This window comes from Sciurus carolinensis, chromosome 3, assembly GCF_902686445.1.
Source record: "Sciurus carolinensis chromosome 3, mSciCar1.2, whole genome shotgun sequence".
NCBI lineage: Eukaryota > Metazoa > Chordata > Mammalia > Rodentia > Sciuridae > Sciurus > Sciurus carolinensis.
Window position 1 is genome coordinate 182960975 of NC_062215.1, and position 124855 is coordinate 183085829.

General features: G+C 54.5%; 3 protein-coding genes and 1 pseudogene across 4 annotated transcripts; 2 read left to right on the top strand and 2 right to left on the bottom strand.

Annotated features, from left to right (window-relative positions):
* The first annotated feature begins 3956 nt into the window (after nt 1–3956).
* Stk25 (serine/threonine kinase 25) lies at nt 3957–14164 on the top strand. 2 transcript variants are annotated; one of them, XM_047543420.1, is made up of 13 exons: nt 3973–4109; nt 4232–4319; nt 7903–8133; nt 8819–8875; nt 9355–9463; nt 10704–10861; nt 10953–11138; nt 11289–11434; nt 11722–11836; nt 12063–12134; nt 13013–13149; nt 13611–13678; nt 13783–14164. In XM_047543420.1, the coding sequence occupies exons 2-12, from the start codon at nt 4290–4292 to the stop codon at nt 13648–13650; spliced, it is 1281 nt and encodes a 426-aa protein (XP_047399376.1). In that variant the 5' UTR covers nt 3973–4109; nt 4232–4289; the 3' UTR covers nt 13651–13678; nt 13783–14164. The 2 variants fall into 2 exon arrangements, with proteins under 2 accessions (XP_047399378.1, XP_047399376.1); XM_047543422.1 differs by lacking the exon at nt 4232–4319 and having other exon boundaries at nt 3957–4109; nt 13611–14164.
* Farp2 (FERM, ARH/RhoGEF and pleckstrin domain protein 2) lies at nt 13432–120904 on the bottom strand. Its single transcript, XM_047543424.1, is given in 31 exon segments — nt 13432–14725; nt 14910–15061; nt 15408–15502; nt 15505–15514; nt 16199–16703; nt 17739–17821; nt 19827–19916; nt 20532–20600; nt 21510–21658; nt 24890–24916; nt 24919–24952; nt 24954–25093; nt 25096–25126; nt 26071–26152; nt 26483–26616; nt 27243–27332; nt 30710–30807; nt 30810–30887; nt 39310–39544; nt 41517–41574; nt 42044–42112; nt 42438–42601; nt 49746–49841; nt 53975–54122; nt 60925–61039; nt 62898–62995; nt 64813–64891; nt 66192–66234; nt 67046–67150; nt 108888–109095; nt 120214–120904. Coding segments are annotated over 30 exon segments (3375 nt in total). The 5' UTR covers nt 109071–109095; nt 120214–120904; the 3' UTR covers nt 13432–14610.
* LOC124981354 (oxidative stress-induced growth inhibitor 2-like) lies at nt 22874–24388 on the bottom strand (annotated as a pseudogene).
* Nucleotides 97899–100648, top strand: LOC124979131 (adhesive plaque matrix protein-like). The gene is made up of 2 exons (XM_047543423.1): nt 97899–98747; nt 99060–100648. The coding sequence occupies exon 2, from the start codon at nt 99325–99327 to the stop codon at nt 100585–100587; it is 1263 nt and encodes a 420-aa protein (XP_047399379.1). The 5' UTR covers nt 97899–98747; nt 99060–99324; the 3' UTR covers nt 100588–100648.
* Nucleotides 120905–124855: the final 3951 nt, after the last annotated feature.

Consider the following 124855-nt stretch of genomic DNA (forward strand, 5'->3'; position numbering starts at 1 on the left):
TGACCTCCTCCCTTTTTGAGGTGTGGCTCAGTGATCCAGCACCTGAGGCCTAGGCTCCATCCCCGAATCACAAGGTAAAATCACCTCCCGTTCCTCATTTCTTCCCATGCTATGATTCTGGTGCTTTCTCTCCTTGAATCCAGGTGGGCTTGCAATAAATCTAATGGCCAGTGGCAGGTCATGGAAGAGCCACGCACCTTTCTCCATTAGAATGCCAGCCCTCGCTCTGACCCGATTGTGCCCTCTCCCAGATCCACACAGTGAAGTCCTGACCTCCGTCTGGCTGTGTCTGGAGGTGGGGCAGGGGAGGAGGGGACTCAAGTCAGATGAGATCACAGGGCGGAGTCCTGTCAGCATCCTACAGGAGACAGTGCGAGCTCACGGTCGGACTGGGGGCAGGGGCACCTTCCTCACCAGGAGCTGGACATGCAGCGCCACCCCGTATGGCATGTTGGTAAAACACCTGGCTGACAAACACAACTCCCTAACCTCCTGTCCACCACGCTGTGAGGGAGCACAGCAGCCTTGGAGAGGGCGTGAGCTCCGCACCCAGCCCTGGCCAGGCACCCGGCCTCCAGCCAGCTCCAGCGGACAGCATCTGAATCGTGTTGGGAGTGGGCCCTGTAGGGGAGAAAGAAGCATCATCCCTCAAGACCGTATGAAAGGTAGATTTGTGGTGAAGCGTGACTGAGGGGTGCTGTTCCTTGCTTCCCTCGGCACTGCAGACGTGGAGGTGGCTGCAGAACAGCCCTGGGCTTGGAGACCACTCTGGGTGGGCTGTGCTGCTGCTCCGCGTGGCGGTGCTCTGCTGCCACTCGGTGGGAGACCTTTGTTTTCTCTTTGGGCACTTCAGTCTCGTCCCGATCCCTGTGCTCCCGAGCAGCACGCAGCCACGTGCGACTCTGCCTTCAGCAGCAGTGTGGGGCACGGCGTCCTACCCAGAGGCCACACCTTCCAGCTCTGGGAAACGTGCTGACGCTTTCTCCCCCTCCGGAATTCCCACTAGACAGATACTAGCCTGGAATCTTTTTTTTTTTTGCATTGGGGACTGAGCCCAGGGGCACTTTACCACTGAGCTACATCCCTAGCCCTTCTTTATTTAAAAAATGTGTTTAGTTGTAAATGAACACAATGCCTCCATTTTATATGTTTTTATGTGGTGCTAGGGGTGGAACCCAGTGCCCCACACGTGCCAGGCAAGTGCTCTACACCGAGTCCCAGCCAGCCCCTACCCTTTTTATTTTTTTAAAGTTGTACATGGACACAATGCCTTTATTTTTACGTGGTGCTGAGGATAGAACCCAGTGCCTCACACATGCTAGGCAAGCACCCCACCACTGAGCTACAACTCCAGCCCCAGCCCATTTTATCTTGAGACAGGGTCTCACTAAGTTGCTGAAGCTGGCCTCAGGCTTGTGAGCCTCCCATCTCAGCCTCCCCAGCCACTGGGATTACAGCTGTGTGCCACCATGCCTGGCTTACTCATGCCTAAGCTTATAACTTCTAAGCTTATTTCCTTGTTTATCTTCTGAGAGAATCCTATAATTTTGTTTTTTAGAAAAATTTTTTTCATTGTAGCTGAACACAATATCTTTATTTATTCATTTTTATGTGGTACTGAGAATCGAACCCAGTGCCTCACATATGCCAGGCAAGCGCTCTACCACTGAGCCACAACCCCAGCCCCAATTCCTCTTTGGTCCATGGGTTGGCTGGGTCCAGCTGACAGGTTCCTCGTGGTTGTAGGCTCAAGAGAGACTCCTGCCTCAGCCTCCCAAGTAGCTTAACAACAGGTACACAACCCCACACGGGGCTTAGGTCATCTTTATAACTTATGTTGGTCTCAGGGGTTCACACTGAAGTCTTCCTAAATATTCAGTGATCCTTAGCTGCCTGTTTAAGAGCAAGTCGACAGGAAGCAGATATGGTGTTTGCATTCCTGAGAGTGTCTTGTCAAAGGCAGGCCACTTGCTGTGGGAGGGCTGGGTGGGCAGTCCACTGTTGGGCCCACCCAAGTGCCACACTTCAGGGGCTCTTTGGGGGCAGTGAGTCTCTCTCTTGGTGCCTCCTGCCCACTGGTGCTGTGTGATCTGTCTCACACCTACGCACACACTCATTCCTGGGTCTCTGGGTGTCCCCTCCCTCAGCCTCTCTAGGACCTGTACCTGGCAGAGAAGACTGGAGGTCAAGGTTCCTCCTGCTTTATGTCACTCACCTTTGCCTGTGGACATCTGTGGTCCTGACACTGCTGGTCAGGGGCAAACACCCTTCCTTGCTGCCTTCTGACAAGTGAGCAGGTCCCCAGGAGGGAACAGGAACTAGCACAAGGGCCTAGACCATCACCTTAGGGCAGTGGGACTGGAACCTAAGCCAGGCTGAACTGTGGTGTATACTCCTGGGACTTCTCTCCTCCCTGGGCTTCATTTCCTTGTCTGTCAAACAAGAGGGTGGCCCAACTACCGTGTTCTCAGGTGGCTCACCCTGACCCCAATGGATACCAAGCCTGACTGATTTCTCTCCAGGACGGTCTCACCTTTGCACACATGGTCACCTGGGTCTTCTGCAGCAGAAGACACACCAGGTCCAGGAGGTTGCATTCGATCCTGGCTCTGCCATGTTTTCACTGTGGCCCCAGGCATGTCACTCTCTCTCAGCTAACTGCAGCTAATTACCCTGTCTGACTAGGGGGCTGCTGCAGCCACCAAGTGACTGGACCTGAGGGTCACCTGCCAGGACTAGCCCAGGGCTACAGCTTGGCTGAGTGTTCTCCCCTCCCTTCCAAGGTCAGCCTGTGCCAACAATAAGAACAGTGGTCTTTTGAGCACCTGCCAGGTGCCAGGTCACTTGTCATTTCATGAACCACAAGGCAAGAACTATCTCCACGTTCCCAAAAAGGAAACTGAGGACACTGAGGAAACCAAGACTTCTTGGAAGTTAAAAACAGGATTGCCTGGTCTGGGAGTGTAGCTCAGCAGGAGTGTGCTTGCCTAGCATTGGCAAGGTTCTGGATTTCATCCCCAGCACCATTCACACAAAGGGTTGCTGAAAAGAAAAATTCTATATGAAAGCTAGGAGATGAAATTTAAGAATAGAAGTATAGCACAATAGCAAAGAAAGAAAATATGAGCAGGAAAGAAAGGAAAGAAAAGAAAGAGAAAGAAGAAAGAAAGAAGGAATGAATGAAGGAAAGAAGGAAGAGAGAGAGAGAGAGAGGGGAGAGGAAGGAAATATGAGCAACACTAGGAGCGGCCCCAAGGACTGAAGATGTAGTGCCGCTGAAGACGTGGCGACCTGGCACCATCAGCACTTGCCAGCCGATGAAGCCTGCAGAGTCCTGGGGCTCCTGGGGGGAGCAGGGCCTGCCAGTCACACCACCAGAGGTGCGGCAGGCGTTCGGAGACAGTCGCTGAGCGCAGGTCACCGACAAACGTCCCCAGTCCCTGCCGTGTGCTGGCATGGTGGTGGGCCCAGATTCGCTCGCCCGGAAGCCTACTTCCTCCGGGGAGGACACCAACAAAGCCACATCAGCTGTCAGGTGGGCGAGAGGCGCAGAGCTGGGATGCAAGGTGCGTCCAGGGTGCACTACCAGAGGGACCCAGGGCGGGGCGCAGCTAGGAAATAGGGAGCCGGAGGCAGTGGGGAGTCTGCCGCGCCAGGGCCTGGGCACCGGGCCCCACCTGACCTCGCGGGGAGGCGGGCACCACCCAGCGGTGGGCGAGCCGTCTCGCTCCGGAGGCCCGGCGGGCGCCAGACGGAACACACCGACTGCGCACGCGCCGCGCAACCCGCCGCGCGGCCTGCCGGGAAACTCCGCTCGAGCCTCCCAAGAGCGCGACTCGGCGTCCCTGCGGTTCCGCGACGCGCCTGCGTCTCGCTTCCGCCCGCCCGGCCCCGCGGCCTGCCGGGACTTGTAGTCCGGCGGCTGCGGGGCCCGGACGCCGGGACTCGGAATCCCAGAGAACCGCGCGCCCGCCACGACGCCCCCCGCCGCCGTCGCCGCCGCCTTCTCGCGGGCTGCGGGGCCTGGGCGTTCCGGGCGACCGAGGCTGCGCTGGGAACCCGCGGGCACTGCGGAGCGGGCCGGGAGGCCGGGATGGAGCCCCCCGGAGGTGGGCGGGCCGCGCCTGGCGGGCGGAGAGGCCGGGGCGCGGGCCGGGCGGAAGCGGGCGGAGGGAGGCGGCCGGCGGGACCTCCCGGCCGACCCGGCTGACGAGTGGCCTGCGTCCCGCAGGGGCCTGAGCGAGCGGGCCGAGTGGGCCTCGGGGCCGCGGACCGACGGCCGCGCGGACATGGCTCACCTCCGCGGCTTCGCGCACCAGGTGAGGCTCGGCGGCCGCGCGCCCCGGGCGGCGGTTCGGGCGGAGGGCGGCGGCCGCAGGCCTCGCGGCGCTGCCCGCGGCTGAGGGCCCGAGGTCGCCCTGCGGGCGCGCTGGTCGGCAGGTGCGGGGCCGCCGGTGCCCGAGGAGTTGGCCTGCGGCGGGCCAGGCGGTCTCGGGGCCCTCCCCGCGGCCTGCCTCGCGGAGCCGCGCCGGTTGCAGGGCCTCCCGCGACGCGGCGGACGCCCGGACTGCTGCGCCCCGAGCGCGGGGCGTGCGGGGCGTGCGGGGCGCAGGCAGCGCGTCCGCCAGCCCGGGCAGGAACTGGAGTCCGGCTCCTTGGCGGAAACCGGGAACCGCCTGGAGCCCGAGGGCCACACGCCGCGGTTGACCAGGGCTCCTCGGCCAGCTGTGGGCGGCGGCAGCCGGGCTCGCTCTCGGGTGGAAGTACGCCAGCAGAGTTTTCATTCACGTCTGCCGCTTCGGCCTGGTGGTTATGTGTTTGAGATCCTGGGAGAAAACCCCACCGTTAACCTATTTTTAAGAGCTGCAGGGTCAGCTTCTGGGGTCACAGAATGACCCATGGGAGCTGTGTGCTGCCCTGTGCAGGGAGCACAGGGACGCTGGTGAGGGGACCTCAAAGGCTGGAAGCACCCTCTGTCCCTTAGAGGTCCTTTGTCCACCTTGGGTGTGAGATACTTAAGACAGTGGCAAAAGCCTTGTGGGGCTGAGGTGAGCAGCCTCTTCCTGGATAGCAGGGCACAGTGCCCCCGCAGCCTTCACTTGCGCTGGACTTCCTCCCTCCACCTGTCCAGTTCCTGCTGGGCTGGGAGCTCAGAGCCCTGCCTTTTAGATGGTGGCAGGGGATGTCTCCAGCAGGGTACATGGGTTGCTCCTGGTGACTAACAGACAAATTGGCACACAGGCAGAGGCCCCCAGACCTGGCCACCCCAGGCCTGATGTGGAGGACTGGGGTTTCAAGTGCCAGAGCTAGGTGAGTGGTCTGAGCAGTCCGCCCGATGAGGAATCTGTTGCCCCTGGATTGGGAGATACTTGACTTTCACCAGGAGGGGTTGGGAATAGGGCTGTTCTTGTGAAATTGTAGGGTCAGGATCACACCATTTCTGCTAAGGCTGAGCACCCAGAAGGTGTGGCAGCTAGGTGCTTGGGGCTGTCACTTTCCCTGCGGAATCCTGCACTGTGGCTTTGGCATCTGTGCTTCCTTCTGCTCTGAGGCAGTAGAGGTCTGAGTAGCTGGCCCCCAGGGTACTCCTGGACAGACTTGTCTCTGGCCTCTCAGAGTGGGGAGGAGCAGAGCAGGACATGGTGTCCGCAGTCTGAGAAGGAAGACCCTGAGAGTTGGAGGGATAGTGGTGCTGGGTGCTGTGGCTGGGCCCTGGCCCCACCTTTTCCAGGTCTTCTCAGGCCATTTTAGAAGGCAGTGGACTGTGTCTTCAGAGTGGCAGTGGATGCAGCCTCAGTGCACCCGGCAGGTCTCCTGAAGTCCCCAGGGCAGCGTCAACTCCCTCATGGTGTCTTGGGATTATGCCAGGGTGGGGTTGGGGTTGAGTCTGAGGGCTTGGTAGGGCACCATCGTAGGGTGCTAGGGAATCACTGGTGAGCTGATGGAGGAGCAGCAGAAGCAGCGTAGACCTGGTCTTGGCACCTGGTGTTCAGGGAACAGGATGGTCCCCACCCGGAACAGAACCACTTACCTACCCATCTGCAGTGGTGGGCTGGTGAGTTGTTGCTGAGAGTGCAACCCTCTAGGGGGCTTTCCTTTCCGGTAGGGACTGACTCTGATTGATCTGATCTGTGCTGCCCATCCCAGACTGAGATTGGCTGAGCTATGTGACTTATCAGCCACAATCTCATGGACTTTTCTGGCTTCTTTTTCACACGTGTCAACAGGAGTAGAGATGCTGGGGGCAAATGCTGCCTGCCCTGGCCAGCACAGCCTGCGGGACCCCAGGGAGCATTCAGCTTTCTCTGCCTAGATCCCTCAGTTGGGGCCTTGAGAACTTGATGGTGTGCACTGGCTTTAGGACGGGGCAGTGAGGAAAATCACTGGGCTGGACCGGTTGCCTCTTAGGTACTCAAGCCAGGGTACTTATGCACAGCACATCCACCCTGCTTGGGGCACTGCTCTGGCTGCACATGCCCAGGCCCTGCCAAACCAACCCTCCTTGTAAGGATTAGGTGGCTTCCACGCTGAGATGCTGGTCTTGTCCCAGGGTTCCTTTCTCTGCCTTCTCTCCATCCCCACCAGGGCACATTCTGCAAAGTTCCTATCACCTTTGGAGCCTGGTGCTCAGAAAGGGGTCACAGAGTGGCTGCTTGTGTGCTCCCCAGGTGGTTCTCTGTGCCCTCCCTCCCTCCCTCCCTCTTGGTTGGAGACCCTGGGAAGGCAGCTAGTTGGTAATCTTAGATTGAAATTGAGTCTCAGACTGGATTCAGTCTGCCCAGCACCAGTGCAGCTCTGGCACACAGGTGTCTGCTCTTGGAGTGTGGGGTCTCAGGAGCGTGGCAAGCACACCCCCCCCAGGACAGGCCCTACCCTCAGCACAGAGAGGTGAGCCTGGGATGGTCAGTGGTTGTAGTAGGACAAGGTGTGGCTTTGCTTTTTCATGTCAAGCCACTTATAATAAGGTGCCATTTGCGGGGAGGCACTTCTAGTGCAGGTGAGGCCTGGCAGGGATGGAAAACTGTCTAGACAAGACCCAGGACTCCCACCCTCAACCCTTGCCCAGCCTTGCCCAGGGCCACCCTCTCATGGGCCCTGGGGTGCACTGGTACTCTCCACATGCTCCTCACCTGGGCCTATGGAGAGAGCACTGTCAGTGGGTGGTGATGTACAGTGGCCTCATGGGTAGGGCTGGGGCACCTAGTGGCACCTGGAGGACCTCTGCTGTCTCCATCCTCTGCACAAGAGCTGTCTTTGCTTGGAGTGCTGAGACAGCCCTGGCTCAAAGTCCAGAGTGTGGTTTGGGCCTTTTTTTTGGACATAGTCTCTGCTGACCAGGTGCTGACACTTGGGGTGTGCTGGGTGGTGGACAGAGCACCTTCTGCACTGTTGGCTTAGCAGCTCAGGCTCTGTTTAGATCTGAGGACCGTGTAGGGCATTCTCTGCTGGTTGAAGGTCTAGATTCAAGCATCCAAGAAAGCATTGGTTTCAACTCAGTGCTTCAGGATGGAGATACCCTTTTAAGGGATGTGGCTTTCAGGAGTACAGAGAATGTGTGTAGCACATGCTTGGTTTTTATTTTTAATTGAGTTTATTTTTTAGAGTATTTTCAGGTTTGTATCAAAAGCACTGAGTTTCTAACCACCCCATTTACTTGTTATTGACACCTGTTTGTGGTGTGCTACGTTGTTGTAACTTACTTACCCCACCTTATCTAAGACACATCCTTCTCCCTTGGAGAAAAGAGTTAAGTTGAGATTTTCTGAACAAGGGTTAAAAGAAGAAACCGGAAAGGAATAGAGGTGAGCTCCCTTGGATTCCTCGCTGTGGATGGTGCCCTCACCTAGCAGGGCGGTCTCTGACCAAGCGCTGCACACCTTCTGTCCCTGTGGGCTTCTGCAGCACTCTCGTGTGGATCCTGAGGAGCTCTTCACCAAGCTTGACCGCATTGGCAAGGGCTCGTTTGGGGAGGTGTACAAGGGCATCGACAACCACACCAAGGAGGTGGTGGCCATCAAGATCATCGACCTGGAGGAGGCCGAGGATGAAATTGAGGACATCCAGCAAGAGATCACGGTGCTCAGCCAGTGTGACAGTCCCTACATCACCCGCTACTTTGGTTCCTATCTTAAGGTGCCTATGGGAAGGGGAGGGGCCTGCAGTCTCTGTGCCTCTCCTTGTCTCCAGAGGGACTGAATGATGTGTGCAGTGTCTCAGGGCTGGGTGGGGCAGTGGGGAAGAGTGGACCAGGTTCTGCTGAGTGCCGGGGGTCCCCTTCTAGAAGTGCAGGGAAGTTTGGTAGTTCAGCAGACCAGGCCCTCCAGGAAATGCCAGCTTGGGGTTAGTCTACAAGGGTCAGCCGCTCTGCAGTGGCCCTAATGACCCAGGTGTGTGCTGTGGGCTCTGCTCAGAGCCCTCTGTGGGACCCCTGCAGGTAGAACTCAGAGCCCAACCTGGACAGACCTCTGCCAGCAACGCTCACTGTCTGGCTCCCTGAGGACCATGCCTGCTGTGTAGCTACCTGGCATGCCTGGGCTGTTGTGAAGTGGGCTCAGACGCTGCTCTGAGCTCTTGGTCTGTCTGACATGTGCCTATAGCAGGGGTGTAGTGGGAGGGGGGTCTGGCAAGGCCACTCTCTAGTGGTTGGCATTCTGTTGGCATTTCTGGTTGGCGTTCCTGTGAGGGACTGGACTGGTACAGCCCCTTTGTGACCTAAGCCTTAGCTGATTCCTGCATAGGGGTGGTGCTGGCCTGTGGACCCCACACCTGGGCACACCCCTCCACTCACTGCAGGCACTTACGGGTTCTTTCTGCCTAGGGCACCAAGCTTTGGATCATCATGGAGTACCTGGGCGGAGGCTCTGCTCTGGATCTGGTGAGTGCACTGCAGACAGTGCTGGGACCCACTGACCTGCAGCCTTGAGTCGGGCTCCGGAGAACCTCCTCTCCGGTGTCTTAGTCCATTAGAGGTTAGTCAGGAGTGCTCACCAGGAATGAATCACTATTCACGGTCTTGCCTTGCTTGGTGCTCAAAGGGGTCCTGAGCCTCAGATGGGCTGTGGAGTAGACAGGGTTAATGTCCTCAGCCAGATAGGCTGCAGGGTGAGGAGGGGCCTGGCTCTCATGTTATGTTTCCAGAAAAGGTAAATGTAGCTTACCTTCCTTAAAAGAAAGAAAAAGCCTCTGCTCCTCCCCTCCCTCCCTCACACTAACCAACAGCATCTGAAACTTGTTTCAGATGTAAATAAAGAACACAAACTGCCATCCTTCTGCAGGGGCACCCCTGCTGCTCTTGAGCATGGCGATGGGTTTGGGTGTGGAATGGGACTGAGGTCCTGCCCTGCTGTCTTCTAGCTGAAGCCAGGCCCCCTGGAGGAGACCTACATCGCCACCATCCTGCGGGAGATTCTGAAGGGCCTGGATTATCTGCACTCAGAGCGCAAGATCCATCGGGACATCAAAGGTCCTGCGGGGTGGGCGTGGCTCCCCTTCTGCCCTGGGCCCTGCTGACCCTGGAAAACATGGGTGTGTGAGGCATGTGGCTGGCAAGGCGTAGGGAGCCCTCTGGCCACCCAGAGACTGAGCAGTCCAATCTTGCTCAGCTTTCAGAGGATGCTGCAGTGTTGGGGTTGGAACCCATGGCCTTGTTTGTGCTGGGCAGGCACTCCACCACTGAGCTGCGTCTGCCCCGACAGGGCCATGTACTGTCCCCATGGGGGAAGGGACCCGCTGTGCACCACGTGTAGGCAGGCTGGTGTAAGCCAAGTGTTTCTCTCGTGTGTGGTCAGGTTGTGTTTGCGACCCGTGTTTGACCCTTCTTGTTAAGCCCTGTTGCGCTGGTACCACCTTGGGGGAGGGGCATGCTGAAGTACTGAGGCTTTATATGGTGGATAAGCTAGTAGAGTGAAGGGCCTCCTGCTTGTCCCATGTCAGCTGTTTTTTGGGGGCTCACAGGAGCCCGTGGGGGAGTTGCTTTGTTGTTGGAACTCGTCATAATGAAAGCAGATTTTTGAGCCTAAACTACGCTGCTTCTGTTGGTGGGTGAGCTGTAGGCCTCTGCAACTGTGGAGGCCCCACTTAAGTGTCCGCAGCTGATCGCAGCAGGGTACTCGGGCAGAGCCAGAGCCTCTCCACTTCTCATGGCAAGCCTTGCCTTCCAGTGTGGCAGCAGAGCCCTGCAGCTCATCCCCAAGCCATTTTCTTTCCCGGTTCATGTCTCACCAATTAGAAAAATCAAATCCATAGATTAGGAGGAGTCAGCATAAAAGAGTAGAATTTATTTAAGTGAGAAGGAAAAAGAGGCAGAACTCGCACAGGGCCAGAGGGGACTTAATGGGGGTTGCCACTTAAACGTAGAGTCTGGGACTTTTGTAGCTTCTGGGTGGGGGCATTGATCAAAAACCTATGCTGAGCAGGTATTAGAGAAGTACCAAGGCTGTTGGTTAGCCCTGGGTTGATAGCCTGAATCCGCCTCGCCTCCCTGGCTTAAGAGGAAGAGCCAAACCCCTGGAGGGCCCAAGCTCAGGCAGTGGTCTCCGGTGGGCTCCTCTGGCAACGCCTCAGGGCTCAGCGCAGACTGTGGGAGTGTCAGGGAAGGCCAGGTGCCCAGAGCAGGTCCCCTCGCACCTGCTAGGTAGCCGTGCACAAGGCTTCCTGGGCCCTTGCGGAGCCCAGGGTGACACCCGCCACCCTGTGTCGAGCAGCTGCCAACGTGCTGCTGTCGGAGCAAGGCGACGTGAAGCTGGCGGACTTCGGGGTGGCAGGGCAGCTCACAGACACGCAGATCAAGAGGAACACGTTCGTGGGCACTCCCTTCTGGATGGCCCCTGAGGTCATCAGGCAGTCGGCCTATGACTTCAAGGTAGGGCAGGAGGTGGGAGGTGGGGGTGCTGGGGCACTGCAGCCCCACAGGAGCCCCATGCAGCCACTGTCCCATATGCTGCCCTGTCTAGGCTGACATCTGGTCTCTGGGCATCACGGCCATTGAGCTTGCCAAGGGGGAGCCACCCAACTCCGACCTGCACCCCATGCGTGTCCTGTTCCTGATCCCCAAGAACAGTCCGCCCACGCTGGAGGGCCACCACAGCAAGCCTTTCAAGGAGTTCGTGGAGGCCTGCCTCAACAAGGACCCCCGATTTGTAAGGCCTGTCCCCCACCCTTGCCCAGCCCCTCCTAGGCACGTGGGTCTGGGGCACTTGTGGAGGGAGGACATGGGCTCAGCGTGGGCAGGGCCAGTGCCTCCTCTGAGGAGCTGAGTGACTCCTGGTGACTGCCATCTGTCCCCACAGCGGCCCACCGCCAAGGAACTGCTGAAGCACAAGTTCATCACTCGCTACACCAAGAAGACCTCCTTCCTCACTGAGCTCACTGACCGCTACAAGCGCTGGAAGTCTGAGGGTCATGCTGAGGAGTCCAGCTCTGAGGACTCCGACATGTAGGCCCCACGCCCTGGACACGGCCCTGGGTGCTTTGGTGGGGTGGGGGTCTCCACTCGAGAAGCAGGACCCCAGGCTGCTTGCTGGGGGTGGGTGTGGTGTTGGGCAGGGAGCCCTTGGGCTCAAGGACATGGCCTCTTGTGCCACCTGGATGCTGTGGCTTGGACAGAGCCTGCCCACATCTCGACTTGCTTCTGGGATGCCTCAGAAAAAAATAAGATGTGCCCAAGACCCTGGGGGAACCCCTCCCGTGCCTGGGTCACTCCTGACTTGTCCCTCTCTCCAGTGATGGTGAGGCTGAGGACGGGGAACAGGGCCCCATCTGGACGTTCCCCCCAACCGTCAGGCCCAGCCCACATGGCAAGCTGCACAAAGGGACTGCCCTGCACGGCTCACAGAAGGTCTGTCCCTGGCCTGGCCTGACCTGATCTGACCCTGGGGTGTGGCCCACCCAGCCCAGGCCCTCTTCAGCTCTCAGGCCGTGGGTGTGGGGGTGCAGGGTGGGCTGGGCGTGGGGCTCCAGGGAGGTCAGCCTCCACAGTGCCCAGACGGCTGCTTGAGGAGGCCAGAGTGGGTGGGACTGGAGCGTTGCCTGCCCCCCACCCCATGTCTCTGCTGCCCTCACAGCCTGCAGAGCCGGTCAAGAGACAGCCAAGGTCCCAGAGCCTGTCCACGCTGGTCCGGCCTGTCTTTGGAGAGGTGAGGGTAGGACTGGGCTGGGTCCCCAGGGTCGTGACTTTGTTCCCAGACACCTGCCCTGAGCACCTTGCTGTGGGGTGCTCACCTACTAGAGCAGGGCTGACCTGTCCATCTGAGGTCCCTGGCAGCTGGCGGTGATTAGGCATATGGGTCGGGATTTCCGGGTAGAAGGAACACAAACCACTGAAAAAACGCCCTCGAAGGACCGTTTGTGTTCCCAGACCTGTTGGGTTCCTCTGGCATCCCAGTCCTGTGACTTTGTGAGATGCACACAGCAGACAGGGAAGGCTTGGGGATTAGCTCAGGGCAGGGCAGCCTGAGGGCCATCTGACTTCTGGTAGTCATGTGAGTTTATGCCTGTCACCTGCTGGTGGCACGTGAGAGCTATCTCCAGAAATAGGATGCAGCCAGGACCCCCACCCCCAAATCTGAACCTGGGATTTGGGCAGTGGGTTGTGGGCCTGGACCTGCCTTCCTAAGAGCACAGCAGCACCTAAAGCCCAGGTAGGGAGGATGGGACGCTGGAGAGAGCACAGGACCACCAGGGCTGGTGACTCCAGTCTCTGGGGTGTGTCTTGGCTATAACTGCTGCAGCCCGTAGCCCCAGAGCAGGGTGGCCCTAGGGTCAGACAGGGGTATGTGTGTCACCGACCTACACACTACCTGGGTCTGGTCTTGCAGTCCCCATGGTTGCTGGGCCCAGGTGATTGTGTGTGTGACCCTCCTGTTCCCTCCTGAGAACCAAGGCCCGAGACTCCCTGGAGCACAGCAGGAGGGTGGGGCCTCGTGGAAGGGCACTGGAGCCCCCATCAGTGGGCATGGGCACACTGCCACCCCTTGCTTGCCAGGCCCCCAGTCAGGCCCACGTCTCTCTGCAGCTCAAAGAGAAGCACAGGCAGAGTGGTGGGAGTGTGGGTGCCCTGGAGGAGCTGGAGAACGCCTTCAGCCTGGCGGAGGAGTCCTGCCCTGGCATCTCGGACAAGCTGGTGGTGCGCCTGGTGGAGAGAGTGCAGAGGTGAGCTGCCCAGGAGAGTGCCCGTCATCGTGCAGTGGGGCTGGAGAGGCCGGGCAGGTCTCTGGCTTTGAGCTGTGCACCGAAGTCCAGCTCCACCCTCACAGTGTCTGGGGCAGAGTCCCTGGCCCAGTGACACAGCGCTGTGCAGCTGACCTCTGACTCCCTGTGGCTTCCTGTGGGGCCTGCTGCTGCGGCATGTCTGTGGTAGACAGAGGGACGTGCTGGGCCCTCCCAGCAGCCCCCTGGGTTCCTGGTTCCCACTGCTGCACTGCAGGCAGATGTGCCAGGCTCCCTGCCCTGGCTTCTGGAGAGGCCCACCCCTGCGCTCCTGGGGGCAGCGTCTGAGCCAGCCAGTGTGGCTCCCAAGACCTGAAGCACCAGGGAGTCCTGGGGTCTGGCTGCTGAGCGTGCCCAGGCGGCACGGCAGGAGCGTGAGCGTGACGGAGGGCCTTCCTCTGCAGGTTCTCACACAGCAGGAACCACCTGTCCTCGACCCGCTGAGCACCGCGCTGCCCTTGGTGGAGAGCAGGTGCTTGTTCTGTGCTGCACGGGAAGGGCCCTGGAGCTGTGCAGTGACTGAGCGCACGCCAGCCTGCTGGCCTCACAAGCTGTCCCCTCCCTCCTCCACACCAGGTCCCCCTCCCTCCGCTGGCCTGCCTGAAGCTACGCCCAGCAAGCAGAAAGCCCCTGGAGACTGGGCAGCCAGCGGGCCGTCTTGGCCATTTATCAGGCTTCCCTCCACACAGCCCTGGGTGGCCACACCAAGGAGCAGAGTAGCCGTCAGCCGTCTGCCTCCTTCCCCCTCGGGTTGGGAGGAGGTGACCGGGCACCCAGCCTGGGACACCGTCTGTGGGGTCATGTGACCCAGACCTGCCTGGCATTGGGCAGGCGCCATCTCCTTGTGAGTACTGTGTCATCAGATGTGTTGTTTGTAAGAAGACAGTTTCTTGCTCCCTCAGTGCTGTGAGGGTGTGTGTGGAAGGCCGTGCCGCGCTCAATAAAGACCTGGCCTAGAGCCGTGCCTCTGGGCTGCCCGGCCGGGCCCCTCAGCCTGTCTCCCCAGGCCCACCCAGTGCTGACCTCCCTCCTCCCTCCAAGGTGCCTGCCAGAGGACAGAGCGAGGCAGAGGGGTGCGGTCAGGTGAGGAGGTGCTGTTTATCTGCAGTCACAGTGAACTCCCCCTGGCCAGGGGCTAGCTCTGCTCTCCAGAGGCCCTTGGGGTAGGGACCTGGGGGCTCGTCTTGCAATGTGACCCTCAGGCCAGCCCATAGGGCCCGAGTCTTGAAGCTGGGCCCCTGCGCATGCTCCGAGCCGTCCTCCCCCTCTGGAGGGTCTCCGAGAGCGAGGCATACGTGTCCCAGCCGGCCACTGGCTGCACTGCATTCTCAGGGGGAAGGGCTAGGAGGTCACTGGGATGGCGTCTCCCATCTGGCAGGTCCCAGTCCAGACTGGGTGGCTTCACTACTCCTCTTCCCTGACTGCCCCCTCCAGCCCTGGGGAGGGACATGGGCAGTCCTGTAGGAATCTTGGGGACCTCCCAGGCGAGGTGCTGGCCCTCTGGATCACCTCCATCCACCTGCAGAAGGTCATGCTGTCAGACCTGTGGGCTTGTGCTCATCCACCGTACCCACAGGCCCCCAAGAGGGACTGAGTGGACATAACAAGGGTCAGCCAGAACCCTGCCAGCTCTCCTCAGCAGGAACTAAGGAGGTAGTGATGCCCAGGTGTGGCTCAGACCTGGCTGCCCACCATGAAATCACCTCTCAAATGTGTACTTGCTCTCGGCCCGGAAGAAGTAGACATGGGACTTGAACTGGAGCTTGAAGACATAGGCTTTGTGGATGCCATCGGTCACTGTGGGGATGCTCACACTGTAGCCCAGCAGAGGGAGGCTGGCCAGGGGGTGGTCATCCTGGAAAGACACAGGGTTCTGGGGGCCAGGTGCAGGTAGCACATGGCAGGAAACCCAGTGTTGCTGACTACTAAATGGCCACATAGGCCAAGGAGCATGACCATCCGCCCCAGGAACCCAGGATGCTCCACCACACCATACTCTACCTGCCCATTTTCTGCCTGCAGACCTGGTTTAGCCAAGTTGCTGGCCTGAAACGAGCAGTCCCCTGCCTCAGCCGCCTTGGCTGTGGGGACTGAGGGGTGGAACACAGAGCCTTTCTTAAAGGCCCTGGGTTGGGGCGACATTCAGACCCACTTCTCCAGCTGGCCACTAAGGAGTGTGGGCTGGAAGGTGGCGCATGTACCTGATGAGTCTTGTAGAAGAACAAACAGAAGTTGGTGAAGACCACCCAGAGCCGCTGCCAGCCGTCACTGTTCTTGAACTTCCTCAGCAGATACCTGAGAGCTGGTTCTGATGGACAGTGTGAGGCAGAGCCGCCCCATCAGCCGCCCAGCCCCCAGCCTGCCTCCCCACCACACCTAGCCACTCCTCCAGGGGCCAGCCGGGCACGTGAAGCCCTGGGGTCAGCGTCCCCAGGACTGAGATCCAGGTCTACCCAACAGCAAGGAGAGACTGCTGAGATGACCCAGGGGACTGGACAGTGCTTACTAATGGCAGAGGTTTGTGAGGGCCAGGCCCCTCCTGCCCACGGCGGCTCCAGGGCCTGCGTGCCCACACATGTCAACTGCTGACCTCTGCAGCAGGGAGCCTGCCAGTCCAGGGGTTCAGGGAGGACCTGCTGGGACCCTGCTCTGATCTGAAAATGAATGGCCCAGCTTCAGGACCTGCCATGTTCTGCACAACACAGGTGGTCTGAGGGAGGCCCTGAGCCCCAGCCCAACAGAACAGGGAGGTGTCCAGAGGATTCAGGGCAGGCAGACAGCGATCAGGCTCAGGGAAGGGTGGACTGGAGTCCAGAGGCAGGACTCTGTCCTGGGGCAGTAGGGGGCTTCCCCAGGACACTATTAGAAAGGTGTCTAAGCCCATCTGCCAAGGGAGGGGCAGGAGGCAGCTGACTGGCCCCTGGTCTCCTGGGATTCTCCTGCAGGCCAGTGGGGGAATCTCAGGACCTGCTGCTGCTGGTGACCACCGTACCTCGACAGCTGCGCTGTGGTCTGCTCTCGACACGCTCGTGTTGCGGCACCAGCACACGTGCATTGTGCTGTTGGCCCGGTGCTGGCCCTGCCCCTCCAGGGAGCCTGGGGTCCCCTGAGCATCCTCTTCAGACTCCTGCTCCAGTGAGATCTCGGAGGACCCTGTGGGGAGCCGGCATGTGGGATGCCTCCCTCCCCAGGGCGGCTCCGGGAGATGGGCTCTTGGAGCCAGGTGGGCAGCCAGCAGAGCAAAGCCCTGGTGGGTCTGCAGGAGTGGCCTGGGGCCCGCTTGGTGGAAGGGTGTGTGCAGGACAACGGCAGGCTGATGCGACCAAGGGAAACCATTTCCAGAAAGCTCCCTGGGAGGGGGTCCTTGGCCAAAACTCACTGGGGAGCGTGTGCACAGGGTGCCTCCTGGCAGCTCAGGGGGTGGGTCGCCGCTGCTCCTGGCGGCTTGGATGGCAGCGTTCAGGTCCAGCATCCACTTCTCTCTCTCCTGCCGCGTGCTGCAGGGCGGGAGGGGGGCTCCGCTGGCTCCCCCAGCTCAGGAGGCTGGGGCACCTGTCCCTGCCCTGTGGGTCCAGAGCACTGAAAAACCCGCCCCTCTGGAAGTGGGGGGGCTGGTTGGTTTCTGGGACGGTGCTCTGCTGCTGACAGCTGTCCACTTCTGTGGGGGGAGGTGCCTGGGACGTTGCCTGGATGCTGAGTGGGAGGGGCTGCTCTGGAGAGCCCCGCGGCCAGGAAAAGGTGCCAGGGTGCCAGGCACAGCCACCCTGCCAGAGCTGCCATCACCAGCCCCTGGCACTTGCCCTTGGCCAGAGGGCCAGAAGCCCTTGTGCCATGGGAGACCCACTACTGTGGGCCCTGCTGGCTGCCTCTCCTCAAGGCCTGTCCTGCAGAACACCAACACCAGGGTGCAGGGAGCTGTGGGCAGCACCGCGGCTAGCCTGCGGAAGTGCCGAAGGCCCACGGCACCTTGGGAGAAGATATAGAGCTGAGTCCCCATGAGGCCTCGGGGCACCCTCACGCTCAGGGGACTCAGCAGGGGAACTGGCTGCACAGAGGGACGCGTCCTAGATGTGGAAATTGGAAAACCCAAAGACTGTGGCCTGGGGAAGGGAGTGGAGGGGAGGCCACCACCAAGGCAGAGGTTCTCGACCTGCCGGCTGCAGACGGAGTAACTGGAGGGCATTCATCCCCTTAAGATGGATCCTCTCCAGATGCTGCTCACAGACCGTCAACCTAGGGCAGGTTCCTAAGCCCTCAAACTGACATTCATAATCGATACAACAGACCTCCAATTCCTGAGTGCCCCAGAAAAACTGTTATCACTAGACCACCCCTCAAACAACCTACATAAACCCAGTCCCTTTCTATGTTCGGTGGCTCATTTCCACTAGGACTGTGGGTCCATGGGTGCCATTTCATCCCTGCATCCCCTGTTCCTCTGTGGAAACTGTTCTGAATAAATAGCCGAGATGATTCGTGAGGCGTGCGTCCTGCTGGGTCTTTCTTTTTGTGCTAACAGGGGAGGCCCTTACCTGGCTGCCACCACAACTGTCTTCTGCGCTGCATAAATGGTGAAGCAGTGAGGAGCACAACTCTCACCCTCGCTCTCCTCCACCTGTGGGTGAGAGGATGCTGGGCGGCACAGCCAGGAATGGGCTGTTGGAGCCCAAACCTGAGGACAGCGCCAGGCGTGGCCTGCTAGGGAGCCCCCTGCTGTCCAAGTCTATGCAACTACAAGGGAGGTGGCAGGGGCTGCTGTCACCCAAAAGGACAGACTCTGGACCAGAGGGTACTCAATACTTACCGGTGGGTCCAGCACTATCAGCTGAAAATCAAGCAAAGGAGAAAAGTTGAGCGCTTCATTATCAGGAAGGCGCAAAGCCTAGCAGCGTCAGGTGCAAGGAAGCAGGGCTGCCATCTCAGGAAAGACGCCAGGGCCGACCAAGACCAGCATCCCCAGCTGAGACCTGGGCGACAGCCGCAGCCCCGGAGGAAAGCTCCGCTAGGGAAGCCGGGTTGTCCCCACTAGGGCCGACTCTTCAGAAGGCAGAGGACACCTCTGCCAATCAGAGCCACTGCCGCTCCTGGCGGGACCTCCAGGCGGGAAAGCACCCTTATGACCAGCAGGGGCCATCATGGAACAAGGGCGCACAGGGTAGTTGGCAGGATTGGCAACCACCTGACAGCACTGAGCACAGTCTGGGAGGGCAGACAGCTAGGCGACGGCATGGACAGGGTCAGGGCAGGGGGAGAGCTGGGGGGACGGCGTGCACAGAGCACAATTCCCGCGTGACCCAGGAGTGGGAGGAGGACTGACACGGGGAAGACACTACATCTAGTCCAGCAGCCTCTGGTCAGTGAACTCCAGTCGGATCAGCGAAATGAGGAAAATGAAGTCACAGGAAGGAGCCTACCAATGGCATGGGCACGCCCTGGCACAGGGCATCTCAGGGAGCGCCCCCACTCCATGGGCACGCCCCCCGCTGCTGCCGCCCTCCATGCGGCTGATGCCCTTCCAGGACACACGGGACACCCGGCAGGACATCAGCTAGTCAAGGCAAAACCAGAGCCATGACTACCTGGGACGGCACTGTGGGGCTGAGGCCAAGCTGGACGCCACCACACAGGCCTCACAAGCACACCGAGAGCTCACAGAGGGCAGAGTGCCAGGAGGGTACAGCTGGGCACTGCACGTGGCTGTGCTGACCCGAGGCGGTTGGCAACGGGATGGACATCCATGCTTGCTTTTTTCCTGGTGCTGGGTTCCACTGAGCTACACCTCACTCGCATTCCTGCTCGATTCTGAGACAGGGCCTCGCTAAGTTGCTGAGTCTGGCCTGGAACTTGTGATCCTCCTGCCTCAGCCTCCTGAAGCACTGGGTAAAAGTTGTTTTAAAGTCAACTCTGACCAATGATCCCAGTCCCTGTGGTGGGTAGATGAGGCACCTGAATGGCCACCGATGGGCAGCAGGTACACCTACAGCGGCCTCATGGGCAGAGCAGGGAGGGTGAAAGCCCAGCGAGGAGCCCTGAGTGGCAGAACCAGGAGAGGGCACGAGGGAGCCAGGCTGCGGGCAGCATCCTGGGCTGGGCACATGCTCCTGGCAAAGCGCTAAGTGGCCACTGGTCCTTCCAGCTCCCTAAGATGGTGCCAGGCACACACAGGCCCCCTGTGAAGGTGAGGGATCTCCAGACACTGTGACACTTGTGCCAAGCAGGTTCTCGTCATCCTCAAAGAGTACTGACCCCAAGGGGCCAGGCTTGCTAGTGATCACGTCAGAAGGAGACCTTTTCACTCTTGGCGAACAGCCCAGCAGCGTCACTGTCCCATCCCAGGAGTTAGGACGCAGAGCAGGTGGCTGGTGGAAGGGTGCTGGAGGAAGACTGCGCAGGAAGCTGCCACCAAGGCCCACTCTGTGCTGGGGGCCAGGACATGCTGCCCTGCCAGGGCCAGTGGACACCCACCTGGAGGCCCCAGCTGAAGAGGGGGACGCCCAAGTGCCAAAAAGGCTTGAAGCAAGGAGAACAGGCAGCAGGGGCCAGCACCTGGGCTTGCTGCCCGCGAGACAGGCAGGGCGTGGGCGCATCCCGGTGCCCTGGGCCCGCCGGACGGCACTCACCAGCATGCCACGGAGTGGAAGGAGACCCTGGATCCGGAAGCGGCTGCTCCTCGTGACGTTCTTGCTTGTGTACAGCAACATATCTGAGAACTGGGGCCAGGAAGCCATAGATAAGTGAATGGGAAACAAAGCAGCTCCCTGTCTTCACGGTCAGATGCCAGTGGGCTCCGGGGCCACCATGGGGTCGTCAGTTCAGTGCAGCTTGCTGGAGATTTTCTTTTGGCAAAAAAGCACTTTTACTTCAGGAACAGCCAGCCTGGGGGCAGCACCAGCCTGCAGCCTGCCCTGGGCAGAGGCTGGGAGCTCAGCTCTGCTGACACTGACCGGCTGCCCCACCCCAGGGAGCAGGTGGAATCCCAACTGGACCCAGTAACCAGAGGGACCTGGTGGGGAACAAGGATGCGCTGGCAGGGCCTCAGGCCCGGAATCCAGTGCTTCGGGTTGACACAGAGGTTTTGCTGCTGCCGCTGGACTGTTAGATGCCCTGCAGCCACAGGGTTCCTGGACTGTCCCACCTCTGGCTCTGCTAGGCTTGCAGACAGGGCACGTGGCTAGCCAAAGGCCTCCTCGCGCTCGGGACATCCCTGACCCTGCTGAGCCAGGTGCACAGGCTGTGACAGGCTAGCCTCCCTGCAGAGCTGGACGTCCCTGTCCAGGTATGACGTGGGCTGGGGACGGAGCTCCACGTGGGCCCAGGGCACCTACCAGGAAGAACATCCTCTGCTGCAGGCCCTTCCTGGTGAGCTTGTGCAGGCAGCCCTGGCGGATGAACTCCTGGGGCTTGGCAGAGGCTCTCAGTGCAGGTAAGCAGCCCCGGGCGTGTCCAGGTTGACCCTCAGGCCTTGGGCAGGCCCACCCCTCTGTCAACAGCACAGCCTGGCCCCCAGGCAGCTGCTGAGCACCGCCCTGGTCGCGCTCTGGGCCCCGAGGACAGAGGGGCAGCCAAGGGCAGGCTCTTGTTGCTGAGAGGCCACTGGGAGGCCACAAACGACCACACTCATGCCAAAGTGCTCAGCCACATCAGCCTTCAGGAAACAGCCAGGGCCAGTCAGGACGGGACTTGGCATCAGCAGGGCGACCCCAGAGGTTGGGCCACTGCTGCCGCTGCTGGGCGTGCAGGTGGCCCGTACTGTGCTCAGGTGTGTGCTGAGCCTCAGGGACGCCACCTTCAGAGGAGCCCACCTGGCGTCCCCCAGCCACAGCAGGGATGGGCTTGGACACACGCTGCTGAGGGACAGAAGCCAATGCGCAGGCCCCAAGAGGCCCTGTCATACCATGTGCCCGGAACAGGTGACCTTTGAGATGGCGACAGGCTGGGTGGGGCCAGGGAGCACAGGGACCCCACACGACCCGCCACTGCTGCCCCACGTGGTCACCACACAATGCCGGTGCCTCCACATACTGCAGCCTGCCCTGGACCCTGTGACGTCATCTGATCCCGACCCGGGGACCGAGCTGTCTGGAGGTTTGCAGCAGGTGCCCTGTGTGGCCACCCCTGCCCGTGCCTGGCTCCCCCTCACGGGCCTGTGGTCAGCTCTTCCTGGAACAGCTGACGGGGCTGTGTGTCCTGCTGGGTGCTGAGCATGTGCTGAGTTAGTGGCGACAGCCGCTCACCATGGTGAACAGACCACGGAACTGCACAGCTGAGGGTGGACGCGAGGCCCTGTGGGACGAGAGCTCAGCTCGTCCTCCGTGCCACTCACCCTCCGGAGCAACAAGGCTATCCACGCCCAGCAGGTCCTGCTGCAGCTCCATCAGCTTCTGCAGGTTCTCCAGGCGGATGAGGCTGTGCTGGAGCGTGGTGGTCACCTCTGTAATGGCCTTGAGGGCGTCTGCAAGGAGAGGGTCCTCAGGGCAGCCCAGGCAGCGACGTGGACAAAGCCCCCACCTCATGTGGGAGTGAGCATTTAAAGGCAGTTAAACTCGGGGCACATTCTCCTCCGACTCCTCAGGACTGCTGCCCATGGTCAAGGCGCGCCTGCCCAGCAGTGTTCTTCAGAGAGAAGTCTCCCTCAGGGCGAGTCGGCAGAGACACATGCCAGTCAGAACCACAGGAAAGTGCCACGAACCCAGCCCTGCACGCTGGCTCCTGCCTGCTGGAGCAAGGGACGCGTCCCTAGGACCGTCCCCTCTGCAGGAGCCTCTCCCTGCTGGCCACAGCCTCATGGCCTGCCAGCGGTGGCGGGAACGAGGCCCAGGGCACTCACCAAGCTCTCCTCCCAGTGCCCAGCTCCAGAGGAGAAGCCAGCCAGGAGGGGAGCACAGGGAGGGAGTCGTGTCTCAGGACGAGCACAACGCTGAGGACCTGGGTCGGCGGCCAGCGTGGGCCTCGTGTGCAGTGGCCCCGTGAATGGCCTCCTGTGCCGTCCACTTCCCAACTCCTCCAGCTGACTTGGGTTTGCAGCTCCCCACTGGGCTCTGCTTGTGGACACTGACTGGCCTGTGAACCTGCCCTGGATGGGACACAGAGGGCCACCCTGCTCTTGGATGCCTGTTGTCCAGAGGGCCAAGAACTGGGGGCCAGGCGGCTGCTGCTCAGCTCTGTGCGGCCCTGGGTGGGCACTGGAAGCTGCCGGAAGCCAGGCACCACATTCAGACCTGATCACCATGCCTCTGTGGCAGCCAGAGCACCAGCAGACTGTGCCTCTGACAGGTTGGAACACTGTGCACAGTGAGGCTGCAAGCTGCTCCTCCAGCCCCCAAGGGTGCCCCTCTTTCAAGTTCAAGTTCTCAGGATGACCAGTAAGGTTGCTCCTCATAGGGCACCCCTGCTGCCCTCCGGACACGGCCTCCTGCACAGGCCACCCTGTGGAGACCCCTGAGACAGGCTGCCAGCGCCTCAGGCCGACTGAAGCCAAGAAGGAGACACAGGCGCCATGCCACCTGCCTTCTGCTGTCCCCACCCTGCGAAAGCACCCTGCTGACACTGCGTGGCGCCTCCTATCACTGTCCTGCACTGCGCGCTGTGCCACGCGTCGCACTGTGTCAGAGACGTCCAGGTCGCCTTCTTTCTTTCTTTCTTTCTTTTTCTTGTTGCAAAACCACTGTTAAAAGTCTTTAATAGTAAACTGTCCATTTAAATCATTTGTATACTTGTTTCTCCTCCTCTTCCAAACAGTCAAATGCTGACCTGTAGCTAAACTGCCTGTAACTCCCAATGTTCCTGCCTTTAGAAATCACACAAATCGACCCCAAACCAAGGGCCCAGTCCAAGAAGGTGGCTTCCTGCACCACGCTCACAGGCATCGCATCTGTTTCCACAGGATCACCTTACATGTGACCGGCCAGCCTGAGTCACGGCCTCGGTAACACCCTTGTTCTTCAGAAAAGCAAGATTAGGATGAGAACCTATCGATACCACTGCTGCAGACAGCTGAGATATTTTCTTCAATTCAGAGATGCTTTGAAGAATGCTTTTCATGTCTGACTTAAGGAAAGCACGTGGTGCTCAGGAAAACTGGTATAACCAGACAAAAGATTTGAGTCAGCAGAATATATCTGAGCAGACCTCATATGATAGACCTTATGATACTCAGGGTAGTTTTGGGAAGCTGCTTGAAAATCAAGCTGGATCAGTTACTCGTCTGCTCATGGGGATGCCGTTGTAAGCTCACAGTACTGCATCAGCTGCAGTAAGCCCAGAACTAGTTAACACTGGGTCCACTTTGCCACACGACTTTCCTTCGCTTATAGCAGCTCCAAATTCAGGCACTGAGTGAAACAAAAAAGGAAAATTTTCCCCTTCAATTTCGAGATGAGCAGGAGAATCCAGTGTTCCAGTTGCTAGAGCTACATTCTCAGCAAAGAGGCAAAGGACATGAGACCATCTGCTGTTCGCTGACGACCTCTCATTCCCAGTTCCTCTTGACGAATCTTGACTTCTGGTCTGTCAATGCTGTGTTGGAATATCTGAGTCTTGGCTGTCATTACCCTGACTCTCTGTAGAGTCTTGATACACAGGTTAAGTACGTATTCTCTCTGAAATTCTTCTGAAGGACCCCTGACTTTTACATGCTGTTTATAGTTCTGGCATAACTCCATCTCCCTTTAGGTTCTTCGTTTGTTAGATATCCAATCTTTACAATTTAAGTCTAGGAAGCTCCGTCCAATTTCCAAAGCTGATTGTCAACATGGAACCTTCCATATTGCGCCAAGCCCCACCAGGTGGACTTTCACCAAGAACTAAGTGGGGATATAATGATGCTGCCCTCATTTCCAACGTTAAACGGATGGGATCATACCCGAAGTCAGCATCTGGATGAAGAATGTGTCAAAAAGCCCTGCCACCGGGACTGGCCTCCCACAAGTACCTAAGTCCTGATCAACAATGAAGGGTCTTGCTTCTTAATTCACTGTGTAGACTTCTGTTTGGGGGTATTGCTGCTGAGGGTAGCAGAGGGGCCACTTCCTGCTATCACCACAGGCAAGTCAATGACCACTCTTCAACTAATGGCATGGCTTTACTTTTTTGCCCCAGATTATCACCAACATCGTGCACTAAGGAATTAAAATCTCTCCTTTTGCTTCTGGTCACTGTGATTTCTGAAGTGACTGGCCAGGAGCCACGGGCAGCCCCACGCTGGCAGGGAGCGCCCGGGGTCTGCTCTCGGGGCCGAGGGGTCTGCAGGCTTCCCTGCCCGTGCTGGCAGTTGCCGGCTGCCGGGGCTCGGTCGCGCCTCTGGCTGGTGCTTCCGCTCCTTGCCTCAGATTGTCTTTGTTTCTTTAACACAAATAAAAATGACTGAGCCTCGTATGTCGGGTGCCAACAGGCCACCTGGCCCAAGGCTGGCAAGTGTTGGGGTCCAGGCTTCCAGGCGGGATGCCCACAGCAGGTCACTTGGGGGGCAGGCTGTGGGGACCTGGCAGCAGGAGCCGCCCTGTCAGGCACCCACTCCCTGTGGCTCTGTGCTGTGAGACCTGGGCTGGGAAGGGCTTGCCAAGGGTGGCGGTGCAGGAGGAGCGCCCGCCTGCAGTGGCCTGCCACCTGCACCCTTCCAGCTGCTGACAGGAGGGGAAGGCCAGCAGGCAGGGCTGACCCTGGTGTGGCCTCACTGCCCACTCACCGTGGCAGTCGGCATGGTCACGGTGCCGGGAGACTGGTGCTGGCACAGGCGGCTCAGCAGCAAGGCGGGTAGTGCACCAGCGCTGGGTGGGCTTCAGCAGGAACGCGTTGAGAGGCAGGTAGCAGACCTTCTGGAGCTCAAACTCTTTGTAGAGCAGATCCAGCTTCCTGCAGCGCTTGGTGGCCTTGTCCAGTTCAGTCAGGACTCATCGTGCCTTTGGAAGTAGCTGGTGAGTTCCTGTGGAGGTACAGAGGGCAGTGTGCAGTGGAGGACCACAGGGCCTTTGCACGGCTGGGCATCCTGATGGCATGTCTTGCGTTTCCACTTGAACCTGCCACACCCACGCCCACTGACTGCTGCTTCCTGTGGCCAATGGAGGATGGCAGGCTGCAACTCGCCCTCACAGGGCACAGCAGGTGAGTGCTGGCAAGGATCAGGAAGCCCTGCTCAGGAGCCCCCTCCAGGTGGGACCGAGGGCCAGGCAGGGATCTTCCTCCGGCTCGAGATGCAGCCAGGGGCCTTCAGCACCTGAGCTGCATCCCAGCCCCCTGTGAGCCGCCTCAGCTCCAGCAGCCGGGGTCACAGACCACGCATGGCCTGCTGCTCGGCGCGAAGGGGGGAACCCAGGGCTCCACATGAGCTGCACCCCAGTTCTTCATCTTGAGACAGGGCTCGCTAAGTTGCAGGCCTGTGATCCTCCCGCCTAGCTTCCTGCCTCCACTACCCAGCCGAGCTGGCGTTTCCATGGCACGTCAGCGCACACGCGATTCTGAGCATTACAGACTGGCCCAGTCCCTGCCTTCTAGAAGGTTCTAATGGACATAAAGACAACCTCAGGGAGGAAGAATGGGATTAAGACCTGAGCATATTTCACTCTAAGTTGGTGTGAGTGCTGCTGCCGTAGGTGAGGATTGCCAGTCCCAGGAACCCGAGGGGACACTTTCTGGGGAGAAGCCACTTGAAGGGACCCTCTTCTAAGAGTGTCCCAGAAGGCGGCTCTTTTGAGCTGTGGACTGGGCCCCACTGAGGAGGCAGGTCAGGGGACAGTATCTGAGAGGCCACCTTGAGGAGGCAGGTCAGGGGACAGTATCTGGGAGGCCCTTCTGGGCCTGCCTGAGGACGTGGGGCTGGCTACCAGGGAATGGCTGTGGGACAGCTGGGGTCTCCAGAGGCCTGCCTACCTTCAACTGGCGCATGGCCCTGAGCAGGATGTCCCCAATGCGCTGGTGGTCACATGGTGTGTGGGTGCTGGAGGGGCCCTCCCTGGAGGACAGAGGCAGAGGGTCAACAGTCAGAAGGCCTGCATGGCGGCCAGAGGCTGGGAGGTGGAGGGCCTTGGCCTGGCAGCGGCTGTGGCGTTTGCCTGGAGCTCTCTGGACAGCGGGCAGGAGAGAAGGGCTTGTCCCCCACCCCAGGTTTCAAACACACTGACCCTCATAGTTCTGGGGACAAGCCAGTGGGGAGTCTCTGATCAGGGCAGGGGCTGGGGCATGGGCCACGGGGTCTAGGCCTCAGGACGCCAGGTCACCCCTGCAGGGCCACAGCTGGAACCAAGGTGTGCAGGGTCCAGGAGGCGGGCGCTGGGACGGGTACCAGAGCGCCAGCCTCTGCTCCACCTCCTGCAGGAAGCCTCTGTGGAACGCGTAGACAGGACGAGGCTGGAGAAGAGCAGGGTCGTCAGGGCGGTGGGCCCATGGCGCCCTCCTGACCACGGCGCTGCGGAACCACTGTGGGAGGAGGCGGAGGAGGGGCTGAGGCCACGCCTGAGGACCAGACCACAGGACGCCCGCAGGGACTCCAGCTGCTGCCCACGCTGGCCTGCGGTGCTCAGCCCTCCTGTCTACTGACCATCAACAAAGCGATTCTGGGTCAGAGTTTCAGGTGGACACAGTCCCCAGACGCAGGTCCACGGTTTGGAGGTGACTCAACTTTCTCGGTCCTGGAGACGGAGCCCGGAGCCCCACACGCGCCAGGCGAGTGCCCCAGCCCGCGACCACCCCAGACCCACTCGTAGTCCCAGAGACCCTGGAAGCTGCAGCAGGAGAGCAGTCGGAGGCCAGCCTCGGCAGCTCAAAGGCAGAGCACCCTGGGTTCCAGCCCCAGCACCAAAGAGAAGGAGGTTCTGTGAGGGACAGGGTCATGCTAAGTTGTCAAGACCAGGTGTGGAGTTGTGGTCCTTTCCCGCAGCCTCTGGAGTCACCGGGACTCAGGTGTGGCCACCACGCCCAGTGACGTGTCTTCAAGCACACACGCAGGTCCCGTGACTGTCAAGGGTCTCTTGCAGGGTGGAGCCCTCTGTGTTCGGAGCTAAGACATCAGGAAGACCACGGTGGCCAGGACTGGGGCGCCATACCACAGTGAGGACCTCCAAATCCTTCAGGTAGGTTCGCTCCGTGGCCAGGATCTCCTTGGCTATGAAGTAGGCCGCGTCCTCTGGAAAGCACTGCAAGAACAGAGGCGCCGTGAGCTGTGCGCCGGGCACGGCCCTTCGCGGAGAGGCACACAGGCCTTCTGCGCCAGCTCCCGTCCTGGGGTCTGGCCCTGATTCCTGCAGGGAATCACTTCCAAGCGTCACAGGCAGGGTTCAGTCCAGGTGAGGGGCCCCCCGCACGGGGGTCTCATCCATGTTGCTCTCTTGGAGGAAAGAATTGCTGTTGAAAGGCCAGTGAGCTCCCCCGCTGGGCCTTACCACTGGTCTGTGGCAAACCGATGCTCACATACCACAGCCCGCAGCGTGGCTGGCCACAGAGCCACGAGCGTGGTGAACGCAGGACGTGTGTGTGAGACGGAACGGCCCCGGGCTGGCCACGGCACGTATCTCAACTCCAGACATGCCGAGCTGACCCAGCCCAGCCTCTCCTCCCAGCGAGCCACGGACCAGCCAGACGCCCGGGCCCCGGGCCTACTCCGCGTTCCTGACTAACACTCGCCTCACGCTGGCCTTGCGTCTGCCGAGTCCGTCCTCAGGGCATCCCAAGCCTGACAGCTCCGGCTGGCCCTGCCCAGTGCCTGTCCTCATGGCCCCTCCTGGCCACAGGCTGCCTCAGGCAGGCAGCACCCTTGACCACACCAACGTCCATGCAGCACTGCCCACTCCAAGCGGCACCTGGGCTGCACCCTCAAGTCCCAGCCCTGCAGGAGTTGGCGGGCCCCGCGAGCAGACAGGCAAGGAGCCGCCAGCAGAAGTGGCCCGCGAGCCTCAGACCCTGGCAGGAAGGCCCCAGGGGGACCGGCAGCCCAGCAGGGGTGGCAGGAATGGGATGGTCCCCAGCTGAGGAGCAGGCCCGAGTGGGCAGGAGGGGAGGCGAGGGCTTGTGGGGAGGTGGGCCATTGGCCTTCTAGGTGGGCTGGGTCTCTGGGGTCCACGGAATGTGCTTAGGACCCAGGATGTGAGCAGAGCAGCCCAGCAGGGAGCAGCTGTGGGGGCCTCTGCCACCAGCCCAGTGAGGTGGCCACGCCCAGGTGGGATGCACACAGGCCTTGGCCTGAGGCGAGGGGAGACCAGACACAGCAGAGGAGGGCAGGGTGGCCTCACAGCAGGAGGTGCGTGCAGCACAGCCTGGGGCCTCCAGGCAGGCTGGAGTGGAGGCTGGTTGCAGGGACCGGCCTTCTTGTGTGCCTGTGGCTCAAGGCAGGCTGTAACATGGCCGGCCCCCGGCGGCCATCTCAGGTGTGCTGGGGCCCTGACTTCTGCCCAAGGAGGGCAGCTCCCTGGGAATGGGAGACGTACGGCCCTCAGAGCTGGGCCCTGCTGTCCTCTCCTTTCAGCTTCTCCCAGGTGTGGGACTTAGTCCCTGCCATTGTGCCTTGGAGGCCCCAGCCATTCCCCGGGTACTGGCCCTCCTCCCCGGGGCGGCTCACTCACCTTCTCGCTCCCTGGTTTCTGTGCTATTGAACTTGACTTATCCAAATGCAAGTTCCCGCAGACACCAAGGGTCTGACCTGCACCTGGCTGGCCACACCCACGCCCGCCTCCCCACATGGCCAGGGACGCCTCACTGCGGAGGTCCTGTGTCGGGAAGGCTGCTCCTCGTTACCTCCGACTCCGCGCCCCAGCTCGGTCCTGGTCCTGGTCCCACACGGTCCGAGGAGAGCCATTGACGGGCCTCTGTGAACAGCGCCCCTGTCCACCCTGGAGAGCCCCTCGGGGCAGAAAGCACCAGAGCCACGAGGGTTCTGTGGAGCCCCAGGCCGGCTGTGTTCCCAGCCAAGGGCAGGAGGGCGCGGTCCCCCGGAAGCATGGCTCCACGGAGGTGCTGGCCAGCGCTCCAGCCCCGAGGGTCCCTCCTCACCAGTCTCCACCAGGGAGGGAGGCAGGGCCAGAGCAGGCGATGCTCAGAGCTGGGCCAGGCTCGGCTCTGGGACGTGTCTAGACCCTGTCCACAGAGGTGCTGGCCGCAGGAGGCCACCTCAGGTCCTGGGCCGGGCTCCCCAGCCTGCTCCTAGCTGGGTTTGCTGACACTCAGCATCGGGCAGAGGCGGCCTGCAGGAGCAGCCACACCTCAAAGCACCCGCATGCCCCCACATGCCCGTGACGGGCAGGGCGGAGGACAGTGGTGAGGGGAGGGTCGACGCGCACGCGAGATGGGCCTTGCCATCGGAGACCCAGACGTGGGAGGGCACACTGCTGTCCCCGTGGAGAGGGGCACGCGGCAGGTCAGAGCCGAGGGCCCGCGTGCTGCAGCAGACTGTCCCCTGTGGTGGCCCTGTGCGAGGGGCTGTGACCATGGCTTCTCTCTTGGGACCCATGCCTGTGGGTCCGACCTCACCAATCTCCTAAAGAGTCTCTGTGACTAAGTGACAAGGCTGCTCCAACAGATCTTCTCCAAGCCGTTCTTGTCTTCAAACCAAAGAGACAGTGAGATGGACACTGTTGTTGGTGACCAAGGTCGAGCAGTAAGCTGTCCCCAAGGCAGCCAGCTGTCCACGGACGGCCAGTGACTGTCCATGTCCCCAGGACCAGCATGGGAAGGCACCTGCCTGTGGTCTGACTGCGGGGACCTCAGGGACCCCCAGATCAGCTGTCTGAAGCTGGAGGCCGGCACTTGCATCCCAGACCTTTTATTTATTCATTTTTATTTTTATTTTTTGGTACCAGGGATTGAATCTCAGGGCACTGACCACTGAGCAACATCCTATTTTGCATTTTATTTAGAGACAGGGCCTCGCTGAGGTACTTAGTGCCTGACTATTGCTGAGGCTGGCTCTGAACTCATGATCCTCCTGCCTGAGGCTCCTGAGTGGGGCCCAGCCCTTCTGAATTTCATTTCCAGTCTCACTAGGTGCCCAGACGGGCTGGGCCTTGCAGGACCACAGGCGTACCACAGTGCAGCCCTCTGCTGTCCCGGCTACGGTGCCGAGGGCCAGAACGTCCAGGGCCCGTTGTTTTAAAGCTCATTTTTCTACAAATCCTTCTGGTGTGCTCACCTGCAAACGGCAGCCCTGGTGGACACAGGAGAGTGGAGGCCACGCTGGACCACTGACCACCCTCCCATGCCCGTGAGTCAGGGCCTCCTCTGCTGGCTCACGCTCTGCTGCAGACCCACTGTGTGCCCACTGCACTGCCCACACGCCCTCCACCCAGGCAGGGTCCCCACCCACTCGCCCCGCCCCACCACATGAGGGCTTCTCCCAGGGACTCCACTGTGCAGGAGGCCAGGAGGGAGCAGGGGGCAGGTGGACAGGTGGGCAGAAGCTCCCAGGGCCCGGCCAGTCACACACCATCCTGCATCCAGCCGACAGCTCGACTGTGGGGCTGGTGCTGCTGTAGGGTGAGGGGCCCCACGCCGCGCGGACTCCAGCCCACGGCTCCCAGCCTACCTCTTGCCGTGGCTCTTCCTGGTCCTGTGTCCGGGCTCCGCTGGCCTCGCTGAGGGCAGGGCTCAGGACGTGGGCAGGAGCCCCTCTCGCTGGGCCAGAGCTGCCTGCAGCAGGGGCTTCGGGCTCAGGGGGCCCCTCTGGCTGAAGGGAGAAGGCCGAGCACTGTCCACGGAGAGGCCTGGAAGGAATGGGGCGGGTGGGGAATGAAGCTGGCTGCTCTGGGCGTGTGGGGTGCCCACCTCGCAGTGAGGCGGAGCTGGCCAGACCTCAGCTGCGGGCACACCTGCAGTGCCCCTGCCGTGGCCCCCGCCTGGGCCAAGTGCAGGACCACTGACCACCGTGCACACACGGGGTCTTGCACAGGCAGGGGGCACAGTTCTGCCTCCCGGTTTCTGGGTTTTCATCAACGAGAACTTTGGGAACTATCCCACAGTAGGTGACTAGAACTCCCACCCCTTAAAACGGTGCTTTTGAATAGAGAAGCTCAGCCTCAGCCCAGATCAGTCACTGTGAACTAAAGACATTGCCTGTTTTAATTCTCAAAGGTTGGTTTTGAATATTTTCCTGTGGGAAATGAGAAATTATTAAGTGCCAAATTTTAAAGATATCCTTTAAAAAATTTTTTTGGAGGGGTACTGGGGATTGAATCCTGGGGTGCTTAACCACTGAGACGCATCCCCAGCCCTTTTTTGTATTTTATTTAGAGACAGGGTCTCGCTAAGTTGGTTAGGGCCTTAATCAGTTGCTGAGGCTGGCTTTGAACTCATGATCCTCCCCTCCCGAACCACTGGGATTACAGGCGTGGGCCACTAAGCAACTTTAGTGAGATCCTGTCTCTAAATAAAATATAAAAGGGCTGGGGTAGGGCTGGGGAGGTAGCTCAGTGGGTAGAGTGCCTGCCTTGCATGCACAAGGCCCTGGGTTCAATCCCCCAGCACCACCACCAAAGAGGGCTGGGGTGTGCTCCGTGGCTCAAGGCCTGTGCGGGCTCAGTCCCAGCACGACTGGCTACAGGTGATGCAGACTCTGAGTGGCGTCTGGGAGGACATGGCCTGGAGTTCTGGCTGGGGTGGCAACCAGGCTGCAGCCAGCAAGGAGAAGCATGGTCACCAAAGTAGAAAATGCGATTCCGGATAAGCAACCCTTTGATGAAGAGCCTGTGAGAGAGGGGCCTGTGGAGCGGAACGCTCGGGTGGAAGAGTCCGCCTTGGGCTCTACGGAGGTCGAGTCGTCGTTTGATGCGATCATCGTAAAGTATGTTTCACAAAAGGTGTAACTTGAAATTTAGGGTATGCATTTAAAAGTATCACAAAATGCCATCAAACATTTAAAAAAATAAGTTGTTTACAAACCTTATAAATCACACCTGCTTCAGATCACGCAAGCACAGACCCTAGGTGACTGACACTCCTCTGGGGCACACGGAGGACACAGGCACCAGGACTGCGGCTTAGCAGCTGCTCTCCAGAAGCAACAGGCAACAGCTGAGGCCAACCAGCCTGCACCTCCTGGGCCCCGTGACCAAGCCCCTGGGAGAACCCTACTCCTCACATGTGCAGGCGTCTTGAGGGTCTTTAAAAGCTGAATGTCATTTTAGCTGCCTCAGAACTTGTTGAGCCTTAACTAACAAGGTGGAGTGTTGTCTCAGCAGAGGGGCCTGGGGCCTGCTGCAGAGCCTCGGGCACGACCGAGGACCCGCCTGCGGCACGAGGGCCGTACTGTCCAGGCACTGCCAAGACTGAGTCTTCCCTCCTATGTGAGGAATGTTTTAACTCCCGAAACTCAGCTCCTGGGGTTGAGGTGCGGAAAGCAGCTCCAGCTGCAGTTGCAGGACACCCGGGGCCGACTGGCTCTCCAGCTGCAGTCGCAGGGCGGCCGGCTCGGAGGACGCCTGGGATTGACAGCGCGCCCCGGCATGGTTCTCGGTGGCCTTCTGACGCTGGCCCGAGGGTCTGAGGTGGCGCTGGGGTGTTCCCATGGCCCCTCCTCCAGGAGACGGAATGGGGAAGGGGCTGAGGGGCAGGGCCCGTCTCCACTGTGATCAAGCTGTCCTTGAAAATGTGTGCCCAACAGTGGACGAAGAGTCGGCTCCCGATGGCAGAATTCAAGGTCAAGCTGAAGGTCGATCCAATTGGGAGGTAGACCGACAGGTGGAATGGCAGGTGGCTGAGCCCAGCGGGAAAGGCATCCGGGTGGACAGAGCCCACGGCGTCGCAGGGGCGGCTGCTTCACAGTGGGCTGGGTGCACGAGTCACTCTAAGTCAGACTCTGGATCGAATGTGGAGTTGAGGCAGCGCAGGGTTAAGAGGGTCAGTCCGCTCATCTCTGCCTGTCTGCAGATGACGTGAGGACCTGCACGCGGCGCCTCTTCCCAGGGCCAGCGGTGGTCAGGCTGGGGATGCAGAGCTGGGCCAGCAGAGTGGGCCCTCTCCTCACTGAGGAAACCACACACGGGAGTCTGCTGCTTCCTGTGCTCCACGCCAAGCGACCTGCTGCTCTGACCCGCTGCCCTGGCCACCCCTCCCAGCACCCCAGACTGCCAAGCCTCCACCTTGCCCACTCAGCTGCCCTGAGGGCCACCTCCAAAGGCCACATCCACCTGCACTCTCCTCCCACGTCTCCTGGTCCATGTCTCCTATGTGACAGCAAGGGTGTAGCTTGGGAGAACTCTGCCAAGTCCTGTCCTCCCCAGCTGCACAAGGAGAGGACATGCTGACCAATGGGGTGTCCAGATCCTCCCTGTGATGTCAAGCTGCGGGAGCTGAGAGAGCTGGGAGCAGCCAAGGCTGCACCTTGCACGTGGACTAGCAGAGAAGTGCCCACCAGCTGCTGTGGGGACTGTTCCACACGACCAAGTGACCTGCCCTGTGACGTCACCAGGCCTCATTACCCGAAGGGCAGCACCCGTGACCGACCTGGGCCGGACGGGAGCCCCAGGCCGCACAGCAGGGTCTCCCTGGAGAAGCCAGCCCAGGAGAGAGACAGCGGTCATGAGGGCCACACCTCAGGCTCAGCTCCCTGGCAGGGAGTGACCGCCCTGGCCAGGAGGCAATGTACGATTGCTGGGGTCACCTTCACCTTTTCTATAAGTGGAGTCAAAAGATCCACTTAAATTCTCTAATTTAGACTGTTCCTTCAAATAAATCTGGTACAAAAGGACAAAGACAAAGAGGAAGGAGCCCAGGCACAGGAGCCTGGGGCAGCTGGGCTCTGGGCCGTGCAGACTCCCTGTGGCCCGGCTGCGGTCTCCTGTGTCGGCAGGCGCTCCGGGCAGCCATGCTCCTGTCCTGAGAGAAGTGGCTCCTGCAGCTCAGGCAGACGCTCACCCAGCACGCGAGGCTGGTCCAGCCCAGCTCTGCAAACACAATGGAATGGCCGGAGCGAGAAGCAAGCGAGGGCTTCCTTCTGGGGCTCTGAGGAGCCCCGGGGCAAGGCCGGCCGGGAGAGTGCGCCATCGCACGGGGGGGACCACTGAGACCACCCGCGAAGCCAGGGCTGTGCCCGGCAGGCGTCACGTCACACTGGCCGCACTGCGAGGCCCAGCTGGGAACGCTCTGGGCAGCTTCTGGAGCTTGACCTGCCCAGCAGGGTGCTCCTCGGAGACCCACTCAGGGTCGCCCTCCGACTGGCAGCAGCAGGCACTGGGGGGTCAGCGGGAGCAGGTCACACGACGGGGTCTGAGCGCCCGCCAGTCCCCTCCCTGGGGGCAGTGACTTGCGTCCTGCAGGCCGTGGCCTTGTGTCTGCCCCGGCCCCTCCCACGAGCGGCAGAACAACGTGAGGCTCCGGAGGGCAGGGCAGTGTGCCCTCGGGGACTGGCTCCCACGCCTGCCCCTGCACCTCACAGGGGCTCCAGCATGCTCTGTGTGGGACGCGCACCTCAGCGTGTCCATGGACCATGGGGGGCACCTGGGTGCGGGGTGGGGGCTCAGCAGACCACGGCTCCCTGTGCTCCCTCCATGCGGGCCCAGCCCATGCCGGGAAGAGCAGAAGACACGGAGACTGGGACAGGCAGCCTCGCTGGCTGGCCTCCAAGAGGGGCCACGCCTGACCTGGGCCAGGGAGCCCACGTGCCCCACAGCTGGGGGAGGGACAGCGTCAGGCTGTGGAGACTCACAGCCATGTTGAGACTGACTTGACGTGGAGCGACCTTCAACTCACGCAGGCCAAGACTGATAAGAGCAAAAGGAAGCTAGAAAGTTCATTTTAAAATCCACAGTAAACATTTCCTTATTTTATTGAATAAGCAGTAAAATCCTCGATTAGTACATATCTATGAAATTATAAATGGAGATTTCAATGGAAAACAAGTTCTATAAGGACCACGAACCAGGCCACAGGGATCTGTGCAGAGGGAGCGCTGCCAAGTGCAGGGGTCCCAGCTCCTCCTCTCCGTCGGGAGTGCGAAGGCCGCTGCAGGAAGGAGGGTCTGCGGCCGGGCCAGCGCCTCAGCGAGGGCACAGCAGAGGCAGCTGAGGCCCCGAGAGCAAGCCAGCTCTGCGCGTGTCCTTGAGGACCTGGTGGCTCTGCCGAAGAGACTAAACTGGCGATGGATTTTGTTTCTGGTGTTGCAGGAACGGGACGGACACACCGCGCGTCGGCTCAAGGCGCATGAAGAGGCGTTTGAGGTCCCTGCCCCACACGGCCGCAGCCAGAGCACACAGGGGCCCTACGCCCAGCCCAGGGCTGCAGAGCAGCGAGCACAGGGCACGGGCACGGCCCTCAGCCCAGGGCGGGCGTGGGGAGGCAGCGGCGGGCCATGGGCTCCACATGGGGCCCCACGCAGGACAACGTGGTCTCAGCTGCAGCAGGGGCCCGACCGCACAGTGGGCCGCGAGGGATGCCCCCCCGGGCTCTGGTGCTGTGAGCCCTGAGCGCGCGCGTTGGCTCATGCAGACCACCAACCGGGCCTGGGCCCGGGGCACAGAAGGGGGCCCACACTGAGTGCCATGCCACCGCAGCGGGGTGCTCTGGGGCGGGGCTCAGGGGCAGGAGGGCCCTGCCTGCAGTGGGGACCGCAGGGGTCATGCCCCTCTCCGCACGGACACTGGGAGCTTCCAGCACAGCCCCTAGCAGGCACCTCTGTGGCTACCAAAAGGCCCATAAGCTGGGCACTGCCACACTGAGGGCTGCCGGGTGCCCACGCGGAGGCGGGCTGTGGCCAGCCACGGGCATGGCCATCTTCTGCGCAGGCGCAGCAGCAGTGCTGGCTCCACCTCCGGGGAGACAGCACCTGCAGCGGGAAGCTCTGTCCTGTGCTCCCGCCCACCTGAAGGCAGCAGGGGACATGCAGGGGCCTGCCTTGCAGGGACGCTGCCGGGCACAGGTGCCCATCAGTGCCATGCACGCAGTGCCTGGGACCTGGGGACCGTCCTGGCCGGCACAGGCCTACGTCCACCAGTGGGGCGGTCCAGGTGGACCACAGCAGGACCACTGGCTTCCCAAGGCACGGGAGACCTAGGGTCAGGTGCAGCCTGGATGCCGACTGCACGGCTCAAACATGAACAGGGTGCAGACGGCCCGGCTCCCCCGCTCTGCAGACGCTCTGCGTGTCCTCAGGGGCTGGCGTCCCTTCCAGAGGCAGGGGTGCTGCGGGGTCCTGGGCACATCGGGTCGTCCTCGCCTTCCCTGTGCAGTCCTGGGAGCCCCAGGGCCTGTGCATGGGGGGCAAGGGCCCCACGCTGAGCTGCACCCCGCCAAGGGTCTTCTCCAAGGTACTGTAGGAACGAAGCTCAAAGGAAGGGAAGCGTGGCCGCCAGTCACCGTGCTGACCCGGGGGCACCAGGCCTCGCCACAGGCCGCCTCCTGCTTCTGTACAGGTGGGAAACTTCCTGACTAGAGCCTGCCTGCAGAAGATGGTCCTTAAGAGAAGAAGAGGCAGACCACAGGGGCTGGGCAGCAGGCTGGCGCACATGCCCACATCTGGCCTGCCGCAGGCACCAGGGCAAGCTCCTCGGGAAGCGGAGGAAGAGAACCGTGTCCCATCAGCACCAGTGGGTGCATTCGTCAGGCGACGGGTGAGAGGAGTGAACATCAAGGTTCAGGAACAAATCCTAAAGGTCATCTACCTGAGCTCTTCCCAGGGCACAAACCCACCACACCCGGTACCAGGAGCTCATCACAGACTGTGCTGTTCACGTGGAAGCCACACCCTGCCTCAGCAGTGTTCAGAAGACAGCTGGCCAGAGGGGGCAGTAGGCCCGAAGCACCCACGCAAGCACCAGCCACGTGGCCTGGGAAAGCTGGCTGCCACGCTGTGTCCACGGAAGCTCTCAGACAGGAAGCACAGGCTGCTGCCACCGCCTGCCCAGCACCACCAGGACTGCAGGACTGACTCGCCTGAGACCCTGACAGTGTGGAGACTGCAAAGCACCTGCACAACGTGGCAGATCCGCCCAGGCAGAGGACTGGGCGCCCACGTGGGGAACAGATCCGCCCAGGCAGAGGACTGGGCGCCCACGTGGGGAACAGATCCGCCCAGGCAGAGGACTGGGCGCCCACGTGGGGAACAGATCCGCCCAGGCAGAGGACTGGGCGCCCACGTGGGGAAGGATGTTGAAAGTCTCCGCGGAACTTTGGAAGAAACGAAGGAACTTTGGAAGAAACGAAGGAACTTTAAACACTGCCAGGTAAGATCAGAAAGGAGACCACCACCACCAAAAACCCTGGGCACAACACACAGACTGCACTGGACGAGAGCACCCTGTCTGTGGGCTGGCCCTGGGGTACGCCACTGTGGGGCGTCTCAAGTCCCGAGTGTCATGGTGGTGTGGACTGGGGAGCCTCCCCAGCAGCCAGCAGGGCCTCCTGGGCCCACTGCCTTGAGGCATCTGTGGCTGGCATCACGGCCCCATTGCCCCTGGAGAGCAGCGAGGTCCAAGCGCTCGCACGTTGGCACTTCCCGACCATCACTCACTTTTGTTTGTTTCGGTGCTGGGTTGGGACGCTCCCCACGGGGCCCAGTCCAGCTTGTCCCACCTGTCCTCAAAAGTCTACCCTGCCAACAGCCAGTCAGGAGCAGGGCCTCCCAGCACCAGCCTGCCCCACGGCCTCAGACCACGTGGGGTCCAGCTGCTGCTGCAACCCCGTCGTCTGTTATGCCCCAGTGAAGACAAACACAGAGAAGAGTTGACGCCACAGAGGACATTTTAAACCGGTGTCCCTGCAGGCCTCTACCCAACCACACACTGTCTCTGGGTCTCAAGTCGAAGATGAGACAGTCTCAAGGACACCCCAAGGTCAGGATTCTGCAGAGGCCTTCTGAAGAGACTCCGTGCAATGTCTGGAAAATCAGACACAGCCTCCATCCTTATGGGTGCACGTGCCCCAAGGGCACACGCAGGTGTGACGCACAGTTCACTCCAGCCCACAGGATCACAACTGTGCAAGGCTCAGAACCTGCAGCACAAGCTTCGCTTGGGTCAAAGCACATGTCCCAAACCCAAAGCCATGGAGGCTGACCCATGTGCTTGCCTTTTTAAACGGGGTGCACAGCTTTTAACATCATTGCAAGTGAAAGTTGTGATTCTCTTACATTCAAAAAGTACAATAAATCAGGAATTAGGGGGGAAAACGGGCTATCTAACCTGAAATCAATCACCTCCCACTTCTAAACCCAATGATTCTGAGCTCTAACCACAGGAATGGGGAGACGGGTCTCCCTGTAAAGGGGCTAATGAGGCCCAGAGGGGTTTTCATCCATCTGCTCTCCGGGAGTCAAGCTCTTTACATTGTCCTGCACCTCAGAAGGGACTCTCTCTCCCCGGGTCTGTGCAAAAGGGTTGCTGAAGAAGAGGCTCATGTCCAGGGGGGCCTCTGCCCCGGAGGCCCATGAGCTGGAGTCTGTGCTGCTGGAGTCCTCGGCCGCAGTGGGCGGGTAACTGAGCTGCTCTAACTGGTCGATGATGTCAGAGAACTGGAAGGCCGAGCTGGACTCGGAGCGGACTGAGCAGGCTGGGAAGTTGACCATGGAGCTGGCCTCGGACTGACTGGCCGAGCTGGCTGTGTGCAGGGACAGCACACCGGGCAGTGGGGCGTGGCTGAGGGAGCTGGTCTCAGGGGGCAGCCGCAGGCTCTGAGAGAGGCAGGCACGCGCCTTGACCTCGAGCAGCTCCGCGGCGTCTGAGGGGTGCAGGTCACCACCGAGGTCACTCCCTTCGAACTCAAAACCATCCTCCACACTCATGTCCACTGCCTCAGTGGAGAACCTGTCTGGGCTGGACCCCGCAGACTCCAGCTGTGGGAAGGAGAGGAAGGCAGGGGGCTGGGCAGGGGCCCGGGGCTCCTGAGGGGCTGCAGAGCCCTGTGGGAAGGAGAAGGCCTCAGAGCCTCCGGCAAAGAAGGAGATGTCTGCAGGGTCGTCGTCGATGAACTCCTCGGACACCTGCAGCTGCCCGCGCGTCAGGGCGGGGACAGGCCCTGCCCCAGGGCACTGCCGGCCACACTGGCCCTCCCCCCAGGACAGGAGCGCGCCCGCAGGACAGGCACCCCCAGCTCTGAGCCCGGCGCTAGCCCTCCCTGCACCTGGGTCCAGGGCACTGAGACTCCGCCCTGCAGGGCAGACAGAATCACGGCCGCTGGCAACGCGGCAGCACCCCACACCTGGACCAGGCTGGAGCTCGGGGGGCCCCGGGGCGCGGGCCGGCTGCGTGCTGGAGCCTCCCGCGGTGGCTCTGCTGCTCCTCTCTGAGGCTGCAGGATTGCTGTCGGGAGCCTGGGCATCTGCAAGGGAGCTGCTGCTGTCCTTCACACTGGGCAGACCAGGAGGGGCCGCCAAGGAGGAGGGTGACAGATAGAAGGAGGCAGAAGTCCCCAAGACCTCGGTGAACGAGATGCTCTGCAGATCAAAACCAAGAAGAAAAGGAACACGTGAAATCAAGCCACCGAGTGGAAGTGGCAGAGCCAGTTGGCCCAGCAGGACGTCCACACCTTCCCCACAGCTTTTGCAGAAGGGCGACTGGCCAGGTTTCGCCTCAGAACGGACCTTTTGGAAACGCAGACCCACGACACCTGCTCCCAGTCCCTCCTTGTCTCCTGGGGAGCCAAGTGGCATGGGGACTGTCACTCTGAGGCTACCCACACAGGGGTCTGGGGCTCGCAGTCCACGGTTCCACTCAGCCAGGAGTGCCTGCAGCACAGAGTGACCCCCGGGGGGCAACCCCAAGCCTGCAGCCCAGGACCCTGTGGGAGGGGACTGCCCCTCAGTCCATCCACAGGAGGCCACGGGGCCCTGCTGAGAAGGCAGCCTGCCCACACCGCGGCGCAGGCCTCTGGACTGGCCCCTGCACGGTGGGAGCACCCATGAGCAGGCTGAGGACAGCTGTGGGCTGGGGCACAGGCCAGGCTGGCCTGCAGGACTCTATACCTAGGACACAGCTCCCTGTCCTCACGGTCACTCATGTGGGCAGCATGGAGCCGCTTGTGCTTGAAGAGGCCCCTTACTACACGTCCACATGCACCACTGAGAGGGTGGCTGGGCACGGTGAGGAACTTCCTGGGCAGCACGTGCATGGTGTGACACTCGGATGCTGCGCACAGGAGACTTCCAGATGTGTCCAGGAGGGTACTGCCCTAGAGGCCTGGCTGAGGTGGACACCTTCCTGAACATGGGCAGAACCGTCCACCTGTCAGGAGTGAGCCAAGTGGACGCAAGCTATTGCTGCTGCACTGCCCCTGGTCCTGGGCTACTGCTGCCCTTCTCTCCAGTCTTCTTCTAGGGTGCGTCCGGGCCTCAGTCCTGGACTCGGGCATGCTGCTGGCCCTGTGGGCCTGTCTAGCCGTGCTCATGTGAGCTGCCAGAGAAGGCTGCTCCTGTGGCCACACGTGTGTGCGTCCTGCAGAAGCCACTGACTAGCCCACGCTGTGTTCACACTGCGACACGGAACACATGACTCCATGACAGCACGCCCAGCACCTCCCTGCTGGACGCGGAGCAGGTCGGGCCATGGGACCGCCTGTCTTCCCGTGTCCACCAGACCACCTTTTCTGCTTTCTCCCTCTGGACTGAACCCAGGGGTGCTTATCCACTGAGCCCCATCCCACCCTTTCCTTATGTCACTTAGAGACGGGGTCCTGCCGCGTTGCTTCGGGCCTCACAAAGTTGCTGAGGCTGCTTTGCACCTATGATTCTCTGCCTTGGCCTCCTGGGCGGCCGGGATGCCTGGCTCACACCACCTTTGAACCTTTCAACCACGTTCGATGTTCTCTGTTGCTCTCAGAGTACAAGAGCACTGGAAGCCTGCCTGTCGCTCTAGACTGCTCACACTTTGAAATTGACCTGAACTGTGTGAAGGAACCATTAAAACCAATTGATTGAGCAGGAGTTTCCAGGGGGAGACGCCTGGGAGAGCTGAAGGTGTTGATGTGGAGCTGGGGACACAGGAGCCTCCCATGGAGGTGCGCACGGAGCCCCTGGAAACGCCCCTGAACCAGCAGACCAGGAGGGGCGGGAGGCAGAGAGCCGTGCAGAGGCCCACGCAGGCAAGGGTCCAGGCACAGCCCACACACCTGCGCACGCCTGAGACGGGACACAGCTGCTGCTGCTCGGGACGCCCCAGCCACGCGTCTTGGTGAGCGTTCTGCGGGCCTCACTGCAAACACCTAAGACACCGGTGACTGGGGAGCCACGGCCGTGCAGAGTCCCGGGGGAAGGACGCTGCAGCCCGGGGCTCCCAGCCCAGCACGCCTGTCTCAAGAGTCAGAGCTGAGCTGCAACACCCAACGCTGTGACTAACCTGGATCCTGGTCACCAAAGGTGACGTTCCAGAGGGCAAGGAAACTACTCGAGGTTCTGGCCAGAAAAGGCTCACCTGTTTTGGCAGATCTGCAGTCAGAGCACGGATGGAGGCCCGGGTCTTACTATGCCGTCTGCAAAACACAACAGGCTGTGAGCAGTCCTCTCCCCAACCCAGGCCTGCTCCCTGCTGCAGGAGCATCTGCCTCCAGGCAGAGCAGCTCAGTGGAGAAAGGCCCTTCTCCAGCCCCAGGACAGGAAGAGGGAAGGAAGGACGACGCGGTGGGCATGAGGCTCAGACAGCGTCTACCCAGAAAGTGAGGATTAAAGTCACAGCAGAACCCAGGAGGTGGGTCGCACCCACACCCCCGGCGACCATGCTGAGCCACACCTAAGCGAAGCTAGGCAGATGTGTACGGTGATGTCTCTAAACACACGGACACACACACAAGAGCTGTATGAATCAAAGCTCTTTCCCACAGAAACTGAACAGGAGTCAGGCATCAAAAACATGGCTGTGCATTTGAAACGCCTTTTCTTCAGGTAAAGATCAAGTGTTAATGTGAAAGGCACACGTGCTGCCTCTTGGAGGCCAATACGCACCTTTCATAGGGAATTCTCTTCATGCCACCGTCTCTGACGTGCTCAGCCAGCTGCTTCTGAGTCCTCCCACTGTGAGTGCAGGGTCAGGTTTTAGAAGGAGCCCACAGGGATCCGCAGTCATTCACCTGTGCTCGTGGACGTTCATGTACACTTTATAATAAGTGCACAGGGTTCCTAGGTAAAGCTTCTGGGAGGCCCGTTTTCTTTTATCTGTGGTGCAGGGATGGAACGCAGGCCCTGCACACGCCAGGCAGGTGCTCTGCCTGCGAGCTGCGTGCCATCTCACCAGTCGGATGCGGTCTGCCTTACACCCCCTCACAAGAGCGACCTGGGCCAGCCTTCGCTGCCAGCCCACCTCTCTCCACCAGGGTCACCAGCCCTGGGGCAGACCTACCTGTATCTGAAGGAGGAGCCCCGGCTGAAGAAGACAGCTTTTGCCTTTGGTTTAGGATGGTCAAGAAGTCTAAAGAAGGTGTGGTACTCCACACAGATCTTCCAGAAGTTCTTACACTCATCTCTGCTGCCCAACAAGAATTCTAACGTGTCCTGGTAGGGTCCCTGGAAACAGAAAGAGTTCACGTAGCAGACGTAAGGATGAGGAGCTGCATCAGAGAGGCAAATGTGGAGGCACACACACGACTATCAGTCACACTCAGGATTAAAAACTAGGAAGCTGTTTCCCAAAGACTGAATAAAAAGGCTTCTGGCCTCATTTGCTTTATTAAGAGGAGAGTGTCACAGTGATACTTCACTGTGGATGCTGCACAAGGAGTCCTGCCCAGCACACAGCCACTGTCCCGAGGCCAATACTAATCCTGATGCACACAGGACGAGCCTGCCCCAGGCCATGGTGAGACCGCTCTGCACTCTCCTCCTGCCCACGCCATGGTGAAACCACACTGCACTCTCCTCCTGAGTAGGCCATGGTAAGACCACTCTGCACTCTCCTCCTGACTCAGGCCATGGTGAGACCGCTCTGCACTCTCCTCCTGAGTCAGGCCATGGAGAGACCACACTGCACTCTCCTCCTGAGTCAGGCCATGGTGAGACCACACTGCACTCTCCTCCTGAGTCAGGCCATGGTGAGACCACACTGCACTCTCCTCCTGAGTCAGGCCATGGTGGGACCACACGGCACTCTCCTCCTGAGTCAGGCCAAGGTGAGAGCACACTGCACTCTCCTCCTGAGTCAGGCCATGGTGAGACCACACTGCACTCTCCTCCTGAGTCAGGACATGGTGAGACCACTCTGCACTCTCTCCTGCCCCAGGCCATGGTGAGACCACACGGCACTCTCCTCCTGAGTCAGGCCATGGTGAGACCACACTGCACTCTCCTCCTGAGTCAGGACATGGTGAGACCACTCTGCACTCTCCTCCTGAGTCAGGACATGGTGAGACCACTCTGCACTCTTCTCCTGAGTCAGGACATGGTGAGACCACTCTGCACTCTCTCCTGCCCCAGGCCATGGTGAGACCACTCTGCACTCTCCTCCTGAGTCAGGCCATGGTGAGACCACACGGCACTCTCCTCCTGAATCAGGCCATGGTGAGACCACACTGCACTCTCCTCCTGAGTCAGGCCATGGTGAGACCACACGGCACTCTCCTCCTGAATCAGGCCATGGTGAGACCACACGGCACTCTCCTCCTGAGTCAGGCCATGGTGAGACCACACTGCACTCTCCTCCTGAGTCAGGCCATGGTGAGACTACACTGCACTCTCCTCCTGAGTCAGGCCATGGTGAGACCACACTGCACTCTCCTCCTGAGTCAGGCCATGGTGAGACCACACTGTACTCTCCTCCTGAGTCAGGCCATGGTGCGACAACACTGTACTCTCCTCCTGAGTCAGGCCATGGTGAGACCACACTGCACTCTCCTCCTGAGTCAGGCCATGGTGAGACCACACTGCACTCTCCTCCTGAGTCAGGCCATGGTGCGACCACACTGCACTCTCCTCCTGAGTCAGGCCATGGTGAGACCACACTGCACTCTCCTCCTGAGTCAGGCCATGGTGGGACCACACTGCACTCTCCTCCTGAGTCAGGCCATGGTGAGACCACACTGCACTCTCCTCCTGCCCCAGGCCAAGGTGAGACCACACAGCGCTCTCCTCCTGAGTCAGGACATGGTGAGACCACACTGCACTCTCCTCCTGAGTCAGGCCATGGTGAGACCACACTGCACTCTCCTCCTGAGTCAGGCCATGGTGAGACCACACTGCACTCTCCTCCTGAGTCAGGTCATGGAGAGACCACACTGCACTCTCTTCCTGAGTCAGGCCATGGTGAGACCACACTGCACTCTCCTCCTGAGTCAGGTCATGGAGAGACCACACTGCACTCTCCTCCTGAGTCAGGCCATGGTGAGACCACACTGCACTCTCCTCCTGAGTCAGGTCATGGAGAGACCACACTGCACTCTCCTCCTGAGTCAGGCCATGGTGAGACCACACTGTACTCTCCTCCTGAGTAGGCCATGGTGAGACCACACTGCACTCTCCTCCTGAGTAGGCCATGGTGAGACCACACTGCACTCTCCTCCTGAGTCAGGCCATGGTGAGACCACACTGCACTCTCCTCCTGAGTCAGGTCATGGAGAGACCACACTGCACTCTCCTCCTGAGTCAGGCCATGGTGAGACCACACTGTACTCTCCTCCTGAGTCAGGCCATGGTGCGACAACACTGCACTCTCCTCCTGAGTCAGGCCATGGTGCGACAACACTGTACTCTCCTCCTGAGTCAGGCCATGGTGAGACCACACTGCACTCTCCTCCTGAGTCAGGCCATGGTGAGACCACACTGCACTCTCCTCCTGAGTCAGGCCATGGTGCGACAACACTGCACTCTCCTCCTGAGTCAGGCCATGGTGAGACCACACTGCACTCTCCTCCTGAGTCAGGCCATGGTGGGACCACACTGCACTCTCCTCCTGCCCCAGGCCAAGGTGAGACCACACAGCGCTCTCCTCCTGAGTCAGGACATGGTGAGACCACACTGTACTCTCCTCCTGAGTCAGCCCATGGTGAGACTACACTGCACTCTCCTCCTGCCCAAGGCCATGGTGAGACCACTGTGCATTCTCCTCCTGTCCCAGCCCATGGTGATACCACACTGCACTCTCTCCTGAGTCAGGTCATGGAGAGACCACACTGCACTCTCTCCTGAGTCAGGTCATGGAGAGACCACACTGCACTCTCCTCCTGAGTCAGGCCATAGTGAGACCACACTGCACTCTCCTCCTGAGTGAGGCCATGGTGAGACCACACTGCACTTTCCTCCTAAGTATGCCATGGTGAGACCACTCTGCACCCTCTTCTGCCCCAGGCCATGATGAGACCACCAGGCACTCTCCTCCTGAGTCAGGCCATGGTGAGACCACACGGCACTCTCCTCCTGTGTCAGGCCATGGTGAGACCACTCTGCACTCTCCTCCTACCCCAGGCCATGGTGAGACCACACTGCACTCTCCTCGTGCCCCAGGCCATAGTGAGATCACTCTGCACTCTCCTCTTGAGTCAGGCCATGGTGAGACCACTCTGCACTCTCTCCTGCCCCTGGCCATGGTGAGACCACACTGCACTCTCCTCCTGAGTCAGGCCATGGTTAGACCACTCTGCACTCTCCTCCTGAGTCAGGCCATGGTGAGACCACTCTGCACTCTCCTCCTGAGTCAGGACATGGTGAGACCACTCTGTACTCTCCTCCTGAGTCAGGCTATGGTGAGACCACACGGCACTCTCCTCCTGAATCAGGCCATGGTGAGACCACACTGCACTCTCCTCCTGAGTCAGGCCATGGTGAGACCACACTGCACTCTCCTCCTGAGTCAGGCCATGGTGAGACCACACTGCACTCTCCTCCTGAGTCAGGCCATGGTGAGACCACACTGCACTCTCCTCCTGAGTCAGGCCATGGTGGGACCACACTGCACTCTCCTCCTGAGTCAGGACATGGTGAGACCACACTGTACTCTCCTCCTGAGTCAGGCCACGGTGAGACCACACTGCACTCTCCTCCTGAGTCAAGTCATGGTGAGACCACACTGCACTCTCCTCCTGAGTCAGGCCATGGTGAGACCACGCTGCACTCTCCTCCGGAGTCAGGCCATGGTGAGACCATACAGCACTCTCCTCATGCCCCAGGCCATGGTGAGACCACTCTGCATTCTCTCGTAGTCAGGCCATGGTGAGACCACTCTGCACTCTCCTCCTGACTCAGGCCATGGTGAGACCACACTGCACTCTCCTCCTGAGTCAAGTCATGGTGAGACCACACTGCACTCTCCTCCTGAGTCAGGCCATGGTGAGACCACGCTGCACTCTCCTCCGGAGTCAGGCCATGGTGAGACCATACAGCACTCTCCTCATGCCCCAGGCCATGGTGAGACCACTCTGCATTCTCTCGTAGTCAGGCCATGGTGAGACCACTCTGCACTCTCCTCCTGACTCAGGCCATGGTGAGACCACACTGCACTCTCCTCCTGCCACAGGTCATGGTGAGAGCACACTACACTACCCTCCTGCGTCAGGTCATGGTGAGACCACACTGTACTCTCCTCCTGAGTCAGGCCATGGTGCGACAACACTGCACTCTCCTCCTGAGTCAGGCCATGGTGAGACCACACTGTACTCTCCTCCTGAGTCAGGCCATGGTGGGACCACACTGCACTCTCCTCCTGCCCAGGCCAAGGTGAGAACACACAGCACTCTCCTCCTGAGTTAGGACATGGTGAGACCACACTGTACTCTCCTCCTGAGTCAGCCCATGGTGAGACTACACTGCACTCTCCTCCTGCCCAAGGCCATGGTGAGACCACTGTGCATTCTCCTCCTGTCCCAGCCCATGGTGAGACCACACTGCACTCTCTCCTGAGTCAGGTCATGGAGAGACCACACTGCACTCTCTCCTGAGTCAGGTCATGGAGAGACCACACTGCACTCTCCTCCTGAGTCAGGCCATAGTGAGACCACACTGCACTCTCCTCCTGAGTGAGGCCATGGTGAGACCACACTGCACTTTCCTCCTAAGTATGCCATGGTGAGACCACTCTGCACTCTCCTCCTGAGTCAAGCCATGGTGAGACCACTCTGCACCCTCTTCTGCCCCAGGCCATGGTGAGACCACCAGGCACTCTCCTCCTGAGTCAGGCCATGGTGAGACCACACGGCACTCTCCTCCTGTGTCAGGCCATGGTGAGACCACTCTGCACTCTCCTCCTACCCCAGGCCATGGTGAGACCACACTGCACTCTCCTCGTGCCCCAGGCCATCGTGAGATCACTCTGCACTCTCCTCCTGAGTCAGGCCATGGTGAGACCACTCTGCACTCTCTCCTGCCCCAGGCCATTGTGAGACCACACTGCACTCTCCTCCTGAGTCAGGACATGGTGAGACCACTCTGCACTCTCCTCCTGAGTCAGGCCATGGTGAGACCACTCTGCACTCTCCTCCTGAGTCAGGACATGGTGAGACCACTCTGTACTCTCCTCCTGAGTCAGGCTATGGTGAGACCACACGGCACTCTCCTCCTGAATCAGGCCATGGTGAGACCACACTGCACTCTCCTCCTGAGTCAGGCCATGGTGAGACCACACTGCACTCTCCTCCTGAGTCAGGCCATGGTGAGACCACACTGCACTCTCCTCCTGCCCCAGGCCATGGTGAGACCACTGCACTCTCTCCTTCCCCAGTCCATGGTGAGACCACACTGCATTCTCCACCCGCCCCAGTCTATGGTGAGACCACACTGCATTCTCCACCCGCCCCAGTCTATGGTGAGACCACACTGCACTCTCCTCCTGCCCCAGGACATGGTGAGACCACTCTGCACTCTCTGCTGAGTCAGGTCATGGAGGGACCACACTGCACTCTCCTCCTGAGTCAGGCCATAGTGAGACCACACTGCAGTGTCCTCCTGAGTCAGGTCATGGTGAGTCCACACTGCACTCTCCTCCTGAGTCAGGTCATGGTGAGTCCACTCTGCACTCTCCTCCTGAGTCTGGCCATGTTGAGACCACACTGGACTCTCCTCCTGAGTCAGGCTGTGGTGAGACCACACTGAACTCTCCTCCTGCCCCAGGCCATGGTGAGACCACTCTGCACTCCCCTTCTGAGTCCGGCCATGGTGAGACCACACTGTACTCCCCTCCTGAGTCAGGCCATGATGAGACCACACTGCACTCTCCTCCTGAGTCAGTCCATGGTTGAGACCACACTGCACTCTCCTCCTGAGTCAGGCCATGGTGAGACCACACTGCACTCTCCCGCACTGCTTCTATAGGATACATTCCCAGAATCCAACTGTAGGCTTGAACACAATGCAGATATATGAACCTTCTGGCATGTGTTCTGCGTGTATATACACCATGATAAATCTCTATTGAGTCTTAAAGTCTGAGTTACTTAGGCATATAAACATTGCTTCTTCAAGTATAGATACCAACTTGTCTCTGGGCTTTGAAATATCATGTTCTTCTGATTAGTGGTTGCTTTGGTTATTTGGGTGTGTAATTACCTTTTTTATCTACCTTCTTGAACAACCACAAGAAACAGGTTTGTGCTCACAGAGGAAAAAGAGCCTTTCATTTGCTTTCTGTAGGTGCGTTTGGCTCTCCTCTTTTCCTGCGCTGGGTGGGACGCAGGGTCACAGGTGCAGGGCAAGTGCTCTACCACCAGCTGCTCCCACCCGCCCTCAAATCTACTCTGGGACGGGGTCTTGTAAGATGAAAGCCGGCCTTGCACTTGTGGTCCTCTGGCCTCAGTCTGTGTGGCCCCCACACCCAGCTAGAGAGCTACTGAAACAGTGCAAGTGATCAACTCAGCCTCCCTCACAGCTGACGCACACTCAGCACACGACCAGGAACACCAGGGCCCTGCCGGCGGCTGCTCTCCCTCTGACATTGCAGGAGCCCCAGCTCAGCCCCCGAGAGGCTCAGCTCGTCTGCCTTTAGCTCCCAGGCCCTGTACCGACAGGAAGGTGAGAGCTTGATCAACTCTGAACAGTCTGCAGTCGTGAGTTTTCCCACCTAATCAGATTGCACAGACATTTGCTGTTTTCATTTTTGATCATTTCAATGAATTCAGATGAAATTATTACTTTACTGACTGAACTCTAAAGAAAAGAGTATTTATTTCCTGATAATCAAGGCTTCTTCAACTAGAGCCATCAGAGGTCAACTTCTGAATTCAAAGGCACGTGACAAGATTGGGGCTGCTTTTTGATTCTTTGGACAGAAGTTCTCACTCTGAAGCTGGGCGTGGTGGCACATGCCCATCATTCCAGTGACTTGGGAGGCTGAGGCAGGAGGATTGTTAGTTAAGGCCAGCCTCAGCAACTTAGCGAGACCCTGGGTTCAATGCCCAGTACCAAAACAAACAAACAAAAAGCTCTCTCTGCTTCCCTTGCGGGCTTTTGCTCATTCTGGACAAAAGTGGGTTTCAGCCTTGCCACCTGAAAGGAGGCAGGGGTGACAAGCAGTGATTCCAGCAGCCCTGGACACAGGCCTTCTCAGGACCCACCTGCCGTGAGTCTGAAGTCCCAGGTGGAACCGGGGAGGCCTGTGTGTGGCCTGCTGGGTGACGGTTCATGTCTGCAGGCCCCACCTGCCCTGAAGTGCTGTCTGTGGGGCACTAAGAACAACCTTTCACCATTCTAACACTGACTCTCTCATATTTTACGAAGTGCTCGAAATGCTTACGTGGACTTCCGGGTGGAGTTTGATAAGAAACCTTTTCCTCTTGAAGCTTAGTTTCCGGACCTTGGACCAGTTGAAGGTGTTGATTTTGGTGGTTCCCTGAAACAGGAGACAGACAGGTGCAGGCATCTGCCACCCACACGCACACTCCCCGGTACAGCACGAGGGCTGCGGCTCCCCTGGCCTGGCAGACGGCAGACCCACAGCACTGCCCCTGGACAGCCGAGTCACGGGTGGACACCAGCGTACTGGTCTGTCCTCTCAGAGATGGCCTGACTCCTGATAAGGCCTAGTGACACTCTTCTCCAATCAGCGCTCACATGACAGGCCAGGGTGGTCAGGCTGCTCTGGGCGAAGCGAGGAAAGTGAAGGGGTAGGACCTGGAGTACACAGGAGGCATGTGGGGTGCCCGCGTCCTTGTCCTCAGATGGATGGAGACGGACAAGCGTCACTGGCCAGCAGATGCACATGTGTGCAGCTGTGGGAGGGCTCGGGGGTTGGCTGCCCCTAGAGAGCCGTGAGCATGAGGCACCAGCAGCCAGAGCACAGGGTGAGCCTGGAGGGTCACTGTGTGAAGACACTGGTTCACACACCACGTGATACCACGTCCAGCTCAAGGGCCACCCAGGGGCATGCATGGGGCAGTCCCAGACCAACATGCGCAAAGGTAACAAAATGATAGAGTGTCAGAGGTGGACCTGTGAGTCCAGTGACAAGCTCAGGAGAGGAGAGTGGATGAGAATGTTGGCACCAGGCAGCTGTCATGGTGACTGCAGGTGAGTGGGTGACATTCGCTGAGTCTGAGAGTCTGTTCACAGGGTACTTATTCAGCCAGAGCTCTCTGTGCTGCTGTCAAGTTTTTCAAATCAAACATTGTGACATTTCACTAGCATTTTAGTTTCTACTCTTTTTTTTGGGGGGGGGGCGGGCGATGCCAGGGATTGAACCAGGGGCACTTGACCACCTAGCCACATCCCCAGCCCTGTTTGTGTTTTATTTAGAGACAGGGTCTCTCTGAGATGCTTAGCACCTCGCTGTTGCTGAGGCTGGCTTTGAACTCGCAATCCTCCTGCCTCAGCTCCTGAGCTGCTGGGATTGCAGGTGTGCCCCACCATACTGGGCTTTAGTTTCTGTTCTTGTCGCCAGTTAGTCTTTCTGCAAACTCAGGATGGAAGGAGCGAGTAAGAAGTGCGGACCCTTCAGAGAGAGCAAACAAAAAAGCCCTTCAGCTGCAAAAAGAAACACCACCCAGCACAACAGATGAGCCCAGAAGGCAAGAAGAATGAGCCAGGCGGAGTAGGTGCTGCAGGGCCTGGGCGGGGCCCGAGGCTGGGTGAGCGCCCGCACCAGGAGAGGCTCTGGGGTCCTCCCTCCACTGCCGGATGAGCCAGGGCCTCTCACGCGGGCCAAGGGCTCTTCCCCAGCTCTTTTTAAAATCTTGAGACAGTGTCTCACCAAGGTGCCCAGGCTGACTTGAACTTGGATCCTCCTGCCTCAGCCTCCTGATACTTGAGCTTACGGGTGTGGCCACTGTGCCCACGCCGGCTGGGAATCATGGAGCGTGTACGTTTGCTTTTGACCTCAGATTCCCTCAGTCCCTGTCTTTCTATTTAATTTCATAGGTGCCCATTGCTGGGTCAGCCCACACTTCCTGCATGAGGCTTGCACCCCGCAACAGGGGCTGGCACAGGCAAGGACCCTTGGGGTCCTTGTCCCCTGGGTGTCCTTGTCCCTGGTGGCACCCCTCCTGCCTGGGCCTGTGTCCTCAGACCCCACGCTCTCCTCTAGTGGCATCCTTCAGAAGGCCGTTCAGCCTTTGAAAACCTGCACGTCTGAGATGGTTTCCTGCCCTCGTTCAGATGCCGCGCTCTGAAAGGCGTCCCGGCTGGGCCTCTGCTGCCCACTGCTGCTGCTGCAGGGCTGCTTCTCTTCCCCAGAAGCTCCTGGGTCCTCTCCACCACTCTGTGCTCCATGGTTCAGTTTGGGGCCAGCTCTGTGCAGGGGTGGATGCGAAGAGCCCTATGCTGCAGGCCTCCCTGGCCCGCCAGAGGGACTGTGCTTAGCTGCCTGCTGCTCCGTCTTGTGCACAAGGCTCTCAGGGGGCAAGGCCTGGCTCAAGAGGAAGTCTCAAGGGGGCTGGTGTCTGTGGCTGTGAAGTGTCTCATCAAGGGAAAGACCAGCCAGCAACACCATGTAGGACAGACAGACACGCCCGTGAGCACAGACGGCTGGACAGCTTACGGAGCGGTGCCCGGCAGACCCATGACGTTTTGTAGGCGTCGGGGGGGAGCACGCCACCGGAGCCCACCAAGAGCAGTGCGGAGCAGGCGCTCACAGATGGAAAGGCCCTGCTCCCGTACTGTCGCCGTCACTAGAGATAGAGGACAGAGGGGCTGGGAGACCTGAAGCCAGGTGTCACGCCTGGGCCCAGCTGGATCCTGTCCGGGAAGGACGCTATGTGCCTGTGGACACACTGGAGAATGGACAGTGTGCCAGGTAAAGAGGGGCATCGATGGCACTGTGAGGCTGGAGGGTGCCGGGGCATAGGCAGCACACCTCAAGGTGGAAAGGGCCTGCGCCTGTTCTCAGCTGCTTCAGAAGACACTGTGCAGGCCAGGTGTGGTGCACGCCTGTGATCCCTGCAACTCGGGAAGATGGCAAGCTCCAGGTCAGCCCGGGCAACTCCGTGAGGCCTTTGCTCAAAATATAAAGGCCTGGCAGTGCAGCTCAGTGGTAGACGGCATGTCCAGCAACAACGAGGCCTGGGCTCAATGACCACTACTGTTCTGAACAGAACAGAAAAGGCGAAGGAGACACTAGTGTGGAGGGGAGGGCCTGCAGCCAGGGAGCCAGGCAGGGGGCCAGGAACCAAGCAGGAGGGCAACTGCAGGGGGTGGGGGTGAGGCTCAGAGGCTCTGCACCCTGACTCAGGACCTCCTGCAGGGGTGAGGTGGGGGTGAGGCTCAGAGGCTCTGCACCTGACTCGGCCTCCTGCAGAGGTGAGGTGGGGGTGAGACTCAGAGGCTCTGCACCTAACTCAGGGCCTCCTGCAGGGGTGAGGTGGGGGTGAGGCTCAGAGGCTCTGCACCTGACTCGGCCTCCTGCAGGGGTGAGGTGTTAAGGCTCAGAGGCTCTGCACCTGACTCAGGGCCTCCTGCAGGGGTGAGGTGGGGGTGAGGCTCAGAGGCTCTGCACCTGACTCAGGGCCTCCTGCAGGCTGCAGGGTGCTGGTCCAGCATCAACAGCTGCAGCTCCTGGCACGCTGCCTGAACTTGCGGTCCAGGCTCCGGTGGCTGAAGACGCAGGGCCTGTGGTGCGTCTCCACCCAGCCTCCCTGAGCACTTTCAGGGGTGCCTCTCCCAGCCACAGTATTTGTGGGGTAGCAATGTGATAGTGTGATACAGGTGCACCGTGTAGCAAGATCCAATCAGGAAGACTAGCACCCGCCTCCTTCAACACTTCTCACTTCTTCACGCTGGGTCTTGGCACTCCGTCCTCCCAGCTCTGTGTGAAGCGTGCGATGAACTGCTCTCCTACTGTGCTGCAGGGCACTAGCTGTGCTTTAGGGTGAGAGAGAGGACTGCCAGGATTCGATCATCAGACGACGCGGACACCCGCATCACACTGTGCCCCGTAACGATGTGCAATCACCACGTGGCAGACACTTGTTAGGAGGTTAGATGAACTAATGTTGGTATGTTAACACATGCACAAAAAGTAGGAAGAAGTTTTCCAGGGGCAGCTTATCAAGAAATGCATAATTCAGAAACAATCAAAAACTGGGACTGGTTCTGGATCCATCATGGTTTAGACGCACGGTGTCCCTCAAAGGCTCCTGTGAGACGACACAAGGGTGGTGCACGGGGTGCAGACCCTGGTCCTCTGCCTCCCACGGGGGCTGCAGTGCTCTCCAGCCACAGCCCCCAGCAGTCGAGCTGCCCATGTGTCCAACTCTGAGGCCCCCTCCCCATGAGGAGCCAGAACCGCAACTGGGATTTTAAGGGCTGAGCTTTGGTTCAGCACTAGGATACTCGGGAGGAGGGAAGGGAGTGTGCGGCCTGGGGCGACCAGGAGAAGCACCTGCTGGAGGACAGGGACACCTCTCCCCTGGGCGAGAGGCCCATCAGCAGTGCACAGAGACCCACCTCCAAATCCAGTGCTTCGCCTACAACACCCACAGCAGGAACACCACCGCCTGCTTGGCTCCCACCCCTCCCGTGCCCACCACCCACCTGGAACACAAGAACACCCATGTGGGACACCGCCAGGCCGATCTTGGTCCCCTCCCTGTCGGAAGCGGTGTGGAATCTGAGGCCGTACATCTCCAACTTGCGAGCAATTTCTAGCACCTGGAAATCCGACTCCGCAGGCGTCTGGCCCCTGTAAGGAAGGACAGGGTGGCTTCCCTGCAGCACGGGATGCTCAAAGAGCTACAGCACCGCACAGAGAGCCATCAGGTGAGCGAGAAGGGAGAGCCAACCAGAGGCCCGCAGGAGGGCCTCGCAGCCCAGCCTCCCCGAGGGCCAAGCAGCACACCACACTCACAGACGGGCACAGTTCCTGCCACTGCCCGCCCGCCCTCCTCCGACCTTCCAGCGGCAGAACGCTCCCGTGCGCTCACTCGACTGCTTGCAAGAGGACAAGGTCACATGCAAACACCACGCGCTGCCACTGAGCTCATGTCTGAGGAGGTCACTGATGACAGGCTGTCTCGTGAAGGCCGTTCTCATGCTTTAAGAAGATGTGTCCAACACGCACACTGACCACACACACACCATCGCCCCAGCAACCGCTGCATCACACACAAGTCCAACACGCACACTGACCACACACACACATCGCCCCAGCAACCGCTGCATCACACACAAGTCCAACACGCACACTGACCACACACACACATCATCACCCCAGCAACCGCTGCATCATACACAAGTCCAACACGCACACTGACCACACACACACCATCGCCCCAGCAACCGCTGCATCATACACAAGTCTTCCAAAATGCCACCTTTGCCTCATTCATGGCCCAGGTGATAGGACCAGAGACAGCAAACTGTCCTCAGGCAAGCAAGTGGCCTCCAGGAGACCAACGCTCACACACACCAGGGCTGGGGGAGAGGGCACTACCGTTGGTGAGCCACGCATGGCCTGTGCACACACACACAGGAGCTCCCACACCTCCACAGCCTGCACACACATGTACACACACACACACACACACAAACACAGGAGCTCCCACACCTCCACAGCCTGCACACACATGTACACACACACACACACACACACACACAGGAGCTCCCACACCTTCACGGCCTGCGCGCGCGCAAACACACACACAAAGAGGAGCTCCCACCCCTCCACAGCCCGCACACACACACACACACACACACACAGGAGCTCCCACACCTCCACAGCCTGCACACACATGCACACACAGAAGCTCCCACACCTTCACGGCCTGCACACACACACGCGCGCACGCACACACACACACACACACACACGGGAGCTTCCCACATCTCCATGGCCTGTGCACGCGCGCACACACACGGGAGCTCCCCACACATCCACAGCCTGCACACGCACGCACATACACACACACACACACACGGGAACTCCCACACCTCCACAGCGTGCACACACATGCACACACACACACACACACGGGAGCTCCCCACATGTCCACAGCCTGCACACACACATACACACAGGAGCTCTCCACATGTCCACAGCCTGCACACACACACACACACAGGAGCTCCCACATATCCACAGCCTGCACACACATGCACACACACACAGGAGCTCCCACACCTCCACAGCCTGCACACACATGCACACACACACAGGAGCTCCCCACACGTCCACAGCCTGCACACACACACACACACGGGAGCTCCCCACACATCCACAGCCTGCACACACACACACACGGGAGCTCCCCATACCTCCATGGCCTGTGCGCGTGCGCGCACGCACACACACAGAGAGCCTCCATGGCCTGCACCCGCGTGTGGCAACGAAGTGACAATGTGGGTTCTCTGTCACTGTGTCTTCTGTTCTGGGACTTTCTGAGGACACTGACCACTGACCTACATATCCATAACAACCCCACACCACCACTGAAGAGGGCCCACGGGAGGTGTAACCGCACTGCTACGGTCCTGGCTCTGGAAGTCCCGTTTGTGTGCAAAGCCACCAGGGAGCATTTCCCACCCACCTTCCTTCTGTTGTGGAACTAGGGACTGAAACCAGGGTGCACTTCCACCCCTTTTCCTTTAGAGACAGGGCCTCACTAGGTTTCTTGGCTGGTCCTGAACGTGCAATCCTCCTGCCTCAGCCTCCAGAGTTGCTGGAATAGAGGCGTGTGCGTCATTCCAGGCACGGGGCAATGGCCACTTGTGGAGTGAGTCCGGAGTTCTGAGTCTGAAGAGTGCATGCACCCTGATTTGTACGTCTCACAGTGTACCCCAACAGCCAGACGTGAAGCCTCTGCAGCTCCAAGGTCAAACAGAAATGTGGTGAAATCAAGAAAACATATCTGGATGTCCTGCTCAGGGATTTAAGGGACTTCCAGCGGACTGTGGAAAAACCATCAGAATCATAAGACAATGTTAAAAAACTTACTTTCATTAAAATAAGGTACACTGTTTAAAAAAAACTTTTTTAGTTGCCAATGGACATGATACCTACCTACCTTCCTTCTTTCCTTCCTTCCTCCCTCCCTCCCTCCCTTCCCTTTCTCTCTTCTTTCTCTCTCTCTTTCTTTTTCTTTCTTTCTTTCATGTGGTGCTGAGGACCAAACCCAATGTCTCACACATGCTAGGCAAGTGCTCTACCACTGAGCTACAAAGGTACACCAAGGGCACACTATTGTGTCAGTGTGAGGTGTCACCTAAAAGCTCACGCGTGATGCAATGCAAGAATATTCAGAATTTAAATGGATGGAGGACGAGAGGTGTGACCTGAGCAGGGGTCAATCTGCTGACAGGCCAGCGGGCGGTGACTGTGCGGTAGAGGAGGCGGGTCACTGGAGGCATGCCTCTGGGCTGTGTTCTCTTCCTGGGGAGTGGAGTCCTCTGTGTGTCCTGTGCCATGTCCTGAGCTGCTCTGCTCCTCCACACCCTTCCAGCACGATGTTCTGCCTCACCTCGGGCCCAAAGCTGTGGAGTTGGCTGACCATGGACTGAACCTCTGGATCCTGGACTAAAATAAACTTTTCCTCCTCTAAGTTGTTGTCAGGTTTTGGTGACCGTGATGGAAAGCTGACTCAAACAAAAATTGGTACCAGGAGTGGGGCTGTTGCTGTGATTAGCCTGACTGTGTGGTTCAGAAATTTCTGGGGCTTCCTGAAGTTTGTGGGAGGAATTTTTAAAAGTTCAGAGGAGCAAGCTGGGAGAGGTTGACGATGTTGTAGGCAGAGGGGTGACTCTGGTAGGAATTCAGAAGATGAGACAGGTCATCCCTGTGGACGTGAAGACTGAGCTGATCAGATTTCAGAGAGGAAGGCTACCAGAAATTGGACTAGAGACCATTCACATTACGTTCTGGCTAAGAAGCTGTCTACAGTTTGTCCATGCCCAGAGTTCTCTATGAGGCTGAATTTAAAGATGAGGAACTAGTAAATCTGGAAGAGGAAATTTCAAGAGAGCACAGAATCCAGGTAGTGGCATGGATACTGCTGTCTGCTTTTAGCCAGGTTTACTGTAAGAGCAGAAGCAGAAAGCAAAGCAGGAGGATTGGAAAAACTTAAAGTGGGAGTGAAACTGGGGCTGAAGAAGGTGTGGTTGTTAAAGAGGCTGGAGCCACACGCTAAGAACTTCCCCAAGAAGCAAAAGGGCATGGCATCTCAGGAACCAGGAAGAGGACGCCAGGGCTGGAGCCACACGCTAAGAACTTCCCCAGGAAGCAAAAGGGCATGGCATCTCAGGAACCAGGAAGAGGACACCAGGCTGGAGCCACACGCTAAGAACTTCCCCAAGGAGCAAAAGGGCATGGCATCTCAGGAACCAGGAAGAGGACACCAGGCTGGAGCCACACGCTAAGAACTTCCCCAAGGAGCAAAAGGGCATGGCATCTCAGGAACCAGGAAGAGGACACCAGGCTGGAGCCACACGCTAAGAACTTCCCCAGGAAGCAAAAGGGCATGGCATCTCAGGAACCAGGAAGAGGACGCCAGGCTGGAGCCACACGCTAAGAACTTCCCCAAGGAGCAAAAGGGCATGGCATCTCAGGAACCAGGAAGAGGACGCCAGGCTGGAGCCACACGCTAAGAACTTCCCCAAGGAGCAAAAGGGCATGGCATCTCAGGAACCAGGAAGAGGACGCCAGGCTGGAGCCACACGCTAAGAACTTCCCCAAGGAGCAAAAGGGCATGGCATCTCAGGAACCAGGAAGAGGACGCCAGGCTGGAGCCACACGCTAAGAACTTCCCCAAGGAGCAAAAGGGCATGGCATCTCAGGAACTATGAAGAGGACGCCAGGCTGGAGCCACACGCTAAGAACTTCCCCAAGGAGCAAAAGGGCATGGCATCTCAGGAACCAGGAAGAGGACGCCAGGCTGGAGCCACACGCTAAGAACTTCCCCAGGAAGCAAAAGGGCATGGCATCTCAGGAACCAGGAAGAGGACGCCAGGCTGGAGCCACACGCTAAGAACTTCCCCAAGGAGCAAAAGGGCATGGCATCTCAGGAACTATGAAGAGGACGCCAGGCTGGAGCCACACGCTAAGAACTTCCCCAGGAAGCAAAAGGGCATGGCATCTCAGGAACCAGGAAGAGGACGCCAGGCTGGAGCCACACGCTAAGAACTTCCCCAAGGAGCAAAAGGGCATGGCATCTCAGGAACTATGAAGAGGACGCCAGGCTGGAGCCACACGCTAAGAACTTCCCCAAGGAGCAAAAGGGCATGGCATCTCAGGAACCAGGAAGAGGACACCCACCTCAGGCTCCAGGTTGTGAAATTAATTCTTCTGAGAAGAAACCATGGGAGTACCTGCTTGCGTGGGGGCCTAGACACTATCTCACCATGCTCAGCCACCCAGGCACTCAGAGGTTGTTGCAGCTTGATCTCAGGAGGCGTGGCTACTGCTCAAGGTGGCAGACCCTGGCATCAACTATGTGGTGCTTCTCCTGTTGATCTGCAGGACACTGGAGTTAATTGTGGAGATTTCAAAGGAAGCCTGGGAGGACAGGAAAGGAGCAGCAGGGTTGTAATCCCTGAAGGTGGCCTCTGGGAGGGCAGTGCATACAGAAAGGAGAAGGAAGCTGAGCTCAGGGGAGACCCCCACAATCAGGAGATGCTGGTAACATGGGGATCTGCTGAGGAAAGCTGCAGGAACTGAGCAGAGATGATCAAGAGAGAGACCACGTGGGCTGCAACCAGTAAGGCCACAGGGGGCTAAGAACTTGTTTGTCCAGCTGGATTTTAACCTTGCTTTGGTCCCATCCCGTCTTTCTACGCCCCTGGTTCTCCCTTAAGAATGGAAATGTTTGCTCTGTGCCAGTTTATACTGGAAATATGTGACTTGCTTATGATCTTTACAGTGAAAAAGACCAAGAGTCTGTGAGATGAGTTTTCTGACGTGGACTTTTGGGTGATGCAGGAACTGCCAGGACTATGGTGAGTCTTAGAACATGGTCTAGATGTATTTTGCACTTGTGAGAATGGCATGACTTTTGGGGAGCCAGGGTGAAATGTTTTGTTTTAAATATGAGGCATCCCCCAAAAACTCATGTGTGAGACAACACAGGAATCTTCAGAGGCAAAATGATTAGACTATGCAAGGAGTAACCTACTCAGTGGATTCATCCACTGATATGGATGAACTGGGCAGTAACTGCAGGCAGGCACAGGTGGCTGGAGGAAGCAGGTCCCTGGTGAGCAGAGCTCTCTTCCTGGTGGCTGTGTCCTGAGCTGCTTCACACTGCTCTGCTCTTCTGCCTCACCGCAGACCCAGAGCTATGGAGCTGGCCGACCGTGGACCAGGCCTCTGGACTGAGTGCCAAAACAAACTTTTCCTCCTCTGTGTTGCTCGTTGGGTCTTTTGGTCATAGTGATGCCAAGCTGACTAAAACCAAGAATGCTTTAAAAACATAAAGGATGTATGATGGGAGTCATGGCTGTGGAGTACGGAGTGAGCAGAGGCAGAACGGAGGTCCCTGACTGACTGCTAGGAGAAGCACATTAGTTGACTTGCCCTTCTCTTCCTGGCTTTCTAGAGTTTTAAAAGAACATGTCTTAAGATACACACACATGTGCAAGCACACATACCCATATGTACTGACACAGGCACATACACACGACCACAGAACACAATACATAGGTGAACACACATGCAAGAATATGTGTATACACAAGCACAGAACATACCCGGGAACACAGACAGACACCCAAACGTGTGTACAGGTACACACACAGAAGCCCACAGGGCAGGAAGTCTGGTCTGTGCTATTCAAACTGATCAAGGGCTGAGAGACACGACAGGTGCCCACAGGCTACCTGCAGGTCTCCGTGCAGCCTCGCCCACTCTCGCAAGGCTCTTGGAAGGCAAGGCAGAGTCTTGCAGAACGGCTTCCACAGGTCAAGCTCCCCTGTGGGTGGGCCAAGCTCTCAGGCCCTGGCCCCCTCTTGCAAGTACACACCTCCATGCCCCTGCATCCTGTCTTAAGAGGAAACTGTCAAGTCAGAGTAAGTCACGGAAGTGGCTGTCAGCAGGACTCCAGCACCCAGTGGGCAGACTCTGCTAGTCCTATGCCATGCCACCTGGCAAGCCACTCCTGGATGACCACCCGCCAGGCCCTGGGTCACTCCCCTGGAAGACCACCCGTCAGGCCTTGGGCTGCTCCCCTGGATGACCACCTGCCAGGCCTGGGCCACTCCCCTGGATGACCACCAGCCAGGCCTGGGTGCAGTGCCTCTTCCCAGGTTCCCCAGGGAAACAGCAGTTCCCACGCACAGAGCACTGGCCAGCCTCCTCCCCAGCCATTCCTGAACTAGCAGAGTCTATACCTTAGCCCAGCCTAGCTGTGACCTCTGTGTCAGCAGAGCCATCCTGGGCCACGGTGTGTCCTGAGGCTGGGAAGCAACAGTTGTCATTCAATCAGAATCCCAAAGGAGCCTAGAGGAGGACCCCGCTGGTCACGTGCCGGGGGTCACGACTCTGGTAGCGAGGCACTTACATGTGCTTCTGGTGGAAGTCCAGGATCTTCTCGAGAGAACGCTCTTGGCTGGGCAAGTACTCGTTGGCCTTAAGGTGTTCTCGATCCAGGGTCTCATCATAATCTCCTATTTCCGCTGAGATGAGACAACAGAAGCCAGTTGTTCAGATTTCGAAATAAAGTAAAAGCAGCATTTGTACATATACCTGTACATGCATAAACCCACAGTAAAAAAAAATCATCCTAAGTTTGTGATAAAAGAATATATTCCTTTCTTTCTTTTTTTTTTCCTGTTACTGGGGATTGAACTCAGGGATGCTTTAGCACTGAGGTACATTGTCACTTGTTTTTTATTTTGAGACTGGGTCTTCTAAGCTGCTGGGGCTGGCCTCCAACTTGCCATCCTCCCATCTCAGCAGCCTGAGTCATAGGGACCACAGATGTGTGCCATCTTGCCTATGTCCCTAAAAAACCAGAAACGCGTATTACATTTTTCCAAATAGTTTATGTTGTTCAACGGCAACTAAGAGGGCAGGTGGAAGAAACTTTCCCTGACTCCTGAAGAGAAGACAGGTTTCAAAGAGGCGATCATGAGCCTCGAGACCATGTGCTCACTATTTTCAAACTACATTTCATAGGTAAACTGTCTCATGGCCACTGTGACCAGGATAATGTATTTTATGTGTTTTGAGATGTTGTATTTTAAATCACTTTTTCCTGTAGGGTTTCTCAGATTTCCTGAGGAATAATGTCTATAATTTCAGGTTGCTTCAAGGCCATAAATGTTTTAGCAGTACTAAATACAATCATTTCAAGCAGTATCTCTGTCTGTTTTGTTCTGAAACGAGCCTGAATTTGTAGGAAGGGGCAAGCTCACTACCAAGTGCCCGCCTGGAGCCACTGGAGAGGGACTGCCCACGTGGTGCCGCCCGGTGCCATGGGTGTTCTGACTCACAGCTTGGCTCCACCAGGCTCCAGCTGGCTGCCCCAAGTGCAGGCCCAGCTCGGGTGCACCACCTGCCCCTTCAGCAGCAGCCCTGGGGAAGCTGCAGCTGGGCCCTGCTGACCTGCAGCCCGCACAGACCACACAGCCTCCAGCAAGAGCCTCCACGGCAGCAGTGAGGGACGACTGGGGCTGCCTGTCAGCCACCTAGTCACTCAGTGTGACTCACTGTGGGCATGGGTGCAGTGCAGCGGGTCTCAAGGCCCAGGACGGCACGCCCACGGCAGAGCACGCGTGTCTGAGGAAGGGTGGGGGTCTGCCAGGAGCCCATACTCACTGACCCTACAGTCCTGCAATCCCAGCTCAGAAACGTGCACGTGAGCGGAAGGCCGCGCAGCGCGTCCTCTCCAGTCCCACAGCGCGCCCAGAGGCCGGGGGCGTGCCCACTCTCAGGACCTCCCCTGCTTCTAAGGGACCTCCACCCTTCACACACTTCTGCCCCATTTCTCGCTCATATGGGGCACTGGAGAAATGCCTGCTTTCTCATCCACGGTTAATGCTTCACTAATCCAGAGGACAGTGGTTGGCTCTCAGGAGGCCCCTTTCTAGGAGTGCTGAGAGTCTAGACAGAAGGCGCACCGTTAAAATGCATAAAGCCACAGGTGAGCGACAACTCCAGAGAAGGACTGGTCAAAGTCTAGCCTCGAGCCTCAAAGTGGGAGACATCTGCCTGAAGGAGTTCTGTTTCACAGAAGGTGACCCTCAGCCTAGGGATGAGGCTTAGAAGGCTGAGGCAGGTATTTGAGGCCAGCCTGGGCAAATCAGCCAGACTCTGCCTGAAAATTAAAAAATAAAAAAGGGCCGAGGATACATCTTAGTGGTGGAGTGCGTGCCTAGCATGTGGGAGGCCATGGGTTCAATCCTCAGCACTGCAAGCAAATAAGCAAAAAAAGAGAGAATAAACCCAAATTGAACACTTCCTTCTTTGAGGAGATCATGCATGTGCACAGCAGCCACGTGTGGTCCCCTGGTGCCTGCCCAGGACACTGACCCTGCAGGAGGTGGGAGGCGAGCAGGGCAGCTGTGGTGGCAGAGCAGGGCAGGCGCTCCTCCAGGAGGTCTCTCTTGAGTTGCAAGGCAAACAAGTACCTAGAAGGGAGTTCAAGACCAGGGAGGTCACTCCAAGTGTCCTCTATGGCGAAGCAAGAAGCCCCAGAGCAGGATCAGCGCCCTCATCAAACAGGCAGGACACAACAGGCCATGGCGACAAGTGGCACCAAGCGGCACCAAGCAAAGGTCAGACGGCAGCTTGGTGCAGCAGACTGAGTCACGCCCGCTCAGAGAACACACCGACCGTGCTGCGCACACAGGTTTGCCAACGCCAGAGAGAAGGCGGTCTTCCTGGGCACACACAGACCCGCACAAGCACACTGTTTGCAGCAACATCTTCAGCTAGGAAGTTCACAAATTCATGATATAAAACTGTACTCACAGTCTTGAGTGAAAGAGCAGAAATATACAATTAAGACAGCTGAAAACCGTGCCTGTGAAGATTTTTAGTAGATTGATGGTATTTGGTCTTGGCTAGAATCTGAGAAACACCAGTGACGGTGCTGTGAACAGGTCACTGGAACGCGCTCTCGTACCACTTAGCCCATCCAGTGCCCAGTGAGCAGTGCTGCCTTCCGTCCTGCTCTCAGTGGTGGCACGGTCCCTGCCCTCCCTGGAGCAAGCTATGGAAACTCACTACACTTTCTTACGGCTGAAGATGTGCGAGCCCTTTAGATTCAGCAGGAGGACAGCTAAGTCGCTGGGCACCAGCCTCCTCACGGGAGGGAGAGATGGCTGCAGCGTGCCCTCGGCGGCACGCACACCCGAGCCCAGGTGCCACTGCTGTGTGAGTCCGTCCTCCCTCCAGGTCTGCGTGTTGCTGCCTCCTGCCCCTCGTCAGGAAGGTCCCTGCTCAAGCACTGGTATGTTCTGGAAGATGGCATGGGTGAGCAGGGACAGAGAACTTTTACTTTTTATTCTATATAGAGTGACAAGAAAACATTTTTCTTTTGTCAAAAATGTACTTTTTAATAAACAAAAAAGGACTGTGTGATTAAAATGAGGGAAAGGGAAGTAACTGTAAACCTGACTCCTACTCTGGTTCCTAAGACTTAGACAGGGTTCTCACTCAGAGAGCACTTCTTGTTCCAATGACGGCCAGAGAAACCTGTTGCCAAGCGAGCCCCTCTGCAGGGCCTCCTCGCGGGGCGGCCAGGTGCGCTGTGTCCACTCACAGGCATTCTGGTCCCTCAGTGTGGCCTCCTCGACCTCCCATAGGCTGAGCACCGGGCTCTCTCCCTGTCCCTGCTGCGGACCACCCGTCCTGTCTGAGGAACCATCGGGTCTCTAAGGCGCGTGCTTCCAGCCAGACTCAGGCAGAGGCGCTCTGCGGCCGCGGCTGCGCCGTCCTCTCCCTGCCTCTGACCGGGCTTCCTTTCTCATTATAAAGTGGACACACGCAGAAGTGTAAAAAGCACAAGAAAGGAGTTGCTATCACCCTGCTGACCAGATGATGACTGTTAACACTTTCTTTCAATCATTTCTGCTAAAAAGCAGCCTTGAATTAAGGGGAGTAGCACAAAAGAAATGGCCCAACCCGCCTCCGCCCCACCACCTCAAGGGCCGCTGCAGCGGCTGCCTCCCCACGGGGTCCGTGTCAGGGCAGGCCTGCAGCCAGGCTGGTCTGCACCACGCGGCACGTGTGGCCTGCACAGCGCCCTTGTTCTGGGGTCCACCTTTGACCTTTCCTCCTGGCCCACTGCACGTGTCTGTGTGGAGTCGTCGTCAGAGTGTTCCTGTTAGCTGCTCCTCATCTCCTCTTTTGTGTGCACACTAACTCCTTCACTCTGAATTGTTCACGGTAGAGAAATGAACACAAGACCCTGGGTCAGTGCTCAGTGCAGTGAGCTCTTCACCTCGTATATTCTTCCTGCAACTGACCAGGATCAGGTGGGAAGAACTTCACAGCCAGGCGGAGCATTGCATTCTTTGGCCCTATAAAAAGAAAGATTTCAGTTTCACAAATAAAGCCAATTTTTTTATTAATTATCTTTCCATATATTACTGTGTGACTGAGCTACTACTTTAAAATAGGTTGTTAAACATTTTTTCTTCAGGTAGGATGGTATTAAAAAATTTCTTATGCATGAGTAATGAGTCCTAAGTACCAATCACAAATACTGAAGAGAAATTTCAAATCTTTTGTTCCCCTTAAATAGAGATCATTCTAGAAATCCTTAAAAGTAAGTAGGAAACTGCCCATTAAATGGTGGAATACATTCCTGAGTAGGCGGCAATGCTCAGTGGTAGAGCACTTCATTAAAAAAAATTTTTTTTTAAATTCCTGTTTACACTTTAGGATAAAAATGATGAAGTTCAGGTGTTGATACCATTTTAATACAGTCGTAAAAACATTTTTGAAATCCTTATATATGTTAATAAAAGGAAATGTTGCTACCACTTACTATACTGAACTAGAACTGATTTTGCAAAGAAAGGGCACAAGAACTGGCTGGGTTGCGTATCTTCACAGCCTGAAGTCTAATCACACGATGGCCATGCAGTTTCACCACAAAGAACAGCTGCTCTCTGACCCAGTCACAGTCGTGGCCACGATGCTCAAGGCTTCGCACCATGCACTTCCTGTTGCTGCACCAGAGCTGCACGTGGTGGCTGGGCTGCCCGCTGCATGTTCCCACGGGCGTACAGTAGAACAAGGAGGAGCTACTTTGCTAAGATGCATGGACACCTAAATGGCCTCAGCGTATCAGGGCAAAACAAAGTTACGTTTACATATCCTCTTCTCTTCAACTTTGTACTGGGAAAAAAGTCATGGTGAGTCAGAAAAGTAGAGACTCCATTGTACACGATGACAGAAGAACTGAGGAGTATGACTATATGCCTTAATATCTAAATTTAATAAAGAAAGTAGCAAAAACAATCATGCTCACAATTATAATTGTGTTTATCATTATGGAACAGTGTTGACATTTTATTAAAATGCTAACTACAGGCTGGGAATGTGGCTCAGTGGTAGAGCTCGTGCCTATGCAGAAAGTGCATGCTTACTGTTTTACATATTAGCCAAGATTTAAGATACAAAAAACATATCCCATGACTTCAACGTGAGGCAGTCATCCAGGACCACCCGAGTGAGTGTCCCCGCCCACTCTCTGCTGCAGCTGGATCCACAGCAAACGACTTCCAAGTTCACCTGTGGACACACCCGGAGCCTGACCTTCCACAGCCGGGCATCTGGGGGCCAGAAACTCAGAGAGGCACACAAAGGACTTACTTCGTACTTGCCTAATGATGGGTTTCATGGGTTCAAGCCAAATCTAAAGAGAATTTAACAAAAAAGAACAACTTGATTAAATAATTTCCCTATTTAATAAGTGCATTTTGTATCTTGCTACAAAATACAAAAATATTTAAGATTAAAAGAAATCTTTATAACAGAAATATTTTGACTCTACTCCCTTCTTACACTACTGAATCTTGATAAACCACAGGGAAGTTCAGCAATGTCTGCTTCAAGAGAAGAGGGCAGACACTAAACTGCTGTCGCCCTGGACACCACCCCTGATCCGAGCATGCAGTCGCTGTGCACAGAGTGAGCACCCAGGGTCACTGCAGGGATATGTGTCAACAGACACCTGATACACCTGCACTCACGGACCACCACCCGCGAGAGGCCCACTGCAGCCTCAGACCAGAGACCTTGGACAAACAGCCGTGCATGGGCTGTGGGCCAGACCCATAGTCGACGCCAAAGGCCTGCCTTCTGAACCAAGAGGTCGAGGTGGACTTCTCGACAGTCACATCTATGAACACTGCAGCTCCAACTTTTTAAGGTTGTGTCTACTAAGTACATCAGGGCAGAACCAGCTGAGTTTGTTCAGAATTCACTTTCAGAATGATTTTTGGGCAGGATACATCCGAGGCTGCTGTGTACCTCAGGGGTAGGGTGCCTGCACGTGTGCTGTGGACAGAGTGTGTTCAGGGAGGTGCGGGTTCTGGCTGCTTACATCAGCCGTGTAGCACGACTCTGATGAGAACGATGCTCCAGTGATCAATCTCTTGCTCTCATCATCGTGAACATCCTACCACAGAGCCAGAGCCTTTCCAGAAGCAAACCTGAGCACATACCCAGCAGGACTGTGCGTTCTGGAACTCCAGCCCGAAGTAGTCACACTCGATGAGGTTCAGGCGCTTCCACACCTGCGTCAGCAAGACCTGGCCGGCACACTTGGGCTGCGGAGAGGGGGAAGAGCTGAGGGCCGCGGAGCAGGGTGGCCTGGGCACTGCCGCGCCGCAGCTCCCAGGAAGCCCAGCTCACTTCCTGCGCACCTCCTCTGCGACCACCGCAAACAGACCGGCGACCCGAGGTGTCTGTGCCCACAAACGGAGGGCAAAATGAACGAACATGCTAAGAAGCTCCTTCCACCTTACGTTCTTACTGTGCTCTTAGTTGTATTTCTCTGTAACATAGTTCTTTGAGTTTCAGTAAATATTTCATCAAAAAATTTGATATTTGCTAAAAAGTGGAGTCCCATGGTCTTTGATTACATAGACTCCCAGTGAATAATTTATTATTTGATAGCATTTCACATTACTGAGAAGAATGTGAACTGTTCAAAAACGCAGTGGGGCATATCAGTTCTCCACAGAAAAATGGTTATATCCTATTTTACACTATTCACAAAAACAAACGGCAATGACTGAAGATAGAAGAAAACAGAGGAGACCATCTCTATGATATTGGGGATCATGAATTCTGGGGTGATGTCTTCCTAAGCACAATAGGAAGACCGACCCTGACAACCCAGAAGCTTCTGAACAGGAAAGTCAAAACCTGCACTCATACTAGAAAAGCCAGGGTCTGTCCTCTGCTTCACTCTTAGGAACTGGTGAAGAAACACGAGGAGCTGTTAGGGACCTTCTAACAGCAGGATGAACTACAACAGGGGACTTCATTCACCCGTGAGGAAACAGCCCCACATGCTGGGTGTGAGTCAATGTGACCCAGGGGAGCATGTGAAAGCACTTTCAGAATCTAGAGTGCACGTGTGCCTTTGCCCCGGCACCCCCACTTCTGGAACTGCCCCTGCGGATATTCTCATGAACTGCACAGCACTGGGTACACAGCACAAATTCAGCAGAGGGCTGGCAGAGTGTGTGCCACCCCGCAGCTGGCGAAGGGAAGTCCAGAAGAAGAGAAGCCCCTGGAGACCACAGAGCAACGTCCCCACGCAGGTTACGAGAGGAGAATTCCAGTCTCCATTTCCACGTGGTGTGAGTGACAGGGCGGCTTGGTAACACACACATGCACACACACCCTACAAGATCATACGCAAGCTGGATGCAGTGGTGCCTGCCTGTGACCACAGCTACTCTGGAGGCCAAGGCAGGAGTATCTTGAGTTCCAAGGCCAGGCTGGGCTACTCAGGGAGACCCTGCTTTGAGACAAAAAAATCAAAACCCAAGTCATGTGAAGCGGGGAAGAGGCTCCTCCATGGCTCCAAAGCATGTTATGCCCCCAAAGTGTGACCACCAGGTTCAGGCTCTCTGTCACCCACAGAGTTCACGCCCCTGGAAGGAGACTTCTTTGGAGGAATGAACCTGTAATCCCTTGTTTCTTGTTTTTTGTACACAAGAAAAGAACAGTGCACACCTCAAAGTGTCAAGCGCAAGATGAGCGAGTGGCCTTACAGATACTGTTCTCCTTCTCCTTCCAGTCCTGGGGGTTGAGGCCCGGGCGCTCTGCCCCTGTGCTGCACCCCAGCCCTTTCTGTTCTGAGACAGGGTCTCACTAAGTTGAGAAACTGGTCTGGAACTTGCTGTCCTCCTGCCTCAGGATCCCAAGGACCGGATATTTTTCCGGTCGACGCCACCTGGGTCGACAGCATCTCCTGCGAGGCACACTGACGCAGGCGTCTCAGGGTGGGCCCGTGCTTCCCTCAGAAGGCAGGCCTGCGCCCGTCCTTCCAGACCAGCATCAAGCCCCAGGGCTGGACGGCCAGGAAGACATGGCTGAAGCCGACTCCTGCTGGTGACACCGCGTGTCGCAGGGCCACCCTCTGGGCACACCTCCCTCCCCTTCGTCCCCATGGTCAAGTCCGCATGGCAGGGCAGGAGGCTATTAGGTACATGGGGTCCCTCACTCTGACACAGCCCTGCCGGGCTGCACCTCAGCACCATAATCATGCAGCGGTGAGCACATGCCTCGGTGGTTCCAACAGAACGCGCTCGCCCTTCCTGCTGAGAGTCCTACACGCGTACCGGCCATGGTGAGGCCCCGCTCTCAGGCAGGTCCTCCTGCCCACCATTAGTGCTCCCCACTCTCAGGCAGGTCCTGTGCTCCATTAGTGCTCCCTGCTCTCAGGCAGGTCCTCCTGTGCTCCATTAGTGCTCCCCGCTCTCAGGCAGCTCCTCCTGTGCTCCATTAGTGCTCCCCACTCTCAGGCAGGTCCTGTGCTCCATTAGTGCTCCCCGCTCTCAGGCAGCTCCTCCTGTGCTCCATTAGTGCTCCCCGCTCTCAGGCAGCTCCTCCTGTGCTCCATTAGTGCTCCCCACTCTCAGGCAGGTCCTCCTGTGTTCCATTAGTGCTCCCCGCTCTCAGGCAGGTCCTCCTGTGCTCCATTAGTGCTCCCCGCTCTCAGGCAGCTCCTCCTGCCCAACATTAGTGCTCCCCACTCTCAGGCAGGTCCTCCTGCACTCCATTAGTGCTCCCCACTCTCAGGCAGCTCCTCCTGCCCAACATTAGTGCTCCCCACTCTCAGGCAGCTCCTCCTGCCCACCATTAATGCTCCTCGCTCTCAGGCAGGTCCTCCTGCGTTCCATTAGTGCTCCCCGCTCTCAGGCAGGTCCTCCTGCCCACCATTAGTACTCCCCACTCTCAGGCAGCTCCTCCTGCCCACCATTAGTGCTCCCCACTCTCAGGCAGCTCCTCCTGCCCACCATTAGTGCTCCCCACTCTCAGGCAGCTCCTCCTGTGCTCCATTAGTGCTCCCCACTCTCAGGCAGCTCCACATGCTGCATTAGTGCTCCTCTCTGGTGCTACAGGCATGCTGCTGTCTACTTCCTGTCTGGATGTGCTCTTCCTGCCAGCAGGTGACCCTCAGGGGCAGGGACTTGGGCCTTCTCCACCCTGTCTCCAGGCCTAGCACACTGCACACAAACGGGCCGGCTTCCAAACTACCCACCACGTCCTGATCTGATGGTGGCTGTGGAAGCTAGGTCTGCAGAATGGCAACTCCTTCAGCCCTTCCCCTTTCTTCAATGCCTGGCCACCTGTGTGCCAAGCTACCCACTCTCAAGGGTGATATGTCCTGGATGCCAGGAGACCTGCCCCCATGGAATAGCAAAGCCACTATGCCAATCATGCAGATGCACACAAGCACATCCAAAATGCACTCCACTACCTGGCAATGTCAGCATGCACCAGCCAGGTGCTCTGGTCCTGGTGCATGTACATTCCCCACAGCTGAATCTTCCTGCTGAGCTGACCTCTATCTCTGGGCGACGGCTCCTGTGTCTCTCCAACAGTTCTGACTACGAGCCTGTTTGTCTGGGTAAGCAGGGCTACTTCTGCTTCCTTGGTCACCATCTGCATGCAATATCTTTTCTAGGCTGTGCATATTAATTATCAAGTGAGTTTCTTGTCAACAGCATACAATTGGGCCTTACAGATTCTAAAATTTGTGTGCAGTCATAAAAGACCCCAAAATAGCAAAAACAATCTTGGAAGAAAAAGTTGGAAGCATGAGACTTCTTGAAGCCACATTACATAAAAAAGCTACAGTAATCAAAGTGCGATAGCATGGGCATCAAACAGACCACTGGAACAGAATGGAGAGCCCAGACATAAACCAAAGCACATCAGATCAACTAATTTCCATCCAGAAAATAAAATGAGGAAAGTATGACTTCTTTAGTAACAGCCCCGTGGGACCTGAACACTCTAGTGCAAGGAATGAACTCGGCCCTTCCCAGCGTCACACACAGAAGCTCAATGCAGGCCAGACCTGAACATGGGGCAGGCTGGGGCTCAGTGGTGAGCACTTGCCTGGCACGGGTGAGGCCCCAGGTTCCATCCTCAGCACCACATGAAAATAAAGTAAGAAGATTAAGGAATCGTTTCATCTACAACTAAAACAAATATTAACAACAACAATGAAAACTTGAACATGTGACCCGAAACTGCAGACTTTGGGGAAGTGAGCGTGGAGGAACACCCTTGAGCTGGTCTGGGTAATGTCTGTTTTGATATCATACCAAAAGAAAAACACAGCACAAAAAGTACAAACAAACAAGAGGACCACATGAAATGGAAAGGCTTCTTCTGCATGGCAAGGAGTCTCTTCTCATGGGCTGGCAGAGGAGAGTTGAGAAGCAGACATCTGATAAGGGCTAATGACCAACACACACGAGAAGCGCACATAGCCCAACAGAAGAGCAGACAGGCCAGGTATGGTGCACATGCCAGGAGGCTGAGGTAGGAGGCCCAAGATGGAGGCCAGCCTCAGCACCTTAGTAAGACCCTGTTTCAAAACAAAAGATTACAAGAAAGAATGGGGATGTAGCCCAGGGTAAAGCACCCCTGGGTTCAATCCTTAGCACGCACACACACACACACACACACAGGAAACAAATAACAGACATTTTTCCAAAGACATAAAAGTGGACCACACAGCCAGGGGAGGGAGGGAGGGAGGGAGGGAAGGAAGGAAGGAAGGAAGGGAGGGAGGGAGGGAGGGAAAAGCAAGCAAGAATGACCAAGAAAATTCTGAGAAAGAAAAACAGGATTGGCTCATCACACCTTAGAATTCCTGCAGGAGCACTGTCACTAAAAAGCAGGGACATGGTGCAGTCGAGGGTGCAGAGAGTCACGACACTCAGGCAGTCCACATGCAGGTCCACATACAGAACACGGGCATGTCCGACACAGGCGTGTCCTGTCAGCAGGGAAGAAGGGAGTTCAATAAACACCACCAGGCGGTCATCTGAAAAAACAGACTGTGCCCTCGATTCTGGCTTTCCAGCATGATAGATTCAAATGAGTAAGAAGAGTTGACATGGAAACATCTATTCAAAGTGCCTCAGTGAGGTCCTTCTGCTGCAGACTCAGGGTGAGAAGAAGGCCGTTTTCAGTGCACTCCAGAAGATAAAAACCACAACAGGAGGCAGGAGAGGTTGGACAACAGAACATTACAAAAGTCTGTACAGAAAGAAACACTGTAATGTCAAAAGACTGCTTTAAAGACAAAGAGGGAAAACACAACTCACGCTTCAGACAAAGGGCTAATTTCTTTAGAAAACATGGAAATGCAAGAATCCTGAGTTACGATTTCATACCGAATGCAAACGTGAGCAGCGTCCTGATTGCTGACCCTGAGGTCCAGCGGGCACTGGGCTCTGCGGCCCTTCCTTGCAGCCGTGCCTGTGTGTCTCCTGAGGCTGCTCCTCTGCATCCTTCACAACACACAGTAAATGGTAAAAAAGAGGAAGAAAAAAGTGGGCAGAAAGGAGAGGCTGCTCGCAGACACGTGAGCCTCGCCCGACACAGAGGCCCAGAGAACGCAGTCGGGGTCGGAGACACCTCCCTTGTCTGTCGGCTGGCAGTGCCTGAAGTGGGAACAGCTGTGCTCAGACCACTGGTCCCCAGCCCTCCCCGCAAGCCGAGCTGCAGCCAGCCTCTCCAGGAGCAGAGCCTTGCACAGGCGCAGCAGGGCTGCAGCCACGCACAGAACTGCTGGGACCTGCGGCAGCCAGCCAAGGCCACTCCCAGCGGAATCAGAGAGGCTGCTGTCAGTGCAACGCCGCGGAGACTTCCAGAGCGCGCTGCCCGAGGGGGGCACGCGGCACACACGCCCTCGTGAGGCAGCGCAGCTGGGCGCAGGGCTGAGGTGTCTGGGGCGGCCGGGTGCGTGTGCGTGTGCGTGTGCGTGTGCGCAGGCTCTGGTGCAGCAAGACCAGGGCGGGCCCGCTTTCCTACCTTTCCCTCTGTGCTGAGAGCGTGTCCTGGACCAGGTGCGTCTGTGTGTGAAGACGGGCGCGTGCGGGCGGCAGGCTGTGCACACGCCAGGGCTGAACAGGGAGAGGAGGGGTGGGTGAGGTGGGGGCTGGTGGGGGTCAGCAGGGGCTGCAGCCTGCAGTGGACGTCAGGCCCACAGAGGGAGGGTGTCGGCTGCAAAGGGAGCCCGGGCTGGGGTCAGCAGCCCTGCCCTGCTCACCAGCGGGTCCTGGGAAGAAGGCCTCCACAGCACAAGTCTTCCTGGGAGAAGGGATGAGCCAGGGAGGGGCTGGGGGGGCAGGCGGTGCAGCGGAGAAGCCCTCAGAGGGAAGCGGACAGGCCCAGAGCTGGACTCCTCACTGGCCCAGTCTGGGCAGGCTGAGCGTCAAAGCAAGCGATGGCAGTGTTGTGCTTCAGAGGTGAGGCCCCCAGAGCCCACGGGGAGGCTGCACAAGCAAGTGCGCCCCGGGCTGTGAGCGCCTTAACCTGATCGGTGTGCTGATTCCCTGGCGGGATTAACTGGGTGGTACTGTGGGCAGGTGGGGCTGGGGCAGGTGGGCCCCTGGAGGCGTGGCTTTGGGGTGCATTTCGTCCCTGGCCAGGGGAGCTTTCTCTCTGCTTCCTGACCGCCACGTCCTGACCTGCCTTCCTCCCCCACATCCTTCTTCCACGATGCTGCTCACCTTGGACCCAGAGCAACGGAGTCAGGCGTCTAAGGACGGGGACCCCTGAAACTGTGAGCCCCAGACAGACCTTTACTCCTCAAGCTGTTCTTGTCTGGTTTTTCAGTCACAGCAGTGAACCAACTGACGAAAACAGGCAGAATGAGTGGAAACCCACTGGGCAGAGTCCACCTGACAGAAGCAGCTCTGCACCTGATAAGCAGAGACGTGCGTAGCTCCAGAGGCCTCAGCACCATGGTGTGGCCTGCCAGAGACGCCCTGGTCAGGTTCCAAGGGGTCAACACCAGAAACGGGACACACTGAAACCCTGTCCATGGGATGGAGAGTGGGAACCCAGCACCTCCTGTGCTATCCTGCCAGAGGGGCACGCCCATCCAGGTGCAAGGGAAGTGTGGAGTCAGGTGGTCTCATCGAACAGTGCTGCTCACTTGACTGCGACAACATGCCAGAGGCAGGTCACTTATAAAGAGAAGAGATTTATTTTGGCTCACAGATCTGTAGAATCTTGTCCAAGAACGAGGGGCGGGGTCCCACTGCTAAGGCAGCACGGATGGCAGGAGTGTGCACTGGAGCAAGAGGCTCACCTCGTGGCCAGAAGCAAAAGGAGCAGGAGGCAGGGCCAGTGCTCAGCTGCCCTTCAAGGGCACACCCCCAGGCCCCAGCTCCTCTCCCAGCACTGTGGTCAAGGTCGTGGACACAAGGCGGGGCGGCCAGGGAAGGCACGAGCAGACAGCCTGCTGCTGGCAGAATGTGCTCTTGAGAGTGTTGGGCACGGGGCTGGCCACTCACTCTGAAGTGGCCGGGAATAAAATCCTTGGCTACTCTTGCATCTTTTTTCAAGTTTTAAACTGCTTCAAAATACAGACTGCAACACTTAAAAATACAGAATCTTAGCCCCCCAAATCAATAGAATCTATATACAAAATAATCAATAAGCAAAAGCAGTTCTATTTCTATAAACTGCTATACTGAATCCTACATATCAATGCTGAGAAAGTTTCCATCTATGAAATTGGGATTTCCCTCCATATAAAATGTCACTTCTCCCCAAGCGACCTATCAAGTCCGTGCTGTTCCAAAGACAATCCCAGCAATTGATGTCTATGGAAACTGAAAAGCAGATCAAAAAACTACATAAATCCCAAAGGCCTCAAACCTCAAAGAAGAATAGTACTTTGTTGGGAGAAATCCTAGTTTTTGGCTGGCAGCGTCTCAAGTGTGTAAGGAAAACCTTCACACATCCACGCCCGTTAGGAAAACCTGTGGAGAGGAGGGTTCTGCTCTGGCCACCTAGGAAAGTAAAGAACTACCCCAAGTTGACCTAGTGTTACCAAGGGAACCCACATAGGAGCCTGGGGGTCTGACCCACCTGGCACATGGTGATTGGGCAAGAAGCCTATAAAGTGTGTAGCTGTTCCCGCAATAAAGGAGTTTGCAGGCTGCTCGCCACAAGCCTGCTCCCCAACTCCTGGAGCCTGCGTGTGACTCCACCCTTACCTGTGTCTGAGCTAGCCCGGCACAACTACAGTACTTAAGTCGGTGGGTGGTTCTGATGGAAAGATAGGGTAAGAGCCGGGGAACACAGGATCCAGAAACAGACTCCAGACCCGGCCCCGCAGAGGCACCATGAGATCCAGCCCTGGAAGGATGTGCTGACACACAGTGCCAGGGAACTGGATGTCCACACTCGAGAATGCCAACCTCTGGCTCACACCACACACAACGAATCCAACATGACCCACAGAGAAGGAAGAGAACACGCAGTTCTCAAACCAGTCACGAGAAACACCAGCCACAGGCCAGAGTGCTGCGCATGGCAAGCCCACGCACCCGAGGGCATTGTGCAGATGGGAAGGAGCAGGCACAGACCAGGAGAGGTCTGCAGTACAGAATCCCAACAGGGGCCAGGCACGGTGGTGCACACCTGACTCAGGAGGCTGAGGCAGGACGCCGCCGCATCCAAGGCCAGCCTCAGGAATTCAGTAAGGCCCTGAGCAGCTTAGTGAGACTCTGTCTCAGAATAAAAAATAAAAAGGGCTGGGGGCGTGGCTCAGTGGCAAATTGCCCCTGGGTTCAAACCCCAGTACTAAAAAAAAAAAAAAAAAAAAAAAAAAAAAAAAATTCAACAAAGGTCTTATAACCAACACACAGATCAAAAAACCATAAGCAAAAGACAGGCGGCCATGAAAGACAAACAGGCAAAGAGACCTGAAAAGGTACTTCACAAATGAGGGTACTCAGATGGCCAGTAAGAAGAAGAGAGAGGTGACACGATGTAAGAGAAATGCACGTTAGAACCATGAGATGCTGCTGGAAGCCCTCCAGGAAGCCCTCCAGGAAGCCCTCCATGAGAAGACACTGGGAGCCCTCCAGGAAGCCCTCCAGGAAGCCCTCCATGAGAAGACACTGGGAGCCCTCCAGGAAGCCCTCCAGGAAGCCCTCCATGAGAAGACACTGGGAGCCCTCCAGGAAGCCCTCCAGGAAGCCCTCCATGAGAAGCCACTGGGAGCCCTCCAGGAAGCCCTCCAGGAAGCCCTCCATGAGAAGCCACTGGGAGCCCTCCAGGAAGCCCTCCATGAGAAGACACTGGAAGCCTTCCAGGAAGCCCTCCAGGAAGCCCTCCATGAGAAGACACTGGGAGCCCTCCAGGAAGCCCTCCATGAGAAGACACTGGAAGCCTTCCAGGAAGCCCTCCAGGAAGCCCTCCATGAGAAGACACTGGAAGCCTTCCAGGAAGCCCTCCATGAGAAGACACTGGAAGCCTTCCAGGAAGCCCTCCAGGAAGCCCTCCAGGAAGCCCTCCATGAGAAGACACTGGAAGCCTTCCAGGAAGCCCTCCATGAGAAGACACTGAAAGCCCTCCAGGAAGCCCTCCATGAGAAGCCACTGGAAGCCCTCCAGGAAGCCCTCCATGAGAAGACACTGGAAGCCTTCCAGGAAGCCCTCCATGAGAAGACACTGAAAGCCCTCCAGGAAGCCCTCCATGAGAAGACACTGAAAGCCCTCCAGGAAGCCCTCCATGAGAAGCCACTGGAAGCCCTCCAGGAAGCCCTCCATGAGAAGCCACTGGAAGCCTTCCAGGAAGCCCTCCATGAGAAGACACTGAAAGCCCTCCAGGAAGCCCTCCATGAGAAGCCACTGGAAGCCCTCCAGGAAGCCCTCCATGAGAAGACACTGGAAGCCTTCCAGGAAGCCCTCCATGAGAAGACACTGAAAGCCCTCCAGGAAGCCCTCCATGAGAAGCCACTGGAAGCCCTCCAGGAAGCCCTCCATGATGGCTGAAGGCAAAGAACAAATGATATAAACGCTGTGAGAATGTGGAGCTATTTTTGTGAATGTTAAAAACTGAGGATGTGACTAAAGTTGCATGTGAACATACCCTAAGCCCAGAAATTCCAGTCCTGGGTGCGAGCCCACGTGTTAGGGTTAGCCGCCTAAAGTTCATGTGTGAGATAATGAGATAATTCAAGAAAGCTGAGGTGAAATGAGTGGGTTGTGAGCGCCTTAACCTGGTCCCTTGACAGGGATTAACTGGGTGGAAACTGGGGCAGGTGGGTTCCTGGGGCCTGGCTTTGGGGTGTATATTTTGTCCCTCTCTGCTTCCTGACTGCCACATCCTGAGTTACTCTCCTCTCCCACACCCTCTGCCATGATGTCCTGCCTCACTGTGGGCACAGAACAATGGAGTAGATATGCTATGGTTTGAGGCTCTGAAACAGCCAAATAATCTTTTCCTCCTCTACAATAGTTCTTGTCAGGTCTTTTGGTCACAGCACTGAAGAAGTTGACTACAACACCAGGAAAAGACACATCCAAGAATGTTCACTCCTAGTAGCCAAAAGCTGGAAAGAGCTGAAATGCTCACTCAAAGCAGAATGGATAAACTGTGGATTGTCATTTCATGGAAACTCCCCAGCAATGAAGCCACCATTGCTACCTGCAACACTGATGAACCTCACAGAGTACAGACTCTACAGTTACATTTATGTGATATGGAAGGCAGTGTGGAGATTCCTCAGAAAACTTGGAATGGAACCACCATTTGGCATGGCTGTCCTGCTCCTTGGTTTATACCCAAAGGACTTAAAAGAAGCATACTACAGTGATGTAGCCACATCAATGTTTATATCAGCTCAATTCACAGTAGCTAACGTATGGGATCAACCTAGGTGTTCTTCAACAGATGAATGGATAAAGAAACTGTGGCATATATACACAATGGAATATTACTTGGCATTAAAGAAGAATGAAATTATGGCATTTGCCAGTAAATGGATGGAGCTGGAGAATATCATGCTAAGCAAAATGAGTCAATCCCAAAGAACCAAAGGCCGAATGTTTTCTCTGATATGCAGATGCTATTCACAATAAGGGGGGGTGGCTAGGGAAGAACAGAGTTACTTGGGATGAGGTAGAGGGGAGTGAAGGAAGGGAGGGGCATGGGGTAGGAAGGACGGTACAGTGAATCAGACATTACCACCTCATGTGCACGGATGACTGCACGACTGGTGTGACTGTGCATTATGTACAACCAAAAGAATGAGAAGTCACACTCCTTTTATGTGTGATGTGTCAAAGTGCATTCTACTATCACGTATCAGTGATGAGAACAAATTTTTAAAAAGATGTGGTAAAACTGATTCATGGTGCTACAGATAAAACTATAGCTACTTTTATGGGGTGAAACTGAGTTGGAGGGCCCTGGGAGCCCAGGCTGCACCTTCCTCTAGGTGGGGGTCCACAGGCGTGCACACATGCAAGTTCACCAAGTGCGTGACATGAGCACTTGCTTGCAGATTTAACCTCAGTGAGAAGGTAAGTAAAGCTGGGTGTTCCAGCGCACACCTGATGTCCTGCCTACTTCAGGAAGCTGAAGCAAGAGGAATTCCAAGGCCCTGGAGTTGAAGGCTGGCCTGGGCAGCACAGTGAGGCTCTGTCTCAAAGTGAAAGTCAAAATGAACATGATCAAGAGGCAGGGTGGGGAGGTGGGAGAGTCTAGAGCTCACGAGAACTGCTCCATCAAGAGGCAGGGTGGGGAGGTGGGAGAGTCTAGAGCTCACGAGAACTGCTCCATCAAGAGGCAGGGTGGGAGGTGGGAGAGTCTAGAGCTCACGAGAACTGCTCCATCAAGAGGCAGGGTGGGGAGGTGGGAGAGTCTAGAGCTCACGAGAACTGCTCTATCAAGAGGCAGGGTGGGAGGTGGGAGAGTCTAGAGCTCACGAGAACTGCTCCATCAAGAGGCAGGGTGGGAGGTGGGAGAGTCTAGAGCTCACGAGAACTGCTCCATCAAGAGGCAGGGTGGGGAGGTGGGAGAGTCTAGAGCTCACGAGAACTGCTCCATCAAGAGGCAGGGTGGGGAGGTGGGAGAGTCTGAGCTCACGAGAACTGCTCTATCAAGAGGCAGGGTGGGAGGTGGGAGAGTCTAGAGCTCACGAGAACTGCTCTATCAAGAGGCAGGGTGGGGAGGTGGGAGAGAACGGTGCAGCTCGCACACCGCTCAGCCCTGCGCCAGATGCTCACTACGCCAGGCCTCTGTTTGAAAGGACAGAACACAGTGTCACCGAGCTCCCCTGAAGAGGCAATCCAGTGCAACACCTACAAAAGGGAGACGGTCACTTAAAATGGGCTGCTGAGTGCAGCCAGTGGTCCCGGGAGGAAAACCTGATGTTCTAGGAGAGCGATTTTCCTCAGGCGACAGAAAAACCCTAGTTACTTTTTAAACAAACCATTTTCCAAGTGCTTAACATCAGAGAATTTCTTTGACCATGTTTCAAAAGAGCAGGAACTGTCTTCTGAATTCTGTTCCCCAAAGACCAGTCACACACGTGGAGACTTCCAACAGAACGATTTCTCTCTGAGGACAGTCGCCTAGGAGTTCAAGTCCACGTATCGAAAAAGGTCAGAGATTGTGGACTCGCTGAGGCCCTCTAAATGGAGCGCCCTTGTGTCTGTCAGAGGGCACTTCCATCAGGGCGTATGCACTCAAGTCCAACCACACGGTCTGAAGAGGACGGCTCGTGGTGGCCAACGGTGACAGCGGCCACGTGAGGCAGGTGCAGGCACTGCAGCCCTGGAGCAGAGAGTTGTGGGTGGCAGGAGGCCAAAGGCTGCAGGCCTCCTCTAGACCTCCCCACAAGGGCAGAGGCATTCCCAAGGATGCCCAGAAGGTCAGGGAGACGCTGACCACCTCAAGAAGAGCACACTGCAAAAGCAGGCTCCACCTCAGCAGTCTAGGTCTCATGGCGGAACGCAGGCACGTGTGGACGGGAAAGAAGGGAGACGTGACCACAGCAGAGGACGTGCCTTCTGACCTGAGTGTGCTCGTGTCACCTGTGAGCCAGATGTGCAGCTGTCTGGCTAGAGGCCAGCCAGGAGCAAGTTCCCCACGTCATGAGAACGCACTCTTGAGACACAAGCCTGATTTGGCGGGAGGATGGCCTGGGTTTTCCTCCCATGGGGAAACGGCTCTGCACCAGGAGGCAGGAGTGAGGACAATGAGACTCCAGGAAGCTAGGGATGCTCTTGAACCGTGTTTTGGATGAAGTGGAGCCAGTTTCCAGCCAAGTGACCGGGGCATGGATGTAGACATGAGGTTACGGCCAATCTGGAGTACATCTGGCTTGGTTTAAGTCCTGCTGTGACTTCTACAGTCAAAGGAGAGAAGGGAAAACCAGATATGTGGGGGTCTCTGCCTTGCTCTGAGTCCTGATGTGCATTTCTCTTTCCAAGGTTCCTAATAGAGCAATAAAGTTTTAAATGATATTCCTGGAGAAAAAAATAAAATAAAATAAAGATACCAAACTTTCAAAAATATTTTTCAACATACTTGCCTAAATCATTTTTCACAGGTTCAGTTCCTTTGTTCTTTTCACCAATGGCTCTGTCTCATCCAGGCTCACCAGGTCTGAGTGCTCACTCTCGTGATGGGTCTCCTTCCTCCTTCTTCACAGATGGCTCTTTATCATCCACGCTCACCAGGTCTGATGCTCACTCTCGTGATGGGTCTCCTTCCTCCTTCTTCACAGATGGCTCTTTATCATCCACGCTCACCAGGTCTGAGTGCTCACTCTCGTGATGGGTCTCCTTCCTCCTTCTTCACAGATGGCTCTTTATCATCCACGCTCACCAGGTCTGATGCTCACTCTCGTGACGGGTCTCCTTCTGTGCTTCTCGGAGTACTAGCCCACTTTCTTCTGCACCTTTGTCAAGGACCAGACAACTGCATCTGTGTAGTTTGTCCTTATGTCTTTTCTCCTGTACCCTGGCCTGTGTGCCTGTCTATGCCAGCACCAGTGGTCCTGGTCACTATAGCTCTTGTATAACTGGAAGTCAGGTGTATTGAAGCCTCCAGCATTGCTTTTTTGGCTTAGAACTGCTTTGGCTATTCTGGGTCTCTTATTTTTCCAGATGAATTTTAAGGCTGTTTTTTGTTTGTTTGTTTTTCCCTAGAATGTCATTGGTATTTTGATCACTCCCCTTAGATTTTACAGGTGCCTTAGGACCTGGACTATAGGTCATTAAATGTCACAACTGACTCTGTGCTCAGTGTCACTTATATCTCTCACAGGTCCATTTTAAACTTCTCACATCTTCTATACTGAAATTTTATCTTCTGTTCCTAAAAATATGGAAATTGCCTTAGTGGGAAGGCAGTGTCCATCCCATGTTCCCACTGCAGAAAAGACAAGGTGAAATGAGGAGCCCCAGGGTGGATGGGGAAAGGTCCCCGCAGCTGGGCACTGCTGTCACACTCAGAGGGGGGAGGCCAGCGGTCACAACCTGCTTCCCACTGCACTGCACAGCCTCCCAGGTCAGAACTAGGTTCCAAGTATGGGCTGGGGAAGAAAGCAAAGAACATAACACACAAAACCTAGTTTGAAAAACCAACTTTTTAAAAATGTTTCCATTTTTTCAGTTGACCATGGCATTAACGTACTTTTGCAAGCTCAGACAGAAAGCATCCTGTTAAACACTGACTTCTACAATAGTGCCATTAAAGACTGTGTCCAGATGGAAGAGGTTCTGGAGCTTGGCTAACAAAGTGCTTCTTTATCCTTTGTCTTAGTGCTGTGGGAAAATTCTTCTGAAAACAGCTTGATTCTGTCCTTTGGCTTGTTTGTTTCATTTACAGCTCTTATGCCAAGTTGCAACTCCTTCATCTGCGGAGAGCCTGCTCCCACCACAGACAATCTGCACTGCTGGCTTCATTATTCAAGATTTTCCTTGTCTAAAAATCAGATCCCCCAAACTGACTTCTGTAATATCATACTGTACAAGGAAAATAATCTCACGTGTGCACAGGAAACTGCAGCTACATTCACCCTGGATTCTTGGAAAGGTCACCGGCATTTCTGACAGCCTCTCACTCCTTCTGATGCACTTTCAACTCCGGTTCTTGCTAGCCCTAAGACACCGTGCCAAGCTCGGCTCCCACCTGCACCAAGCCAGGGGTGGTGCTTGCTGTGGGGCATGAAGGTGCCAAGAGAACTCCTGCCTCTAGGAAGGGACTGTGTGCCACAGGGGGAGAGATGTCCCTGTGGGTCTGCTCTTAGACTGAGGCGGACTGTCCATGAGGCTGCTGGCACCCCGCTTCTTTCTACAGTGGTTTCTCCTAAACCACCCATGGAAACACCAACACTTACATTCCTACATCAGAATCTGTTCATTTATTTATGCCTTTCATTCCAAACCCATGTTTCCTGGCCTTGCTTGGTGATGCCAGAGGAGGCCATGTAGACACTGCTGTCCAGCCAGCTGGCCTGCCGGGAGGCCACCAGGGAGGAAATGCCATGAGGAGCAGGCTGTCCAGGGCTCTGGGCTTCTGCCGTTCTTGCCAGCGGTGCAGGGGAGGTGGTCAGCCATCCCACACCAGCTCTGCGAGACCTCAGTGAACCTGTCCAAGACTCACCTGGGGCAGCACCTCTCCCACGCCTGCATCCCCTCGCATCTCCCTCTACTCAGCAGCTAATCCCGTCACAGGTCAAGGGTCAGCTGTGGAGCTTCCCAGTTCGAGCCAGCAGTGTGGCTGAGGACTGGGCGATTCCGTGGGCACACTCTGAAAACACCAGGGACTACACAGCCTTCACACTGTTAGTCTGGAAAGAGGGGCTCCAGTGGGAGCAGCAAGCACCCAAGGTGCGGAGGCTGCCAGGCTCCACCGCACGGCACCAGCACGAGGAGGCCTGGCAGGCAGAGGAGCAGGGTGGACGCAGCAGGGGAAAGCCAGGCCGCCAGAGGGTCTCGCCCTGGAGAAGCAGGCAAGCCCGAGAGCCTGCCACGAGCCTCCCAGTGGCAGCCAATGCGGGCGGCTGAGACGGAACACAGTGGAGACCGCTGTGCGCTGTTCTCCCTCAGCATGGGACTGTCTGGTCTTCCCACCCGAGCACAGGCACATCAAAAAGGACACCGTCTGATGGGAGGAAGGCCCAGGCTCAGTAGGGCTGCCTTCCCCATGCACACAGGGCATATGCCATGTGCCAGCAGCCTGAGAAGCCACCTGCCCGGAAGTGACACGCTTGGTTGATGTGTGACTTTTCTTACTTCTCATCTTTCACTTGGCATCAAAGAAAAGCAAAACGGAAGGGCAGGTTAGATCAGCAGTAAGACCTCTAAGGCAATCGGCCTCTTGGCAGCTCCCGCCTTTCCCCCGTCTGATGTTAAGTGTGTGGAAACGAGAATGTCCACCGGCACGTCCTGACACAGCCTGCCAAGACGCTGCCCACCACCAGCACGGCAGCCTGGCAGTCCTTCTCAGAAGGGAAGCCTGCCTACAGATCACACCGCAGTCTTTTAAAAGGCCAGGAAGTCCAACACTGGTCAGCTTGGAACCCCATTTGAAAAAGTATCCGGATGATGAGGTGAGCAGACACTTAAGCCTGCTCTGAACCACAGACCCTCCCTGAAGAGCACAGAAGCCAGCCCCCGCAGCAGAGCAGACCCGCACACCGACACTGGGAACCACCGCAGCGGGAGGCAGCCACCTGACGGACTTGAGCCAGGATCAGCAGTGTGGAAAGATCAGTGGACACTTCCTTTAAGATGTAGAAATAGTGAAAGAAGTTCACGGATGTGACCAAAAGGAATTCCAGGAGAGGGGGCTGCACAAGAGACCGGGAGGCTCCGGTTCTGAATAGGAAGTGTAAGTTGCTGTGTTCTCAGGCTTGTACTGGAATCATCCAGAATCAAAAAGGAGAATAAGAAACAAAGACATAAACTCCATTTTCAACAAAACAAGGAAACTCCTCCACATTCTGAATCCACAGCTGCAGAGAGAGAGCAAGGTGGGGAAAGGGACCAAGTAGGACATAGGAGTGACTGTCACGTGTCCCTGAGGAAGGAGCACTGAAGGGGAAAGGCGACCTGGTGGGAGGAAACAGACAGAGGACATCTGCGGAGCCCAGCACCGGCCCTGGTAGCCTGGAGAAGCAGCGGCAGCAGGAGGAGGACCACCCCGAGAGCCTCCAGCCCAGCACAGCCTCACGACACAGTCGGCGAGAGCCAGCCTGAGGACCCTCCCCAGGCAGCCATCTCAGAACACCCGGCTGCTCGAAGGCGGGAGGGGCACGCACCTCACCCTGCAGAGAGCTGCCTCCAGACAAGACACAAGAGGACGGGCTGCGGTCAGTGGTGGAGCCCCTGGGTCAGTCCCCAGCACAGCAAAGCACAACCAGCGCAATGCTCATAGACCGGGGACAGCAAGCGCCAGACGAGCAGGAGACGGGGGCTGCGCTCCCTCACTCTGGACGGTCTCCCGAGGCTGCCTCTGCGGGTGCCCCACCAGCCACGTCCCCAGTACTCTTCACTTATTTTGAGACAGAATGTCACTAGGTTGCCCAGGTAGGCCTCAAAGCAGCTGTCCTCCCTGGGTCTCCTGAGCTGCAGAGATCACAGGTGGGCACCGCCTGGCATGCAGTTTTTACTTACTGGGGCCACTTGTGATTTTGGAGTTACACGTGTGAAGCACGATCTGCACCGGGTGCCTTCTGAGAGCTGCCAGCTCTAACTGGCTCTGCGTCCACCCCTGGAGCTGGCTCTGTGTGCGGGGAGGGCAGGGCGCTGGCTCTGGGTGGCGGCGCCCTCAACGCTGCCATCCGGCGGTGTGGCCTCCCGTGTGAGCCTGTGCTGGACCCACGGTTCTGCAGAGGTTCTACGCAGAGAACGCGCCCTTCCCTCCTCTTGAGACTCTTCAGATGACCGGTTTTTGGCGGTCTCACGCACATCCTTACACGTCAGGGTCAACCTGTCAATCTCTCAAAAAAAAGCCAGTGGGGCACTTAGTGGTGAGCACGTTGAATCTGTCGGTCAGGGAGTACTGCCACCTGCACTGCCCGCTTCCTGAGCCAGGAAGCCGGCCGTCTCTCTCCTTACGTACACTGCCTGAATCAGCTTTACGTCACTGTGGTCACAACACCAACAGGACCAACGAGAGGACCGGAACGGTACCTTGGGATCCTGGTTTCAGAGGTCCAGTTCATGGTCGGCTGACTGTATCCTCTGAGCCCAATTTGAGGCACCACATCAAGGTGGAAGGTGTGGCATGAAAAGCTGCCCAGGGCTGGGGCTGTGGCTCAGTGGTGAGCGCCTCTCTGGGGCTGTGGCTCAGTGGTGAGCGCTTACCTGGCACATGTGAGGCAGTGGGTTCCATCCTCAGCATCACATAAAATAAATAAATAAAATAAAGGCAGTGTGTCCATCTACAACTAAAAAAAAATATACTGAAGAAAAGAAAAAGTTGCTCACTCAGGGTGTCTGGGAATCAGATGGAGGCAGGACCCGGGTCAGAACAGCCCCGAAGCCACGCCCTATCTGCCTGCAGACCACCCTCTGGGTCCACTCAGACCAGGATGGCCTGCTTGGGTTCAGACTGCGGGTTCAGTTACCTGGGCACAACAGGTATATTGCCAACAAATGAAGCAAGGATCTGGCTTTGACAGAAGCATGTTTGAATTTAGTCCCAAAAGGCACAAAATGAAACCAAAAAAGAGATCCATTTCACAAGAGGAAAGCAGTGCTCCATCTGCATCAAGAAAAAGTTGAAGATGTCTTTGGACCAATCAACATGGTGTCAACACTCATCAAACAAAACTATAGAAGGTGAAAAGACAGACAGATGAACCATATTTACAACAGGAAGCTGAGTCTGCTTGGTACTTCAGTAACCAAATGAACACATTGTGTTGGTGTGTCTGTGTGCGTGTCTGTATGTGTCGTGTGTGTCTGTGTGTGTCTATGTGTCATGTGTCTGTGTCTCTGTGTGTGTGTCTGTATATCTGTGTGTGTGTGTCTGTGTCTGTGTCTTTGTGTGTTGTATGTCTGTGTGTCTGTGTTGTGTGTCTGTATGTGTCTGTGAGTGTATGTGTGTGTGTCTGTATGTCTTTGTGTGTCATATGTCTGTGTGTGTCTGTGTTGTGTGTCTGTGTGTGTCTATATCTGTGTGTCTGTATGTCTTTGTGTGTTGTATGTCTGTGTTGTGTGTCTGTGTGTATGTCTGTATGTGTCTGTGTGTGTGTCTGTATGTCTTTTTGTATGTGTGTCGTGTGTGTGTCTGTGTATCTGTGTGTGTCTGTCTTTGTGTGTTGTACGTCTGTGTGTGTCTGTGTCTGTGTCTGTATGTGTCTGTGTGTGTGTCTGTGTCTTTGTCTGTGTGTTGTATGTCTGTGTGTGTCTGTGTGGTGTGTCTGTATATCTGTGTGTGTGTGTGTTGTACATCTGTGTGTGTCTGTCGTGTGTCTGTGTGTGTCTGTATATGTCTGTGTGTGTGTGTCTGTATGTCTGTGTGTTGTATGTCTGTGTGTGTCTGTGTGGTGTGTCTGTATATCTGTGTGTGTGTGTGTGTGTCTTTGTGTGTTGTATGTCTGTATGTGTCTGTGTGGTGTGTCTGTATATCTGTGTGTGTGTGTCTGTATATCTGCATGTGTGTGTCTGTATGTCTTTGTGTGTTGTACGTCTGTGTGTGTCTGTGTCGTGTGTCTGTGTGTGTGTCTGTATGTGTCTGTGTGTGTGTGTCTATGTCTGTGTGTGTCTGTGTGGTGTGTCTGTGTGTGTGTCTGTATATCTGTGTGTGTGTGTCTGTATATCTGCGTGTGTGTGTCTGTATGTCTTTGTGTGTTGTTTGTGTATGTCTGTGTGTGTATGTGTGTGTGTGTGTGTCTGTGCATGCGCACAGGGCATAAACAAGGACACAAAGGACTCTCCAAGGTCAAGAGCATGATAGGAACAAAAAAGAAAGTGCAGCTTCTTCCTGTTTTGTACTTTGCAGAACTGGGGCTGGAACCAGGGTCTCAGGCGTGCTAGGAGAGTGCTCTGCCACTGAGCTACGTCCCCAGCCCTGTTTTTAAAGAAGCTATACCTTGAGACAGGCTCTCGCTGACTTGAGCCTCCCACCCCAGCCTCCTCGGTGCCTGGGGTCACAGGTGTGCGCCAGAGCACCAGCTAGTCACTCCTGTCTCACTAAAACCTGCGTTCGAGATCCGATTCGGGCCGCCTCTGCCTCCTGCCTGTCCTGGAAGCTGTAAGACTGACCACGATCTACTTTTGGTGCTGGCACTGAGCCCAGGGGTGCCACCTGGCGCTGCACTGCAGCCCTTTTTATTTTTCACCTTGAGACAGGGCCTCACCAAGCTGCTGAGGCTGGCCTTCAACTGCAGTTGTCCTGCCTCACCTCCCAAGTCACTGGCGAGACTGACGCCACTTCAGCTGGAAACAACTATAAAGCTGAGCACTCTGGTTTCACCTGAGTTTGCTTTAGAAGAGTTTGCCATGTCTTTTGGTATGAAGTTCCAGCTTTTTTCTAGAAGAATTGTAATGTCTATCCTTAAAGTCACTTCCGAGTTGACATAATTGAAAATTGCTATAAAACAAAAGATGCAGCTTTTATTCTGCTGCTGTGCTAGCCAGCCTTTTTGATGCTGTGACCAAAATACCTGCACAAACAAAGGGGAAAGGTCATTTTGGCTCATGGTTTCAAGGTCTGGGCCCCTGCTGGCCAGCTGCTGCCTTGGTCCTGAGAGGGGGCAGACGTCATGGTGGGTGGCGTGGTGGAGACTGCTCCTCAGCTCAAGAGCCAGGAAGCAGGAGGGGCAGGGGCATGAGGAAAGACTCCTTCCAGGGCACACCACGTCCACGCTCCCCACAATCTGCTCAGATGGTGAGCTCAGAGTCCCCAACGTCCCCACCTCTGAGCACAGGAGATTCTGGGGCACATTACAGATCTGAACCATGCAGCTATAAACACCCAACTTCACTAGTTTCAATATCAACACATGCAGAAACTACAATGTACTTTAGTAAGGACCAAACAAATCCAAGAAGTGTGAGGAAACTAAGTTATAAATATCTGGAATCAGAAGATTAAGAAAATGTGCTTTTCATAACCAGGAACACTGTTCATTCTAGAAGATACCTGAGACTCTCCCAGGGCTCGTGACAGGTCTCGTCATTAGTCCCAGGCAGGATGTCAGACTGCGGACTGAAGAGGAAAGACGGCTTCTGGGTTCTCTCTGTCACTGTGGAGAAGAGGCTGACACCACACGCACGGCACTGCACCTGTGTGAGGGAGTCCAGCCTCAATAGCCACCAGAGGCACCTGCAGATGCTCTTCATCTTTCTCCTTAGTGACTAGTCAGGGTTTCTTTAAAAATTCTTCAGGCAGTTGATTCCTTTTTTTTGTATTTTTATTTTTTATTTTTACAGACTGCATTTTGATTCATTGTACACAAATGGGGTAAATATTTCATTTCTATGGCTGTGCACAATGTAGATTCATACCATTCATGTAATCATACATATATATAGGGTGATACTGTCTCAGTCTACTATCTATCTTTCCTTCCCCCACACCCTCCCACCCCATTTTCCTCCATACCACCCAAAGTTCATTCTTGTCTCCCCCCACCCCCCACCTCATTATATATCATCATCCACTTACCAGAGAAAACATTCAGCTTTTGGTTTTTTGGGTTTGGCCTATTTTACTTAGCATGATATTTTCCAACTTCATCCATTTACCAGCAAACACCATAATTTTATTCTTCTTTATGCCTGAGTAATATTCCATTGTCTATATATACCACAATTTCTTTATTCATTTTTCAGTTGAAGGACATCTAGGTTGGTTCCACAACCTAGCTATTGTGAATTGAGCTGATATGAACATTGATATGCCTGCATCACTGTAGTATGCTCATTTTAAGTCCTTTGGGTATAAACCAAGGAGTGGGAGAACTGGGACAAATGGTGGGTCCATTCTAAGATTTCTAAGGAATCTCCACACTGCTTTCCAGAGTGGCTGCAGCAATTTGCATCTCCACCAGCAATGGATGAGTGTGCCTTTTTTCCCACATCCTTGCCAACACTTATTACTAGGGATGATGAGCACTTTTTCATATATTCGTTGATCACCTAGTATATCTTCTGTGAAGTGTCTGCCCATTTCCTTAGCCCATTATTGATTGGGTTCTTTGTATTTCTGGTGTAAAATTTTTAAAGTTCTTTATAAACTTTGGAGATGAGCGCTCTGTCTGAAGTGTGTGTGGAAAAGATTTTCTCTTGCTCTGTAGGCTCTCTTTTCACACTGTTGATTGTTTCCTGTGCTGAGAAAAAACTTTGTAGTTTGAATCTATCCCATTTATTGATTCTTGCTTTTATTTCTTGCGCTATGGGGGTCTTGTTAAGGAAATCTGGTCCTAAGCCAACATGATGGAGATTCGGGCCTACTTTTTCTTCTATTTGGTGAAGGGTCTCAGCTCTAATTCCTAGATCCTTGATCCATTTTGAGTTGAGTTTTGTGCAGGGTGAGAGATAGGGGTTTAGTTTCATTTTACTGCATATGGATTTCCAGTTTTCCCAGCACCATTTGTTGAAGAGGCTATCTTTTCTCCATTGTATGTTTTTGACACCTTGGTCTAGTATGAGGTTACTGTACTTATGTGGATTTGTCTCTGTGTCTTCTATCCTGTATCATTGATCTACCTGTCTATTTTGGTGCCATTACCATGCCGTTTTTGTTTCTATTGCCCTATAGTAGAGTTTAAGGTCTGGTATTGTGAGCACTCTTCCTGCCCAGGATTGCTTTGGCTATTTGGGATCTTTTGTTTTTCCAGATGAATTTCATGATTGCTTTTTCTATTTCTATGAGAAATGTAATTGGGATTTTAATTGGAATTGCATTAAATCTGTATATCACCTTTGGAAGTATGGCCTTCTTGATAATATTCATTCTGGCTATCCAAGAACATGGGAGATCTTTCCATCTTCTAAGGTCTTCCTCAATTTCTTTCTTCAATGTTGTGTAGTTTTCATTGTAGAGATCTTCTACCTCTTTGGTTAGATTGATTCCCAAGTATTTTATTTATTTATTTTTTTGAGACTATTGCGAATGGAGTTGTTTTCCTCATTTTCCTTTCAGATGTTTCATCACTTATGTATAAAAATGCTTCAGATTTGTGCATGTTGATTTTATATCCTGCTATTTTGCTGAATTCATTGATGAGGTCTCGAAGTTTTCTGGAGGAGTTTTTTGGATCCTCTAAATAGAGAATCATGTCACAGCAAATAGTGACAGCTTGAGTTCCTCTTTTCCTATTTGAATCCCTTTAATTTCTTTGGTCTGTCTAATTGCTCTGGCTAGAGTTTCGAGGACAATTTTGAATAGAAGTGGTGAAAGAGGAAATCCCTGTCTTGTTCCCATTTTTAAAGGGAATGGTTTCAGTTTTTCTCCGTTAAGAATGATGTTGGCCATGGGCTTAGCATAAATAGCCTTTACAATGTTGAGGTATGGTCCTACTATCCCTATTTTTTCTAGTGTTTTGAGCATGAAGGGGTGTTGTATTTTGCCAAACGCTTTTTCTGTGTCAACTGAAATAACCATATGATTCTTATCCTTAAGTCTACTGACATGATGAATTACGTTTATTGATTTACAGATGTTGAACCAAACTTGCATTCCCGGGATGAACCCCACTTGATTGTGGTGCATTATCTTCTTAATATGTTTTTGAATGTGATTTGCCAGGATTTTGTTAAGAATCTTTGCGTCGATATTCATCAAGCATATTGGTCTAAAATTTTCTTTCTTTGATGTGTCTTTGTCTAGTTTGGGGATGAGGGTGATACTAGCTTCATAGAATGAGTTTGGTAGGGTTCCCTCCTTTTCTATTTCCTGGAATACTTTGAGGAGCACTGGAATGAGTTCTACTTTGGAGGTCTTGTAGAACTCGACTGAGAATCTGTTTGGTCCTGGGCTTTTCTTGGTTGGTAGGCTTTTGATGGCTTCTTCTATTTCATTGCTTGAAATTGATCTGTTTAAATTGTGTATGTCCTCCTGGTTCAATTTGGGAGGAGCATATGTCTCTAGAAATTTGTCGATGTCTTCAGTATTTTCTATTTTGTTTGGAATACAGATTTTCAAAGTAGCTTTTCATTATGTTATGTATTTCAGTGGTGTCTGTCATGATATTGCTTTTTTCATCACAAATTTTAGTAATTTGAGTTTTCTCTCTCCTTCTTTTTGTTAGTGTAGCTAAGAGTTTGTCTATATTACTTTTTCAAAGAACCAACTTTTTGTTTTGTCAATTTTTTGAATTGTTTCAATGTCATTGATTTAATCTCTGATTTTAATTATTTCCTGTCTTCTACTACTTTTGGTGTTGTTCTGTTATTCTTTTCTTAGGGCTTTGAGATGTAATGTTAGGTCATTTAGTTGTTGACTTTTTATTCTTTTCTTGAATGCGCTCCATGCAGTGAATTTTCCTGTTAGTACCGCTTTCATAGTGTCCCAGAGATTTTGATATGTTATATTGACGTTCTCATTTACCTCTAAGAATTTTTTTTATCTCCTCCCTGATGTTTTCTGTTATCCATGTTTCATTCAGTAGCATATTATTTGGTCTCCAGGTGTTAGAGTAATTTCCGTTTTTTATTTTGTCATTGATTTCTAATTTCATTCTGTTATGATCTGATAGAACACAAGGCAGTATCTCTATTTTTCTTGCATTTACTAAGGGCTGCTTTGTGGCATAACATATGGTCTATTTTTGAGAAGGTTCCATGTGCTGCTGAGAAGAAAGTGAATCTGCTTGTTGATGAATGGAATATCCTATATATGTCTTTGAAGTGTAAGTTATTGTGTTATTGAGTTCTATGGTATCTTTGTTTAGTTTTTGTTTAGAAGATAGGTTCATTTGTGAGAGAGGTGTGTTAAGTCACCCAGGATTATTGTGTTGTGGTCTATTTGGTTCCTGGAATTGAGAAGGATTTGTACATGGATGCACCATTGTTTGGGGCATAAATATTTTTGATTGTTGTCTTCCTGATTTATGGTTCCCTTAAGCCGTGTGAAATGTCCTTCTTTATCCCTTCTGACTAACTTTGACTTGAAGTTCACTTTATCTGATATAAGGATGGAAACCCCAGCTTTTTTGCTGAGTTCATGTGCATGGTAGGTTTTTTTTTCATCCTTTCTCCTTTAGTCTGTGGATGTCTTTTTCTATGAGATGAGTCTCTTGAAGGCAGCATATTGGTGGGTCTTTCTTTTTAATCCAATCTGCCAATCTATGTCTTTTGATTGATGAGTTTAGGCCATTAACGTTCAGGGTTATTATTGAGATATGATTTGTACTCTCAGTCATTTGGGCTTATTTTTGGTTTTTAACTTGACTTGGTTTCTCCTTTGAATGGATTTTCCTTTAAGGTAGTTCCTCCCTTTGCTGACCTACATTGTTGTTTTTCATTTCCTTCTCATGGAATATTTTGTTGAGAACATTCTGTAGTGCAAGTTTTCTATTTGTAAATTCTTTTAACTTTTATTTATCATGGAAGGATTTCGCCTTCAAATCTGAAGTTTAGTTTTGCTGGGTATAGGATTCTTGGTTAGCAACCATGTTCTTTCAGAGCTTGAAATACGTTGTTCCAGGCCCTTCTAGCTTTTAGGGTCTGGGCTGAGAAGTCTGCTGATAACCGTATTGGTTTCCCCCTATATGTAACCTGATGATTTTCTCTTTCAGGCTTCAAAATCCTATCTTTATTTTGAATGTTAGGCATTTTCATTATAATGTGCCTTGGTGTGGACCTGTTGTGATTTTGTGCATTTGGGTTCTGTAAGCCTCTTGTATTTGATTTTCCATTTCATCCTTCAGGCTTGGGAAATTTTCTGATATTATTTCATTGAATAGGTTGTTCATTCCTTTGGTTTGTATCTCTGTGCCTTCCTCAATCCTGATAATTCTGAAATTTGGTCTTTTCACGATGTCCCATAGTTCTTGGAGATTCTGTTCATGATTTCTTACCATCTTCTCTGTTTGGGCAACTTTATTTTCAAGATTAAATATTTTATCTTCATTGTCTGAGGTTCTGTCTTCCAAGTGGTCTAGTGTTTTGGTGATGCTTTCTGTTGAGTTTTTAATTTGGTTTATTGATTCCTTCATTTCAAGGATTTCCATTTGGTGTTTTTTTGAGAATCTCTATCTCTCTGTTGAAATGAACTTTTGCCTCCTGCAGGTGCTCTTTCAGCTTATTGGTATTATCATTCATTGCCTGCATTTGCTCTCTTATCTCATCCGTTGCTTCACAAATCATTTTAATCATGTATAATCTGAAGTCCTTTTCTGACATTTCTTCTAACATACTGTCAATGGATTCCATTAATATAGAATCTAGGTTTGTTTGGATCATTTTCTTCCCTTGTTTTTTCATGTTTTTCATGTATCTTCCCCTCTAGCAGTACAGATCCAGGGTATTGCAGTTTCTCCCCTATGGGCTTATAGTGACCCTATAGGTTTCCAAAACCTTTTCTGACAATGAGTTTTCAGTCTCCAGCAGGCGTCTCAGGATGGGATTTGCCCCACCTAAAGATGGGAGCTACAGCTTCCAGGATTATCCAAGATGGCCGCTCTGGCTTCCAAATGCGTTGGCAAATGGGGAGCTGCAGCTCAGGGTGTGGGTGTGGTTGGCTGGCTGTCCTAGAGGCGGGTGTTGTCAGTCTGGTTGAGGGGTCCTGGAGGCGGGGTGCAGTCAGCCACTCTGGGGGGTCCTGGAGATGGGGCTCAGTCTGTAAGGGCAGGGGTTCTACAAGCCCTGGTTATTGTCTCAAAATGGCGGCAGCCACATGTAACCAAATCTGCAGGTACTGTGACAGTGTACTTCCAGGCAACAGTAGGTAGCTGGTGATCCACTGGCTGTGGTCAGTCTGCTGGCTACCGGAGGACGATCAGCAGGTGTACCTCAGGCAATGGGTGATGGGTACGTGAAAGGCAGGCGATGGGCAGGCAAGAGGCAGGCAAATGGCAGATGATATACGCCAGTCAGTGAGTAATCTGCACTGAAAAAGTAGTTGATATGCTGGCAGACTGCAGGTGGGCCCAGCAGATAAATGGGGTAAACAGCAGGGGATCGATAAGCTGCAAAGACTGCTTCACTGAGAAAGAGATGTTCTCTGCTTGGAACCCACGTTATGGAGTGACAAGGATCGCAGCCTCCCTCTAGTCCGTCACCTTGGATCCTCCACTAGTCAGGATTTTTAAAAGCAAAATTCCATGATGACTGTGCCCTGGAGCTGAGGTCTGATGAAGGTCTGGAGCAGGCCCCTCCTGCCTAAGCAGCAGGACACTCCTGACAGGTGACTCGCTCAGAGGTTGTGACGATGGCTTGCCAGTGCACCTGAGCAGGCTCTTTGAGGAATGACAACGCCCCTCTGCACCCCACCCTGCGCCTAAGAACCCTCCTCTCAGCCCCAAGCCTACACAGTCCCCCGGCTCCCCAGCACTCTCTGGCTCAGCACTAGTGTGCTTTGGCTCCTCAGAAGCCTGCACCAGCAAACCCTGAACATCCCACCGTCCAGGTGGCTCCCAGACACAGCTGATACTCTCCACAGCCCTGCGCCCACCCTCCACATGCCATATCCTGGGTGACCTGGAGAGTCACCCAAAGGCTCCCCTCTGGCCCTGGTCTGGCTCTGGTTCAAGGTGGGTCCTTAGTGGATTTCCAGCCTCCTCCATGAGGTCCCTGCCCTTCTGGACCCCACCATACTTTCATGCCACCACTAAAAGCATCTGCAGGTTCTGATCCAACCAGCTCCACACTCTTCCCCAGGACAGGAGCCCAGCGTCCCCGCCCAGATCGGGCTGCTGGGCCTCCTGTCAAGGGCATCCACTGTGCTCTGTTGCTCCCAAGCACCAAGCTCTGTGTGTGCTTCCTGCTGCAGAAAGCAGAAGGGGAGGCACAGGCAGACCGCTGGGTCCAGCAGACACCAGACGCCCACAGGCTGCTGGGCAGCACGCTCCCTGGCTCCAGCTCCCTTCGGACGTCAGCTCAGGGTTCATTCTGCACCTCCACCTTCTCCTGCTTCCTGTTTCCTTTTCCTTCAAATACAACACATTGACTGTATTCACAACTTTCACCTTCATAATTTAAAATTCGAATACAATGTAAATCCCTGAACACCGAAATACCTGTAAAACCAAAACTAAGACAGATAAGCCTGAAGAGATTATGCCTAAAACCCTCACCTTTCTGTACTGAACTGCAGACATTATTAAAAACCACAGGCTGTGGCTCAGAGGTGGAGCATTTGCCTGCCACATGCGAGGCACTGGGTTCCGTCCTAGGCACCACACATAAGAATAAATAAATAAAATAAAGGTATTGTGTCCATTTACCAAAAAAAAAAAAAAAATCTAAAAAGTCAAAAACACCCCAAACCATGAGGTGTTCATGGAGGGGAGAGCACAGGGTGGGGAGTGTCCGCCGCACAATCTGGGCGCAGAGCCTCTGGGTCCAGAGACGTACTGAAACTCGCAGTCAAGGATGCATATGGAAACTACTACAGAGGAACTGAAAGCAGAAGATCACACAGCCATTCAAAACCTGTAAGGGCTGGGCTGTGGCTCAGTGGTAGAGCACTTGCCTAGCATACGTGAGGCCCTGGGTTTGAGTCGCAGCACCACATAAAAAACTAAATAAACAAAATAAAGGTATTGTGTCCATATACAACTAAAATTAAAAAAAAAAACATTTAAAAGAACAACTATATAGAAAAATGTTCACAGGATAATGTTAGGTTTTCAAAAAGTACAAAAACAGGTCCAGTCTAAATCCGATTTTGTTGGATTCATACATGTGATGGTGTAGGAGTCAGAAGGCCCGTGGAACCCAGGGACAGCTGTGGCGTCCACTGCCACCCTGGCGTGGGCCACGGGATTTCTGTTTCTACAGTGAGCACGGATTACTCGCATGGTGGACACTCACTTGTTTTTCAGATGTATCCCTGTAAAAACAGAAGAACGAGGAATTCTGAATGGCTAGTGGCAGGTCCTGCAGCAACAGCCAGGAGTGAGCCCAGGTCACTGTGCTGGTACTGGGTGGGGCAGGCGGAGCCCTCTGTCCCCCTCCCTCCCACCCGCCTGCCACCCCTGCTCTGCTCTCCGCCCCGTCTGCTCGGAGCCCCTCTTCCTGCTGCTGTGCTCCAGCTTCTGCAGCAGAGAACCTCCTCCCCCGAGTGCAGAGCCTGGCTGGTTTCACTCGGCAGGCGTGATGCTCTCATTTCCACCCACTGACCGGCAAACCCATGATTCCAGTCTCCTTTCTCCTCCCTGTGGACACACATTGCGTTCCCGCTACACCTCGCCTGCGAGAGGCACAGAGCTGACTCCATGACTTGGCTACTGTGGAATGAGCTGCTATCCATACCAATGTGGCTGCGTCCCTACAGAAGGCAGATTCCGGTTCTCTACGGATGAGCTTTCCTGGTGCTGCAGTGAGCTGCACGTGGGGCTGGTACGTACAGAAGCACAACTGCACGGGACCCTTGAACAGCACTGGGCCTTCTGGGTGTGGAAGGGAGGGCTGTCTGCAGCAGCAGAGCCTGGGGTGGAGGTGCACGTCCCAGGAAGTGCCGCCTCTCCTCAAAGCCAGGGCCCTGCCGGTCATTCCAGTGTGCTGCTGGGTCTGACAGGCCACTGAAGGCTGGGATGCGCAGGGACGCCGTGCTGGAGAATGCTGGGAGGAACTCGGCCATGAGACCCAGGAGGTGTCTGCAGAAGAGGCTCCGGGAGGAGCCCTGAGGAGCAGCAGGAGCAGGCCAGGGAGGCAGGGGCCGTGCCTGTGAGCCGCGGCAGGGCCAGCGGAATGTGAGATGGCGGCAGGGCTGAGCACAGACACACCCCACAACCCAGGGCTCCCCACACACACTTCTGCACAACTACACATAAGAACAGGGGGCAACTCTGCAACAGAACAAGTCCTGGTATGTTCAGAAGGCAGCAGAGTGAGTCGGACAGCAGGCAGCCGGGCGGCAGGCACCCGAGAGCACGGGTGCTGGGGGGCAGAGGAGCGCTGGGAGGAGCGCTGTGGCCGTGGAGGTGGGGAACGCCCTGGCCAAGCAGGAGGAGGCAGGTCCCGGGCACTCCTGTCTCCAGCCGCAGGCACAGGTGGGCACTGACCAAGGTGGCCCCACAGGAGCTGGGTGCAATCCCAGGGACAGAGAGGCCAAGACAGGAGAATCGCAGATTCCAGGCCAGCCTGGGTAACTTAGCGACACAGACAAAGAGGGGCTGGGGATATGGCTCAGTTGGAGGAGTGATTGCTTGTAAGCACAAGGCCCTGGGTTCAACTCCCAGCACCCCCCAAAAACAATAATAATAAAGGAATAATTTATTAAAAAAAACAAGACAAAGAAACAGACAGGGTGGAGGATGGAGCTCAGTAATAGAGAACTGGGTTTGACTCGGCACAGGAGAAGAAGAGTTGTTTCACAGAATCCCTTCCCTAGATGTGCGGACCAGAAGTGACGCCCCTCTGCTCTCCATCAGGTGACTAAGGGGCGGGAAGTACCCCTGGACCTGACCTGCCCCAGCTGGAAGCGAGCCGCAGGCAGGAGCAGGCGCACACGGCCAGACAGCAGGCACCTGGGGTCCTGGGGTCCGCCACCCTTCTGCTCTGGGGGCAGCCCATGTGCAGGGAGCTGGGCCAAGAACACAGCCACGGGAGCGTCCATAGGGACAGAAGGAACTAACGGGTCAGCGGTGATTCAAAGGCAAAGCCAAGTGGAGCAGGTACAGCGCAGCTCTCCCGGCCTGCCCACCCTGGGTCCCCTGTCAGACCAGGGCTATGAGGGAGCACAGGGTCTTTGGGGCTCACGGTCTGAGGGGGGCGGCTGGTACCTGTGCCTCCCTGGACACTCCCCGCTCCCGCTGGGCTGCCCACAAGATGAGCTGCCCCAGGCTGGAAAGTTCAAGGGACAGCTTCACGGGCAAGGCCCTGCCCGCCCGCTCCACTTGGGAACCCAGCTCCCCACCAGCAGAGCTTCGTGCTCTGACGCGGCTGCCTGTGCGCTGGGTTTGGTCGGGGATGGACGACAGCTCCCAGGCCACCACCAAGAAGCCAAGGCTAAAGACGTCCACGCTGCTGTCGGGCACCAGCTGCCATGCTCCTAGGCCTCTGGGTAAAAACTATCAGTTCTCCACAACAAAAGAGCAGGTTCCAAAATCGAGCAGTCACATAATAGCAGTGTGTCCTAGAACCCACAAGAGCTTTGGTGTAAAACCGGAATCACCCTAAATTCCAGAGGGTGAATTACTAGCTTGTCTTCCTAAAGTTAGACCGGAACACGTCTGAGGCAGCTTCCTTGCCGTGTGTGGGAGGTCTGTGCTGGAGTGACGAGGAGTCTGGCGCAGCGCTTCTGGCCACAAGGAAAGCCGTGCTCTCAGCGGGGCACAGGGCATGTCTTCTGGATGGGACGGCCCACCTGGAATCGGTCCTCCTGCTTGACGTGTGCTGACTTAATGTTGATAATTTTTGAAAGGAAGGAAGGAAGAAATAAAGAAAAAGCAAAAGAAAATGGAAGCTCACTCTAAAATTTTTAGTATGCTAAAGGAATGGGTCATAAGAGAAAATTAAAGCAAGACTTAGAGAAAACCCTCAGGCCTGCTGCGCCCAGGCCCCACGGTGTCCTTCAGGCTGTTCCTGCCAGTCTGTGAACACTGCCACTGAACTACACCGGGCCTGCCCTCTAGTCACCAACACCACTTCTGCCATGACACGGACTTTCAGATAGTAGGAAAGCTGTACCTCACATTAACTCCCAAGTCCCAAAAAGACTGTTACGGTTCAGATACGAGGAGTCCAACAGCACGTGTGTGAGACAATGCAAGGAAGTTCACAGGTGAGACAATCAGGTTACGAGTTTTCACCTAATCAATGGGCTGATTCACCGATGGGTCAGCTGGGTAGTGACTGGGTAGTGACTGGGAGGTGGTCCCTGGGGCGTGCCTCTGGGTGTGCACTTTGTCCCTGGCGAGCCTAGCTCTCTCTGCTTCCTAACCGCCACGTCCTGAGCTGCCCTCCTCCTGCACACCCTCTGCCATGATCTGCTGCCCCACCTTCAGCCCAGAGTTATGGGGTCAGAAGTCTGTGGACTGAGACCCCTGAGACTGTGAGCCTCAAATAACTTTTCCTCCTCTCAAATTGTCCTTAGGTCTTCTGGTCACAGCAGGGAGAAGCTGACCAGAACAGTGACGCATAGACCTGTGGGAGGAGACCTGCCCTCGACATCCCACCTGGAGTCTGGAGAGGCCTCCTGTCCCTGGGGGCTCAGGTACCCACCACCTCTCTGCTGCCATCAGTGGTGGAACGAAGACCCTTCTCACCTGATTGGCTGGCGCTGGAAGTGTTTCCACCCGCAGCTCACACACAGGACCAGGCAGGGGACAAAACCCGCACAGAGGACCAGGCAGGGGACAATGCCCACACACAGGACCAGGCAGGGGACAACGCCCACACACAGGACCAGGCAGGGGACAACGCCCACACACAGGACCAGGCAGGGGACAAAACCCGCACAGAGGACCAGGCAGGGGACAACGCCCGCACACAGGACCAGGCAGGGGACAACGCCCACACACAGGACCAGGCAGGGGACAACGCCCGCACACAGGACCAGGCAGGGGACAATGCCCGCACACAGGACCAGGCAGGGGACAACACCCACACACAGGACCAGGCAGGGGACAATGCCCACACACAGGACCAGGCAGGGGACAACACCCACACACAGGACCAGGCAGGGGACAAAACCCGCACACAGGACCAGGCAGGGGACAAAACCCGCACACAGGACCAGGCAGGGGACAACGCCCACACACAGGACCAGGCAGGGGACAACGCCCACACACAGGACCAGGCAGGGGACAAAACCCGCACAGAGGACCAGGCAGGGGACAACGCCCGCACACAGGACCAGGCAGGGGACAAAACCCGCACAGAGGACCAGGCAGGGGACAACGCCCGCACACAGGACCAGGCAGGGGACAAAACCCGCACAGAGGACCAGGCAGGGGACAACGCCCACACACAGGACCAGGCAGGGGACAAAACCCGCACACAGGACCAGGCAGGGGACAACGCCCGCACACAGGACCAGGCAGGGGACAACGCCCGCACACAGGACCAGGCAGGGGACAACACCCCCACACAGGACCAGGCAGGGGACAATGCCCACACACAGGACCAGGCAGGGGACAACACCCACACACAGGACCAGGCAGGGGACAAAACCCGCACACAGGACCAGGCAGGGGACAACGCCCACACACAGGACCAGGCAGGGGACAACGCCCGCACACAGGACCAGGCAGGGGACAACACCCGCACACAGTTCCAGAACTACGACTGGGAAACAAGACCCCCTGCCGCTGAGGCCAGACGGCAGGGCTCACAGTGGCGGAGCCGTGTGGTTCACTGAGACAAACTGGGTTTCACTAGATCAGAACCCCAGCCACGAGGGGCCTCTGGGTAGCCAGAGTCCATCAAGAAAGGCCAGAGTCACCCAGGACACAGCTGGAGCCTACGCTGCACAGAGGGCTGCAGCCACGCCCCCATGGACGCCTCTCCACACAAACACCAGCCAGGACCAGCGCCAAGAGCCACGAGGTGGACACCAGAGCGGTTTCCATACACGATTCCCATGGGGGGTGATCAGAAGTCTGGTCACTATACTGACTTAAAGATGGCCTTGACAGAAGCTCCTACTCCTAAAGATGTGCATGGCCACTCTCAATGGTCAGACAGAGGGGACCGAGGGAGGGCGGGGGGTGGGGAGCAGGACGGACAGCAGAGTGAGTCAGACGTCACTCTCCTATCCACGTGTGTGGACGCCCGGCCAGGGTGACTCCACAGCACGCACAGCCACGAGAGCAGGATCCTAGTCAGACCAAGTCACACTCCACGTACGCTCAGTGTGTCCAGTTACGCTCTGCTGTCATGAATATCTAGAAAGAACACATTTTAAAGTCCCGAAAAAAAACCAAAAACAAGCTCTGCTCTCGGGCGAGCCACCCCCACAGGGTCATTGTGACCAGCCCGGCCACCTTCGCCTGCACTGAGGACCCTGCAGGCAGAGATGTTCCTTCTGACAGCAGTTTGACTCCATGCTCCTCAGTCCATCACGGGAACCACCTCCCAGACGTGTGTGCACCAGGGCCTCCTGCAGCTGGGCGAGCGCTCCACTGAGCCCGCTCCAGCCTCAGAAGACCAAAATGATGCAATTCCCATACTTTTGGCTCCAAGCTCTCCCTTCTTTACCCATTAAAAAACTTTTAAAACACCATCTCAAACCACAATAAGTTATATTTCATACCCAGCAGGATAGCTGAAATAAAAATCAGAAAATGTCAAGTACTGGCAAGAATCAGACAGAGAGAATCTGAGAATCTGAGCCAGGTGTAATGACACACACTTATCATCCCAGTGACTTGGGAGGCTGAGGCAGGAGGATCACAAGTTTGAGGCCAGCTTCAGTAACAGTGAGGCCCTGTCTCAAAATAAAAAATAAAAAGGGCTGGAGATGTGGCTCATGGTAAAGCATCCCTGGGTTTAATCCCTGGTAGAAACAAAACAGAACAAAGCATGGAGAACCTGGAACACTGAGGTTGTTGCTGGAAATGTACGAGAGTGCCACTGCTTTGGAGAGCAGTCTGGCGGTCCCTCTGATGACTGCACCTTAGAACTGTGACACGATCTAGCTTCCAATCTAGGTATATACCAAAAAGAAATGAACATAAACATCCACATAAAAACTGAAGCCATTCCCTTCAAAAACGGGAACAAGACAGGGATGTCCTCTTTCACCACTTCTATTCAACATTGTCCTCGAAACTCTACCCAGAGCAATTAGACGGACTATAGAAATTAAAGGGATACAAATAGGAAAAGAGGAACTCAAGCTGTCACTATTTGCTGATGACATGATTCTCTATTTAGAGGATCCAAAAACCTCCTCCAGAAAACTTCTAGACCTCATCAATGAATTCAGCAAAATAGCAGGCTATAAAATCATCACGCATAAATCTAAAGCATTTTTATATGCAAGCGACAAAACAGCTGAAAGGGAAATGAGGAAAACAACCCCATTTGCAATAGCCTCAAAAAAAAATAAAATACTTGGGAATCAATCTAACCAAAGAGGTAAAAGATCTCTACAATGAAAACTACGAAACATTGAAGAAAGAAATTAAGGAAGATCTTAGAAGATGGAAAGATCTCCCATGTTCTTGGATAGGCAGAATTAATATTGTCAAAATGGCCATACTACCAAAAGTGCTATACAGATTCAATGCAATTCCAATTAAAATCTCAATGACATACCTTACAGAAATAGAGCAAGCAATCATGAAATTCATCTGGAAGAATAAGAAACCCAGAATAGCTGAAGCAATCCTTAGCAGGAAGAATGAAGCAGGGGGTATCACAATACCAGAATTTCAACTATACTACAAAGCAATAGTAACAAAAACGGCATGGTATTGGCACCAAAATAGACAGGAAGACGAATGGTACAGAATAGAGGACACGGACACAAACCCAAATAAATACAATTTTCTCATACTAGACAAAGGAGAAAAGATAGCCTCTTCAACAAATGGTGCTGGGAAAACTGGAAATCCATATGCCACAGAATGAAACTAAACCCCTATCTCTCACCATGCACAAAACTCAACTCACAATGGATCAAGGACCTTGAAATCAGACCAGAGACCCTGCATCTTATAGAAGAAAAAGTAGGTCCAGATCTTCAACATGTCGGCTTAGGACCAGACTTCCTTAACAGGACTCCCATAGCACAAGAAATAAAAGCAAGAATCAACCACTGGGATAGATTCAAACTAAATAGCTTTCTCTCAGCAATGAAAACTATCAGCAATGTGAAGATAGAGCCTACAGAGTGGGAGAAAATCTTTGACACTCATTCTTCAGATAGAGTACTTATTTCCAGAATATATAAAGAACCTAAAAAACTCTACACGAAGAATACAAATAACCCAATCAACAAATGGGCTAAGGATATGAACAGACACTTCACAGAAGAAGATCTACAAGCAATCAACAAACATATGAAAAAATGTTCACCATCTTTAGTAATAAGAGAAATGCAAATGAAAACTACACTAAGATTCCATCTCACCCCAATTAGAATGGCAATCATCAAGAATACAAGCAACAATAGGTGTTGGCGAGGATGTGGGGAAAAAGGTACACTCATACATTGCTGGTGGGGCTGCAAGTTAGTGCAGCCACTCTGGAAAGCAGTGTGGAGACTCCTTAGAAAACTTGGTATGGACCCACCATTTGACCCAGCTATCCCACTCCTCGGCCTATACCCAAAGGACTTAAAATCAGCATACTACAGAGACACAGCCACATCAATGTTCATAGCTGCTCAATTCACAATAGCCAGACTAGATGTCTTTTAATTGATGAATGGAAAAAGAAATTGTGGTATATATATATACAATGGAATATTACTCAGCCATAAAGAATAATAAAATTATGGCATTTGCAGGCAAATGGATGAAATTGGAGAATATCATGTTAAGTGAGATAAGCCAATCTCAAAAATCCAAAAGGCGAATGATCTCACTGATAAGCAGATGATGACACATGATGGGGGGTGGGAGGGGGGCAAGAATGGAGGAAGGAGGGACTGTATAGAGGGAAAAGAGGGGTGGGGGTGGGGGGAAGGAAAAAATAACAGAATGAATCAAACATTACCCCATGTAAATGTATGAATATGCAAATGGTACGCTGTTACTCCATGTGCAAACAGAAACAACATGTGTCCCATTTGTTTACAATAAAATAAATAAAAAAAAAAAAAAACTTGTACATAAATGTTCATAGCATCATTTTTTGTAACGGCCACAAGGTGGAAACAATCAAAACGTCCATCAACAGAGGAATGGATAAACAAAATGCCAAATATCCACACAAGTAGAATATTATTCTGCCATGAAAAAGAACAAAGCACTGACACAGCACCCATGCTGTGACCTGGGTGAACTTTCAAACCTACACTAAGCAAAAGAAATGAGTCACAAAAGACAACATGATTTGTGATCCCACTCTTATGGTTACCCAGAAGAGGGAATCCCAGAGCCAGAAAGCAGATCACTGCTTACTCAGAGCTCACAGAATGGACGTGAGGGCAGAGAGGACAGCCCCAGGTGTGGGTTTAGATCTACTTATCTGTTCCGATGTGTTGCCATGACGGCAGAAGCATCCGTGTTTTGACGGGTCATACGTGAGTGGAGCACAGTCTCCCATCCTTCTGACTGTACGTACTGCAGGGCCACACAGGTCATGCCGTGTACACGCACGCGAGGCAGCAGTGTCTGTTTCAGGTGTGGGCTTATTTTTGAGGAGATGAAAATGGTCTAAATTGTGAGAGTTGCACATTTCTGTGAATATTAAACACCACTGATCTGGACAGTTTAAATGGTAAACTGTAGAGTATGCAAATTTTATCACCACAAATTATTTTAAAAATCCAGCTCAACACAGAAGAGTGGAACCCAGCTTCCAGCCACGTGACTCGGCCGTGAGGAACTGAACAGGAGCCTGTTCTCGGGCTCTCGGAGCCCGCCCGGTTTCTGCTGGAATCGGCACACCTGCTGCCTTCTGTCTGGGAGGAAGCACCTCCACCCGGCCTCACCTTGGACAGCTGGAGCAACAACAGAAGTGGGGCTTCGGCGCAGGCCTTCCTGAAGACACCGTGAGGACAGCGAGGTTCTCAGGCTCAGGCACAGGCTCTGCACGGAGGCCGAGCCCAGCACAGAGGGCTCTAGGTTGCTCTCTATTTTCACACCAGCAAAAGAGAAGCATTTAAAAACTACTAAATGTCAGTACTTCTCTGAGTTAAGAAGTAACTTTAACTAGACTTTCAATGCCAACCAGCAGGTTCCATGCAATCTAACATGAGGCAGCTGTCTTCTGTCTTGTGTGTGAAGCTGGTTTTATCCAAGTGTGATGTTAGCACATCTCCCCAGAAAACCATGACTGCTCAAGACTTAGAAGGAAAATAAATCAAACACACAATAAAAGAGGTGCACACTATATAGCTTAGCTATAGAACCAACCTAGGTGCCCTTCAACTGATGAATGGATAGAGAAAATGTGGTACATATACACAATGAAATATTACTCAGCCATAAAGAAGAACAAAATTATGGCATCTTCTGGTAAATGGAAGTGGAGAACATCATGCTAAGTGAAATAAGATAGTTCCCCCAAAACCAAAGACCAAACATTCTCTCTAATATGTGGATGCTAGACCACAGTAAGAGAGGGTAGAGAGAGGAAGAGTAGAAGTTTACTGGATTAGACGAAGGGGAACAAAGGGAAGAGACAGGGATGGGAATGGGGAAGACAGTGTATGAATGCTCATGTGCCACCACAAGAATGGGAAGTCACACTCCATGCACGTGGGATACGTCAAAACACATGCTACTGTCACGTGTCAGGAAAGAGAGCAGATTTAAAAAGGGGTAGACAAGACCAGACTCCACCACAGGCAAAGCAGAACCCTTGAGGTCAGAAACACTGCCCACAGGCAGAACCCGCAGGCTGGCCAGACCCCACCTCTGGCCTCCCTCACGGCGCTGCACACACTGAGAAGGCACCGCTCCCACAGGAGGACGTGCGCCTGCCCTCGGCTGGCCTTCCAGGACACGACGTCTCGCTGGAGACTGACCTGCCCACCGAGGGTCTTGCTGCCAGTCTGCAGCAGCCCACAGGTCTGACGTCAGTGCCACCTGGTCACAGCCTGTCTCCTGGTTGAGATACAAAAAGGAGGCAGTGAGAAAGCACAGGTGAGAGGCAGGGAGGACGACGGGGGGATAGGGACAGGAGGCCTGGACCCAGAGCAGACTGTGCGAGCAGGGCAGACCTGCTTCCGGGAGGCACGTGACCTGGAGGACAGCCCCACCCGAGTGTCACGGCTCTGCCTCTGGAGGCCGGGCTCCTGCAGCACAGGTAGAGTTGGGCGCTGGGCAGGAGTGGGCAGTCCCCGCCATGCTGGATCCCGGTGACCCGGCTTCCCCACCCCTTGACTCTGCAGGGCTGAAATTTGCTGAAGTCCCTGTGACTCATAAGTGACACTCATGGCTGCCAGGCTGAGGGCCCCTCCGGGAGTGCAGGCCCGAGGCCCCAAGGCCCCGACCTGCAGGAGGAGGAGACTCCACACCGCAGCCCTCCTGCCGGCCAGCCCGGAACTCCACCCGCCAGTCGCTTCAGGCCACTGAGTCTTGGGGTGGCTTGCTACTTACAGGGCTGGGAGAACAGGGCCCTGGCTGCAGAGCACACGCCGCTACCCGCTGGGCAGCTCCCCAGCGGTAACAACGCTGGAGGGCCCCAGCCGGCTCAGGGCCGCAGCACTGCTTTCCAAGTGAGACTTCAGTTCTGGTGACCCCGCCAGGTGTGTCCAGTACCAAGGACGACAGCTACAGTCAACTAATAGGAACAATTATTTCAATTTATTGAAACTCTGGCAAGCTCTAAATATTTTGAAACCTTCGCAACATGGTATCTCTGATTTCTTTAGGTACTAAATAATCTAAATTCTCAGTAAAAGTGAGTTTCTAGGATTATATCTTGTTTATGACTCAACAATAAATGTATGCTTTTTCCCTTTGGATCCTAGTTTTAGTTGATACAGACCATCAAGTAGGTTAAAAAAGATATTTTAAAAGCAAATTCTAAATAGTATAATTCTTTTTCTTTTACTTTTAAAAAACAGTTTTAACAAACCTGTTATAAGCTTAGACCCTGGTAAATATCTTTGCCAGAGTGATGGCTGCACAGTGGAAATTCTTTCAGACATTTGACTGGAGAAGATCTGGGAGGCTGGCGTGGTGGCTCAGGCCTATAATCCCAGTGCCTTTGGAGGCTGAGGCAGGAGGATTGCAGGTTTGAGGCCAGACTTAGCAAATTAGCAAGGCCCTAAGCAACTTGATGAGACCCTGTCTCAAAATAAAAAATAAAAAGGGCTGGGGATGTAGCTCAGTGGTTAAGCATCTCTGAGTTCAATTCCCAGTACCAAATAAATAAATAAGTAAACAAGATGAAGATTTGGGAGCCCATGACCTATTTCAAAGGCAAGTAACCCCAGAGTTGGCAGATGGGCAACCAATGCTAGCCCAGCGTTCAAAGATCCCCATGTCAGCAGACCTCTTCTCAAACAGGGTGACTAGGAAAGTCACCACCGCTCTAATAAAATGAGACTAATTTTCTTCTCTGATAAGACTTTACACACCAGGCGCAGCAGTACACACCTATAGTCCCAGAGACTCAGGAGGCTAAGGCAGGAGGAAGGAAAGAGGCTCTAAGCAACTTAGTGAGACCCTGCCTCAAAATAAAAAGTAAACAGGGCTGGGGATGAGGCTTGGAGGTAAAGTGTTCCTGGGTTCAATCCTTTGAGCACCCCCTCAAAGCAAACAGTCAAAAACAACAACACAGAAACTTAGAAAGCATTTGCGTCTCAGCACTAGATACCTACCACCCAACAACATGCAAGGGGGAGGCAGGACTTGGGGTGCCTGCCCAGGGCTCCAGCAGGACAGCCTGGGCTCTCTCCAGCCTTCCTAGGCTGGCCCTCATGGTTCTGCAGTGGAGCCCTGCTCCCTTCCTACCCGCAGCTCAGTCTGCCTCTCATTTCCTGTGTAGCACCCTGCGTCATGACTCAGCAGAAATCTCTAAGCACAAATGACCTCCTAAGAGAGGTCAAGGTCATTCTCTTGACTGTATTCCTGTGGTGTTAAAAATGGGAAAAGGTTTTAAAGATGTTACTTTAAATCAATACACAAATACCAGAAAGAAAGAATGAATCTTTGTATTACATATGAAAATACATCAGCAATTTTTAAAAAAGAGCATTTGTCCTAATATCACTGAGAGAAACAGAGAAAGTGTTTTCTAGTATACCATGTGCGTCCAGAAGAGCAGGGAGCAGGGGGCAGTGGCACAGGACTGTGATCCCACCGATTTGAGAGGCTGAGACAGGAAGATTGCAAATTTGAGGCCAGCCTGGGCAATTTAGCAAGACCCTGCCTCAGAATTAAAAGGGATAGGGATAAAGCTCAGTGGTACAGTAAACCTGGGTGCAATCCTCAGTATCACACCCCCCACAAAAAAAGAAAGGTGTTATTTAAGTACAAGTATATATATATATGATTTTTTTTTTTTTTTTACTACGTTCAGTTATTTTTGCCAACATTATCAGTACAATCTATCATTAGGGAATTTTTTCGAAATAAAAAAATGTTTACTGCTGACCTAGCAAAAGAAGTTGCACGCTCACACTATGTGACACCTCCTGTATGCCAGCTGCCAGTCTCACACCCGCTACCCTGAGGAGGAGGAGCTGAGTCTGCGTCTCAGACAGGACGCTGGCCTCATCCAGGCAGCCAGGTGTGGAGGTCCTCACAGCAGCCACCTGGCTGCAGTCGCTCCGTCACTGATCTTTTCAGCCAGCCTCTCAGAAGAGAAGAGTGGGAAGACTGAATCCTGTCAGAATCTTAGTTGAAAGTCAAAAGAATACCATTTTCAAACTAAAAGGAGAACTCGGTTTCGATGTTTCCAGGGCTTCACTGTGTGTTCACCAAAGCCATTCTTGGCCAACTTGGTAAATATGCAGAATCTAGGTCGGGGTGTAGCTCAGAGATATAGTACCTGCCCAGCACATGCAATACCCTGGGTTCACTCCCCAATACTAAAACAAAACAAAACAAAACAATGCCAGGCCTAGTGGCACGTGCCTATGATTCCAGTGACCCAGGAGGCTGAGGTAGGAGGACCACAACTTTCAGGAAGCCTGGGCAACTTACTCAAAAAATGAAATAAAAGAGCTGGGGATATGGCTCAGTGGTAGAGTGCCCCTGGGTTCAATCCTGATACGGGAAAAAAAAAAAAAGAAAAAGACCAACAAAATGGAATTTGTCACATAATACTCTGCCTCCCAAAGTGTGCCCCTTACCTCAATGCCAAACACGTCCACGGTGCTGTCCAGCAGCTTCACTCTGACGTACAGGTGCTTCTCCTGCATGCCAGGCGGCCGTGTCTGCCCTGGCTCCAGGGTGCTCACTCCCACGGGGGTCTGGGTACTCAAGCGTACCCCTGCAGTCTGCAGGACTCGGTACCTTCCTTCTATCTCCCCCATTCCTCATCAGTTAGAGAGGAAAACACTAAAACAAAACAAAGCAGCAAAGAATCAGTACTGCAGACACCACTGAAGACATGTGAGAGGACCCTCATCAGGCACACAGGAGTGCCTGCGTCTTCTGCGAGTCTCGACTTGTGTCAGAGCGAAGAGTTAGAGGTGCTGGCTTTGAGGGGGACATGGAGGCACACACCATGCCAGTTATTCAGGACAGCGCAAGTTCAAGGCCAGCCTGGACAAGTTAGCAAGACCCTCTCTCAAAACGAAAAGGAAAAGTGTGGGGGTGTGGCTCAGTGACAGAGTTCCTCTGGGTTCAGTCCCCAGCAGCCCCGCCCCAGATGTGTATGTATAGATATGTATACATATTACAAGTATGTGTGTGTGTGTGTGTCTCCTACTTATACACATGAACGTGGAGCATACAACAACAAACATGACCCCATTGACATTTCCCAGGTGCTCTGGGAGCCAGGTATTCATATTAGCTCACTGAATATCCAAGATCCCATTAACAAGTGACACCGTTGCTTAAACATCTTCAGAACATCGTCTATTAATTGCAGGTATATCTCCTGCGGTAGATGTGTCTCCGTGGTAGACTGCAGGCCTAGCTGCACAAGGTCCGGGTTTTACCTCCAGCTCCACTTTCAGGACTTCCCAGCCTGCTTCCCTTGTATGCCAGCTGAACTGCTGCAGGTCTCCTGGCCCTCTCCTCTCAATCAGGACAAAGCCCATCAAAGACCCTTTATTACTTGTGTTAAGTGTGAAGAGCCTGTGGCTCACTGGCAACCAACTGCTGTGCACTTAATGCTGTCCCACAAAGACCACCTTCCTGCCCCCCGTGAGAGACATGCACAGGCACAGAGCCGTCAAGCAAGGGCAGACCACTGGGGAGTGAAGCAACACCCTGTGCTGCCCCTCTGCCAGGTGCGTCTCATCCTGATTCCTGCGGAGACCGTTCAGATGCCGAGGCTCGGTTCCTGTGGATATGTTCTCATTGAATAACAACAAAAAACCCTGTGGAACGTTCTTTCTTCAAGTTGGAAAATCCAGCTCAGAAACCAGATGAGGCTCCGGGTAACATCGCACACTCTCATGAGGACGCAGCAGTGGGGAGGTGAGAGCAGGGAACGTGAGACATTGCTGCACTTTCTGTTCACTGTTTTGTTTCTGTGCTCCTAAAGTTGCTCCTTTTTTAAAAAAAAATTTTTTTTGTAGTTGTAGATGGACAGCATATATTGATTTGTTTCAAACCCCGTGCCTCCTGTGTGCTCTGCAAACACTGTCACTGAGCTACACTCCCAGCCCCCTAAAATCACTCTAAAGAAAAAAGAAAACCCATCAGGGAACACAGAAGTGACAGAGCCCCCCATGCTCCTGCTCTTCTGCTGGAAAACCAGCACGTGGCTCCCGCAGGAAAGCAGAGTCCACCACCCACAGCGAAGGTGGAGGCTGACGCTGCTGCTGGGCAGTGGAAGCCCAGCTCCCTTGAGGCACTGAAGTCTGCCTCCCCAGGACAGTCAGCGCAGAGCCTGCAGCCTGATCAGAGAAAGCAGAGCAGGGACCTGTCAGCCTCACCAGGTCTGCCTAACATGCCTAGCATCCTCTGGGTATTAGGAAGGTGACAATCAAATGGACTCTGACCAATCCCTTGGCCCTGGGCAGCATTTCTGCTCTACTGCAATGTAGAAAGAGAAGGAGTGTTCTTTATTTTTTTTTCTAAGCATGACTGACAGTTTTTAGAATAAGCAACTAAATGAGAAACTTGGAAACAAAGTCAAGGCTCAAAGAACTGAGGAGAAAAACAGGCGGCCAGGCGGAGCATCCACACCCATCCCAGAAATAGATGGCATATCCACACACGTCCCCCATGTTCAGCTGCACCGTCCAGGGAAGCCAGCGTGGCCTAACCACCACAGGAACCACACCTGGCACCACCCCCTGTGCAGAGCAGAACTGAACCCGATGAGAAGCCCGTCAATGCCAAGCAGGGCCGCCACTCACTCAAGAGCACTGGTGCTGCCAGGGCGGCTGACCAACACTGCAGCGAGGCCAGCAGAAAGGCAGGCAGCCGGAGCACCCAGCTGGCGGACCAGCGCTTCGCCACTCCCAGCCCCCAGCCCAGCTCTCTGTCTGGACAGTGGCGGGGGAGGGGGGAAGTCAGACCCTTTTCAACTCCAAGGATCCAGGCTTCTTTTCTAAGCTGCTCAGTGTGAAAATAAACAGAAAGATGGCGTGTGCTTGATTCCAGCTAATTAAATACACCAAATAAAATCTCGCTATCACAGTCTTTCAACCTCAGCATATGCAACAGCGGTTTCAGAAAAGGAAGACCGCTTCCAGACAACCTCACACCACCGCAGAATCAGACACGGGTCCAGGGAGACTTCTACGAACGTACATATGCCAACCTTACCACCCTACCCTCACCCCCGTCTTTCTTTACTCACCCCAACACTGAACAGATGTGCTTATGTCCAGTAGCATGTTTCAGACCCCCACGGAGGAATTCTGACTGAACGAAACGAAGTTCTGCATACTGAAGAACAAGCTTTTAAGCTGAAGCGAGTCCAGATAACTGGGGGAATTTCAACACTGTTTTGGAGGGGCGAAGCCACCCAAGGGAACGTCAGCATCTTCACCCACACACAGAAGCAGGAAGATCTCCAAGTGAAGCACACAGAACAAAACCAGGCACAAGGTAAGCTAGTGTCACCCAGGGAGGCACATTCGTGTCCACATCATAAAGCAACGGAAGACCGAAGCAAAACGGACAGGGCTGATTTCCTACCCGTCGGGAGGGGAAGGAGAGGAGCATGTAGGAAACTTCTCCTAATCACTGTTTAATAGTTTTGACTTGGGAAATTCATAAATGTTTCAATATTTTAGAAAAGCAAGCCCTGAAAACCTAACAAAATGAAAATAATGATCCTCACTGTACATTGAACCAGTAGCTAAATTACAAAGAAAACGCTTCTTGTGGTTCTGAAATTCAGTAACTTAGGTTCACATGGCCAAAGAAATATATCCTAAGGAATGCAAGTCCTCCTAAGTAATCCAGAGTGGGTGCGTCCTACAGGGTAAATGACCTGCTTCTTCAGCAAATGGAAAAAGAAAGAGAAGAGAGAACAGAAATGATTAGAGATGCCATCTGCCAACTATGTGTGAATACTAGTTAGTATTTAAATACTGAGGATATTTAGATGTCAGTGTTATCTTCCACCTGTTTCACTGGTCCTGTGGGGATGTGGAGGGGAAAAGTTCCTGTTCCTTAGAGATAGGTACAAGTTCAGGATAAAGGAACTATCTACCTGATGAGCTGGGTCCCCAAGGATGAGGTGTGTGGGGGTGGAAAGACTGCCCATGTGTTAGTGACTGGAAACGGACACGCGGACTTTGGTACACTCCTATGCTTCTGTGAATGTTCAGCAGCTAAAAAAAGCAACGCCAGCAACAATCTGATGCACACACACACACACAGATGCTCCTAGTTTCTGAATGGTGGTCCAGTACCACATTTCCCACGGGAGCCTCAGCCACTGCTTGCTGGAGGCCACACACCCAATCTGTGGAGGTGAGGCTGGCATCCAGTGTCCTGGCTCCCAATCCAATAGGCTACAATACAAGTTTTCCAAGGGTAAAAAAATACAAAACAAAACTTCAATTTAAAGAACTATCTACCATGTACTATGAATACGTTCTTTCCTTTGTTATTTCCATTTTGTTTGAGTTACTGTATTTTCACTAAGATTCCCATTTGTTTTATCTTTATATCTCCTATTTTTAATGGTCCTGTCCATACTTCCTGTTTCAGGAGAGGCTTTACTTCTTGGAATATTCTAATAGCTGTTTTTTCAGCAGGGTGTGGGGACACACACCTGTAATCCCTGCCACTCAAGAGGCTGCAAGTTTGAGGCCAGCCTGAGCAATTTAGGGAGACCCTGTCTCAAAATACAAAGTAAAAAGGGCAGGGGGGTTAGCTCATTTGGTACGGGGCTCCTGGGTTCAATCCCCAGTACCAAAAAAATACGATAAAGGATTTTTTTTTGGTAGCCTTAACAAGTTACCACAATGTAGCAGCTTAAAACAACCACCTTCTATCATCTCATGGGTTTATGTGGGTCAGAGTGTCACAAGTCTGGCTGCAGAGGTCCTATCTGTTGCTCTAGCAGAGAATGCACTGTCAGGCTCACGGGGTTCTGTGCGGGTGCAGGAATGAGATCTCTACTTCTTACTGGCTGTCAGCTGTTGGTCATTCTCAGCTCTGGAGGCCACAGACATTCCTTGGTTGATGGCCCCTTCCACCTTCCAAGCAGTAATGGTAAGCTGCTTCCATCTCTGCTATTCCCTTCTGCTAACCAGCTGGAGACAGACCCTGCCTGAGAGCTCATGAGATGACCTGTGCCGCCTGGATAGTCCAGGCTGATTAGCTACATCTGTGAAGTGCTTCTGCCATGTAATATGGCACATTCCCTGGATGAACAATAAAGGAGATAAAGGCCTCAGGGGTCACCATCCTGAAGACCACCCAGTCTGACACAGATCAGTCCAACATTTTTATCACCTAAGCTGTAACCTATATTTTCCCAGAAGGGTATTTTCCTGGTTCTTTGTATGCAGAGTATTTTGGACTGTATCCTGGGCCTTTTAAACATTGTGGTTTCTGTTTAAATCCTATGGGAAATGCTGGTTATTTATGGTGAGCAGACTACTGGCCTGACCTGGTTCAGTACAAGTTTCAACCAGTCTTCTGTGGATTATGGTCTCAGTGTTACACCACCTTCGGAGCCTTCGCAGTATTCTCAGCAATGTCCTGTGTGCCCCACTTGCCCAGGTGGCCAGGTGGCTAGGTGGCTGCAGGCAGCAGTTCATCCCTTGGTTTTTAGTCTCTTGCAAGCTGTTTTTGGGGTGAGACCCTTGCGTGCAGAGCGCACGGAGTCCCCAAGTTCACAAACCTTGTTCAGGGACCACCGACCCCAGCTCCTCTCTCGGTGAGCTCCTGTGCACTTCCAGGTTCCCAGTGTCCCCCTTTTCAGTCCTCCTGCCAGCACTCTGGGGCTTTAATTAACCTACCCTGCCACACACTTTTTGCGACTGCACCTTGCCTGGGACAGAACTGTAGAGGGGAAGAGAGCAAAAGAGCAACTCCCAGAGCAGCTGGAGGACAGGAATAGGAGAGAAACGGTGGCCTACTGCCCCTGCTCTGCTGGAAGGCTTTCCTGCAGCTCTCCGGGTTCTGTACAACCTGAGTCCCCACCAAGGGATGTGCAGGGAAAACAGGAAGCTCACTCCAGGCGCAGTGCACTTGCCACCCTCTCCTGGTCAGCACGCCACACGGCTGCTGCCCACTAGCCCAGGGTCAGGGAGTCCTGGGAGGGCAGGGAAGTGTGTGCTTCTCCATGCACATGTGTTTTAAGACAGGGTCATGCTGGTGGTCACTGGAAGAGGGAAGGTGATTTCGTTTCCTTCTTTCCAATTTTCTGTACTCTTCAAATTGCCTACAGTGAAAGGTCTACGTTACCTGAAGCCAGAAGGTTTCTTGCAGATACTGCAAGCAGCAATGCTGGCTTTCAGTCTAAACTGAGCGGGTTGCCTACATCATGCTCCTGCCTACCTTTCAGGGGCAGCAAGAATAACCACTGTCTCTCTCTTCTGAAAGTTGCATTTTCTCTTCTTCCAAAAGTAGTTCAATTAAAATAAAAATTAACATTTTTAAGACTCTCTGGGATCGAGTTCTTATCCAGATGGTAGGACTTATTCCCATTCAACATACCTCTTATAAACTACTGCTGAAGAAACTGGACTTGTGGTGATAGAGGGACAAGATCTAGTAAAGTCTCATGCTAAGCAGTTTCTAGAATCACTTCCATCTTCCCAGACACATTCTCGCTGGATGGCTGTAAGATGTAGTGTGCCATCATTCCAAACCCTGCTGGGTAACCTGGCATCACACACGGGGCAGAAGCCACCCCAACGCAGGAGTCTGAATGCAAGGCCAGTCTGGCCAGGGTGCCTGGACCTTGGGAAAGGCCTTAAGTTGAGCGTCTCTATAGTCATACACGAAGACACTCTGACTGCAGTCGGTCACCACTGCTGCCTCCCTCCACGACAGCTCTGCCTTTGTTTCTCTGCCCTGCATGCCAGATAGTGTGGAGTGGATGTTGGCACTTCTGAGATCCAGTTAAGGGCACACATTTATGCTGTACATAGTTTCTTCTGGGCACATCTAAGTGATTATCAGTGAGTTAACTTTTTATCACTGTGACTAAAATACCTGACAAGGACAACTTAGAGGAGCAAATGTTTATTTTGGTTTAGTTTCAGAGGTTTAGTAGATGGAAGGCCAACTCCATTGCTCTGAGCCCAAGATGAGGCAGAACATCATGGCAGAAAGGCATGGTAGAGGGGTGCTGCTGTCATGGCAGTCAGGAAGCAGAGGGGCGGGGAGGAGCTGCAGGGAAGGTGAACCCTTCAGGGAAGCCCCCAGCAGCCCACTTCCTCTAGCCAAGCCCCACCTGCCCAGTTACTATTCAGTCCATTCAAACTAGGATGGACTAATCAGATCAAAGCTCTTACCAGTCAATCATTTTACCTCTGAATAGTCCCATGTAACCACAGGCCCTTTTGGGGAACACCTCACACCCAAACCTTAAGGACCAGCCATCTCAGTTAGGCGAGGCTCCAAGATACTGCTATCACCCTGTGTGGCACCAGGGCTTCATGACACAGGTGCAAGGCCAGGGGTCCTGAGGCAATATGAAATGGGCAGTGGAAAAGAAGCATGGGTGACATGCAGGGAGCCAGACATGGGACATTCATCATCAGTCATACTGAAATGGATGCAGATGCTCACTGCTCAGTGGTCAAAACAACAGTCCTTGCCCATCAGGAAAATAAGTCAATAATCTAGCAGTACTATTACCAATATGTCTCAGATGTGCATTTTTTTCTTCAATGAAATTGTGCAAAATAAAATGAATCAACTATGTTTCTGGGACCCAAGCCTTTAGGGGTAACAAGAAAAAAGCAAATGTTCTACATAAAAACTAATGCTTTATGCATCCTAACAATAATAAAAATTTATCAACTCTGCTAGAGGAGTCAATGAATTCTATTTTCTCACTGTCATGAAAAGGCAATTAGCAACACAGAGCTAAGAAAAAGTAATACAGAAATATGTCAGTTAATCAACAAACACCTTACATTTCTCAATTTATATCTGTATTATTGGTCAGTTGTTTTGAAACTTGTACTTATTTATTTTTTTCATTCTAAACAGTGCTTAATTGCTTGGCTAATTTTTATTTGTAACTTTATATTCCATTTCTTAAAGAATACCCATCCCCAACTATATATATATATCATACAGGCCCCAGAAAATCTGATACAATCTGATTAATGCTTTAAACATTTACTGAGCACCTTTTCTAAATCAAGGACTAAGTACTTAGGAAAAGCACCTTTTCTGAATCAAGGAGGACTAAGTGCTTAGGGAAAGCACCTTTTCTGAATCAAGGAGGACTAAGTGCTTAGGGAAAGCACCTTTTCTGAATCAAGGAGGACTAAGTGCTTAGGGAAACAGGAGTTCCTAACCACAGAAAACCCCCAAGGCAAGGGTCTGCTGGACCTGAGGAACTGCCTGGAGAAAGTGCAGCAGGTGGACTCACCAAAACGACCATGGTCAAGGCCTCAAGAATGTCCTGTTACACATGACGGCAGCTACCCCACTGAGGGACCACCACTCCTGGGAGGCCCATGCCAAGCCCCTTTCTTACAATCTCACTGCTCACAATGGTCATACAGCTGGCTTTATTTCTGCAGCTACAGTTTGAGGAACTTGGGTTCAGAAAAATGAATGATTTAGTGCTTACTGTTCCACAAGAAGCCTCAACCCCACCCTGATACATGGTGCACTGGGCACAATGAGAGATGAGTTTAATGCAGAAAGGCGCAAGTGAGTAGCAACCAGTACACCTGTCCACAAAAGAAAAGGGAAGAGGCCACTGCGAGCCTGACCTGTGCTGGCTTCCCAGGTGCTGAGGTGGGGGCTGGCCTCAAGGGAGCAGAGAGCCGGTGGACCAAGGGCTCAGGGAGGAGAAAGGCTGAGTGAGGGGACCCTAAGACAACTGAGAGGAGCAGGGGTGCAGCCTGAGCGAGGCTGTGAGGACTCCAGGGGTCACGTGGATGGAATCTAAAACATCAGCAGGTTTTGTACCTGGGATGTGACCTCCATTTTGGGAGAAGGATGGTTGGGGAAAGGAGAGAGGAGGTGAAGTAAGACTCGCCGCACCTGCTGCATCATTGTGCCCTCTGCTCTTGAGCCTTTTTAGAAAGTGTTTTCAGTTGTAGGTGGACACATTACCTTTATTTATTTTTTTAATGTGGTGCTGAGGATCAAACCCAGGGCTTCACATGTGAAAGGCAAGTGCTCTACCACTGACCACAACCCGAGTCCTGCTTTTGAATTTTAAAATGGCAATGAACTAAAACACCAGTTTAGGAGAAAACAATCCTCTGACTAAAAATCTCTCACACCACTAACTCCCCTCCTGATCCTATTCATGTCCTCACGTATTTTTCAGAACACCATGATTACTGTATTACCCATTTTACTCTTTAGGTTAAGGCTTATTTTTAAGCACATTTCCATGGATCAAAATGGTTTAAATTTTGTGTGGAGGGAAGGGCAGGAAGGGTCTATCAAAGTGTGTTACTGGTGAAGGAGCACAAAGCACAAAGGTCTGCTGATCAGATTGTTTCAGAAGTGGGATCCCCAGAGATCACAAGTGTCAGCCTAAAATCACCAACGTGAACATCCCCCAGGAACTCCCTCTGTCAAAGTCATGCCAGACCTCTACACTGACACATATGCTAAGCTAAATGACTTGATACACCCAGAGCTTTTATGAGTTCTGCCTGCACACTGAGCACTAGACTGCGTGTACAAAGCTTGTGGTGGGTGAGTACAAGGGGAAGCTGGTGAGGAAAAAATGAACAGAGTGAAAGGGTGAGCAGTAGTGAGAGAAAGATTACTGTCTGAGGTCACTAGAGGCAGGCCTGTATGGAGAGAAAGGAGGAGACCAAATTCCTTGGGACAAAGTGGATTTAAATGGGCTCTTATGGAATTACCCAGGCGTTAACCTTTGTTTTGGCAATTGGGTTCATATTCTTCCCTCTATAAAGCAGGATAACTCTACCTAATAGTTCTCTTTCAACTTTTTTTTTTTTGTTTGTAAATAACCAGGGTTAGCCAATTCTACTGTTTACTCAGATGATTTTCTTTCACTAATTATAATTGTTAACATTTATTAAGCATTTACTATGTACCAGGCATAACATTTATAGATTTAAACAACTGACTGTCAGTCTTCACAGGAACCCTATATGGCAGGTAAATTTTTAACCATTTTATGGATAAGGGAGGAATCAATGAATATGTCTTATGCCAACTTCCTCTTTGGGAAAGGACCTAATAGGAGCCCACTGGTCTCTTTAAGAACATTCCTGCAATGTGCATGAGAGAAAGTTCTGCAGTTCAGCCAAGTGCACTGTCAGCATCCAGTTTAGGAGCAGCAGTCAAGTGGTGACCTGCTACAACAAAGCAAGGGCACAGAAGAACCAGAGGCGGGTGCTGCTTGGCTTTGCAAACAACCCAAGGTGCCATTCTGAACCTGCCAGTGTCCCTTTCTGGTACTTTAAAATGGAACTGTGCAACGTGGCATGTCTCCTTGAAGTACTTAAGAAACGACTAAATAACAGGCACCAGTGCTCCACAAATATCTTTTGGTGTACAAACTAAAAAAAAATCATTAGGCCCACAACTAAAGGTTACTCCATGTCTTCCTACATCTCTCTGGCACTGAGAAAACCTGTGTTGCCTATTATAACGCTGTCTACCTAACACCAACTCTAACCCAGGCCACCAGAGTTAGCTAACGTGTCCAGAGGACCTCATGGAAACAAACAAACACAGAGAGGAAAGCAAGCCTGTAAAGATTTAGCTCTGGACTTTAAATCTTTCCATTCTTTCACAACAGTACACATTGACATTATTTCCTTCAATGATACCTTCTTTTCCCCAACCACCAATGAAACAAGAGAGATCAACCAACGTTTCTGCTGATAACCCTGATCTTACCATGCAGTGGGCGGTATTTTCCAGGCTTTTCCCTTAGGAGGGCTCCCACTGGCTCAGGAGCATTTCCTGACCTTAGTGGAGTCAAACGCACGCACCTTTCAGACACCGAGGAAAAGACCCAGAAGAGAAAAGGGGGAGAGGGGCGCACGCCCTTCTGGATTCCACCTGTGGCTCCAAGTGGTGCTTCTCAGGCCCCAAGGGGCAGTAAGGTCCGAAAATCAGCGTGGCCCCAAGGGTCAGCGCGGCTCGGAGGGACAGCACGGCCCGGGGAGTCAGGGCGGCCCGGCGGACAGCACGGGCCGGGGAGTCAGGGCGGCCCCGGGAGTCAGGGCGGCCCGGGGAGTCAGGGCGGCCCGGCGGACAGCACGGGCCGGGGAGTCAGGGCGGCCCCGGGAGTCAGGGCGGCCCGGGGAGTCAGGGCGGCCCGGCGGACAGCACGGGCCGGGGAGTCAGGGCGGCCCCGGGAGTCAGGGCGGCCCGGGGAGTCAGGGCGGCCTGGCTGACAGCACGGCCCGGCGGACTGCACGGCCCGGGGAGTCAGGGCGGCCCGGCAGGCAGCACGGCCCGGGGAGTCAGGGCGGCCCGGCGGACAGCACGGCCCGGGGAGTCAGGGCGGCCCGGCGGACAGCACGGCCCGGGGAGTCAGGGCGGCCCCGGGAGTCAGGGCGGCCCGGCGGACTGCACGGCCCGGGGAGTCAGGGCGGCCCCGGGAGTCAGGGCGGCCCGGCAGGCAGCACGGCCCGGGGAGTCGGCGCGGCCCCGGCGGACAGGCCCCACAGACCGGTCTTGCCCAGCGGAACCCGCTGAGGAGCCGCCGCACTGCGAAAGCCTCAGGGCCAGGCGTGGACGTTCTCCGGCGGAGCGCGGGCCTGCCCTGGGCCTCGAGCCTCCGCCTTCGCCGCCCGTCCGCTCAGGCCCAGGCCGGCTCCGCAGCCCAGGCCTACGCCCTCCCTTCTTCCCTCCCTTCTTCCCTCCCGCGCCCTCCCGCGCCCGCCGCGTCCTCACCGGGCCCGCCAGGCCTACGTCGCCGAGCCAGCGCCACCCGCTCGCCACCACTCCCGCTGCCGCTGCCGCCGCCGCCGCCGCCGCCGCCCAGCGCTCCGCCGCCGCCCCGCCCCCGCTGCGGACGCGCCTCCGATTGGCCTGCGGGGCGCCGGGGCGGGGCCTCTCCGAACCTCGTCGAAGAGCGCGGCGCCCAGTCCCGATTGGTAGGCCGACGGGGAAGGGCGGGGCGAAGGGGGACACCGGGGTCGAAGGCAAATCGCTGCGGGGCCTCCGCTGGCAGGCAGACCTCGGCTCGCTGGGCGGGGCTTCGGCTCGTTGCGAGGACTCGGACCCGCGCGGGGCCTCGGCGAGCGGGGTGGAGTCTCGCCTAGGAGGGGCCTCGGCTCGATGGGCGAACTTGGTGCCGCGCGGCGGGTCTCGTCTTGCAGGCTGTCCTCGCTTCCTCACCCTCTACCCGCGATGCTGTCCGCGAGCCTGCTTCTCAACCCAGTCCCACTGCACCCTTCTGGGGCCATCGGACCTTGGCCCAGGAACACTTGCAGTCACCGAAGGGCCACACGAGGTGTGCTGTAGCGGAGATAGGCCGCGCGGCGGCCGAGGCCTGAGATACTGCCTCGGGCCCTCGCAGTTGCCCTCTGGCCTTGGGACCCCCAACAGGGGGCAGAACCGTGAGACCAGACCCTCGGCCTTCCAAGCCTGTGGCTCGCAGCATCTTCTCCCGGAGAGGTTCACTGAGCTACGCGTTCTTCAAGATCCTGCCCAAACGTCCAGCCGTCCCAGCATGACTGCCAAGGGGTTAATAAATCCAGGGGTGACCAGCGCACACCCTCCAGTGACTCCTCCGACAGTGCTCTGGCGTTGTGAGGGAAGCCCAAGAGTCTCCCCTCGGAAAAGCCGGGAGAAACCTCGGCCCAGGAGCAATCTGCTTCTGACGAGGCAGCACAGGGGTCCGAAGACCTGAAGGGTGCACAGAAACTGTGCTGGGGGTCCGGGATCGCCTCCAGTGTCCCCCATTGCCATAACTATTACTCTAATCTAACAACATCGCAGCTCTGGCCCCAGCACTGCCTGCCGGTGACAGGGCCCCCAGAAAACGTACTGTGCACATGGTGGCCAACGACAGGATGTGGAAGGGGGTGAAGGAGCTGAACAGGGGTCTCCGTGTGCAACTCGAGAGAAAGCAGCAGGAGGAGGGCAGGGGCCCAGCAGGCCCTCAGATAATGGGGGTCAGTGAGCTGCCCAAGGGCCTGAGTCCTGGGCTTGGAGGCATTCAGTCACCCACACCAGGATCAAGTCCAGGTTTTCAAAGTTTCCTTCAGTAAAGTTGTAGAGAACTCACAGCCTCTCTTAAGAAACATACAATAGAGGGCTGGGGAGATAGCTCAGTTGGTAGAGCGCTTGCCTTGCAAGCACAAGGCCCTGGGTTCACAACCCCAGCACCGCAAAAAAAAAAAAAAAAAAAAAAAAGTACAATAGAAATTTCTTCTTGCATACTTTTCCAACACTCATCTAAGTTTGCAGTTAGTAAACTGTTACCACATCTTCTAATTCATAAAACATGTTAGTGACCTCTTATCAGTGCTAATTCTTACCAGGTGGTCTCCTACTTTCTGTACAGATGATCTGATCAGCTTAAATAGTTCTTGTGCAGTTCATCTTTTGGGATAGGATCTCTAATGTGAAGTCATCCAGTGCAGATGCTGTTGACAAAAATCACCTTCATGATTTATACACAGATGCTATTGGGGTTCTGCAGTCCCCCCAAGACCTCACGCCTTTCCTTTGTAAAGAACCAGTAATGAGTACTACTCAATATTTAAACAATAGTGCTTTATTTTAAAAAAGGTTAGTTTAAATGCATACAAAATTGCTCTGTAAACTGATCTCAAAATATTTCTATAGGTAAGATTATCTCTTAGTAAAACGATTTACTAGTAGCAAAAGTGTATGTTTAGGATTTGGACAACAAAATAAAATGGGATTCAGAAGTGTGACTCTAGAGGCCTCCTGGTCCACACCCCACCATCAGGTGGCACCTGGCCCTAAGCAGCACTTGTACTCAAACACACACAGGGCTTACACTGCTTGAAAATGCTTTTCCACGCAAAGTCATAACTGCCAAAATAACCCAGACAATGGACTGCATGGATGTCCTCCAGTGGCCTGGAACGCTTCCTGGTAGACGCTTCACGTGAGGAGCCTCACACATCCCCTGACTCTGGTGATGATGCTGATGTGACGGGCAGAGCAGGCGGGAACACTGGTGACCTCCTGCAGAATACCTTCGTAAACAGCCTTTTGACCATCCTATTTTATTTTTTTCTGGCCAAAACTAAACAACCCCTTCCACCAAATCCCAATCTCATATCAAACATTTTCTTCAGGTCAACTCCTCCTGCTGCAGCAAAATGAACTTACTTAGCCAGCCTGCTCCCTCTCTAACCGTCATCTCCTGCCCTGTCTCTGTGGTCAACTCTCCTGTGCTGGAAGCGGAGAGCAAGCGCAGGCTGGAGCATCCCACTGGCAGGCACAGGAGGCACAGAAAGGGTGGGAAGGCTTAGGCCCCACATACAGCAGAGACCCCAGTGCAACTCCATTTCAGACACCTGTCTAGCAGCCTGCAGGACGGACTGGAAATGTCTTTCACTCTAACACAACACAGAGAAATCTGTATCATACAAGATGAAGGAAAGACCATGGCTGAAAATAGGTGAGACGGTCTGAACATAAGAAAATCATCCCAATTAATCATTGCTGAGGTGGGTTATTTTATACTTGCAGTTACAGAAACACACAGAAGTAGAGTATAAAATTAAAAAAAAAAAAAAAGGATTCTTTTAACATTATTTCCTAATTTAGTTGAGAAAAGATAGTTTTCTGACTCACTGTGTAAAGAAGCTCACAGCAGTACAAAGCTGGAGCTTGCTACTGCTCTCTCTACACAATGCAGCACGCACAGGAGACGCCACCAGGGTGAGTTCCCTGCACAGGTTACAAAAATGACCTGGCAAAGAATTCAAAGTGTTCTCTTCAAACCCACACCTAAAAGCCTGTTTTTAAAAGTTCTGTAAGTACAAAAGTATCTCAGATGATTCTGTTGTTCTACTTGGTTAACAGATAAATGTGCAGATTAACAGTATTGAACTATAGCAGCAAAAATGGTCTTAGGTGTTTGTTGTGCACCAATGTAAAATGCAGGAAAGTCTCCACGTGATAGACTGCACAGCTCTGTCACAGACAAGCGTCCACCACGAAGGACACTCTGGTGAAGCTGAATGTTCTAGATGTCAAGAGTGCTCATCAGTGACTGCTCAGGCCAACTAAATCAAGGGAACTCAACATTAACTACACATTCTGATACTTGGAAATCATCCTAACATTAGTGGTTACTTAAGGAGAAAGAAATTGAAAATGAGAGTTTACCTCATAAAGTATAAAGTATGACACAGCAGTGAAATACAAATGTTAAAAGTACTTCATACAAAACACACTGATAGTTTAAAAAAATTAAATTCTCAGGCACAGGTACTGTGAATGTGGATGGGCACCTTTCTAAGTATCTTATGGAAAGTCGCAATGTGGCATTCATCCGGAATGTGGTCTTCATCCGGAATGTGGTGTTCTTTGTATCCGGGAGTGTTTTCTGGTGAAGTAAAACAGATTTAAAGTGAGAGTGAAGTGATGCTTGCTGGTTTGGTCACAGACAATACTATTTCTCTGCATAACAAAGGGTTATAGTCGAGCAAAAGGATGGGCTTATATGACCAGAGTTATCTAAATCGGGCATGGTGATGCACTCCTGTAATCCCAGCAGCTCAGGGGCTGAGGCAGGAGGACCACAAGTTCAAAGCCAGCCTGGGTCACTGAGCAAGACCCTGTCTCAAAATAAAATCTTAAAAAAGGCTGGGGGTGTGGCTCAGTGATTAAGTAACCCTGGGTTCAATTCCCAGTACCAAAAAAAGACAACAACAACAACAACAACAACAAACATTGTGAGACTCTTCTAACGTGGAAGCACTGCAAAACTGAAAAATACAGAGAAATAAAAATGTCCATAAGGGCTGGGGAGATAGCTCAGCTGGTAGAGTGCATGCCTTACAAGCACAGGGCCGTGGGTTTGATCCCCAGCACCACAAAAAAAAGTCCATAAACTTTCAGAAAGTTTTATGAAAGAAGCAGCCAGGTCAGAGACGATAAGCAAGCACTATGGTTCCCTCCTGCTCAAGTGAGCCCACTCCTCAAGTCCTGGCTCTGGTCAGCTGCACACCTGGTCATGCAGAGTCAGCTCCCAGAGGCGGGAGCCCTGTTCTAGTGTTGTGCCCACAGGTAAGGCACCTCAGACCCCTGGAGCAGCACTGACCTCCTTCAGCTGAGCACACACCCTCAGGACTCATAAAGGTTCCCTGGGTGATCAGAGGGCAGTGACCAACCCAGCCAGCTGAGTGTGGACAGACGCAGCCTTTACAGTAACTCCTCCAGCCAGTCATGCCCTGTGTCTTTTAATACACACGTTGTTCAACAGACCTTCCCCAATAAGCTGCAGAAGGGCAGGGGCTCTGCTTTATTGACCAATGAATCTGCAGGCCCTTCCATACCACCCATCTGCCTGCCGTGGAGGTTCAGGGAATCCTTGTTTTCTATC

Coding starts and splice junctions, on each gene's coding strand:
- Stk25 (XM_047543420.1), top strand. CDS start 4,290: ATGGCTCACCTCCGCGGCTTCGCGCACCAG. Junction 4,320..7,902: donor TCCGCGGCTTCGCGCACCAG/GTGAGGCTCGGC, acceptor GGGCTTCTGCAG/CACTCTCGTGTGGATCCTGA. Junction 11,139..11,288: donor TCAACAAGGACCCCCGATTT/GTAAGGCCTGTC, acceptor CTGTCCCCACAG/CGGCCCACCGCCAAGGAACT.
- LOC124979131 (XM_047543423.1), top strand. CDS start 99,325: ATGCCCACACACAGGACCAGGCAGGGGACAACGCCCACACACAGGACC.